Below are 134,531 nucleotides of genomic sequence, written 5' to 3'. Positions count from 1 at the left end.
ATCCCCTTATCATCCCACACATCCCCCCTTCATCATCCCACACATCCCCTTATCATCCCACACATCCCCCCTTCATCATCCCACACATCCCCCCTTCATCATCCCCTTGTCATCATCCCACACATCCCCCCTTCATCATCCCCTTGTCATCATCCCACACATCCCCTTATCCCACACATCCCCCCTTCATCATCCCCTTGTCATCATCCCACACATCCCCTTATCATCCCACACCCCCCCCCCTTCATCATCCCCACCCCCCTTCATCATCCCCACACCCCCCTTCATCATCCCACACACCCCCCTTCATCATCCTCTTCTCATCATTCGCCCTCAGTGGTCTTCAACCTGCGGACCTCCAGAGGTTTCAAAACTACAACTCCCAGCAAGCCCGGGCAGCCATCGGCTGTCCGGGCTTGCTGGGAGTTGTAGTTTTGAAACCTCCGGAGGTCCGCAGGTTGAAGACCACTGCGGCCTTCAACATGCGGACCTCCAGAGGTTTCAAAACTACAACTCCCAGCAAGCCCGGGCAGCCATCGGCTGTCCGGGCTTGCTGGGAGTTGTAGTTTTGAAACCTCCGGAGGTCCGCAGGTTGAAGACCACTGCGGCCTTCAACATGCGGACCTCCAGAGGTTTCAAAACTACAACTCCCAGCAAGCCCGGGCAGCCATCGGCTGTCCGGGCTTGCTGGGAGTTGTAGTTTTGAAACCTCCGGAGGTCCGCAGGTTGAAGACCACTGCGGCCTTCAACATCATCCAGCCCCCTCTCACCCCCTTTAGTTCTGAGTACTCACCTCCGCTCGGCGCTGGTCCGGTCCTGCAGGGCTGTCCGGTAAGGAGGTGGTCCGGTGAGGAGGTGGTCCGGGCTGCTATCTTCACCGGGGGCGCCTCTTCTCCGCGCTTCCGGCCCGGAATAGAGCCGTTGCCTAGACAACGACGCATCTGCGTCGTTGTTAAGGCAACGTGACTATTCTGAGGCCGGGCCCGAAGCGCTTAGAAGAGGCCTCCCCGGTGAAGATAGCAGCCCGGACCACCTCCTCACCGGACCACCTCCTCACCGGACAGCCCTGCAGGACCGGACCAGCGCCGAGCGGAGGTGAGTACTCAGAACTAAAGGGGGTGAGAGGGGGCTGGATGATGTTGAAGGCCGCAGTGGTCTTCAACCTGCGGACCTCCGGAGGTTTCAAAACTACAACTCCCAGCAAGCCCGGACAGCCGATGGCTGCCCTGGCTTGCTGGGAGTTGTAGTTTTGAAACCTCTGGAAGTCCGCAGGTTGAAGACCACTGCGGGTGGGGGAGTTCACTCGAGTATAAGCCGAGGGGGGTGTTTTCAGCACGAAAAATCGTGCTGAAAAACTCGGCTTATACTCGAGTATATACGGTACTCATTATTTTATATGTGTTTATGTTGTCAGTGGCTTTACTTCCTAGGGCAAAATTAACATTTTAAAAGTACAGTGTCTGGGTCCTTTTAATCCCTTAACGACCACGGACGTAAATGTACGTCCTGGCTTGGCAGTACTTTGGGCACCAGAACATACATCTATGTCCTGTGTATGACCGCAAGCATCAGCGCGGTGCTCGTGTCATACACTGCGGGTTCTGGCTGCTATCAGCCATTAACCCCTCCGATGCAGTGATCAGTACAGATCACGGCATCTGCGGCAATGTGCATGTTAAAATAGATGATTGGATTGCCCGCAGCGCTGCCACGGCGATCCGATCATCTGTAATGGCGGAATGAGGTCCCCTCACCTGGCTCCGGCAGTCTCCCAGGGTCTTCTGCTCTGGTCTGAGAGAGCAGATCACCGATAATACTGAGCAGTGCTGTGTCCTATACATAGCACTGAATAGTATTAGCAATCAAAGGATTGCTATAGATAGTCCCCTATGGAAACATAAAAAGTGTAAAAAAAATAAATAAAAAAAGTTGAAAAATGTGAAAATAAAAAGTAAAAAAGTGAAAAATCCTCTCCCCCAATAAAAATGAAAATTGTCAGTTATTCCCATTTTACCCCCCAAAAAGCGTAAATTTTTATTTAAAAAAAATAAAAAGTCCAAAAATGCTGCTTTTGTCACATTTTATTCCCAAAAAATGTATAAACAATTATCTAAAAGCTTTATATATGCAAATGTGGTATCAATAAAAAGTACAGATAACAGTGCAAAAAATGAGCCCTCATACCGCCCTATATACGGAAAAATGAAAAAGTTACAGGTGGTAAAAATAGGGCGATTTTAGATTACTGATTTTGTACAAAAAGTTTTAGATTTTTTTTTTTTTTTAAGTGATACAAAAATATATAAGTATCTAGCCATGGGTATCATTTTAATCGTATTGACCCACAGAATAAAGAACACATATAATTTCTACCGTAAATTGAACAGTGTGAAAACAAAACCCTCCAAAATGTGCAAAATTGTGGTTTTCATTTAAATTTCCTCCCTAAAAAAAATTTTGGGCTTCGCAATACATTTTATGGTAAAATTAGAGGTTTCATTACAAAGTACAATTGGTCATGCAAAAAACAAGCCCTTATATGGGTCTGTAGATGGAAATATAAAGGAGTTATGGATTTTAGAAGGCGAGGAGGAAAAAACAAAAATGGTAAAATAAAATTGGCCTGGTCCTTAAGGTGAAAATGGGCTTGGTCCTTAAGGGGTTAAAAGAAGTTTGAAACTTACGCTATTAATGTCTGACCCCTGGTACGCTTACGGATCAGTAGAATTAAAAGCTATTATTCAGTTGTGTTAAAGAGGTACTCCGCCCCTAGACATCTTATCCCCCTATATTATCCCCAGCAGCCGGACCCCCCCGCGATCTCCAGCACAGCACCCCAGTTATCTGGTGCATGGAGCAGTCACCACATCCATCACGCCCCCTCTACTCATGTCTATGGGGCGGAGCATGACTGCTAGTACATAGCTGTCACGCCCCCTTCCATAGACATGAATGGAGGGGGCGTGGTGTGAAGTCATGAACATGGAAGCTCCAAGTATCCATGTTCAGAGCGCTGCAGTGCCAGCCCAGAGATCACAGGGGGTCCCAGCAGCCGGACTCTCCCCTGTCAGACATCTTTTACCCAATCCTTTTGTATAGGGGATAAGATGTCTAGGGGCGGACTACCCATTCTATGGAGAATCTGTGTTGGAGTGGTAGGGGATTGAAAAGGTAAGTCTTTTGTTTACATAGGTGTACCATAGTCACATACAATACCATTCTTGAACAGTTGTGAGAAAAAGAAATTGTGCCCTCTTGGAATTGTACAAAAATAAATCTGGTTCATAAAAGGTCTTAAAGTTAGGTAAATGCCACTTCAGGTGAACAACAATATACAAAAGATTACACTGTGTCATGACATTAGGCCAAAATATTGAAGTAGTGTGTAAAACATTTAGTTAACTCTTACTGCTTCCAGTAAAATTAAAGGGGTATTCCAGGCAAAACCTTTTTTTATATATCAACTGGCTCCGGAAAGTTTAACAGATTTTTAAATGACTTCTATTAAAAAATCTTAATCCTTCCAATAGTTATTAGCTTCTGAAGTTTTCTGTCTAACTGCTCAATGATGATGTCACGTCCCGGGAGCTGTGCATGATGGGAGAATATCCCCATAGGAACTGCACAGCTCCCGGGACGTGAGTCATCAGAAAGCAGCAACTCAACTTCAGAAGCTAATAACTATTGGAAGGATTAAGATTTTTTAATAGAAGTAATTAACTTTCCGGAGCCAGTTGATATATAAAAAAAGTTTTGGCCTGGAATACCCCTTTAAGAGGGTAAGAAGCAGTCAGGTGCTGCTAATTAAATGTGGTTGAATATTTGATAATCAGCAAGTGTGACCACCTTTTCCAAGGCTTCCAGGATTGATGGGCAGCAACAAGTGCTTCTCCAAAATTATTGTTGTCTTTCCTCCTTGAGGGTGCGTTCACACGCTCTTTGTTTTTGCAGGTTTTCCGCAGCGTATTTGAAAGGGGCGGGCTCTTCTCGGCTGTCCATAGCAGAATGTCCGCGGCGAAATTTACGCTGCGGAAAATCCGCTGCAGTCCCTACTGACTTCAATGGGGCTTGCGGCGGATTTTCCGCAGTGTAAATTCCACTGCAGACAATCTGCTATGGACAGCCGAGAAGAGCCCGCCCCTTTCAAATACGCTGCGGAAAACCTGCAAAAACAGAGCGTGTGAACGCACCCTCACTTTGCTAGTCTAGAGCATTCCGGTGTGTATTAACACAAAGTGATTTAAGGTCACGTTTACGCACAATCTCATGATACACGGCTGCGGATTCCACGCAAAAGCATTTTCGGCTGAAAAACACTGGGAGTTTAGACGTGGATTCCGCTTGAAGAAAGAACCTGTTCATTCTTCAGGTGGAACGGAATTCAGTGTCGGAATTCCGCTCGTGGAAATTCCTCAGTGTAAACTGAGGAGCGGAAATTCAATTAAACACGTTGGGGGAGATTTATCAAAACCGTTTAGTTTCCCATAACAACCAATCAGATGGCTTCTTTCATTTTGCAGAGGCCTTGTTAAAAATGAAAGAAGCGATCTGATTGGTTGCTATGGGCAACTGTGCGACTTTTCCTCTGGACAGATTTTGATAGATCTCCCCCAGTGTGTTGTGCAAGGGTAAGGGCCGGTTCATACTATGTTTGTAGTGTACTGGAACCGGATACTCCCGTATCCCAGCCGGACCTAGCCCGTATGTAATGCATTTCAATGAGCCGACCAGAGTCAAACACTGACTCCACACAGCTCATTTTTGCCATATATGGCAATATGGTTCTCTAACCGGACCTAAAACCGTGGTATACCACAGTTTTAGGTCCGGTCAGAAAAACGTACACTGGGCAAAAATGAGCCGACCGGAGTCAGTGTTTGACTCTGGTCGGCTCATTGAAATGAATGGGGTTCGAGCTAGGATACGGGAGCGCACATTTTTCTCACCCCACCCCCAACCCCCAGCTGTATCCGGTTCCCGTACGCCACAAGCCAACTACAGGGCAATAAGGAAGCTGAGAGGTTCCTTTTAACATTGAACAAAGACAAATGGGAACAGCGCTCAGCACACTTAAATGTTTGGTACACTTGTGTGTGTGTAGGTAATGTCGAACAAGAAAAGACAGACCAAAGAATAGGAGAAAAGAGTAGGTGTGTGATTAAAATAAGATACCACAGTAATACCCTCCCTGAGTAAATTAAACCCGTAAATGTGACTCCAAACTAAACATTACAAATAGAAAGCAAAAAGCCCCAAAAAGAGTCACTTATGTAAAAGTAAAACAAATTTTATTGGTATACACTAAAATTAGATACACCCATAAAGAGAAGAACAATGCATCACAAAAGGCGGCAACGCCGGATACCCTGCAGAGAAGATGGTAGTATGGGGGGTATTGCACATAGGCCAGTAATCAGACAGTACGTATAGATACAGACACCATTCTATGTAATTGCAGCATGTATACAGACAATAAAAAAGTGCAAAATGCAAGTCAATAAGGTGCTGTATGGACAACCCATCCACCAGAAATAAAGTACACAGTGATAAAAGTCAGTGTGCACAATACCCACAACAGGTAAAACAGGAAAACTGCAGGGACCGGGATGCCGCCACTCCAATGCGCGTTTCGGCACGCTGACCTTCGTCCTAGAGTGACGGTAATGTAGGTAATGTAATGGATTCCAATGCAACAAATTATACCAGTATGGGGTGCTCAATTCCCGGAACACAGTCCATCAAAGTAACATAGTAGAATTCAAAAATGGCACTCACCCATCTGGCAAATAAATGGTGCAGTTTATTGTGCAGACATAAACATACATCAAAGCTGTATCTTGGGAGAGGGACGCCGACAGTGTAGGGGATAGCTATTTCGTATGCATCACGTGCTTCATCTGACTACCCTCTCCCAAGATGCTGCTTTGTTGTATGTTTATGTCTGCACCATTTATTTGCCAGATGGGTGAGTGCCATTCTTGAATTCTACTATGTTCCTTTTAACATTGCAAAGTTGCACCTTTAAAGGGGTTTATCCAGGAATAGAAAAACAAAGATACCTGCTCCCTGTCTGTCTCCAGGTTGGGTGTGGTTCTGCAGCTCAGTTCCATTGAAGTGAATAGAGCAAAGTTGTAATACCAAACCCAGGAGATAGACGGGGAGTGGTTTAAAAAAGAAAAAGAAATTAGCTCTGTTTTTTTCTATTCCGGGATAACCCCTTTAACAAATCACAAGACCTTTGGGAGGAAAAAAAAAGTCCTTTGGGCAAACATGACCAAAGTGGAGATGTTTGGAAATAATGCACAGCACCATATTTGGCAAAAAAAAACAACATACGTATATCAGCACAAACAGCTCATTCAAACTATCAAGTATGGTGGTGGAGGATCAGGATTTGTACTTGTTTCGCAGCCACAGGACATGGGCACTTTGGCATACAGAGGCATTATGGCTGACTCCGTGATCGCCAAGTATTCTAGAGTCACATGAACTGAAGTTCATTGGGGTTTGTGTATAAACAGCTCTCTTAAAGGGGTACTTCACTGGCCAGCTGTGTGCACTCTGCGGGGTCGGTCACGCCCCTCCCATAGACTTGCATTGAGGGGTGTGGTGCAACATCACAACGGGAAGTGGCCGACTGCAGAGAGTGCACACAGCGTTCGGAACTAAATTTTCTGAACGCTGGCCAGTGGAGTACCCCTTTAAGAGAGCTGTATATACACAAATACAAAAATTGAACAGGTGTACCTAGTAAAAAGGTCAGTGTGTAACAATGCCAGGAACATAGACTCATTATCAAAGCATCTTGGTACATCAACCATTTTAGCAGAATTGTGTGTTTTCTGCAAATAAATATGACTTAATCTTTAATATTTTTAGAGTACATCGATAAGAGTACTTGACATTGAGTATGGTTATAAGAAGCTATGAAAAGAGGCAGAGTAGAGACGCGGCCGGTGTTGCTGAGGCTTGTGGGAGCACTGAGGAATTCGCTGTTTAGAACATTCCTTCACCTCCTACTGTTAAGAAGGTTGAAGAAATTGTTCAGCTGATGGAGAGCAAATATACATAGCCTCAATGTGTGACATTCAGCTGATCTGAGACCACATCTCCTCTAGGACATGGCTGGCCAAGGGACATAGTCCGACATCCAGAATACCTATAGCGGTGTGTATGGTTAACAAGAACACGTTTTCAATTGCCCAATGGAAAAGGCTTGGTTTTTTCCTCCCCAAAAAGGTCAAAAAAAAAAAATATACCACTTTGTGGGGGTGATTTATCAAAACCTGTGCAGAGGAAGAGTGGTGCAGTTGCCCATAGCAACCAGATTGCTTCTTTCATTATCCACAGGCCTCTAAAGAGGCCTGTGGAAAATGAAAGAAGCAATCTGATTGGTTGCTATGGGCAACTGCACCACTCTTCCTCTGCACAGGTTTTGCTAAATCTCCCCGTGAGTTTAAAGGGGTACCCATCGTTCGGGGTACTAAATATTCCGAACACTGGTCAGTGGAGTACCCATTTAAGCTCTGTTCACCCTACGCATGGTGTCTACAGTCTGTGTATGTCCCATTGCATGCAGTAAATATACACTGCTCAGAAAAATATAAAGGGAACACTAAGATAACACATCCTAGATCTGAATGAATGAACTAATCGTATGAAATACTTTCGTCTTTACATAGTTGAATGTGCTGACAACAAAATCACACAAAATGTATCAATGGAAATCAAATTTATCAACCCATGGAGCTCTGGATATGGAGGTCACACTCAAAATCAAAGTGGAAAACCACACTACAGGCTAATCCAACTTTATGTAATGTCCTTAAAATAAGTCAGAATGAGGCTCAGTAGTGTGTGTGGCCTCCACGTGCCCGTATGACCTCCCTACAATGTCTGGGCATGGTCCTGATGAGGTGGCAGTGACCACCAAAAAAGTACAAAGGTACCAAAATACTACATGTCGATCTTTCCTTACAGTAAAGAATCCCTGTCTGTGATGATGGTGTGATTCCTCAAGTGGCTGAGTCTTCCTGTTTTGCAATGTACTCTCGGTTCATTTAAAGGGCTGAAATTATATATTTTTTTAAATCAACTAGTGCCAGAAAGTTAAAAAGATTTGTAAATTACTTCTATTAAAAAATCTTAATCCTTCCAGTACTTAGCTGATGTATGCTTCAGAGGAAGTTCTTTTCTTTTTGAATTTTTTTCCAGTCTGACCACAGTGCTGACACCTCTGTTTATGTCAGGAACTGTCCAGAATGTCCGCAGTGTGGACGAGGCCTTACAGAAAGCCTGCTGGCAAAGGCAATAGGGCGAGGAAATGCCACTGTTTCCTAACAAGCTGCATGTGCAGTATGCAGTATTTTGTAGTATTAATTATTTATACAGTTATCAAAATGACAATATAGTTCGCCCATCGATTTGCCCCTGAATTTCTATCAAGGGGGCATCACTGCATCTAAAGGCCACTTTACCGGGGCCGATTATCAGATGAATGAGCATTGGTAGGAATGATCGTTCCTGATTATTGTCCCATGAATGACCGGCCAGTGTTCAGTTGACAAGAAATAACGCTCATTCATTGAATAATCGCATCGTCCTGTGAAAACAGGGAACATGTACCCAACAATGATGGAATTACAGGCGGGGTCAATGATCCTGTTTTGTGACGGCTCACCCATCACAGAGATCGGAAATAGTTATTGGGGCTAGCTTAGAGCATCCAAGGTGGGTCATCCAGCACTAGTAAAATGGCGGATTTCATTGGTCCTCAGGTTGTGTGCGGTTTTGCACCGAAGTGAATGGAGCCAAATGGTAATACCACACACAACCTGAGGACAGGTGTGGTGCTGTTTTTAGAAGAAATTAGCTCTGTTTTTCTATTTATGGATTACCCCTTTAAAGGAGTTCTGTAGTGAAACATAACTTATCCCCTATCCAAAGGAAAGGGGATAAGATCGCGGCTGGGACCCTCCCGTGATCTCCTGAACTGGGCACCGGCAGTCTGCTGGAAGGGGGCGTGCTGACCCCCACAAAGAGTGGTGATCAACACGCCCCCTCCATGTATCCCATAGTGATGCATGGAGGGGGCGTGCCGGCCGCGGCTTCCTCCTGCAGGGGTCAGAATGGCCGCTTCCAGCAGACTGCCGGGGCCCCGTTCAGGAAGGCATAACATGGCTGCATTACATCTAATACAAATATACAGTTGAGGATTTTTGGGGGAGATTTATCAAACCCGGTGTAAAGGAATAGTGAAGCAGTTGTCCATAGCAACCAATCAGATCACTTCTTTCATTTTTCAGAGGCCCTTGTACTAATGAAAGAAGCGATCTGATTGGTTTCTATGGGTAACGACACCACTTTTCTTCTACACAGGTTTTGATAAATCTCCCCCTTTATTCCCGATACATACATTTTGTTGCTACCTACATAAAAAAATTAAAAATAAAGGGAAGTTTCCATTGAAGGACTTGTTTTATTTATTGTTTTGTCAGAATATACTATTATTTTCAAGACATCAATATTTACATAACAGCAAATAAGCAGTCCTATTGTTTTACATAGAAATGACACCAAGCAACAAGTATTTGGTTCTGGCATTCTACACGTGGTACCTGTCTCCATGATACTGATAACCGGATCGGTGAGACCGTATTGGAGACAGATCCATGCGATTTGTAGCACCTACTGTTTAGAGATATTAGGATCACTATTCTTTTTCCCAGGGGGATTTATTCTCTGATCTTGGTAATAGGGTTAGAAGTTCCGCTGATGATAATGACCGACTCATTGCAAGCCGAAACTTCGTCGGCTTTAGGGTCTATTCACACGGCGGAATTTCCACCTCAAATTAAAGGGGTACTCTGGTGGAAAACTTTTTTTTATTTTTTATTAACTGGTGCCAGAAAGTTAAACAGATTTGTAAATTACTTCTATTAAAAAATCTTAATCCTTCCAGTACTTATTAGCTGCTGAATGCTACAGCGGAAATTATTTTCTTTTTGAAACACAGAGCTCTCTGCTGACATCATGACCACAGTGTTCTCTGCTGACATCTCTGTCCATTTTAGGAACTGTCCAGAGCAGCATATGTTTGCTATGGGGATTTTCTCCTACTCTCCTATTGGACAGTTCCTAAAATGGACAGAGATGTCAAAAGTTTTTCACTGGAGTACCCCTTTAAAGCCTGTAGACTTCTATGGGATTCCGCACTCCCATTCACACTTTTGAAGTTCAGCTTGCGGAATCAGTGGGAGAATTCTGCAAGCGGAAATTCTGCCGTGTGAATAGACCCTTAGGATATTTTAGCAAAGTAGGAAAAATGTGGGGAATGTCCGCCCGCAAAACACAGGCGGACATTTTGCATATTTGAAAGTTCTGGCGGACACTAGGACCGCTCGGAAATGCGCCGTCTCGCAGACAGCAAAGCATTTCCGAGTGAAATCTGCAAAAAGAATAGACCTGTCTGACACCAGTATTGGGATTTTCATGGAAATTTCGCCATGTGCACAGTGCAGCAGAATCCCATTGAAATCAATGAGACTCTGCTGCAGTGGAATGTCAGTGTGGAATATTCCGGTGGAATTCATAGCCTTACGGAAAAGACAGCTAGTCTGTTCATTATTTCGACCAGGCAAATCCTACTTTCACCTACTTGTACTGACCAATCCATGGAAGAAAGATGATCACTGATTCCCAGCCTTACAGCAGTATGGGAAGGACCCTAAAGTCAGAGGGAAAAATACCTTAAATGTCAGGTGTATGTCTGGAAAGAACTAGAAAAATTGTGCGTGAAATTTAACCCTGAATATGTTCAAAAAAACATCTGCGAAGCTGTAATTATTGCAAATGGAAGATTATTGATACAAAAAAATGCCATATTTAATAAGACACTATAAATTTAAAAAGAATGCCCCAAAAAGTTTAACTAATACCGTATGTTTATCATTTGTGCAGAATAAGATCTTGACTTGTGATGCTGGGACAGACTGGGGTATCTGTACTTTGTGTGATGGATCAGCCCCACCTGATCTAATAGTATGGGTGTAACACAGTTTCCCAATAAGCGTGCCTCCAGCTGTTGCAAAGCTACCACTCCTAGCATGCCCGGACAGCCGCTGGCTGTCTGGGCATGCTGGTAGTGGTAGTTTTGCAATAGCTGGAGGCACCCTGGTTGGGAAACACTAGTGTAAGCCAGCAAGCAGCACTAAACAAGACGACATGGAGCCTTATTTATGTACATGCCAGCCCCCCCTCTAAATAGTAGTTATATAAAAATATATAACCCCTTTAAATATCAACTGGCTCCAGAAAGTTAAACAGATTTGTAAATTACTTCTATTAAAAAAAAAATATTAATCCTTTCAGTACTTATGAGCTGCTGAAGTTGAGTTGTTCTTTTCTGTCTAACTGCTCTCTGATGACACGTGTCTTGAGAACCGCCCAGTTTAGAAGCAAATCCCCATAGCAAACCTCTTCTACTCTGTGCAGTTCCCGAGACAAGCAGAGAACATTGTTGCCAGACAGAAAACAACTCAACTTCAGCAGCTGATAATTATTGAAAGGATTAAGATATTTTAATAGAAGTAATTTACAAATTTGTTTAACCCCTCTGGATCCAGTTGATATTTAAAAAAAAAAAAAGTTTTTTTCCTGGAATACCCCTTTAAGTGGATGTTTATCAGAATTTTGCCTCTGACCTACCCCATTATATAATTGCTGATTGTCTGGATCCTGCCGGGAATAGTTTTTTTTTATCCTGCACAGGTATTAGTAAGGTTTTTTTTTTCTTCCCATATTTCCTCTGCTTAGAACCATTCTACATGCGTGTAAACTAGGCGCAACAGAAAAGTCCATACTTCGGCTGCATTATAGGGCTGCAACTAACGATTATTTTAATAATCGATTAGCTGTCGATTATTTTATCGATTAAATCGGAAAAAATGTCAAAATGCCCGCAAAAAAAGGGGTTCAGCTGATTCTACTTGAAAAATTATGTACAATGGCCATATTAAAAGTTTCTAGCATGTGATGTGACCAAACAGCAGCAATTTGGGATTTTTTTTTTACGTTTACGCCGGTTGCTGTCATTATTAATGATCCTGTACAGAAACCAGCATAAATTTGATACTGCCGCATGGGTAACATCTTTAAAATAAAATGTTAAGGATTCACTAATATTTTAATAGTTCAGACAGTTACCCATGCAGTAGTATCAAATATGTAAAAGAAAAAAATATTTTACTTTTTTTGTATAGCAATAGGAAAAGGGAGAGCTAATTCTTATTGGGAAGCAGTAAATTTACATTTATTTTTCTTTTTTTTTTTTTTTTTATATAGCACTCCTATACACATGTATGTGCAGACTGCAGTCCATTGCTTTTACAGACCCCTCTAGACAGCAGGCCCCCCCCCTTCAGACAGCAGGCCCCCCTCTTTAGACAGCAGGACCCTCCTTTAGACCGCAAGGCCCCACTTTAGAGAGCAGCCCCCACCCTTGTAGACACCAGGGCCCCCCTTTAGACCGCAGCCCCCACCCTTATAGACAGCAGGGCCCTCCTTTAGACCGGAGGTCCCCCCTTTAGACAGCAGGGGCCCCCTTTAGAGCGCAGCCCCCACCCTTGTAGACAGCTCACCTACAGCTGTCCTCTGTCGGGGCTGCGGTTCCGCTGCACAGTTCTAGCGTCCGCATCATGTAGTCCTATGGAGGAGCATGTGACATACACGTCACTCTGCTTCCTCCGTAACCTTACGCTGGGCGCAGGGGAGGAGTGGAGTGACGAGTATGTCACATGGTCCTCCATAGGACTACATGATGCGGACGCTAGAACTGTGCAGTGGAACGGCAGCCCTCACAGAGGACAGCTGTAGGTGAGCTGTCTACAAGGATGGGGGCTGCAGTCTAAAGGGGGGCCCTGCTGCCACCCCACATCATCCCCGCCGCTGCCTTGCTCCTAGCGCCCTGCCGGGACAGGCCTATTTTCTGCTGCTCATCTCTGTACTCGACGGAGATGAGCAGCACGTCCCGGCGCTGCGCTGATTGCACTAGGAGCAGGGCAGCGGCGGGGACATGTCGGGCGGCGGTGAATAAACGAATGAATGTAGCCTATATGCGGGACATGTCTGCTTCATTCATTCATTCACTGTCGCCACTGACTGCAGACAACAAATCGGGCGATTATTCGATAGCTGGATTCGTCGACAACGAATCCCGTTATCGATTTTAATCGATTACATCGATTGATCGTTGCAGCCCTACTGCATTAACATCACATTTGGGCATACAGCAGCCAGCGGGAGAATTTGAAAACCGGCAGGCCTTTGCCGTACTCCATTAATTTCACTAGCTTATTCCGGTCTGGTAATTATTAGATCGTATAGTTTTATTTCAGACTAAAATCCTCTGTTTGCTGCATTTTCAGTTTGGAAACAGAAACGGTTACGGCCCATAAATGACCCGATCGGAGTCACAAGCTGACTCAGTCGGGCTCCATGAAATGAATTGGGTACGGTATATTTCCAAATTATCTCACTGGATCCAGATGCCATATGCCTCAAATGTAATGGGAATGCAGCCTAAGTATGGACTTTTCTGTTCTGCCTATTTTACATACATGTAGAATGGTTCTAAGCAGAGGGAATATGGGAAGGAAAAAAAAAAAAAAAGTTTCTTTAGGGAATGTGCTTCTGGCTTCATTCATGGTATAGTGGTTCCAGATTACATGCACTTAAAGGGGTTGTCCAGCGGGGAAAAAAAAACAAAAAAAAAAAACCTGTGTATGGTGTCAAAATAGTGCAGAGATCGCTCCATATCAAATCCAGAACTTTGTTCTGGCTTTCTCCTTCCCTTCTGTCTGCTCAGGAAAGACCATTGATGTGAAGAAGGGAGCTCGTATTATTGCTCATTAGATTTTATGACAGCAGGAAGCCTTTTTTCAGTCACAGTTTCCATTAGAATAAGCTCCCTGCTGTCCCATCTGAGAAAGGACTTCTGCTGCCCTAAAATCTAATGAGCAGTAATGAGCTTCCCCTCTTCACATCAATGGTCTGGTCTTCAGCTGACAGGAGGGGGAGGAGGAGCAGGGACGGGAGCTCTTTGCATTCACAGCCTGTGATGTGAAGGTAAACAGATCACTATGGCTAATAACATTAGTAAGTTGCTTTATTATACTTTGACACCATACACAGTTTTTTTTTTTATTATTCCAGAGCTTTATTCTTTGCTTAGTACACACACATGGCCGAGTAGCTTTAGTAAAGCAGATGGGTTATACGGAAACAGCTTCTTTTTATGGAGCCTGTTAATGGCTTTCTGAAGATCGGACAGGCACTGGACCGATTTCTGCTGGATGCCCACAGCCTGGTATGTAGCGGCTGCCACTTGCATTCCTGCTGATGTAGTGTGGAATACCGAACGCATTGCTGTCAACTCCAGGTTCTTCATGTGTGTATCTATATCTGATCTGTCAACCCTTGCATGGTGTGAGAGAACCAGACATGGTTCGCTGCCCGACATTTCTGATTCAGAATCTTCAGAGCTGTCATATTCTACGAGGCGTTGAAGAGCCCCTAAAGAGGATGAGCTTTCCGAGTCAGATTGGCGAGAACGTGGCGACGGCTTATTCTTTGGACGGAGCGCAGTAGAGGTTTCCTCATGTGGGCTCCAAATAGATTCTTGTGCATGTGACACGCTCGCTGTCTGCACAGGACGGACAGAGACACGGGCCATGGCAGGTAACTGCAGAGAGACTGACCTGTCAAGAAAGGTGCAGGTCGAGCAAAACTGAGGCCAGTCTTCCTTCAGAAGCTTCAAATACCTGACAAAGTACTCCAGAAAGCAGGTCTCCGAGGAGATCAGGAAGTCCAGGAGGACCGACGCATCAAACGTTACATTCTTTAACAGGAACAAGAAGACGCAATGTGGGTTGATCCCGCACTCATGAGATGGCAACTTCCAAATGTCTTTCTCATCTTCGCTAGTTGTCGAGTGTAGACTAAAACAGGAAAATACAAAATATATCATGTATGTTTATGTTAGGAACTAGCATGTCCAGATTATTTATTGGTCAATGCAATGCAGAAAAGCTCAAGGAAACATGCCCATGACCCTGTACAGGTAAAGTGGCACACAGCCTGGAATCATATAGAGCAATGTTTCCAAACCATGGTGCCTCCAGCTGTTGCAAAACTACAACTCCCAGCATGCCCAGCCAGCCTTCAGCTATCTGGGCATGCTGGGAGTTGTAGTTTTGCAACAGCTGGGGGCATCCTGGTTGGGAAACACTGTTATAACTTCCATGGACTAGTTTTTCCTGTAATTCATTGGTAAGCCAGTATGCCACTGTTCTTTTTAAATGGGCACTGTCATATACAAAAACTTTTGATATGTTGTAAAGCATGTATAACCAATAGGTTTTGCAATTGCTTTCATTAGAAAATGTTCAGTATTTCATACTGAAAAAGCCAGTGAAACAACTGCCCCCCTGCCTGCTTGGACACATACTAGTCCTGCTGTGTCCATGCATCATCACCTATGTCATGGACACACTTCCTTGATTGACAGCTGCGAGCGCAGGGCTCACACCTAGAGGAAAAATCCTCACACTGTCAGCTTGTGTCCCACTACTGTCAGTGAGGACAAGCTGGGAGTTGTAGTTTTGGTAATTCTAGGGGAGATGTGAGCAGACAGCATACTGAGGGAGGGGGCGGAGACCTGCACAGTGAGGCCACGCCCCCTCTCATTTGAGAGGAATTCAGACTAGTGAGCTAAATTAAAAGTGTAAGAAAAAAATTAAAATAAAGGCGCTAGACACATAAAAATTAGATGTGCATGGTCAGGATTAGGTACTGTGTGATATATTAAAAAAAAGTTTTTTTGTTGGATCTGACGGGTAAGAACCCAGGAGAAAATAAAGCTCTATATGCTTCTGTATAAAATCAAAGGCACACACACACGTACTGTATGGGCTCATAGTTGGCTGTGTATTACAATCAAAATAGAGACATGTGCACAAGGCCTTAGTAGGAGATAAAGCTGCAAACCTGGGACTGTGTAGGTACATCTGAAGCAAAGTCTTTGCTACCTCCAACATATCATCATCCTGCTCTATAAAGGTGAGGGACACCCATTCACAGAAGTGCACCGGCTCCTTCCATCCAAGATGCTGTTTTAGGAAATTTAGCAAGCGAGACATACAGGGGGACATTTCAGAGAATTCAGTATAACCTAGAAACAATGAAAAGAAAATCTCATTACCATAAAATCAATCAGTTCCAGTTTCACCTAGGTTAAAGAGAATCTGACACCCTGTTTACCCGCACTAAAGACAAATAACTGGGTTATACTGCAGGTAAAACAGCTTTACAAAGATGGGTCACTTACTTAAATCTGCGCAGGATTTGCAGAGTTCTGGCACTGTAATCTGCCTGCTGCATTGCGCAAAGGAGGCAGGGAGCCGGCTAACCCAGCTCCCCTGCCTGCTCCATATTCTATGTCAGGCCCACTCCCTTCATTAATATGCTAACGAATGTTGGGGGTGAGCGCACATAGAGCAGAGCACTAACCCCCAGCATTCATAAGCATATTAATGACAGGGCACACAGAGGAAGGGGAGAGGCAGGGGAGTTGGGTGAGCTGGCTCCCTGTCTCCATTGTGTGCTGGAGCATAATGCAGCAGGAAGAGTACAATGAAATAGTTCAGGAAATACTGATTAAAGTAAGGGTGTCAAATTAACTCATTTGCGCCCTGCAGCAGGATCTCACCTCTACACTTGAAAGTCTATGGGACTTTCCATATACCACTCGCTTTAGAAATGGAGAACGGAGTTGCAAAGTTTGGAGATGGGATCTTGCCGCGGGTCTCAAATGATAGCTACCCTAAAGTGTTAAGGGTTAAGGTGGCAACACATAATACATAGCTGTTGGCCAAAAGAGCATTTCACCAACATCCATCCCTCCCATACATACATATGCATGTTAGGTTAAAAGGGTACTCTGTCCCTAAGACATCTTATCCCCTATCCAAAGGATAGGGGATAAGATGTCTGATTGCGGAGGTCCCGCCACTGGGGACCCCCACAATCTTGCATTCTTTACCCACCTGTGTGAGCTGCATGCAGCGCTGGACGCTTTAAGTCTGAAGCCTCACAACCACGGGGCTGGAGTATCGTGACATCACGACTCCACGCCCGTGTGACATCATGCCATGCCCCGCCCCCTCCAACTTGACAACTTGCATTGAGGAGGCGGGGCATGACGTCACAATACTCCGGCCCCGTGGTCGTGAGGCTTCAGACTTGAAGCCTCCAGCACTAGGTGCAGCTCACAGAGGTGGATGCAGCATGTGAGATTGCGGGGGTCCTCAACAGCGGGACCACCGCGATCAGACATCTTATCTCCTATCCTTTGTATAGGGGATAAGATGTCTTAGGGCCGGAATACCCCTTTAAGCGTGTGTGTTCTCAATGGGAAGAAAGGCTACACTGGCAGATTTTCCCTCTCTCTGTCAACCAAAGAATTGGGCAATTGAAACCTAAAATGCCCCTTCTTGATACCTGCCATCAGGGAAGATTCGGGAGGCCAACATATACATTAGATGATCAACCGGACTCTCCAAAATTGGTGGATTTGGTCGTCTCATATCTAATGTTTAGAGGCAGTTTCAATGATTTATTGTACCAGGCCTACCCTGGTCAGCCAAAGGTTTACCCGGTTAAGGGTGCACAAAGAGCCCATCTGTATCATACAAGTTTTTAAGATAAAAAAAAAAAAGAATAAGTGTGGAACAATGACACAATTGTACTTATTTCTCTAGGGTCCTTACAGTGCACACAAAAATGACAAGTAGAATAGAAGTGAAGCAAGGAGTCCTACCAATCCTTATCTTCTCTTAATAAACAGCTTTATAAAAACTCCTGATAACATATGAGTGTGGACGAGGTTACTCAGGACAGGACCAATTCTGCACATTTGGGTTTCGCTATATGGTTCTGTCCACATCTTGGTATACATCAGTGTTTCCCAACCAGGGTGCCTCCAGCTGTTGCAAAACTACAACTCCCAGCATGCCCGGACAGCCGTTGGCTGTCCGGGCATGCTGAAAGTTGTAGTTTTGCAACAGCTGGAGGCACCCTGGTTGGGAAACACTGATGTATACATTGAATAGATGTTGGGAGTATCCCTCACCTTCTGCCTCCAATCTAGGACATAGTATAGCTATTTTGTTGGCAGGACAATCTGCTCCGCAAAATAGTTTGCCGGTGCATGACCAACAACTAGACAGGTTGGAGCAGGTTGTTTTTTGATGCTAATTTTTTTTTTTTTTTTTTTTTTTTTTAAAGGTCATCTAACGGCACACGCGCTATTCGTTTCTATGGGAGTACTGATGATGCTCAAGTGCTGTACTTGGGTCTTTTCGGCGCTCCCATAGAAATGAATGAATGGAGCACCCTTAAATCAATGGAAGAGATTTACCACAATTTACCTTAAAAAGGTAAATATGTGCCATATTTTGCTGCAAATTTTCTGCAGCTGAATTTGCTTCCCATTCATTCCAATAAGTAGGAAAACATGCAGCAGAATACGGCACATGTGACCCTACTCTAAAGAGGTTTCCCCAACACCAAGGATAGGGGATAACTATATGACTGCGGGGTTCCAACCACTGGGGCTTCCTGCAATCTCGAGAAAAGGGACCAGAGTCCCCTGTAAGAATGGAGCAGTGGGTTGCGCATGCATGGAGCAGTGGGTTGCGCATGCATGGAGCAGTGGGTTGCGCATGCATGGAGCAGTGGGTTGCGCATGCATGGAGCAGTGGGTTGAGCATGCATGGAGCAGTGGGTTGAGCATGCATGGAGCAGTGGGTTGAGCATGCATGGAGCAGTGGGTTGAGCATGCATGGAGCAGTGGGTTGAGCATGCATGGAGCAGTGGGTTGAGCATGCATGGAGCAGTGGGTTGAGCATGCATGGAGCAGTGGGTTGAGCATGCATGGAGCAGTTCCATTCACTCTATGAGAGCTGTGGAGTCTGCCAAACACTGTTCTCCGCTATCGCCAGCAGTTCCCACAGAGAATGTGACCCATGTGACCTGCTGATCCAATCCAAAGGGAGACTTGGGTGCCCATTCTGAAAAATGGGGGTGGTGTTAGTGGTTGAAATTAGACAGGGACCCCTATGCTGTGGATAGGGAATAACATCTGAAATGGGGAAACTCCCCTTCAATGGGTCACCTATCATTATAGAATGCATTATATCAGCGATGGTACTTGTCTGGTGGGAAGTATGGACACAACACTGAACACTAGATTGTAATGCAAGTTGTTCATGGAGATACACACACACATTATATATATATATATATATATATATATATATATATATATTCTCCTGTTCCCCTTTTTGGAAACAAGAAGAAGTAGTGGTGAAACTTCCTCTATAGGTTAGTGGGAGAATAACATCTAGATAAAGAGTTCAATGCATAGGGGTCATAGTTTGTTCTCCACAAAACTCAGGCTATGGCTACACCAGTCATAATCCAGATTTAGATATTCCCCAAAGAGATCAGGGAGGAGTGTAACATGCGGCTATGAAGTTATCAAATGTCCCTAAACAGTTAAAGCGTTCCTCCGACAGCGTGTTCCATTTGATGAAATAAAGTACTGTGTGTCTAATTGCCTTAACGGGGCGCCATATATAACTATGCAACATATAATTATATCACTAGGCAGTGTTTCCCAACCTTCAGCTGTCCGGGCATGCTGGGAGTTGTAGTTTTGCAACAGCTGGAGGCAGCCTGGTTGGGAAATGCTTCAATAGGAGAAAAAGCTTCCCACTTCCCAGTGCCATAGAATCACATTATGCTGGGTCTCGCTCTGGAGACAGGAAGCGTTGACTCCTATAGCATAATTATATGGGGAGCACGGCGCCCTGTTAAGGCGTTTAGGCGCTAAATTTAAAATGAATATAATGTTGAAAAATGACTATTGTGCAAAGTGCTTCACAATAGTCTTTTCTTCCCCAAAAAGCAGGAGGTAGGCTTTAACATTTTAGAGGCATTTGCAAGGTCACTTACAACTTTTTTTTCCCCATAACTTAGAATTGAACTGTCCTGGGGACTGTGACATCACCGAAACTTTTAGACACTGTGTAGTCCTATCTTACAGACCCTACTATCAGACCCCATAAGTGTAACCCTGACATGCTATACCAGTGTTTCCCAACCAAGGTGCCTCCAGCTGTTGCAAAACTACAACTCCCAACATGCCCGGACAGCCAAAGGCTGTCCGGGCATGCTGGGAGTTGTAGTTTTGCAACAGCTGGAGGCACCCTGGTTGGGAAACACTCGTATACAGTCAACTGAAAACCCTATTAAACATATTTTCTGTTGTACTGAATTGTAAAACTGGCGCCATCTAGTGGTTAGAAGCTTTCTCAGCAACAATTTTATTATTTTTTTTAAATGAAGGGTTTTCACAGCCTAACCCTTTTTTTTTACTAACATCCCTTAGTAATGTGAACGCATCACTAGAAAGTTCTGTACACCAGTGATGAAATAGCCGAACTGTAAGTCTCCTACATCAGTCATAAGCGCTTTACACTATACTTCATGGAAAGCCATGGTATTAGAGGCAGTCAGGACTCAAAATTGACTAAAACCATACACCTAGGCTAGGTTCATACCTGCATGGGGGCTTCATTTGCTTTTCCATTCATTTGCACTGTTTGGAAGCAGAAGAACGAGGAGGAAAAAAAAAACAAAAAACGAAAATAACCGAGCCAATGGATCTGCTGCAAGACAGACATAAATGGTGCCCGACAGACCTTGCTAATTTTAAATGGGAACTGTGAGAATTAAAAAAACTTTATATATGTTGTACATCTTGGCAAAACATTAACCTTTGCAAAAAACATGTTATCTATCGCCTTCTCCGCAAAAATCTCCTGTTTATAGAAATCATGGCGCTTTAAAAAAAATTTAAAAAATCACTAGGGGTTCCCATAGAAACCAGAACATAGTACTGTGCAGCTGCAACATCAGCTTTGTCCCAGCTGAAGCACGGGATAGGACAAAGTCCAGGAAGTGAGGGTGGCAAGCACTCCTCTGTAAGCAACCAAATCCCTGATTAATTTCAGGGCACACAATCAATCCCAATAGCCTTTAGGGGTCAGCCCTCTACCCCCACCCCACGCCCAAGAGGCAAGCCCTAAACTAGAAATCCCCCCCCTAAAAGAAGTCTTTATTATAATGTTTAAAATAAGTGCAATAACAATTGTGACCACCGGGTGTCACTAGTAAACTTAAAAACCAGACCACTGTTCACTGTTCAGGCTTTAAATGTGGTGCTGTCAATTAAAGGGGAGCTCCAGTAGAAAAAAAAAAGATTTGTAAATCACTTCTATTTAAAAATCTTAACCCTTCTAGTACTTATCAGCTGATGCATGCTACAGATCTACTACAGAGAAATTTGTGAAGTTCCTTTCAGTCTGACCACAGTGCTCTCTGCTGACACCTTTGTCCGTGTCAGGAACTGTCCAGAGCAAAAGAGGTTTTCTATGGGGATAGGATTCTAATCTTGACAGTTCCTTACATGGGCAGAGGTCTCAGCAGAGAGCACGGTTTTCAGACAGAAAAGAAATTCACTAATTTCTCTGTTTTATGCAGCAGCTAATAAGTACTGGAAGGATTAAGAATCAGGCGCCAGTTGATTTGAAAACATTTGTTTTCTACTTGTTTCCACCAGAGTTCCCCTTTAAGTAAACCTATATCCATAATAGAGCATGCACTGTATTATAAAAAAGATTTCTAATTTAGGGCTTGCTCCTTGGGGGGGGGGGTATGGAGGAATGACAGATAATCTGGAAAATCTGGAAAAATGAAAAAAGTTAAGATTATTTATTAAATTAGACCAGTGGTTCCCAACCAGTGTGCCTCCAGCTGTTGCAAAACTACAACTCACAGCATGCCCGGGAGTAATGACCCCTAAAGGCTGTTGGGACTGAAACACTCCTCTCTGTGCTCACTCCTGTCCTGTCTCTCAGACTCCTGTCTGAAAACAGAGATGAGGGGGTTAAAGAGCAGCCTATTTGATGAAGAGACACAGCACTGCACAGCAGACTCAGAGGGGAAGTAGAGGCGGGCTCAGTGCTTGCCACGGACACACCTCTTCCTGAGCAGTGGATGTCAGAGCGAGTGAACAGCAGAACAGAGGGATTTTTAAGCCAAATACCGAAGCTAGACACATGAAGACATATAAAGAATCTGCATGACATAAGTAACAAATATATATGCATTTTAGATTTCAACTTGACTAAAAAATAGGCAATTGGCAACAGAGGCCCCAAAATGTAGACTTCTATGAAGAGTGTATGTCATACTACGGTATTACCTTGGCCAATGCTGCTGTGAATTTTTTTATGGAACTGAATCTCCAGGGCTTTAAGAACAGAAAGACTGGCTGCTCCCAGGATCACCAGGTCAGGACCACGCTCCGAGCCTTCGTTGGCCCCGCCGAAGCTGCTTGATCGGTCACTTGAAGGCACTTGCGAGAGCCAGCCATGGTGGACCGCATTCAGTAGAGTAGTAGCCAGGACCGCTAGCTCCTCATCCAATGCTGGCCCTTGCTGGTTGTATGAACTGGGAGGAGAAGGCAGGAAATCTTCCCCTGCTTTATACAGCAGACATCGTTTTAGCACCAGGATGACCTGCTTCTTAACAAAGTAAGGAACAGAAGAGGACATAAGGTTCAGGACCTGAGGAAGAATCCCAGATAAAACATGTTTGCAGAGGGAGACGTTTAGTTTCAGCTCTATCCTTAAGGCAACCAAGACTTCTAATAGATCCAAGAGGCAGGAGAGATGACTGCTGGACGCCGCATCGGGCAGAGGAGCCTGGCACTCCGTTACTGACAGGCGAGAGATAGAGCTGGAGCAGAACCCTTTAAATACGTCTTCCAGAGCCACCAAAATCTGCAGCAGATAATCTGGAAAAATTAAAAAGTAAAGATTATTTATTAAATTGGACCAGTGTTTCCCAACCAGTGTGCCTCCAGCTGCTGCAAAACTACAACTCCCAGCATGCCCGGACAGCCAACGGCTGTCCGGGCATGCTGGGAGTTGTAGTTTTGCAACAGCTGGAGGCACACTGGTTGGGAAACACTGAATTAGACTATTAAAGAACTATTGTCCTCCAAACCCCAACAACAAGAGCGTGCACCAACCAATGGATGAGAGTTTGTTATGGAGTAATGAATAGCGCTAGAGATGAGCGAATTTACAGTAAATTCGATTCGTCACGAACTTCTCAGCTCGGCAGTTGATGACTTTTCCTGCATAAATTAGTTCAGCTTTCAGGTACTCCCGTGGGCTGGAAAAGGTGGATACAGTCCTAGGAAACTCTATCCTAGGACTTTATCCACCTTTTCCAGCCCACCGGAGCACCGGAAAGCTGAACTAATTTATGCAGGATAAGTCATCAACTGCCGAGCCGAGAAGTTTGTGACGAATCGAATTTACTGTAAGTCCGCTCATCTCTAAATAGCGCACATGTCAATTTAACAGTTACAGGGTTTACAGCATTTAAACATTCCATACCCCATATAATACAATGTTAGAATCCGCCATTTAATGGCCAATTTCTTCCTTGCCATTTACGATCCATCATTTTTTCTTATTTCTCAATCGATAGAGCCATATTAAAGTTTTTGTTTTTTTTTTGCAGGAAAAAGTGTACTTTTTAATGGCACCCTTTATTCTATCATGTATAGCTAATGTAAGGCTATATACAATTTTGTGGATTGAAAATAAATGCAATTGCACCATTTTTTTTTATTTTTTTTTAATGAAGACCCCTGGCTGCCATAACATCCAATCAGCACCCTGCTCCTGTGTCATAGGTGGCAGGGTGGAGCAATCAGAGCCGGCACCTTTCATCTAACTCCCTTAAAGGGGTACTCCGGTGAAAACCTTTTTTCCTTTTAAATCAACTGGTGCCAGAAAGTTAAACATATTTGTAAAATTACTTATATTAAAAAATCTTAATCCTTCCAGTACTTATTAGCTGCTGAATGCTACAGAGGAAATTCTTTTCTTTTTGGAACACTGATGACATCATGAGCACAGTGCTCTCTGCTGACATCTCTGTCCATTTTAGCAACCGTTCATAGCAGATGTATGCTAAGGGCAGCATGGTGGCTCAGTGGTTAGCACTTCTGCCTTGCAGTGCTGGGGCCTTGGGTTCAAATCCCACTAAGGACAACAATAAATAAAAGAGTTATTATTATAATGACGTCAACAAAGAGCACTGTGTTCGTGATGTCATCAGAAAGAATTCCAAAAAGAAAAGAGTTTCCTCTGTAGTATTCAGCAGCTACTAAGTACAGGAAGGATTAAGATTTTTTAATAGAAGTAATTTACAAATCTGTTTAACTTTCTGGCACCAGTTGATTTAAAAGAAAAAAAGGTTTTCACCGGAGTACCCCTTTAACCCCTTAAGGACGCAGGACGTAAATGTACGTCCTGGTGAGGTGGTACTTAACGCACCAGGACGTACATTTACGTCCTAAGCATAACCGCGGGCATCGGAGCGATGCCCGTGTCATGCGCGGCTGATCCCGGCTGCTGATCGCAGCCAGGGACCCGCCGGCAATGGCCGACGCCCGCGATCTCGCGGGCGTCCGCCATTAACCCCTCAGGTGCCGGGATCAATATAGATCCCGGCATCTGCGGCAGTTCGTGATTTAAATGAACGATCGGATCGCCCGCAGCGCTGCTGCGGGGATCCGATCATTCATAACGCCGCACGGAGGTCCCCTCTCCTTCCTCCGTGCGGCTCCCGGCGTCTCCTGCTCTGGTCTGTGATCGAGCAGACCAGAGCAGGAGATGACCGATAATACTGATCTGTTCTATGTCCTATACATAGAACAGATCAGTATTAGCAATCATGGTATTGCTATGAATAGTCCCCTATGGGGACTATTCAAGTGTAAAAAAAAATGTAAAAAAAATGTAAAAGTAAAAAAAAAGTGAAAAATCCCCTCCCCCAATAAAAAAGTAAAACGTCCGTTTTTTCCTATTTTACCCCCAAAAAGCGTAAAAAACATTTTTTATAGACATATTTGGTATCGCCGCGTGTGTAAATGTCCGAACTATTAAAATAAAATGTTAATGATCCCGTACGGTGAACGGCGTGAACGAAAAAAAAATTAAAAAAAAGTCCAAAATTCCTACTTTTTTAATACATTTTATAAAAAAAAAAATTTATAAAAAATGTATTAAAAGTTTTTTATATGCAAATGTGGTATCAAAAAAAAGTACAGATCATGGCGCAAAAAATGAGCCCCCATACCGCCACTTATACGGAAAAATAAAAAAGTTAGAGGTCATCAAAATAAAGGGATTATAAACTAGGGATGTAAGAAAAAAATCGATTCTCGCGATAATCGCGATTTTTTCATTTGCCGATACAGAATCGATTCAAAATATTTTTGAATCGATTCTTTTAGGGATGTGGAATTTTTATCTGCGGACGCCTGGAACAGCATGTCATGTCCTGGGCATCAGGAGATAAAAGTTCCACATTTGTGGAGCCGGGCAGGCCGGATCTGACACGGCGTCGCTCTGGGTGTATGGAGCGGGCTCCGACTCGTGCCCACTCCGTACTATGCGACCCCCGGCTGATTTCAGTAGCCGGGGGCCGCCGCTAATAGCCAGCATGCGGCAATCGCCGCGGCTGGCTATTAAAGGAGTATCCGGTGCGCACTTTTCTCATTTTATCCTATCCAGGCTGCAAAATAAAATAAAACGCACTTTATCTTACCTGCCAACGAGCCCCCGGAGCTCCGGTACAGGTGTTCGGTCCCCGGGCTGTATTCTTCTTACTTCCTGTTAGTCCGGCACGTCACATGGAGCTTCAGCCTATCACTGGCCGCAGCGATGTCCCGCCTCCGCTGGTGATAGGCTGAAGCTCCATGTGACGTGCCGGACTAACAGGAAGTAAGAAGAATACAGCCCGGGGACCGAACACCTGTACCGGAGCTCCGGGGGCTCGTTGGCAGGTAAGATAAAGTGCGTTTTATTTTATTTTGCAGCCCGGACGGGATAACATGAGAAAAGTGCGCGCCGGAGTACTAGATCGCCGCTGTCAAAGCTGACAGCGGCGTCTATTGGGATCTATGAATGCTCCCAGGTGGGCGATGTATCGGGATATATCGCGATGTATCGTCACCTAGACGGTATCGCGATATATCGGGATATATCGAATCGCCACACTGGTATCGCGATTCGAATCGAATCGCCAAATTCTTGGCGATTCACACCCCTATTATAAACATACTAATTTGGTTAAAAAGTTTGTGATTTTTTTTAAGCGCAACAATAAGTATATAATAATGGGTATCATTTTAATCGTATTGACCCTAAGAATAAAGAACACATGTCATTTTTACCATAAATTGTACGGCGTGAAAACAAAACCTTCCAAAATTAACAAAATTGCGTTTTTCGTTTTAATTTCCCCACAAAAATAGTGTTTTTTGGTTGCGCCATACATTTTATGATATAATGAGTTATGTCATTACAAAGGACAACTGGTCGCGCAAAAAACAAGCCCTCATACTAGTCTGTGGATGAAAATATAAAAGAGTTATGATTTTTAGAAGGCGAGGAGGAAAAAATGAAAATGTAAAAATTAAAGTCCTTAAGGCCAAAATGGGCTGAGTCCTTAAGGGGTTAAAGGGGTACTCAGGTGGAAAACATTTTTTTTTTTTTTTATCAACTGGTGTGTTTGAAAGATGCATCCCAAAGCCACAATGTTCAGCTATTAAAGGGTGTTTCAGGATTTTTTATTGCGCAGTGGGTGGGTGGATAAGATGGTGGAAGGGACCATTACTGAGGAATGATATTCACGCACATAATCCAGCAGTCACCAACCCCTAGAGACCATGTGACTTATGATGTATTGTCTCTGACAGCATTGAATGCTGGGAAAGGTCAGACAACAGTAAAATAAAAAGACTTCTGAGTATGTGGCACATGAATAAAAAAAAAAAATGGGACAAAACTGCACATGGAGGGAATAGAAACAAACAGTATTTATATAACTTGATATCATGTGCTAAAAGGATGAAGAAAGAAATCATGGTTTATCCCTTTAACCATTATTTTGTGTGATATCTATGGTTTGTCCATTTGTTATGAAGTAAAAAAAAAAAATTAAAAACTGCTGATCATGCTCTACGGGTGGGGATTTCTTTATAGGGATTGTACCCTTATGTCAGTCACAGTCGCTCCTCTTATGGCCAGATGTAGTTTTGTGACATGGTTTTGGGGTTTCGTGACATTGTACAGATTATTGCACTGTGTATTGTTGTGTAAGCCATGATCTATATACTACAGTAAACTGCAGACTGACACAGTATAGTCACTAGTGTGGGCAGGAGGTTCTTATGGTACTGGAGGGGTATACATCTGACCAAGGCTGGTAGCCTATGTGGGTGGAGAAATCCAGGAAAATTATTCTGCTGAGCCGCTGGTTAACTAAAATGCTGGACCTACATTTTTTATAGAATGGCAGGTAGGACTGGTAGTGGGGCCTGCCATTTCCTCCTACCCTGGTACAGGTTTTGCAACTAAATTGTTGGGCGAATCACGCTGCATGGAAAACCACCTGGGGGGAGCTCTTACAAAAAGGGTGGAGTCTGGTGAGATATGTGATGACTAGGCTCAAAATGATAAATGGGGGGACAGGTTTTGTTACCTATATTTGTCTGCTTTAGATGAAGAATAAAGATGGCTAAGGACAGTTCAAAACATACATTGCAGAGTCGGACTGCAAATTCTGGTGTGCCAACCATCTCAGACCTTGGAGATGGTGATCCCGAGGGCCAAGTTATTACACTACTTACAGAATATCACTCTTTAAAACCTTCAGTTCACACATTTAGGGTATGTTCCCAGAAATCCGCAAGCAGAGATTCCATTTGGCGAATGCCGCCGAAATACGTTGGCAGTAGGACCGAGTGACACTGCGCCGTCACCAATGCTGGCTATGCAATGCGCACGGACTTCCGGGCAAAGAATAAACATGTTCTTTCTTTGCGCGGATTAATTTCAGTGGCGGAATTGTCAGCCGCTAAAATTCTGCAGTGTAAATGGGTCCGCGGAAGACCCAATCACACTGATGTTAGGAGTTCAGGCTAATTACTCAGTGTGAACATACCCCAACACAGATTAGGTTCAACTCTCTTTGAGCATATTTGAGTTTGTATGACTTTTCTGTTTATATATCATTGTTGTAACATAGTTTCTGCTAACTTAGGCATTGAGTGCCTCCTTCTCAAGTCCATGACATTTGGCATTAAAGGGGTACTCCACTGTCCCAGTGTTCGGAACGCTGGGTACAGGCTGCGGGGGTCGTGGCGTCATAGCATAGCATCACGCCCCCTCAAAGTAAGTCTATGGGAGGGGGCGTGGTGACTGCCACGCCCCCTCCCATAGACTTAAATTGAGGGGGGCGTGACCATGACATCACGACCCCTGCACCCAGCGTTCGGAACACAATGTTCCGAACGCTGGGGCAGTGGAGTACCACCTTAAAAATATTGCAGCATGCTGGGTATATCTCAACCTGATAGACACCATTAGATTTCACTGCATTTGTATAATGGGTTCGTTCCATTTATTACCACAATTACACAAAAAAATGGTTTGGGGCCAGTTGTCATGATACTGTACCGTACCTGCCTTTCTGATCCTCTCATCTAAAAGAATTCCTTTGTAAACAGATATCATAGACATTAGACATGGCGTCAGTGTGTGCGATGCTGGATCTTCACCCAAGGTATTCAGACAGAACTGAAGCCAATGAGCATTCACCTCATTCTAAGGAAACAAGAAAAGTGGAAGACAGATTTAGTGAGAGACCATAGGACTCCCCTATAACAAGCTGAAGAAGAAATACGTGTAAAATGGATGTTTCAAATGCCAAAGACAGGTCAGTAAATCACATCATGTAGACTGTAAGTTTATTAGTCTGCTGCTTTCCACAACTATAGAGAACCTAAACCCATTTCATCCGAATGCGCCTTTACTTAAAGGGGTACTCCGGTGGAAAACTTTTTTTTTTTATGAACTGGTGCCAGAAAGTTAAACAGATTTATAAATTACTTCCATTACCTATTAGCGATTCTTTGCTTTTTCATTTTTTTTTTTGTCTTGTCCACAGTGCTCTCTGCTGACACCTCTGTCCGTGTATAGGTTTGCTATGAGGATTTTCTCCTGCTCTGGACAATTCCTGACATGGACAGAGGTGTCAGCAGAGAGCACTGTGGACAAGACAAACAAGAAATTTCAAAAGCAAAGAATTTCCTCTGTAGCATACAGCTGCTAAAAAGTACTGGAAGGGTAAAGATTTTTTTTTAATAGAAGTAATTTACAAATGTGTTTAACTTTTTGGCACCAGTTGATTTAAAAAAAAATAAAATAAAAAAAAAATAAATGTTTTCCACCGGAGTACCCCTTTAAGATCACAGATGTACAGCAAAAAGAAATCTGTATGGTGTCCCATAGGTTTGAGGGCTCTAATAAACATTACAGCCCCTAAGATCAGGAAATAGGTGGATGTCCGATGGTACCTTCTGTGACAGATCTGTGACGTACAAGATCCATTTTGCGGATGATATTTTATATTGTATCGTTACACTGGGAAGTATCGCAGAGTAGAATAGATTATTGCAGACCACTATGGCACAGCTTACCTGGAATTTAAGTTGATATAGCACCATATAAGAGAGGCACTTGGAGGAGATGTGTGATAGCACCTTATCTGAAGTGTTTAACAATCCAATCTGCACAAAATAACAAAGATATATACAGTGTTACATATACGAGATATAAACAGACGTCTGCAGACATGCTGGTCTATATTTTCAGACTAATGGGGTAAGGCCTCACAGTGTATATAGTGCAGATTTTATGCAGTGTGCAATCATATTGCTGAAATAAATCCATATTAATTACACATAAAAAGGTCATATAGGGGCAGATTTATCAAAACCTGTCCAGAAGGAAAGTTGCTGAGTTGCCCATAGCAACCAATCAGATCGCTTCTTTCATTTTTAACAAGGTCTCTGCAAAATGAAAGAGGTGATCTGATTGGTTGCTATGGGCAACATTTCCTCTGGACAAGTTTTGATAAATCTCCCCCATTGAGATTATGCGAATAAATATTGTGAATTCTATATACAATTGCATTATAATAAACAAATGGTGAAAATCCCCCCCCCCCCATTTCATGTCTAATCTCCTTACATTATGACCATTCCTAATTCCATGACCATTCCTCCATTTCATATATAATACCATTTGCTGAATTGAGCAAAGTAAAGAGACATACTTAAAGGGAAATTTGAAGTAGATAGTGCAGGTGATTCTGTTTCTAACGCTTCTAACCAGATGAAAATCGGTTCAGCCGTTCAGGAGATATTCATCTTGTTGCTAATGTGGTCATTTCTTCTTCGGTGCAATGAGGCGGCTGCTGTTGTATGAGCAAAGCTTTTTCCCACCCGCTCTGGCGATAACCCAGCCCCCGTCTGCCAACAACTCTGCCCCCTCCATAAATATTCAGTCCCTCTTCCTCAGCACATCCATAAAGGGGTGGGTTATTGGCTAAAAGGACGGGGTTAATGTAAGAAAGCATTGCACATACAGCAGCAGCCCACCTCGATTGTACTTAAAGGGTACCTCTCATCAAATAAACTTTTGATATATTTTAGATTAATTAATGTTGAATAACTTTCCAATAGCATGTTAATGAAAAATATGCTTCTTTCTATTGTATTTTTCCCGATCAGTCCTGTCAGCAAGCATTTCTGACTCATGCTGGAGTCCTAAACACTCAGAGCTGCCAGCCTGCTTTGTTCACAGCCAAACAGCTCGTAGTGTTTAGGACTCCAGCATGAGTCTGAAATGCTTGCTGCCAGGACTGGTAGGGAGACCCCTAGTGGTGATTTCTTCAAAGTGGAAAATTAAATAGAAAGAAGCATATTTTTTAATAACATGCAATTGTAAAGTTATTCTGCATACATTAATCTATCATATCAAAAGTTTTTTTGATGAGAGGTACCCTTTAAGAAGAAATTACCATATTAGCAACAAGATGAATATCTCCTAAATGGCAGCAAAGCTTTTCACCCAGTAAGAAGCTTTAGAAACAGGGTCACCTACTCTATTTCTACCTGTATATTCAGGATAGTGTGTGTGACCCTGATGTCAGTTTCCCTTTAATGAAAGCCTGATCCAGATTGCTCTGGGCCTCAGATGGGCCGAAGGTTCATCGTCCAACAAGAAAAGACCCTAAACACGCAGCCAGGACAACACACGAGTGGCTTAGGGACAACTCCGTTAATGTTCTTGAGCCCTGACTTGAACCCAACCGAACATCACTGGGGAGATCTGAAAATGGTGGTTCACAAACAGCCCCCATCCAACCTGACAGAGCTTGAAAGGATCTGCAGAGAAGAATGGTAGAAAATTTCCAAATCCAAATGTGCCAGCCTTGTGGCCTCATCACCAAGAAGACTGAAGCTGTAATCTCTGCCAAAGGAGCTTCAACTAAGTACTAAGTAAAGGGTTATATAAAACTAATAAGAAGAACGAGCGGGCACTCACCATTCACGTGGCATTTCAGTGGTTGAATTCCGTATTGCAGGGGGAGTCACAAAGGCTTGCAGGGGCACCTCTGAGGATAGAGGATAAGATTTTTGCTGCGGCACCCTAGACATCCGGTGCACTGAGCGAATTAGGCTTGGTGTCGGATGACTGGCGATGTGGGGCAGAGGCTTGTGACGTCACGGTCGCGCCCAACTTGGAATGTGGGCCATGGCGCCTAGATGCAAGTCTATGGGATAGGCCGTGACTGCCGTCTCGCCCCCTCCCATAGACTTGCATTGAGGGGGCGTGGCAGTGTAATCACGAGCGGGGTGCAGCTGTTACGTCAGGAACCACCTGCGCTGCACCCAGCGAGTGCAGCAGGGACCCCCGCGATCTTTGGATAGGGGATAAGATGTCTAGGGGCAGAGTACCCCTTTAACCACCGAAATGCCACAAAAATGGTGATTGCCGCTCATTCCAATTCTTATACAATACATTGGTCTTTCATTGGAGCGGAGCACCCCTGTTGTGGTTTATAATATTTTTTTTTATCTACGGCCGCTGTGCTAGCTGAGCGTAACCTCAATAACGTTTGCTATACTAGTGCTCCCTGTGCCCTCAGCTGTTCTACACATAACGTTTGCTATACTAGTGCTCCCTGTGCCCTCAGCTGTTCTACACATAACGTTTGCTATACTAGTGCTCCCTGTGCCCTCAGCTGTTCTACACATAACGTTTGCTATACTAGTGCTCCCTGTGCCCTCAGCTGTTCTACACATAACGTTTGCTATACTAGTGCTCCCTGTGCCCTCAGCTGTTCTACACATAACGTTTGCTATACTAGTGCTCCCTGTGCCCTCAGCTGTTCTACACATAACGTTTGCTATACTAGTGCTCCCTGTGCCCTCAGCTGTTCTACACATAACGTTTGCTATACTAGTGCTCCCTGTGCCCTCAGCTGTTCTACACATAACGTTTGCTATACTAGTGCTCCCTGTGCCCTCAGCTGTTCTACACATAACGTTTGCTATACTAGTGCTCCCTGTGCCCTCAGCTGTTCTACACATAACGTTTGCTATACTAGTGCTCCCTGTGCCCTCAGCTGTTCTACACATAACGTTTGCTATACTAGTGCTCCCTGTGCCCTCAGCTGTTCTACACATAACGTTTGCTATACTAGTGCTCCCTGTGCCCTCAGCTGTTCTACACATAACGTTTGCTATACTAGTGCTCCCTGTGCCCTCAGCAGTTCTACACATGTTCACTAAGTAAAGAGTCTGAATACTTAAGAAAAACTATAAAATCTTGTACTGACCTATTTAAAGAATAAGCAAATATCCCTGACATTCTGTTATCATTTTGTCATTATGGGATATGGCGTGCAGAATGATGGGGGGGAACTTGGATTTATTTTTATCTTGCCACAAAGCCACAACATAAGAAAATGTAAAAAAAATGTGTAATGGGCTGAGGAATTTCCGAATGCATTGTGGCTTCCTCATAAGTCTCAGATCAGGATGGAGTGTAGATTACAGTTTTAGTCAGTCTTAAGTGCAGATTCTGGACACTATTTCTTTCATACGGGGAATACTACCCCATTAAAATTTAGCAATCACAAAATATAGTAAGAAAGTAAACTTTAACACAACAAACAAGCAGGGGGTACAGCAAGGTGCTTCCTCTATCCAGCCAAACTGGAAGGAAGGTGATGCCATGTCAAGGCGGAGTTCACACACAGTGTTTTTGGTCAAAACAAGAGTGGAATGAAAACAGAGAAAAAAAAATATAATGAAGGATTTGCATCTTTTTCTGTGTTTTGGACCCACTCCTCGCTTTGAATAAAAAATACCGACCAATGTACTGTGTGTCCTTAGGAGAGTCCTGTCTGTCTCCACCAAGAAGCATTCCCAGACTCTCTGCAAAGATGCCAATTGGTGGAGTTGTCACTGACACTCGTTCTATATGTCACGTCATGCTCAGTCCTTACTATTGTTGTGTCAACTCCATTTTGTAGAAGAAGTTCCACCACCTTGGAATACTGACATCTGACTTGCGGCTCAGTGCAGAGGTTCTCAGCTTTGATGATGAGGATCTGAATAAGAGACAGCTGAAGTAAGGAAACATCCCGGGGGACCCACGTGGTGGACACATTGCCCAAGCATGGATTAGTCACTGTGCCAACATTTTCAGGGATCACTAAAATGCATGAAAAAAAAAAGGAGAGACTGAATTAAACAGATTGTGGAAACATTCTAAATATGTGTTGGATTTTGGATTGGCAGAATTCAGGATGTGTTACAGTGTCAGGCACTGCTACCATGCATGGATGTGCCATAACCTCTTCCGTGCAGTTATGAATAAACCATCTACAATACTGTAACAAAAGTTCTACAAATAACTCCAAGTTGTGCCCCTTTAGTATTTTCCTACACATCAATAATCCAGGTCATACTCTGTTCAGGGAACTGCAAGAATCCGCATGATTTCAGATACTATCGTTACAAAAAAAAAAATTTTTATATGGATCGGAGTGGAGAGAGAGGAGAGCTGCTGCACACAGCTTATTCTAGGGATCGGCTTTGTGGTCTATCCTCAAAAAGGGGTTGGACAAACAAAAACACAGAAATTGTTATAAACTCTGAGCACTGATTAAATAACAATAGGTTGTCATCAGTCAGGATTTGGCCCAGAAGCAGATATCCAGCAGGCCAGGGCGGAAAAAAAAAATGCAAAAAATCCCCCCCCCCCCCCCCCCCCAAAAAAAAAAAAAAATTTTAATCCTCCCTTTTTCCCCCATTTCACCCGCAAAAAGCGTAAACATTTTTTTTAATAAAAATGTTTGGTATCGCCGCGTGCATAAATATCCGAAATATTGAAATATAATGTTAATGATCCCGTATGGTAAACTGCGTAAACAATAAAAAAAAAAATTATAACAATTCCAAAATTGCTGCTTTTAGGTCACATCATATTCCCCCAAAAAATAATAAAAAGTGATTTAAAAGTTTCATATACGCAGATGTGGTATCGATAAAAAGTACAAATCATGGTACAAAAAATGAGCCCTCAAACAGCTGCATATACCAATAAATGAGAAAGTTATAGGCCATCAAAATAGAGGGATTTTAAACACACCATGGGGTACAATAATAGAAAAGTTATTTTCACCGTAAAAGTATACAGCGTGAAAACAAACCTTCCAAAATTTGCTAAATTGCGGTTCTCTTTTCAATTCCCCCACACAAATAATATTTTTTTGGTTGCGCCGTACATTTCCTCACAGATAAGATGTCCCATACCTCTTATTAGTTTAGTTGCAGTCTCTGTACCCTTTCCAGCTCCATAACGTCCCTTTAACATCCCTAAAAAGGGCGGTCCTGCACTGGAGCCTCCTATTACACCCTTACAAATACCTATTCTTTAAGACAATTAATATAACTCCTAAAGGCTGACTACAGCCTTCCCTGTCTACCCAATTACTGCCCTGCTTTACCAGCATTGTATATCTCATAAGAAACAATTGCTCTTTGAGGCCTAAAGGTGCACTTGTCCGAAGATTATAATTCCAGCGTCTCTCCTTTTGTAGGAGCAATCGATCAAGATTTGCCCCCTCTCGGTGAGAGATAGTTTATCTATTCCCACAAATGTAATACAAGAGATGTCCCCTCCATGGGGTAAGTTGATATGGTTAGCTATTGACCTGTCTCTCGAATGCCTAATATTACAGATATGTTCGAGGATTCTCCTTCGGAGTTCCCTAATTGTATTGCTGACATAATAGAGGGGACATGAACAGAAGGCCAAATATATAACCGCTCTACTAGAGCAGTTGAAGAATTGACAAATCCACAGAATCTCTTAGTTTCCTCTGGTTTGTGACACAGAATACACAGCGTGCCCCTGGCCAGAGCTCTGTGCCCCCTGACCCATTCCTCTGCTGCTGTACTAGACCTCAGCTCGCCTATAACATCCTCTCTATACCATCTGAATGCTGCAGATTACCATCACGTAGTTGTCCTGATTTTACCTCTACACCCCCAAATAACTGGCAACAGACATCATCGCCCCCCTGCACCCTCTGCACCCCAGGAGTGGCCTGTGCTTGTATCACCTCAGCACAGGCCAGGTAAGTATCGCACATTACACATACATTAGGATCACATACTTGGAGGTACATAGTAGTATACCCGCAGGTATTTACACTGATCCCTCAACTTACAATGGCCTCAACATACAATAGTTTCAAAATACAGGGGTCTTTTCTGGACCATTGTAACTTAAAACCAGACTCCACATACAATGCTACAGACAGTCCAGATCTGTGAAACGTGTCAATGGCTGGAAGAACCTACCAATCAGAATGGGCATTCACTGGTAAAACCCCTGTATTACTGAAGTGCATGTATTGAATTCCTGTCTGGTAGCGCCTCCCTACAGTACAGGGGGGGGGGGGGGGTACAACATGTTCTGTACTACTCTTTACCTGTGCCAGGGTTAGCTGCTCCTTTGGACACTAGGAAAGGATGGTTCCATTTTACTTTTTTAGGACATTGCGTGTACTGTACAGGACCCTGAAGAAGCTCCTGTCCTCTACATAGACAGTGATTACAGCTCCCAGCAGATCTTTCTTACTTTTATATGTAAGGATTTGCTTTCTCTATATTAGTATCTACTTATTTTTCTTCAATCCTCACTTTTTCCTATTTTTGGATGACATTTTGGGGGCTTCAGAACCAATTACCAGGTTTCCATAGAGTTCTGGTCACAAAATACAATGGTCCCAACATACAATGGTCGTCCTGGAACCAATTAATATAGTAACTTGAGGGACCACTATACATAGATACATACACAGACACATAGGGTGAGATATCGGCTGATCCTGGGACTTGTTCCAATCGCTCAATTTGGGGTCAGGAAAGACATTTCTCTCTTTGAGGACAATTGGCTTATTCCTCAAGTGGGTTTTTGACTTCCTTAGGATCATCTCAGCCATAAATAGGTTTAATCTGATAGATTTTTGATTCATAATGTGAATATTCCCCCCAAAAACATATACATACACATATATATATATTTAAAAAAAAATAGATATAGCATAAAAAGTATCGGCGGTTGTGGTGCGGTGGGGGCGGTGCGGGGGCGGGGCATTATCGGCAAGGTAATTGCCCATACCGATAATTCCCAAAATCGTGATTATCGGCCGATAATATCGGCCATACCGATAATCGGTCGATCCCTATCTAAAACGCCTCTGTATTCTGGCCACGTTAGAGCACATCTGACCAGATTGGATGCAGATACAGAGAGAAATGGGAAGGCCTAGAGAAAAAAACCTGCATAAATTAAGAATAGTTTTTTTCCCCAATGCTGTTTTCTGGAAAAACTGAAAATAATTAAAATAAAAAGAGTACAGAATATATTCTTTTAGAGTAGGGTCCCACGTATCGTATATGCTGCTGCGTATTTACTCCCCCATTTAAGTCAGCTACAGAAAATATGCAGCAAAATATGAAGAGTATACACAAATGTGGGACCCTACCCTAACAATTCAATATATATATATATCTCATTAAAACCTTCATCTGGGAATCTGTAAAGTCTCCATCCAGTCTCCCCTGAAGAGAAGCAGATCCTGAAATACAATTCAAATACCGAGAATGCAATTTGTAAAGAGCAATATGCATTTCTGTCTCTAGAGGTGCCGCAGGGGAAAGGTCTCAGTTTAGTTTGGTTGTGGCCGTGCTCCATCCTGATGGTATTACAGAAGTTTATTGTTTCTGTTCTCTCAAATCGGCTTTTATCGACATTTATCTGATTCCTATTAATGTTCTCCACAAACACCCCCCCCCCCCCCCCAATCATTGATAAATGTCTAAAAAATTAATTTTTCTCACGAAACAAAAAAAAAAAAATGAAAAAAATACCAATTATTTCAATGGTTTTAGAATTTCAAGACATTTTTACATCTATAGTCACATAATACAGAAATATAAAGGGGGCTGATTTCTTCTCTCTTGTTCTCCGTCCAGCCCAGACAAATACAATGATGTCTTGGGATTACTGTAGACTATACCAAAACATCTGCAGCCTTTCCCACCCTCTGTAGCAACGAAACCCTATTCTTTACAGCGCCATTCTGCTTCTACCACCAATACTGTGACTGCAGCTGCCCCCAAGTGCCCCCTGTAGCACTGGCATATACCTCCATATATTACTGCTCTGTTCACCTGGGGAAAAAGGAACCTCTGTTCTCATGATTGGTTGGGTTCCCAGTGGTTGGATACCTACCACCTATCAGGTTAATAGATAAAAAGCTTTACTTATGGCATTCAGACACCAAATCAGACCAAAAGACTCCCCCCACCTTCACACACTGTTCCTCAAGGCCCCCCTTTATACTGCTTCCCCTATCTCACATATGCTGCTCCCTATGTTCCCCTACAATACAGATCCATATGGCCCCCTATATCCCATATACTGCCCAAACTCCTGCTCTCGAATGCCACCCCACCCCACATACATTGATCTCTATACCCTCCCCCAAATCCCTATGCTTTCCCTATTACCCCCTTTTTCTCTGTGTACTGGACCTGCAAGGAAGGATCGGATGACATATGTCCTTTAAGAGTGCAGCCCAAACAGCTATAGGACAACATTCACTTTGCAAATTGCAGTAATATGCCTATGGGGGCCCCTTTAGGGATGGGCTACTGTACGAAGCCTGCGTCACCGAAATCTGATACACCAGCCTGCAGTGTCCCATCAAACACATCTCATCATTGTCACCAAATGCAAAGGGAGCTGCCAGCAGTGGATCTTGATGATTTGTGTGCCCAAGTACATTCAGCATGGCTATTAGATTATATTATATACATATATACACACACACACACACACACACACACACACACACACAGTCATGGCTGTAAATGTTGGCACCCCTGAAATTTTTCTAGAAAATGTAAGTATTTCTCACAGAAAAGGATTGCAGTAACATGTTTTGCTATACACATGTTTATTCCCTTTGTGTGTACGATCTAAACCTAATAAGGGAGAAGAAAAATCAAATTGGGCATAATGTCACACCAAACTCCAAAAATGGTCTGGACAAAATTATTGGCACCCTTTCAAAATTGTGGAAAAATAAGATTGTTTCAAGCATGTGATGCTCCTTTAAACTCACCTGGGGCAAGTAACAGGTGTGGGCAATATAAAAATCACACCTGAAAGCAGATAAAAAGGAGAGAAGTTCACTTAGTCTTTGCATGCCACACTAAGCATGGACAACAGAAAGAGAAGAGAACTGTCTGAGGACTTGAAAACCAAAATTGTGGAAAAATATCAACAATCTCCAGAGATCTAGATTTGCCTTTGTCCACAGTGCGCAACATTATCAAGAAGTTTGCAACCCATGGCACTGTAGCTAATCACCCTGGGTGTGGACAGAAGAGAAAAATTGATGAAAGGTGTCAACGCAGGATAGTCCGGATGGTGGATAAGCAGCCGCAAACAAGTTCCAAAGATATTCAAGCTGTCCTGCAGGCTCAGGGAGCATCAGTGTTAGCGCGAACTATCCGTCAACATTTAAATGAAACGAAACGAAACGCTATGGCAGGAGACCCAGGAGGACCCCACTGCTGACACAGAGACATAAAAAAGCAAGAGTAAATTTTGCCAAAATGAACTTGAGTAAGCCTAAATCCTTCTGGGAAAACATCTTGTGGACAGATGAGACCAAGATAGAGCTTTTTGGTAAAGCACATCATTCTACTGTTTACCGAAAACGGAATGAGGCCTACAAAGAAAAGAACACAGTACCTACAGTGAAATATTGTGGAGGTTCAATGATGTTTTGGGGTTGTTTTGCTGCCTCTGGCACTGGGTGCCTTGAATGTGTGCAAGGCATCATGAAATCTGAGGATTACCAATGGATTTTGGGTCGCACTGTACAGCCCAGTGTCAGAAAGCTTGTGTCCGAGATCTTGGGTCTTCCAGCAGGACAAAAATACGTAAAAAAGCACCCAGAAATGGATGGCAACAAAGCACTGGAAAGTTCTGAAGTGGCAGCAATGAGTCCAGATCTAAATCCCATTGAACACCTGTGAAGAGATCTTAAAATTGCTGTTAGGAAAAGGCGCCCTTCCAATAAGAGAGACCTGGAGCAGTTTGCAAAGGAAGAGTGATCCAACATTCCGGCTGAGAGGTGTAAGAAGCTTATTGATGGTTATAGGAAGCCACTGATTTCAGTTATTTTTTCCTAAGTGTGTGAAACCAAATATTAAAAGGGGTATTCCAGGGAAAAAATCAATTGGCTCCAGAAAGTTACACAGATTTGTAAATTACTTTATTAAAAAATCTTAATCATTCCAATAATTATCAGCTACTGAAGTTGAGTTCTTCTTTTCTGTTTGGCAACAGTGCTCTCTGCTGATATCTCTGCTTGCCTCGGGAACTGCACAGAGTAGAAGAGGTTTGCTATGGGGACAGTTTCCAAGACAGGTGTCATCAGAGAGCACATAGAAAAGAACATCTCAACTTCAGCACCATCTCATAGACAGCAATGCATTTCCGTACAGACTTCGCAGAAAGAATAGACATGTCTATTTTTTCTTTAGACATCGGTATTTAAATTTCCGTGCCAGAAACATCCAGCATGGAAATTGTGCCATGTGAACAGTGCAGCAGAATCCCATAAATATCAATAGGACTCTGCTGCTGCAGAATCTTCGTGCGGAACTCTAATGCAGAATTCCACACAAAAACTCCATAGTATGAACATAGCCTGACAGGATTGGTGGTTGGGGGATCGTAATTTTTCCCAAAGTACCGGTCATACATAGCTACCAGGTTTCAGGAAGCACATCTCTTATCCAGGGAAAGCTGGGTGGGATATTGGAAATTCAGGAATATTTGAAATCCCTAGCATTTCCAAGGACATTGGTAAAGTCTATTTTTGGGCCTGGCTTTTTATGGAATGACAGGCAGGTTGGTAGTGAGGCCTGTCATAGTTAGCGATTTGACAAGCAAGATTTAGTTTGTATTTTGCGCCCGAGTGTGAGGGCTGTATTTTTGATTCACGATGAAATCAATGTTTTAAGCCATACTTCTGTGTCCCTGTATTTCACTGTTATATGATGCTATGCCTGGCTCTACGGAGCTAATCTCCCACAATATATATAGCTACCTGGGTTCCCACATGCTTGTCTTGAAAAGCACGGCATTAGAAGAGCTGCAGAAACTTGCACATCTTCATGTAGGGGGGCAGCTTGCAGTAATTTCTTGTGTAGATCCCTTAACCCTGGGAATGGCCCTTCCATCTCCTTTGGTCACTTGAATAGTGTACATTACACGGAATATCATTATTGGACTTTGTGCCTAATCCACCTAGAGATAAAAAGGAAAAAAGGGATAAAGGTAGTTACAATGTATAGATCAGTGGTCTTCAACCTGCGGACCTCCAGATGTTGCAAAACTGCAACTCCCAGCATGCCCGGACAGCCATCGGCTGTCCGGGCATGCTGGGAGTTGTAGTTTTGAAACATCTGGAGGTCCGCAGGTTGAAGACCACTGGTATAGATGAATACTACAAGACTGTATTGTTGAAGTGCCTGTAAGCTAGGACCCTGTAGAGAGCACACGCTCTATTTAATCTCTATAGGAGAGCCCAAGATACCACATTCCCTGTAGATAGGGGATAAAGGGGTATTCCAGACCCACTGAAGTCAATAGGTGGCAACATAATGTACGTGGGAACATACTCTCAAGGGGTTTTCCTCAGGATGGGCCATCAATATCTGGTTGGTGGGTGTCAACATCTGGCACCCCTGCCGATCAGCTGTTCTGCAGAGATGTGGATCTAGCATATACACAATGGGGGAGATTTATTAAAACCTGTGTAGAAGAAGAGTGGTTCAGTTGCCCATAGCAACCAAGCAGCTTGCTTCTTTCATTTTTCAGAGGAGGAAATGGGCAATCTGATGGTTGCTATAGGTAACTGCACCACTTTTCCCAATGAACGGCCAGAAGCCTCAGCACCGTACAACGTGTAGTGGTAGCAAAGTGTTACTGCAGTGCATCTCCTATTGCAGTGAATGGGAACTGAGCTGCAGTAACCTGACACCTCACCAGACACTGATAACCCCACCAGACATTGATGGCGGCTTATCTTGAGGTCAGGCCACCAATGCAAAAACCTAGAAACCCCTTTTAAAAAGAGTACATATCATGATCTTGTTAAATTTTATAATCCAGTTCACTGCCCCCATCAAGATAAACCACTCCCTGCCTTTATTTTTATAATTTTTTAGTTTTCTACCTTGATATTGCTCTGTATTTTCTGCTCAGTCAGATTCACAGAAGGGGTGTTACCCAGCAGGCATTACATCATCTGAAGCCATACAGGGGAGTACTTCCTCCCTCACTCTGCTACATGCAGCCCAGAGCACTTCAGTGGGAACAGTGTGCGGGTGTGTCTCCTTTGGGCTCCTCCAGACTTCCTCGCAGGGGGGGGTCTGTCGGCCTTTCCTGGGAGTGTGGCGTCCTCCTGGGGGGGCCCTTCCTGTGTGGGGCCTCGGGCCTCCACTTCCCGTTCCAGGCTGGCGGGGGTGGAGAGAAGCCATCTGCGGCCAGTCTTCTGGCCTGTGGGAGAGAATCTAGCCTGGACCGCAGTGGTGTGGGCCCTGCTCCCCAGGCAACTGCGAGTAGTGGAAATGCCACTAGAGGCAAGGAGGCCTGCAGACTGTGGCGATGTGGGAGCAACAGAGACCCGAAAGAATCTATGGAAATATATTGCTCCAGGATGACGGCTCGGTTTACAGAGTACGACCACTGTGGGAAACAGCTAAGGGCAGCCAGGGAGGATTTGCGCCTGGCCCGAAACATGGCTGACAGGGGTCCCAAGAAGAAACGACCCGAGCTGAGGGAGAGAATACAAGCCCGGAAAGCAGAGATCGAGATGCTGGAAGAGAGGAGGAAGGTCCTCTTGGAAGGCAGTGGACTGTTCTGGGAAAAACTACTAAATGAGGACAGATTTGCCGCCATGAAATCCACAGGTAAGGAGGTGGTGGATGATGGGGAGAGTAGTGGCACTGAGGAGGAGGTGGAGGAGAGGCTGAGGTGAGGGTGGAGAATATGGTGTTGGATCATGTGCCCCTGCTGCCTGTGTCACCCCTGACCCCCCCCCCCCCCCCCCCAGTGAAGACCACCTTGCTGCTGCCAAAGTGGTGGCCTTACCTGTGACATCTGATGAAAGCGAGGAGGACAGTGATGGCGGAGTTCTCCGGGCCATCATCCTGCAGGAATCCCCCACTCACTTCTAGAACTTTTCCTTCGGTGATGATCTGGGCTCTGAAGGAGGGAGGAAGAAAGGGCAGAGGAGCAAAAAGAAGGAGGAAAGTGGGAGAAGTCACCCAGTTTGTGCTTAGTCCTTTCCAGCAGTCTGGGCCGGCTGAGAAGTCGGTTCAGGCTGCTGGGCCCCCCACTCTGCAAGACCCCGCTTTTGAGGTGGAGTGGGGCCAGCACGGGGGGGGGGGGGGGGTACAGTGTGAAATCCAAGATGGCGGAGGGAGATGCTGAGAAGCCCTCCTGTCCTGTCGGTAGGGAAGGGAAGGCCTGAAGTGAAGGGTGGTCCCCTGGGCATTGCTGGTGCTGTGTGGCACTGAGTCACTTTCACTACAATATCATGACCTGGCTAGGCAGGTTCGGGGAGGTGACGGACGTCCCCCGAAAGAATTTTGACAAACACAGGATCTGGTCTGGGGCCTGGACGTTTTCCGTCCGTCTCAGGCGTTCAGGGAACACAGTCACCCACATTACTTCGGCCACCTTCCTTGGACGCGACAGGATTCAGGTCTTCTACCAAGAGCAGTAAAACTGTGTCACAGGTGTGGTGACGAAAACCATTTCAATGCAAACTGCACTCAGTAGATATGCGCCCTCTGCTGTGGGGTAGGTCACCTGGCAGCCACCTGTGGGCAGATTAGGTGTAACTTGTGTGGTGAATAAGGTCACCCTTTCAACCGGTGTCCGCGCTTCTTTTCCTACACTGCGACCGCTCCTGCTGGGGAGAGCCTGTCGGTTGCCTCAGTGGGGGACGGGACCAGCCATGAAGAAGGGGAAGCAAAACCAGTGAGGGAGAAGCACAAGACTCCCTCTCAGCTGAGGCGAGAGGAGAAGCGCAGGTTGGAGAGGGTCCAGGAGAATTCTTCGGTGTCAGGAGTAGCTCTGGGTCCCTCTCCGGGCACGGGCTCGGTTGGTCAGCAATCTGAGGTTTTGGGTGAGACTGAGCTGGATGAGGAGATCGGGAAAATTCGTAGAGAGGAGGGTGAGATTGCCCTCTCCTCCAGTTCTTCCCCATACAAAACAGTGGATGAGGAGGAGGAGGGAGGGCAGAAACTAAATGGGGACCGTAAAAAGAAGAGGAGGAGAAAAAAGTAAGGAGGTTCTGTACTCCTTTTCTGTTACAGTCCCAGACCTGAAAAGGATCATACCAGTCTCTGACCCTCTGATCGTCCTCTCGATTTGGTATGAGGCCATCGGGGATACTATCTCGCCTCCACCTTTTGAGGGGGAGAAAGAGGGGCTGGAGGTGGTGCAGCCTTCAGGGGGTGCCGAGCCTTCTACCCCTGAGGTGGTTTCATCAGGGGGAGAAGGCAACTCTGGATTCCAAAAGGTAAAGATCGTGGGATGGATTTATCCCAGAGCCTTAAAAGGGGTAAGGGGTCTTCCTCTGACTCAGATGGGGGTGGGGGATAGGAGAAAGGAGAGGAAGAAGGTGTAAGGGATAGTAGGCCGTCTAACTCAATCACCCAGGATGGCGGCACTCACCCCATTGATGCTGGCATCTATTAACTGTGCCAGTATTAAGTCTGATATGGCTAGATTCGCAGCCTTTGATTTTGAAATGTTGAAGCCAACATTTTCTTTTAACAGGAGACCAGGTTATCAGATCTAGCCTCTCTGGTTAAAGCCAGAAGAGAGTGGAGGCGCAGTCCCTCCCACTGGTCTCTTGCGGCTGAGCTGTATAGTGGGGTGGCGGTCCATTTTACTGCTCTGTTTGAATGCAGACTGGTTATTGAGTCAGAAATGAGAAGGTGCCTGATCTTAGATTGTCTTCATGAAGGGACAAGAGCTCCAGCTCATTAACATCTATACCCCACAAACCAGGTGGGGCCGTAAGGATCTCTTTATGAAGATTAAGTCCTTTCTTTTTTCAAATCGGCAAGTGATTTTTGGAGGGGACTTCAATAATGTCACGAGGTCCCAAGATAGGAGAGGTTCCAATAACCAGCTGACTTAAGACTGTGTGGCCCTTAAGAATATAGTTAGGGAAGCTCGCCTAGAGGATGCCCACATCCGGAGCCCCTCAGGCCACGCGGGTTTCACCTTTCATCGAGGTCTAGGTTAGACAGAGTTCTCTGATCACTGTATGATTTTGTTTTCCCTGAATGTTTCAGAGACCCCCCCGGATGGGTAAAGGTTATTGGAAGCTGAATTCGTCCCTCCTGGAGGAAGCGGAGGTAAGACAGTCCTTTGAGGATTTTCTTCAGAGTAAGGTACCTTTACTGGACCTATGTAGTAGTAAGTCAGAGTGGTGGGAGATATTCAAGAAGCGGGATGTGGGGGATCTTCCGCCAGCTCTCGAGGTCCCTGAATAGGCATCGCCTGAATCAGGGTCTGAGGAGGAAACTCGAACTTCTCATTTCGACTGTAGGTAGCTGAGAGGATATCTTCAGAGTGAAGTCCTTGCTGATGAGGTATCAGTACGATAGGTACGCATCTTTGGTTTTTGAGAGGGATTACGGGAGGTATCACTCACCCAATCCTTACAGAAACTGCAAGATGTCAGTGAGTAGTAAAGTCATTTCAGGACTGATTGATAGTATGGGGTCTCTGAATCGGTCCAGATCAGGGATCCTGGAGGTCATCAGATCCTTCTACTCGCACCCTCTTAGGGAGGAAGGATCTGGATCGGGACGTGATGTTGGGTTTCCTGGCTGAAACCATTCCTGAGCCAGAAGAAATTAGAGAATAGGAAGGGAGACTGGCAATCGAGGGGCTTCCTATAAGAAGTCCCCAGGTCCGGATGGCTTAACATCATAGTGGTAAAGGACCTTTAAGGAGTCTTTAGCTCCCCTCTTGACTGAGGTATTCAACGAGTATCTCTCATCAGGCACTCTCAAACAGTAAATATCCCAGCCGTATTGAAAATTGGAGGCCCGTAGCTCTTCTCAATATGGACAGGAAGCTTCTGGCTAAGATACAGTTTAATCGGTTGGTGAAGTTTGCACCCCGGCTCCTTTCGGAGGCCCTGCACTGCACTGTTCCGGGCCGAAGCACCCAGGACTGGACTCTTTGCAGTGGGTATTATTTTTGTGGTCTGGTATAGGTCAGTTATGGACAAAAAGTGGACAAAAAACTGTGGTCTATGGACTCTGACCCATGTCCAGAGGGGGAGGTGGGTGATGGAATAATTTAGTATAGGTTGTTTTACTGTGTTATTCTGTTATATATATTTTGTATGTTTTTATGAATAATTCATTTTTTTGTATAAGTATTTTGTATAATGTCAGTTATTTTGGGAAAAGGGCAGTCGGACCAGTTTTCAGTTAATAGAGTATAATGTTAAGAGGATTCATTCCCTTAGTTACGTGTGTGTGATATTGTGATTTTCTCTGGTATTTTTATGTTGGTGTCATAGTGTGGATTAGTTTTTGTTAGTGGGTGTGTGTGAGTGTGTAGAATAAATTCCTTTTCCAAGTCGGATTATTTTTATTACGGCAGCTAGCCATTTTTTTGTTTTGTTATGGAGAGGGAAAAAAATAATTGGATATTTTTAGTTTTGATCACAGCAAGGAAAGCTTTATTTAAGTTCATAAGGTACAGTCATGGCCGTAAATGTTGGCACCCCGGAAATTTTTCTAGAAAATTAAGTATTTCTCACAGAATAGGATTGCAGTAACACTTTTTGCTATACACATGTTTATTCCCTTTGTGTGTATTGGAACTAAACCAAAAAAAAAAAGGGAGGAAAAAAAAAGCAAATTTGACATAATGTCACACCAAACTTCTAAAATGGGCTGGACAAAATATTGGCACCCTTAACCCCTTAAGGACTGAGCCCTTTTTCACCTTAAATGGGCACTGCCAGATACAAAAACTTTTGATATGTTGCAGGGATGTGGAATTCCTATCGCCCGACGCCCGGGACTAGCAGTTTTGGGCGCCGGGCAGGTGAATTTGTCCGGCCCTTAGCCCGGCTTCGGGCAAGCAGGGCTGGACCTGACAAGTGCGGTGGCGATCTGCAGTCTGTATGGAGCGGGCTGCCGACTCCTGCCCCCTCCATACTCTGCCGCCTCCAACAATAAAAAAAACTGTATCCTCCTAAGCAGAGCAGGGGAGATGAGAAGCTGTGTATTTGTCTTCTCTCCCCTGCTCTGCAGACGTGCGGGGGGAGATGAGGGGGCGTGGCTTATTTCTCCCCGTGCAGACCTGAGTCCTCTGCCTTCACTCCCCCCAGCTGTAGCTTCGGAGAGCTGAGGGGAGGAGGCGCGTCTGCACGGGGAGATGCTTGCGGCGCTCTGCAGTATGTATGGAGCAGGCTCGGGATTCCTGCCCGCTCCATACTCTGCAGCCCCCGGCTGTTCTCAGTAGCCGGGGGCCGCCGCTAATAGCCAGCATGCGGCGATCGACGCGGCTGGCTATTAACCCTTTAGATCGCCGCTGTCACAGCGGCGTCTAAAGGGACATGTGACTGCTCCCTGGTGGGCTAGTGGGGTGGATCGCCCCCACCCCCCCCCCTCCCCCGCAGCGCGATCGCAGGGGGGCGATCCACTATAGAGGTAGCTGGAGGACTTACCTCTGTTCCCTGCTGTCCCGCTCTGCCATTGATAGATCCTGGCTGGACCAGGCTCTATCAATGGATCACAGAGCACACAGAGTATTAGAGTTCAATAGAATTCTATTCATCTGTCTGAGGAATCTAATGATTCCTCCTATAAGTGTAATAAAGTGTTAAAAAAAAAAAAAAAAAAGTTTTAATAAAAGTTTGAAAGACACATTAACCCAGTGGTCTCCAAACTGTGCCCCTCCAGATGTTACAAAACTACAATTCCCAGCATGCCAGGACAGCCGTTGGCTGTCCGGGCATGCTGGGAGTTGTAGTTTTGCAACATCTGGAGGGCCACAGTTTGAAGACCGCTGCATTAACCCCTTCCATGTTAAAAGTTCAAATCACCCCCTTTTCCTATATAAAAACATGCAAACATAATAAAAATAAACATATTTGGTATCGCTTCGTGCGTAATTGTACAACCTATTAAAATATAACATTATATATCCCGTACGGTAAATGTAAAAAAATACCAACCCACAGATTTGCAATTTTTATAATATCCCATAAAAAAAAAGTTAAAAAGCGATTAAAAAGTCAGATCAATGCCAAAATGGTACCGATACAAAAAACAGATTATGGCGGAAAGAATTAGCCCTCATACAGCCTGGTATGCGGAAAAAATATAAAGCTACAGGGGTTAAAAAATGGCAATTAAAAAAATTGGAAAACGTTCAGAATTAGTAAAACATGATGTAAACTATACAAATCTGGTATTGCTGTAACCAGGCGCCTAAAGTATAAAACTAACATGTTATCTCGACCGCAAGGTAAATGGCGCAGAAAAGAAAACCACCAAATCTGCAAAATTTTCTTTTACTATTTCAATTTCACTTCCCCAAATATATATATATTTTTTGGTTCAGAGAATGTTATTGAAAAATTAAAAGGTATCCTTATAGTAGGTAGTTATGGCTATTATAGGGAGAGGAGGAAAAAATTAGTGCGTAAAAGCGAAAATTGGCCCGGACAAGTGGATCGTCATGAGGGACAAGTAGATTTTGCTCCATTTTAGTCCCATGGACAAGTAGTTTTTTTATAAAATTTCCACACCCCTGTGTTGTAAAGCATGTAAAACCAATATGTTTTGAAATTGCTTTAATTAGAACATTTTCAATATTTCATACTGGAAAAGCCAGTGAAACAACTGCCCCCCCCCCCCCCCCCTGCCTGTTTGAACACATACTAGTCCTGCTGTGTCCATGCGTCATCATGTCATGGACACACTTCCTTGATTGACAGTTGTGAGCGCAGGCCTCACAGCTGGAAGAAAAATCCTCCCACTGTCAGCTCGTGGCCCGCTACTGTCAGTGAGGACAAGCTGGGAGTTGTAGTTTTGCTAATGCTAGGGGAGATGTGAGCAGACAGCATTCTGACCCCTTTAAGAGAAATTCAGACTAGTGAGTTAAATTAAAAGTGTAATAAAAAAATAAGTAAAGGTGCTTTAGATGTACATGTTGGATCTGACGGGTACGCTTTAAAGGGGTACTCCGCCCATAGACATGTTATTCCCTATCCAAAGTATAGGGGATAAGATGTCAGATCGTCGGGGTCCCGCTGCTGGGGACCCCGGGGATCGCTGCTGCAGCACCCCGCTATCATTACTGCGCAGAGAGAGATTGCTCTGCATGTAATGACGGGCAATACAGGGGTCGGAGCATCGTTACGTCACCTCTCCGCCCCTCGTGACGTCACGGTCCGCCCCCGTTAATACAAGTCTATGGGAAGGAGGCGTGGCGGTCGTCACGCCCCCTGCAATAGACTTGCATTAAGGGGACGGGCCGTGATGTCATGAGGGGCGGAGCCATGACGTCACGCTGTTCCGGCCCCTGTATCGCCCATCATTACGCACAGAGCGAACTCGCTCTGTGCAGTAATGATGGCGGGGTGCCGCAGCAGCGATCCCCGGGGTCCCCAGCAGCGGGACCACGGCGATCTGACATCTTATCCCCTATCCTTTGGATAGGGGATAAGATGCCAGGGGCGGAGTACCCCTTTAAGGACTGAGCTCTTCTTTGCAATTCTGACCACTGTCACTTTATGCATTAATAACTCTGGAATGCTTTTACTGTTTATTCTGATTCCGAGAGTTTTTTCGTGACATATTCTACTTTAACATAGTGGTAAATTTTTGTCGTTACTTGCATCCTTTCTTGTGAAAAATCCCAAAATTTCATGAAAATTTGGAAAAGGTTGCATTTTTCTAACTTTGAAACTCTCTGCTTATAAGGAAAATGGCTATTCCAAATAAATTATATATTGATTCACATATACAATATGTCTACTTTTTGTTTGCATCATAAAGTTGACATGTTTTTACTTTTGGAAGACAGAGGGCTTCAAAATTCAGCAGCAATTTTCCAATTTTTCAGGGACCAGTTCAGTTTTGAAGTGGATCTTTCGTGTTAGAAATACCCCATAAATTACCCCATTATAAAAACTGCACCCCTCAAAGTATTCAAAAAAACTTTCAGAAAGTTTGTTAACCCTTTAGGTGTTTCACAGGAATAGCAGCAAAGTGAAGGAGAAAATTCAAAATCTTCATTTTGTACACTCGCATGTTCTTGCGGAGCCATTTTTTAAATTTTTACAAGGAGTAAAAAGGAGAGAAATCACCCTAAAATTTACAACCCCATTTCTCTCGAGTAAGGAAATACCTCATATGTGGATGTAAAGTGCTCTGTGGGTGCACTAGAGGGCTCAGAAGGGAAGGAGTGACAATGGCATTTTGGAGAGCGAATTTTGTGAAATGGATTGGGGGGGGGGGGCCATGTCCCATTTAGGAAGCCCCCTGATGCCAGAACAGTAAAAAAAAAAAAAAAAAAAAAACTACACCCCTCAAGGAACACAACTAGGGGTACAGTGATCCTTAACACCCCACAGGTGATTGACGAACTTTCGGTAAATTGGGACGTAAAAAGAAAAAGAAAAAAATTTCAATAAAATGCTGGTGTTACCCCAAATTTTTCATTTTCACAAGGGGGAATAGGAGAAAAAGCCCCCCCCCCCAACATTTGTAACCCCATTTCTTCTGAGTATGGAAATACCCCATATGTGGATGTACAGTGCTCTTCGGGTGAACTACAATGCTCAGAAGAGAAGGAGCGCCATTGGGCTTTTGGAGAGAGAATTTGGTTGGAATGGAAGTCGGGGGCCATGTGCATTTACAAAGCCCCCCATGGTGCCAGAACAGTGGACCCCCCCCACATGTGACCCCATTTTGGAAACTACACTCCTCACGGAATGTAATAAGGGGTGCAGTGAGCATTTACACCCAACTGGCGTTTGACAGATCTTTGGAACAGTAAGCTTTGCAAATGAAAAATACATTTTTTCATTTTTACAGACAACTGTTCAAAGAATCAGACACCTGTGGGGCCTAAATGCTCACTGCACCCCTTATTACATTCTGTGAGGGGTGTAGTTTCCAAAATGGGGTCACATGTGGGGGGTCCACTGTTCTGGCAACATGGGGGCTTTGTAAACACACATGGCCTTCAATTCCAGCCTAATTCTCTCTTGAAATGCCCAATGGCGCTCCTTCTCTTCTGAGCATTGTAGTTCGCCCACAGAGCACTTTACATATGGGGTATTTCCATACTCAGAAGAAATGGGGCTACAAATTTTGGGGGGCATTTTTCCTATTACCCTTTGTAAAAATGAAAATTTGGGGTAACACTAGCATTTCAGGGGAAAAAAAAACATTTGTAATTTTCATGTCCAACTTTAACGAAAATTTGTCAAAGACCTGTGGGGTGCTTAGGCTCACTATACCCCTTATTACATTCCGTGAGGGGTGTAGTTTTCAAACTGGGGTCACACGTGGGTATATATTTTTTTTTGCGTTCATGTCAGCACCACTGTAACTATCAGCCACCCCTGTGCAAAACACCAATTTAGGCCTTAAGTGTACATGGCGCTCTCACTCCTGAGCCATGTAGTTCATCCACATATAGGGTATTTCCGTATTCGGAAGAAATTGCGTTAGAAATTTTGGGGGTCTTTTTCTCCTTGAGAAAATGAAAAGTATGGGGCAACACCAGCATGTTAGTGTAAATATTTTTTTTTTTTTTTACACTAACATGCTTGTGTAGCTCCCAAATTTACCTTTTCATAAGGGGTAAAAGGAGAAAAATCTCCCCAAAATTTGTAACGCAATTTCTCCTGAGTACAGAAATACCCCATATGTGGCCCTAAACTGTTTCCTTGAAATACGACAGGGCTCTGAATTGAGAGAGAGCGCCATGCGCATTTGAGGCCTAAATGAGGAATATGCAATAGGGACGGACCCGGATACAAGGATGGGGCTTGTCTCCACCAAAACTCTACAGCAGTGTTTAACAAACAGGGTGCCTCCAGCTGTTGCAAAACTACAACTCCCAGCATGTACGGTCTGTCAGTGCATTCTGGGAGTTGTAGTTTTGCAACAGCTGGAGGCACACGGGTTGGAATCACTGAGTTGAGAAACAGACTCTAGCTCAGTGTTTCCCAATCAGTGTGCCTACAGCTGTTGCAAAACTATAATTCCCAGCATGCCCAGACAGTCAGGGATGCTGGGCGTGTAGTTCTGCAATATCTGGCCCTTCATATGTTGCAGAACTACAACTCCCAGCATGCCTGGACAGTCTGGGCATGCTTAGAGTTGTAGTTATGCAACAACTGGGGAAGAACAGTTTGGAGACCGCTAAGTAGTGGTAGCCCTCCATATGTTGCATAACTACAACTCCAAGCATGCCCAGACTGTACAGGCATGCTGGGAGTTGTAGTTCTGCAACATATGAAGGGCCAGATATTGCAGAACTACACGCCCAGCTTCCTTGACTTTCTGGGCATGCTGGGAATTGTAGTTTTGCAACATCTGGAGGGCTACAGTTTGGAGACCACTGTATAGTGGTCTCCAAACTGTGCCACTTCAAATGTAGCAAAACTACAACTCCCAGCATGCCCAGACAGTCAGTGCATGCTGAAAGTTGTAGTTTTGCAACATCTGGAGGACCACAGTTTAGAGACCACTACCCAGTGGTCTCCAAACTGTGACCCTCCAGATGTTGCAAGACTACAACTCCCAGCATGCCCAGACAGCCTTTGGCTGTCTGGAAGTTGTAGTTTTGCAGCTTTTAGAAGGCACAGTGAAGACCACTTACCGAAGATCTTCACTGCAGCCTCCTCCACCACCGCACTTTCCGGCCGCCACAGCCCCGATGCCGGCCTTGCTCCCCCCCTCGCCGCTCGTGTCCCCCCGCGGGGGAAATTAACTTTAACCCCCGCCCCCAACTGCCATTGGTGGTCGTACTGACCAACCAATGGCAGGGGATAGGAGTAGGTGACAGCACTGCCACCTCGCACCTATCCTTTAGGATGGTCAGAGCTGTCAGAGACATTCTTCTTATTTTCCGGGCTTCCGGGTCACCAGTGACCCGATTGGCCCAGAATCGCCGCAAGTTGCCGGTCTGAATTGACATGATGCCTGCTGATAGATATCAGCAGTTATCCCGGTCCCAGGTTATCCCGCAAATTCCCACAGGCATACAGTTACTCCCTCCGTCCTTAAGTACCAGGACACGAGGACATACCTGTACGCCCTCCGTCCCCAACAGGTTAAGGAGAAGCTGGAGAATGATGACCGGTTTGCCGCCATGAAATCCCCAGGTAAGGTGAAAGTGGAGGTGGATGATGGGGAAAGTAGTGGTGGTGAAGAAAGTGAGGATGGTGGTGATGGTGTAAAGGAGGAGGAGGAGAAATTGGAGGAAAGTGTACAGGTTGTGGAAGATTATGCATTGCCTGTCCCTACTCCCTGTAACACTCGGACAGTTACATCGAGCTGGCACAGGTGGCGCTACAGTTTAGTGATAGTGAAGAGGAGGATGTGTAGAGTGAGGCTGGGGATTGCTGAGGGCAATGTGATGCAGGAGTCCCCAGCCCACCTCCAGCATGTTACTTTTGGAGAGGACCTGTGTGAGGATGTGGCAGTAAAGCACAAGTCAAAGAGACAGACTATCCAAGAATCTGTAAAATATGAGTTTTGTCCTCTCCAGCAGTCTGGGACAGATGTGAAGATGGTGTAGGCTGCTGGGCCCCCCAGACTGCCAGACCCTGTTTCTGTGGTGGAACGGAGTAAAGCATGTCGTCAGAAAATACTGCGGACGCAATAGATGTGAAGACCACCCATCCTGCTGGTAGGGAGGGGCAGGGTGGGCAGCTCTGGCGAGTTATGCCGCCGTGGGCTCGGGGGGCGGTTCCCCGAGTGCTGTGGGCATTACCAGCGCTGCGGGGCACTCCCCTGTGAGGGAGGGGGGGGGGGGGGGGGGGGGGGGGGAGTGTCCGGGCGCTAGGATCGGTCGGGCAAAGCAGCTAAGCCCAGCAGCTAAGCCAGCAGAAAAGACTTTACTGAAGCCAGCTATACTACAAGTCCCAGCCAGCTCAGAATCTATTAGTCAGAACAAGAGTGTAAGATGTGAGAATGATGGGTGTAGTAGTGTTGTGGATGAGAGGAGTGTATGTGGGAGTGGTATGAATGGGAAGTCTAGTATTGATGAAAATAAAGATGATGAGAGTAGTGGTGTGAATGGTGGGATTAGTGGTTCTGATCTGACTGCCCCCCCCCCGGTAGTGACCGCTCCAAGGAGCTATGCCAATGTCGCTGCCGGGGGTTTGGGTGGGGGGGTCCCCGTCAATGTCCGGCTCTGGAGGCCATTTGCAACATCACCTCCTGGAGGCTCTGCGCAGGGGCGACAGGTCTATCAAGGTAGAGGGAAGGGGTGAGGTCGACCTGTCTTTCTGGATAGAGAGGCATGGTTTGGGGGCTTTCCGAGAGCAGAATGGGGATGTGGTCTGGTCCCTCCCGACAACCGGGCAGGACAATAACCGTAGGTTGGAGGGCCAAGAATGCGTGCCCACCTTGTGATAAAGTGGTTGAGCTCCTCCTTCAGATGGAATTCAGGGTGAGTGACATCTTTGCCCTGATTCACCCCTACGGTTCGTCTGAGTTTCGTTCGGCCAGAGGGTCTTTGTGCTCTGGACAAGTAGGGAGACACCTAGTGGCAGCTTTTTTAAATACAAAGTAGATTAGAAAGATTTTTTTATTTACCATAAGGAGTGCAATATCAAAAAATTAGTTTTAATGATAGTGCCCATTTAAGTGCATTTTCACAGACTAAAACTAGGCTAAAAATACCACATCATAAACCTGTAGTGTAGATTTTAGTGCTGTTTTTAAAAAAGTTTTCCAGTGCTGATTTTGCATAAAAGGTGTATCTATGGGAGCTCCAAGATACAGCATTCCCTGAGGATAGGGGATAAAGGGGAATTCCAGCCCTATCAAACTGGTTTCAATGGGAGCTCACAGTGGGCCTGCATAGCATGGACACGTCAATCCTTATTCCCCATGGAGAATAAACACACACCTTCCCTCCCCCAAGTCTCAGGTAATTCATGACCATGAGGACACCTTTGTATTTTATATGCACATTTTCTCCAACATGGATTTAAAATCCCCTACTGTATTCCCTTATGCAATGTTTAACAAATAGTGTGTCTCCAGCTGTTGCAAAACTACAACTCCCAGCATGCCCGAACAGCCAAAGGCTGTCCGGGCATGCTGGGAGTTGTAGTTTTATAACAGCTGGAGACACACTGTTTAGAGCACACTACCCTAATGCATGCCCCACCAATGGTCCCTCTATGTGATGATCACAGTCACAACACTCACCATAACATGACCTACCAGATCCACATTGTCATAGTGCCACCAATAACCCCCGGGCGGACGTCATGACAGGAGCACCACTACCACCATCGAGCATCTCGTAAAGCACGCTGGGGTATGTAGTCTTCAGGGGGAATAAATTCATATGCGCATGCGTAGAACCTGTTTCCAGGTCCTGCTACACGCTGCCTGTCAGTCGCTAGAGTCTTCGGGTGGTGGGCGGAGCCTGGTTTGCCATGTAAGCCAATCGGATTATTCTGGGGAGGAGCTAGTTTGTGCAGTGCGTCAATTGGTGAGGCATGCTGGGCAGAATACTCAGCTGTGTTCACATGCAGCGGTTGTGCGTCGCTCTGCTAAGCCAAACACCTTCAGCCAGGCTAGTGGTCTACAAACTGTTTCTTTCCAACTGTTGTAAAACTACAACTTCTAACAGGGCATGCTGGGAGTTGAAGGCTTGCCACAGCTGGAAGCCCACAATTTGGAGACCACTAATGGACAAGATAATTATGTATTTGCAAAGGAGCTGTGCCATGTGTGTCCAGGTACACATCAGTGCTGAATTCCAGAAATGCCATGGTATCCAAAAATACAGACACCCTAGTTTGCACTATTATTTTCTCCGCTAAACTCCCATCCTTCCGCCTGGATTGCCGACGGAACTACAATGTGAACGAGGCCTTAGTCTGATGCATTGATCATTATTATATCTGTAGGGTTTTTTTCTTCACAAATTATAAAAATAAACCGTTAAAAAAAAGTGAGGATAGGAATTATGTGGCATCTGTCCTGGGCACCAATTCACTTATGTTATGGTGCGTTCATACGCTTGTAACCAGCAGCGCGAAATCCTCTTCGAGTTACCTCACCATTCTCTTGTATGGGGCTGCAGATCGTCCACAATAATGTCAGATGTGCAGACAGCCAGCGGACCCATTGAGATAAATGGTAGTGTAACGTGCAGCAGATTTCCCGCAACGGAAAACGCATTGCTAATTTAAAAGCGAGTGAACGTACCCATGACACCATTAGGAACAATACAAGTAAACCTGTATGCCCCTAAAAGACCGGGCCTGTTTTTTCAAATTGGGGATGTCTGACTTTATTAGAGAACTAGCTTTTGCCCGCGGCTTCGCTCGCGTTAAATTTGGGGTAACATAGATCTACTTTTTACAATCCTATAGTAATGAGGCCGCTCTGGCCTGGACATCTGCCGGAAGGGCAATGTCCGGCATTAGCCACGGGTCCTGGCTGCTGAGAGCAGCTGGGACCGTGCAGGTATGATGCGAGCTCAGCTCCTGAGCTCGCTTCATAACCCTCCCGTGCCGCAGCGCCAGGTATACCCGATGTTCTGCAGCAATGGGTTCATTCATACAAATTTTGAACCCCAAATTCACCCCTTCAAGGATGGAATTTTAGAAAACGTTAAAACACGTGTTTCTTTATCTCTAACTGTTAGCCTAAAAACAAAGTTTCATGCTTCTAGCTTCAAAAATGATGGACTTCCATACAAAGTTTCAACCCCTTTACAGTGGGGATTAAAAGTTTGGGCGCCCCAGGTAAAAAAAAATGTATTAATATGCATAAAGAAGCCAAGGAAAGATGGAAAAATCTCCAAAGGGCATCAAATTACAGATTAGACATTCTTATAATATGTCTGAGACCTGCCAGTGTCATGGATTGTTCTCAATCATCATCTGGGAAGACCAGGTGATGTCAATCTCAAAGGTTTTAAATGCCCAGACTCATCTGACCTTGCCCCAACAATCAGTACCATGGGTTCTTCTAAGCAGTTGTCTAGAAATCTGAAACTGAAAATACCGTATTTTTCGCCCTATAGGACGCACCGGCGTATAAGACGCACCCAATTTTTAGGGACAAAATCTAAAAAAATAAAGATTTTTAACCCAATAGTGGTCTTCAACCTGCGGACCTCCAGATGTTGCAAAACTACAACTCCCAGCATGCCCGGACAGCCGTTGGCTGTCCGGGCATGCTGGGAGTTGTAGTTTTGCAACATCTGGAGGTCCGCAGATTGAAGACCACTGCAGGAGGAGGCAATACTCACGTGTCCCCGCCGCTCCGGACCCGTCACCGCTGCCCTGGATGTCGCTCCATCGCTGTTGCCGTGTCCCCGTCGCTCCGGAACGTCTCTGCTGCCGGCCGGGTATCCTCGCTCTCCGTCGCCGCCATCACGTCGTTACGCACGCCGACGCACGTACGCGACGACGTGATGACGAGGAAGGAGAGCGCCGGCCTTACAGGGGATCCCTGAACGGAGAAGACACCGAGGAGGCAGGTAAGGTCCCTCCCGGCGTCCTGTAAGCACTAACCCGGCTATTCAGCCGGGCTGTTCGAGACCGCCGCGGTGAAATCGCGGCGGTCCCGAACAGCCCAACCAAACAGCCGGGTTAGTGTCACTTTCCCTTCAGACGCGGCGGTCAGCTTTGATCGCCGCGTCTGAAGGGTTAATACAGGGCATCACCGCGATCGGTGATGTCCTGTATTAGCCGCGGGTCCCGGCCGTTGATGGCTGCAGGGACCGCCGCGATAGGGGTGTATTCGCCGTATAAGACGCACCGACTTTTTCCCCCCAGTTTTGGGGAAGAAAAAGTGCGTCTTATACGGCGAAAAATACGGTAGTTGATGCTCACAAAGCTGGAGAAGGCTATAAGAAGATAGCAAAACATTTTCAGATATCAATATCCTCTGTTCGGAATGTAATTAAGAAATGGCCGACATCCTGCCGGTAAAGGCCGACATCCGCGATTGCCTGAATGTCCGCCATTTACCCCTCAGATGCCGTGATCAGTACAGATCACGGCATCTGCGGCAATGCGCATGTTAACCCCTTAAGGACTGAGCCCTTTTTCACCTTAAGGACTGAGCCCTTTTTTGCAATTCTGACCACTGTCACTTTAAACATTAATAACTCTGGAATGCTTTTACTTATCATTCTGATTCTGAGAATGTTTTTTCGTGACATATTCTACTTTAACATAGTGGTAAAATTTAGCGGTAACTTGCATCCTTTCTTGGTGAAAAATCCCCAAATGTGATGAAAAAAATGAATATTTAGCATTTTTCTAACTTTGAAGCTCTCTGCTTGTAAGTAAAATGGATATTCAAAATATTTTTTTTTGGATCACATATACAATATGTCTACTTTATGTTTGCATCATAAAATTGACGTGTTTTTACTTTTGTGAGACACCAGAGGGCTTCAAAGTTCAGCAGCAATTTTCCAATTTTTCACAAAATTTTCAAACTCGATATTTTTCAGGGACCAGTTCAGTTTTGAAGTGGATTTGAAGGGTCTTCATATTAGAAATACCCCACAAATGACCCCATTATAAAAACTGCACCCCCAAAAGTATTCAAAATGACATTCAGTCAGCGTTTTAACCCTTTAGGTGTTTCACAGGAATAGCAGCACAGTGAAGGAGAAGATTCAAAATCTTCATTTTTTACACTCGCATGTTCTTGTAGACCCAATTTTTGAATTTTTGCAAGGGGTAAAAGGAGAAAATTTATACTTATATTTGTAGCCCAATTTCACTCAAGTAAGCACATACCTCATATGTCTATGTAAAGTGTTCGGCGGGCGCAGTAGAGGGCTCAGAAGGGAAGGAGCGACAAGGGGATTTTGGAGAGAACATTTTTCTGAAATGGTTTTTGGCGGGCATGTCACCTTTAGGAAGCTCCTACGGTGTCAAAACATACAAAGCATACCATTTTGGAAACTAGACCCCTTGGGGAACGTAACAAGGGGTAAAGTGAACCTTAATACCCCACAGGGGTTTCACGACTTTTGCATATGTAAAAATATATATATTTTTTTTACCTAAAATGCTTGGTTTCTCAAAAATTTTACATTTTTACAAAGGGTTAAAGCAGAAAATACCCCACAAAATTTGAAGCCCAATTTCTCCCGACTCAGAAAACACCCCATATGGGGGGTGAAAAGTGCTCTGCTGGCACACTACAGGTCTCAGAAGAGAAGGAGTCACATTTGGCTTTTTGGAAGCAAATTTTGCTCTGGGGGCATGCCGCATTTAGGAAGCCTCTATGGTGCCAGGACAGCATAAAAAAACCCACATGGCATACCATTTTGGAAACTATACCCCTTGGGGAACGTAACAAGGGGTAAAGTGAACCTTAATACCCCACAGGGGTTTCACAACTTTTGCATGTGTAAAAAAATATATATATATCTCTTACCTAAAATGCTTGGTTTCTCAAAAATTTTACATTTTTACAAAGGGTTAAAGCAGAAAATACCCCACGAAATTTGAAGCCCAATTTCTCCCGATTCAGAAAACACCCCATATGGGGGTGAAAAGTGCTCTGCTGGTGCACTACAGGTCTCAGAAGAGAAGGAGTCACATTTGGCTTTTTGGAAGCAAATTTTGCTCTGGGGGCATGCCACATTTAGGAAGCCCCTATGGTGCCAAGACAGCAAACAAAAACCACATGGCATACCATTTTGGAAACTAGACCCCTTGAGGAACGTAACAAGTGGTAAAGTAAACCTTAATACCCCACAGGGGTTTCACGACTTTTGCAAATGTAAAAAAAAAAATTTTTTAACCTAAAATGCTTGATTTCTCAAAAATTTTACATTTTTACAAAGGGTTAAAGCAGAAAATACCCCACAAAATTTGAAGCCCAATTTCTCCCGATTCAGAAAACACCCCATATGGGGGTGAAAAAAGCTCTGCTGGCACACTACAGGTCTCAGAAGAGAAGGAGTCACATTTGGCTTTTTGGAAGCAAATTTTGCTCTGGGGGCATGCCGCATTTAGGAAGCCCCTATGGTGCCAGGGCAGCAAAAAAAAAAAACACATGGCATACCATTTTGGAAACTAGACCCGTTGGGGAACGTAACAAGGGGTAAAGTGAACCTTAATACCCCACAGGGGTTTCAGGACTTTTGCATATGTAAAAATATATATATTTTTTTTTTTACCTAAAATGCTTGGTTTCTCAAAAATTTTACATTTTTACAAAGGGTTAAAGCAGAAAATACCCCACAAAATTTGAAGCCCAATTTCTCCCGATTCAGAAAACACCCCATATGGGGGTGAAAAGTGCTCTGCTGGCGCACTACAGGTCTCAGAAAGGAGTCACATTTGGCTTTTTGGAAGCAAATTTTGCTCTGGGGGCATGCCGCATTTAGGAAGCCCCTATGGTGCCAGGACAGCATAAAAACCACATGGCATACCATATTGAAAACTAGACCCCTTAGGGAACGTAACAAGGGGTAAAGTGAACCTTAATACCCCACAGGGGTTTCACGACTTTTGCATATGTACAAAAATATATATTTTTTTACCTAAATGCTTGGTTTCTCAAAAATTTAACATTTTTACAAAGGGTTAAAGCAGAGAATATCCCCCACAAAATTTGAAGCCCAATTTCTCCCGATTCAGAAAACACCCCATATGGGGGTGAAAAGTGCTCTGCTGGCACACTACAAGTCTCAGAAGAGAAGGAGTTACAAATTTTTCTCTGGGGGCATGCCGCATTTAGGAAGCCCCTATGGTGCCAGGACAGCAAAAAGAAAACCCACATGGCATACCATTTTGGAAACTAGACCCCTCGGGGAACGTAACAGTGTTACAGTGAGTACTTACACCTCACAGGCTTTTTGAACAGCGGGCCATAAAAGTGAAACATTTAATTGTTTTTTTTTTTTGCACTATATTGATAGTGTTAACCCAAATGTTTCATTTTCACATTGGGTAATAGGGCAAAAGGCCCCCAAAATTTGTAGAACAATTTTGTCTGAGAAAAAAAATACCCCATATGTGGATGTAAATTGCTCTGTGGACGCACTACAATGCTCAGAATGGAAGGAGTGAAAATTTTGTTGAAATTGAAGTCGGGGCTCATGTGCATTTATAAAGCCCCCAACAGCAAAAAAAAAAAAAAAAAACACGTGACACCATTTTAGAAACTACACCCCTCAATGAATGTAACAAGGGGTACAGTGGGAAATAACACCTCACAGGTTTTTTGAAAAGAGGGCCATAAATTGAAAATTTTGATTTTTTTACAGTAAAATGCTGGGGTTATCCAATTTTTTACATTTTCACAAGGGGTAATATGAGGAATTGGGTTACAAATTTTGGAGGGCTTTTCCCCCTGACTATAAAAATACATCCATATATGGGGTAACGTGCTGGGCGGGCGCACAACAAGGCTCAGAAGTCATAGAGGTCAGTTTGTATTTGTGGCCTTTGGCATATCAGTAGCTGACGGTTACATACATTCCGAGGAAAATACAAAAATGAAACACCCACATGTGACATCATTACAGAAGGTACCCACCCTGAGGATTGGGTATAGGGGTAAAGAGGACATTTTGAACGCACGGGTGTTTCCTAAATTGCAATTTTCAACCTATGCTCTGCTTCATTTTTCTGGAAACAACTAACATGTGACTCCGAATTGTCGCCTGGAAATACGACAGAGCTCAGCGAGAACTCTTCGCATTTGAGGCGAATGTTTGTTACGGACCTAACAGTTACATACATTCAGAGGAAAATACAAGAAAGGTACACCCACATGTGAGAATACTACAAACAGTACACCCCCTAGGGAAGGTGTATAGGGTTAAGTGGAGATTTGGAACAGACGGGTGTTCCCTTCATTTATTTTCCAGGAATGGATGAAGTGTACTATGGGGGAAGAAAATTGCAATTTTAGTACTGATATGCCAATTATTTTCCCAGAATGATGACCCAGAGTACAGCCAAAAGTAAAAATGATGCCCGCCCCAAACCCTATACTCTGAATCATCATTCTGGGAAGGGGATGTGTGGGGCCGTCCCTATTCTGTTACCTCAAATGCGCAACCCGCTCAGGTGGGGAGAGAGCGTTGCGCATTTGAGGCAACTGCAAACCTCCAATGCTGTTGACTCTGTGTCCCATGACCCATTTTTTAGGGGGAAGAAATAAAAAAGATATTGGGGGTATTGGGAAAAAGTTTTTTTTTGGGGGGGGGGTTGGTATAAAATTTGGAAGACAATGTACTCTGGACTGGTACATTGGAGTCAAATTTTGGGGAATGAAAATTAGGGCAAAGGATGGAAAATGTAGTACTCCATGGAAGTGTGATACTCCCTGAAGCAGCCTATGCAGAGGCCCGGATGATCAGGGCAAGTGTCGCATTGAGTGGTGGTGTCCTTCCAAATCCCCCTCTTGCGACACACTCTGCATTTCTTCTGAGATCGTCCCTTCTTTTCAGTGTGGGGGATCACACCTGGAAAGTGTTGGCCAGGGACGATTCGGGCGCCCACAATTCCAGAGGTGCTCTGACCCGCTCTTTGGCGGTCACCATAGATGAGGGCCTTTAGAACTTCCTCTTGGAACTGCAGGTATGTCCCTGTGTTGCCAGCGTACTTGTACAGTACAAAAGCGTTGTACATGGCAACCTGTACCATGTAGACGGCAACTTTTTTGTACCATACCTTTGTTTTCCGCATGGCATTATATGGCTTGAGGACTTGATCAGAAAGATCAACTCCCCCCATATACCGATTGTAGTCCAGAATACAATCGGGCTTGAGGACCGGTCCTACGGTACCTCGCACAGGGACAGGGGTGCTGCCGTTCCCATGAATAGTGGTGAGCATAAGGACATCCCTCTTGTCCTTATACCGGACCAACAACAGGTTCTGATGGGAAAAGGCACGGGACTCACCCCGGGGGATAGGAGTCTGCAGGGGATAGGAAGGAAGGCCTCTTTGATTCTTCCGGACTGTCCCACAAGTGACCGTGGATCTGGCGGCGAGGGATGTGAAGAGAGGGATACTAGTATAAAAGTTATCCACGTAAAGGTGGTAACCTTTATCTAGCAATGGGTGCAAAAGGCCCCAAACGATTTTGCCGCTAACACCCAGAGTGGGGGAACAGTCTTGGGGTTCAATGCAGGAATCTCGTCCCTCATACACCATAAATTTACAAGTGTACCCAGAGGTACTCTCGCAAAGTTTATACATCTTCACGCCATACCGCGCTCGCTTGGTAGGGATGTATTGCCGGAAGCTGAGTCTCCCCTTAAAGCTGATGAGAGACTCACTACGCGGGATCAGTTCGGCGGGGGACATGCCGCATTATCAGCATAATGCAAACATCTCCGAATGGCCTCGAACCGGGGACGTGTCATGGCCATATTGTAGAGCGGGGTCTGGCAGAAAATGTCCCCACTCCAATATTGCCTGACACTGGGTTTTTTAACTAGACCCATATGCAGCGCAAGGCCCCAAAAGGTCCTCATTTCGGCTGCATCGACTGGAGTCCAGCCGCCGGGTCTAGCTAAAAGTGAGCCCGGGTTAGTGGCGACGAACTGTTGGGCATACAGATTCGTCTGTGTAACCATTAGATTAACAAAGTCGTCACTGAAAAAATGACCGAAAAAGTCCTTTTCAGTGAACCCGGCGATGTTAATCTTGATTCCTGAGTCACCAACAAACTCAGGAATCACGGGCTCATGGTCCGCTGGCTGAGTCCAGACAAGTTCTCCGGTACGAGGTACCAGTGACCTTGGCAGGGGGGCTTCACTAGTATGAGCGCCAGGGGGACTCATACTAGCATGGGGCACAGGGTCAAGGACAGAGGAGGTTTGCGGCGCCGCACGGCGGCGTCTCCGATGCCTTGGTGGCTCATCATCAGAACTAGATGATGAGGAGGACGATGAAATAAGGAAGGTGGGGTCTTCATCGTCCTCTGAGCCGCTCTCGGTGTCGGAGGCAATTATGGCATATGCCTCCTCCGCTGAAAACGCTCTGCGGGCCATTTCCCTACTACTATATGGGGATACGGGTGTGTATGTGTGTGTGTGGGGGGGGGGGGAACTTTATTGGTTTATGTGCTGTGTGTGGTGTGGTGCGAGACTACCTCCCTAACCCGCCTTAACCCTCCTTAACCTAACCTAACTAAACTAACCCGCCCTAACAGAAAAAAAATAAAAAGGGGACTTTTTTTTTTTAAAAACAAAAAAGGGACTTCTAGCGCAAAAAAGCCCTGCGCCAAAAAAAAGCCTTTATCTAATGAGTGGTGTGCGCACTGATTAGCGCTTGTGGCGGCAGGGGGCGTAGAAGTCAGTGGGGGGTCCGGCCACTCAGCCCAGAACAGTGGCTGGTGGCTTGTACACAGACCCCCACACAAAAAACCCGAAAAATAAAATAAAAAAACGCTTAACCCCGAAAAAATGCACCCTCCTGAACCCAAAAAAACCCGCTGATCAGTGATAAATCACTGACAGCGGTGGGACAGGCTGAACACACAAGTACGGTCCGTCCACACAGTTCACGCCTGCTACTGGTGGCACAGACCGCCTATGGGTGCAAAAAAAAAAAAAACGCGTTAACTGAAAAAAGTGCCTGTACCAGTAAAAAAAAATCACTGACAGCGGTGAGGCACGCCGCACACACACAGGTAAGGTCCGGCCACACAGTACACGCCTGCTACTGGTGGCACGGACCTCCTATGGGTGCAAAAAAGCATTAGAAAACGCGAAAAAAGCGTCGGCACCACAAAAAAACGCTGATCAGTACTACGGGACTGATCAGCGGCGGGTGGGCTTTAACAAACGGTGGCGGACCGCTCTTTTATAACTAAGAGGGTCCGCACACACGCTTAGATCTGTGCCAAAAAAAGGCTGGCGGCAGACCGCAGCGACCCAGCAGGGCCGGGGTCATGCAGCTAAAGGTGCTACGGACCCACGGACACCCACTGAGGTACGCCCAAAAAAAATTTTTTTAAACTTTTTGTTTTTTTAACCCTAACCTGTCCCTACCTAAATCTAAAGGGGCCACAGAAAGGGGGCAAGGGGCACTTTTTTTTACAGTGAGGGGATGGTGGACAGCACGGGGCTCCGTCCTGCTCACCAGATCTCTGGGAAATGGCGGGCAGAACGGAGCAACGTGCTCCTAGCCCCCACCATCCCCTCCCATTACATTGTGATTGGTGTGGCCACTTTGGCCACCCAATCACAACTGTACTGAGGGGGGTGGCCACAATGCCAGCCCCCCAGTACAGCACAGATGGGGATTGGTGGTGTATATTACACCACCAGTCACCATCTATATCCGGGTCACAGGGTCACACGTGACCCTGATGACGCGGAACCGCTGCAGAAAGCCTTTAAGTCGTTACCGGCGTCCTGCAGCGATCACCGGTATAGGAGGTCCTCCGGACCTCCTCCGGCACACTGCCGGGATGTCTGCTGAATGAAATCAGCAGACATCCGTCTCCGATCCCCGCCCGGCGAGCGGCGGGGAACGGAATCGCAGCACATCGCTCGTCTGAATTGATGAGCGATGTGCTGCGATCGTGGACATGGGGGGTCATGATGACCCCCCTGGGCGATATGCCGAGATGCCTGCTGAACGATTTCAGCAGGCATCCGGTTCCCAACCGGCTTGCGGTGGGGACCGGATTTCCCACGGGCGTATGGATACGCCCTGCGTCCTTAAGGTCTCAGAATGCAGGACGTATCCATACGCCCTGTGTCCTGAAGAGGTTAAAATAGATGATCGGATCGGCCGCAGCGTTGCCGCAGGGATCAGATCATCTGTAATGGCGGACGGAGGTCCCTTCACCTGCCTCCGTCCTTCTCCCGGCGTCTCCTGCTCTGGTCTGAGAACGAGCAGACCAGAGCAGGAGATCACCGATAATACTGATCAGTGCTATGCCCTATGCATAGCACTGAACAGTATTATGTCCCTATGGGGACATAAAAAGTGTAAAAAAAAAAGTTGAAAAATTTTAAAATAAAAAGTAAAAAATCCCCTCCCCCAATTAAAATGAAAGTTGTCAGTTTTTCCCATTTTACCCCCAAAAAGCGTAATTTTTTAAAAAACATATTTGGTATTGCCGCTTGTGTAAATGTCTGAACTATCAAAATATAATGTTAATGATCCCCTACGGTGAACGGCGTAAACGTAAAAAATATAAAAATTCCAAAAATGCTGCTTTTTTGTCACATTTTATAAAAAAAATTTTTTATATAAAATGATCTAAAAGTTTTATATATGCAAATGTAATATCAATAAAAAGCACAGATGACGGCGCAAAAAATGATCCCTCATACTGCCCTATATGCAGAAAAATGAAGCAGTCAGAAAACGAAACCCTCCAAAATGTGTAAAATAATAATAAAAAAATTATTCTTTGGGTTCGCCATACATTTTTTGGTAAAATTTGTGGTTTAATTACAAAGTACAATTGGTCACGCAAAATAAAAGCACTTATATGGGTCTGTAAATGGAAATAAAAAAAGAGTTATGGATTTTAGAAGGCGAGGAGGAAAAAACAAAAAAGCAAAAATTAAATTGGCCTGGTCCTTAACACCTAAGGCTGGGTTCACACTGCAGAATTTCTGGGCAGAATTTCTGCCGGAGATCGAGCCGGCGGTGCTAGGGCTGAGCAGACTGCATTGCTGCCCCCATAGACTGCAATGCATTTCTGGGTGGATCTTTTTGGGAGATATGCTCAGAAATTCATTGACATCTATGGGGACGGCAATGTAGTCCACGCGGTCCTAGTGCCGCCGGCTCTATCTCCGGCAGAAATTCTGCCCAGAAATTCCACAGTGTGAACCCAGCCTTAAGGACACACCCATTTTTTACCTCAATGACCAGGCTTTTTTTTTTATTTGACATGTATCTCTTTAACCCCTTAAGGACGCAGGACGTAAATGTACGTCCTGGTGAGGTGGTACTTAACGCACCAGGACGTACATTTACGTCCTAAGCATAACCGCGGGCATCGGAGCGATGCCCGTGTCATGCGCGGCTGATCCCGGCTGCTGATCGCAGCCAGGGACCCGCCGGCAATGGCCGACGCCCGCGATCTCGCGGGCGTCCGCCATTAACCCCTCAGGTGCCGGGATCAATACAGATCCCGGCATCTGCGGCAGTTCGCGATTAAAATGAACGATCGGATCGCCCGCAGCGATCTGTTCTATGTATAGGACATAGAACAGATCAGTATTATCGGTCATCTCCTGCTCTGGTCTGCTCGATCACAGACCAGAGCAGGAGACGCCGGGAGCCGCACGGAGGAAGGTGAGGGGACCTCCGTGCGGCTCCCGGCGTCTCCTGCTCTGGTCTGTGATCGAGCAGACCAGAGCAGGAGATGACCGATAATACTGATCTGTTCTATGTCCTATACATAGAACAGATCAGTATTAGCAATCATGGTATTGCTATGAATAGTCCCCTATGGGAACTATTCAAGTGTAAAAAAAAATGTAAAAAAATGTAAAAGTAAAAGTAAAAAAAAAGTGAAAAATCCCCTCCCCCAATAAAAAAGTAAAACGTCCGTTTTTTCCTATTTTACCCCCAAAAAGCGTAAAAAACATTTTTTATAGACATATTTGGTATCGCCGCGTGCGTAAATGTCCGAACTATTAAAATAAAATGTTAATGATCCCGTACGGTGAACGGCGTGAACGAAAAAAAATTTAAAAAGTCCAAAATTCCTACTTTTTTAATACATTTTATTTAAAAAAAAATGATAAAAAATGTATTAAAAGTTTTTTATATACAAATGTGGTATCAAAAAAAAAGTACAGATCATGGCGCAAAAAATGAGCCCCCATACCGCCGCTTATACGGAAAAATAAAAAAGTTATAGGTCATCAAAATAAAGGGATTATAAACGTACTAATTTGGTTAAAAAGTTTGTGATTTTTTTTAAGCGCAACAATAATATAAAAGTATATAATAATGGGTATCATTTTAATCGTATTGACCCTCAGAATAAAGAACACATGTCATTTTTACCAGAAATTGTACGGCGTGAAAACAAAACCTTCCAAAATTAGCAAAATTGCGTTTTTCGTTTTAATTTCCCCACAAAAATAGTGTTTTTTGGTTGCGCCATACATTTTATGATATAATGAGTGATGTCATTACAAAGGACAACTGGTCGCGCAAAAAACAAGCCCTCATACTAGTCTGTGGATGAAAATATAAAAGAGTTATGATTTTTAGAAGGCGAGGAGGAAAAAATGAAAACGTAAAAATTAAATTGTCTGAGTCCTTAAGGCCAAAATGGGCTGAGTCCTTAAGGGGTTAAATGGTAATAACTTTTGAACGCTTTTTCTGAGCAGAGCGATTCTGAGATTGTTTTTACGTTATATTTATTCTGTGATTCAGTACGATTATGGCGATGCCCGTTTTATATAGCTTTCTATATTCTGTTTCCTTTTCTGAGCAAAATTCTTTTTCTGCCATTCATTTTCCAACAGCCGTAACTTTTTTATTTTTCGTCCGACGCCATTGAGTAAGGCTTATTTTTTGCGGGATGAGCTGTACTTTTTATTGGTATCATTTTCGTGCTACGTGCTACCTTTTGATCTTTTTTATTTCGCTATTTGGACCAAAATTGGCGAATTTCGCGTTTTTTTTTAATGCTTTTTTTTTTTTACGGCGTTCACCGTGCGGGATAATTTACATTACAGTTTTATAGTACACATCATTACGGACATGGCAAACCTATTATGTATATGATTTGTGTTTTTGATCTTTTTTGGTAAAGGGGCATTTTTTTTTATTGAAGAACTTTTTATTTAAATGTTTTCACTTTTACAGGTTATACTATGCTGCAATACATTTGTACTGCAGCACAGTATGACCCGATCAGCTGCACACACTACAGCCTGTGCGATCCAACCTCTGGCGTAGCAGGCAGACAGGAAGTCATGATCTGACCTCCTGCTGCCATAGCAACCAATGGCGACATGCGATCGTATTGCGCCGCCGCCGTTGGAGAACAGGGGGAGAGCACTCCACCTGTCAACACCATAGATGGCGTGATCAGGATTGATCACGGCATCTACGGGGTTCATGCTGCCTGGACCGGCGCGATCACGGCTCTGGCAGCTGCGGCGGGACTCCGGCTGTGATTAACAGCCGGGTCCCGTCGCCGATCTCCTGCGCGGCTCGCTATGACATATGCATACGTCCAATTGCATGAATGTGTTAGATGCTTGGACGTATGCATATGTCAGATAGCAGGAAGGGGTTAAAGCGTACCTGTCAAATCCAACAAAAATGTTATTTTTAAATATATTACTCAGTACCTAATCCTGACCATGTATATCACATTTTTTTTATGTGTCTAGCACCTTTATTTATTTTTTTTATTACACTTTTAATTTAGCTCACTAATCTGAATTCCTCTCAAAGGTAGTATCTCAGTATGCTGTCTGCTCACATCTCCCCTAGCATTAGCAAAACTACAACTCCCAGCTTTTCCTCACTGACAGTAGCTGGACTCAAGCTGACAGTGGGAGGATTTTTCCTCCAGCTGTGAGTCCTGCGCTCACAACTGTCAATCAAGGAAGTGTGTCCATGACATAGGTGATGATGCATGGACACAGCAGGACTAGTATGTGTCCAAGAAGGCGGGGGGAGGGGGGGTTTGCATGTTTTACAACATATCAAAAGTTTTTGTATCTGACAGTGCCCATTTAAAGGGGTAGTCCAGTGGTGAAAAACTTATCCCCTATCCTAAGGATAGGGGATAAGTTTGAGATTGCGGGGGGTCCGACCGCTGGGGCCCCCTGCGATCTCTCTGTACGGGGCCCCGGCTCTCCGGCCAGATAGCGGGTGTCGACCCCCGCACGAGGCGGCGGCCGACACGCCCCCTCAATACATCTCTAAGGCAGAGCCGGAGATTGCCGAAGGCAGCGCTTCGGCTCTGCCATAGAGTTGTATTGAGGGGGCGTGTCGGACGCCGCTTCGTGCGGAGGTCGACACGCCCCCTTCCCGCGGGCTGTCGGGGCTCCGTACAGGAGATCGCAGGGGGCCCCAGCGGTCGGACCCCCTGCGATCTGCAACTTATCCCCTATCCTTAGGATAGGGGATAAGTTGCTCACCACTGAATCACCACTGGACTACTCCTTTAAGGTTAAAATGGGCTAGGTCCTTAAGGGGCTAAATTGTGCACCTCCAGCTGTTACAAAACTACAACTCCCAGCATGCCAGGACATGGACACCCTTTTGCAACACTATTTGCACATGCACAATTGCACTTTATTCCTCTATTATCTGTGTACACTATAATGATAAGACTGTAATAGTGTAGGGACAGGGTCCTGAGGCATGGGGGCCATTCTTATTAGGATGAGTGCCCCAGTTACATGCCACACAGTGAGGGGAAGGTGTGAATAGGGGCATTTATTGTACTACACTATAGGGACTAGTAGGGAGTGTAGGGAAAGCACACATCAGTCTTCCCATCAGATATACTGCTCTCTCCCATGATCCTGTGCAATAAAAGGGCCCGGTCTAGGTGCAATAGATAAAGTGTAGCCATCTTAATAGACTAAAGGTGGTAATTATTTATACTTGTGCAATAGTTATTGGGAGACTACGGTATTGACGATTGTATATGTGCAATAAATTTAGGTGGTGGAGTTTTATACTATGTCATCTATTCTCTGTGAATTATAGGGGTTATATGTGTATTTTAAAAATATATACCCAATAAAATTGAAATTTTTTACTTGTAAAACAATTTGGAGACCACTGGCCAACCTTGAAAAAAAACAAAAAATGCAGTTGGAGCTAAAAATCCGCACAGTTTGTGAACAGGATTTCACCCTCCATCATAGTTTTTCTATGTAATGTCATGAATAACTGTGTAACTTGTTGGCGCAAGCTAATAGTAACATCTCTTTATTTTTCAATACAGGGAGAGAACCAGAAGGCAGAGTTTTTTGAAACCACGCGCAAAGAAAGACGGGAAATGTAGTCGTTAGGCCATCTGGCGCTATGGCGCCTGCGCACAAAGTTTAACTGCCGCCTACAGCAGCTGGTCGCTGTTGCCTGGCAACCACTAGGGACTCTGAAGGGACGGGGGGCGGAGCCTCGAGGACTTCCTCAGCCAATCATCGTGAAATCCGGCCCGCGCCGCTTTGCTTCCTTTTCGATGGGCGCAGGCGCAGTTCTTCTCTTTTTGCGGCGTCGCGGGCTCGGTTTACGGCGCTGCGCGCTGATTGGCTGTGGTGAAGGTTTTTTCTTTGGTTTTTTTTTCAGTTTTTTTTTTTTTTTTTTTTGTGCCTGCTTCCCGTTAACGCGGAGGGTTATGGGGCAGGCCCCGGGAAGTACGGAGCGGTGTGAGGCGCTGGGCAGTGGTGTGTCCCGGGGGTGAGTGTGTTTCCGTTCAGTAAAGCCCTTTCTGCACTCACCACTTCCCAGACAGGCCCTCACACCCAGTACCCGATCCCTGCACCCACTACTCTGCAACAATGGCCGGCTGTGCCCCTTTCAATCCCGGCACCGAGTGCCCCATACATGTCATACCCGTGCCCCCCTGCTGCTGACCCCCATATGCACGGGATGGATGTAATGCTGCCTTGTCTGTGTCCTTCCACCACATAAATACACTGAATCATCGTCCATTGTATATGATGCAGACAATACCCCTATAGTCCCCCAGTCCACACATCACACCTTGTACCTCCATTACTTACACGTCCCCGTGTGTGTGTGTGTGTGTGTGTGTGTGTGTGTGTGTGTGTTCTATTGGAAACGTGTACTATGTCATGTACTAGATGGCATCTGACTTGTTGTCTTTTTACTATATGAACCATATACTGATCCTTTCCTAACATCGCAGCCCAATATAGAAGCCTTGTTCACACACTTATACCATTGCGCTCAGCCGGCTGAAGAATTGTAAAGATTTTTATTATAGTGAGATATACACCACATTTTATGAACTGCAAAATGGTAAATAAATAAGCCTTCTGTATTAAGTAAAGCACTAAAATACAGTATACTTATATGTATAACCATATGATGTATACAATATATATAAGGGTGTGTGTGTATATATACACACATATTCTATACATCATGTGTGTGTGTGTGTATATATATATATATATATATATATATATATATACACACACACACTGTATACATTGTGTGTATACATCATGTGTGTGTGTATATATATACACACACATACATTGTGTGTATACATCATATGTGTATATATATATATATATATATATTTCTATAAAATTTATACCACTCGTTCCCAGCCCTGTGGCTCTCCAGTTATTGCAAAACTACTACACCCATCATGCCCGGACAGCTGGTAAGACACAGACTGGGGAACAATGATATAAATCAGTGGTCTCCAAACTGTGGCCCTCCAGATGTTGCAAAACTACAACTCTCCGCATGCTGAGAGTTGGAGTTTTGCCGTTGGCTGTCCGAAGACCTGCTGAGAGTTGTATTTTGCAATGGATGGAGGGCCAAAGATTGGAGACCATTCTTTTAAACTAATAATAAAAACAAAGGTGTGAGGAGTTATGGCATTAACCTAGTATGGCGACACCTGGTGTTAAGTGTATAATAGTATGCATGTCCACCTACTGAGCTAAGTGCTGGACGACACATGCCCAGTCACTCCACCTCAAGTAGTAGTGATCCTATGTTCACTGCAAATAGCTTTTATGTTAGAACTTGGCAGTATTGCTGACTCCTTCATAGATTCTAAGAATTTGAAGGTAAGAAGGGACTAGATTGTCAGCTTCCAGAGGGGGAAGGAGACTGATTCCAATCAAAACTTGTCCCAAGCGGTAGCAAAGGGTGGTGGGAGTTATTTTTTTTTTTATATGTCAGAAAGGCTGTTAACAACTTTGTTATAACGATAAGTAATAGCACAACGCTTGTAATGAACATTTTCCTAGACCGTTAACATGAAGACAGCTCCTTACAGTGCTTATGGGAGGGTTTGTTCACACGTTGTTTTTTTGCGGTTTTTGAAACCATAGCCTTGGTTGTAAATGGAGAATATGTATAAAGGTAAGACTAAAATGTCTCCTCCTTGGAAATCTGTTTTTGGCTTTGGTTTAAAAAATTCTATGGAAAAAAAATCTGAATGTCGGAACGCACCCTGTATGAAACCATTGGGCTTCAAGCAATTACTCAGGTACACATTAGAGATGTGTAGCAGTAATCCTTGCAGTAAATGTACAGGATTTGTAGTGTACCTGTGGTCAACAAAAACTTTTGATATAATGTAGATAATACCATTATATGTATATTTGTAATACCAGGTTTCCATAGAGTTCCATAGTTGTATCAGTAGAGAGAAAAGACTTTGTAATACCAGGATTTCGTGGCGCTGATCAGGATGCAGGACTCTAGATTAAAAGTAACGACCATCAGGTTTATCAACAATAATGCAACGCATTTCGCTGCGCATGCGCAGCGAAATGCGTTGCATTATTGTTAATAAACCTGATGGTCATTACTTTTAATCTAGAGTCCTGCGTCCTGATCAGCACCACGAAATCCTGGTATTACAAAGTCTTTTCTCTCTACTGATACAACTATGGAACTCTATGGAAACCTGGTAATTGGTTCTGAAGCACCAAAATATCATCCAAGAATAGGAAAAAGTGAGGATTAAAGATAAATAAGTAGATAACTAATACAGATAAAGTTCTCATGTATACAAGTAAGGAAGATCTGCTCGAAGCTGTAAATCACTGTCTATGTAGAGGACAGGAGCTTCTTCAGGGTCCTGTACAGTACACGAAATGTCCTTTAAAAAAAAAAAAAAAAAGTAAAATGGAGATCAGCAGAGATCAGCATCCACTCCCTGTAGATTGAGCTCTGGGAAGGTCAAAAATAATGCCCAGTAGTATCGCCAATTCTTCTGATTAGGACAAGTCCTCTCTATTGCTTTCTGTCTATGCCGTAAACTTATATATTAAAGGGGTATTCCGGGCAAAAACATCTTATCCCCTATCCAAAGGATAGAGAATAAGATGTCTGATCGCGGGAGTCCCGCCGCTGGGACCCCCCGCGATCTCCTTGCAGCAGCCCGCATTCTATGCGTAGCTGCGTCTGAAGTTTCGGAAACATCCGGGCTGCCGAGACGGGGACATGATGTCACGCCCCGCCCCCTCCATTCATTCCTATGGGAGGGGGCCATAACGGCCGCAATGCCCCCTCCCATAGACATGATTGGAGGGGGCGGGGCGTGACATCATGTCCCCGTCTCGGAAGCCCCGAGGTTTCCGAAACTTCAGACGCAGCTACGCATAGAATGCGGGCTGCTGCAGGGAGATCGTGGGGGGGTCCCAGCGGAGGGTCCCCCACGATTAGACATATTATCCCCTAACCTTTCGATAGGGGCTAAGATGTTTTTGCCCGGAATACCCCTTTAATGCTCTTAAAACATCTCAATGCTAAAAATGTATTAAACATAATGTGCTAAAAAAATCTGAGAAAAAGAACATGTTTCAGTATCTGCCTCTAGTCAGGATACATTACATTTCATTTATTATTACATATTATTTGGTGCTTTTTAAAAATAAAATAAGGTCTGAAAATAACTATGGACTCCAAATAAAGCAGTGTAGACCGTGCACAGTGTAGTAAAAGAAAACAAAAAACAAAGAAACAGTGTACGTTTATAATTTGGGTGGCAGTTTATTTTTTTTAATACCCTAAATGGTTTATTGATACACTATGGATTAAACATGTGAAATCCACGTTGAGTGCAGTGACAATCCGCATCCCATGCATGTCCAAGCTGTATAGAATTCAACAATTTCTGCCTGGAAGTAGTATACAGTATATATGATCTATGTCTCTTATGTTGTCATTGTTGGTACCATTTTTACCATATCTGTACTGGATTGGTATTTATCTGGTTTATAACTAATGCATCCTATTATCTGATCTTTGGGCCATAAGGTTACTGATAGAGATCAGGGAGTTTATATTACAAATATCCGAATCTCAGGCAGCAGCAGTCATTTTGTTTAGAAAAAGTTGTTCCACTTTCCAAGTGCTCCAATTCCCTGGAAGAGCCTGGCGTGTTTTTTCCAGCAAACTGGGACACTTACAAAGCAGAACTACTTTTTGTGTCAGAACAAATTGAGTGCCGCTTCTTGAGATGCAGATTCAGCCATTGCTACTGTAAATCTCTTGTTACTATCTTTATTTTTTACTGGACTGAATTGTGCAGCAATATACTCAGAGACATAGGGGGAGATTTATCAAAACCTGTGCAAAGGAAAAGTTGCCCATAGCAACCAATCAGATCGCTTCTTTAAATTTTCAGTAGGGATCGAGCGATTATCGGTTTGGCTGATATTATCGGCCGATAATCACGATTTTGGACATTATCGGTATCGGCAATTACCTTGCCGATATGCTGATAATGCCCCGCCCCCCCGTCCGTCGCCACCGCTGCCCCATTGCCTCCCCCATCCTCTGCCCACATACTGCTGCTGCTGTCCCATTGCCTCGCCCCCTCCTCTGCCCACATGCCGCTGCCCCATCGCCCCCCCATCCTCTGCTCACATACTGCCGCTGCTGCCCCATTGTCTCCCTCCATCCTCTGCCCACATGCCGCTGCCCCATCGCCGCCCCCCCCCCCCCCCATCCTCTGCCCACATACTGCGGCCGCCCTGTCGCCTTCCCCCATCCCCGGTGTTATAATTACCTGTTCCTGGGGTCCTCGATCCTTCTGGCTCCTGCGCTGTTGCTGTGCGCTGCGCAATGACGAGTGACGTCCCCAACACGACGTCACCGTCAGTGCACACAGTGACAGCGCAGGACTCCGATGGAGCCAGAAGCATCGCGGACCCCGGGAACAGGTAATTATAACACCGGGGATGGGGGGAGGCGATGGGCCACGGCCAGTATGTGGGGGGAGGCGATGCAGCGGTATGTGGGCAGAGGATGGAGGGGCGGCGGTGCTATGTGTGGGCAGAGGATGGGGTGGCGGTATGTGGGCAGAGGATTGGGGGGGGGGGGGGCGATCGGGCGGTGGCGGTATGTGAGCAGAGGATTGGGGGGGGAGGCGATGGGGGCAGCGGTGGCGGTATGTGGGCAGAGGATGGGGGGGGGGGCCGATGCGGCAACTGTGGTGGTTAGACTCAGGATTGGCAGGGGGAGAGAAGCGGGCGGCTGCGGCGGTCTCTGGCCCGGCAAAAGCCGCTGCAGTTCATTGATTTAAAGCGCCCATTGATCTGCCTTGGTTTCTGCCCCGCCGGGGGGTTTGAAATAGCCGATAACTTATACCGGAATATCGGTATAAATTATCGGCCTGAAAGGTGACAGATTATTGGTGTCAGCCCTAAAAAATCAATATCGGTCGATCCCTAATTTTCAGAGACCTTTTCAAAAATGAAAGAAGTGATCTGATTGGTTGCTATGGGCAACAGCATCTTTTCCTCTGGACGGGTTTAGATAAATCTCCCCCATAGTAACCATAAAAACATACATTTCTATCCATAAGCAATCTTTATTATGAGTCATCCTTGTATTAAATATGTTGAGTATATAGACTGTGGAATGGGATGTTTGATTTGACTATTTAAACTCTTTGGGGGACATTCATCAATGTTGGTGTAAGGTAGTATATATTTTACCCCTGTTTGCTTGGTGTATTGTTTGCACAGTTGTCCAATTGACCAAAAAGCCGCACGGGACTTGATAAATTTTGCTCAGTTATAGAAAACAGTGAACTGCAGAGATTGGTTTAACCCCTTAAGGACGCAGGACGTAAATGTACGTCCTGGTGAGGTGGTACTTAACGCACCAGGACGTACATTTACGTCCTAAGCATAACCGCGGGCATCGGAGCGATGCCCGTGTCATGCGCGGCTGATCCCGGCTGCTGATCGCAGCCAGGGACCCGCCGGCAATGGCCGACGCCCGCGATCTCGCGGGCGTCCGCCATTAACCCCTCAGGTGCCGGGATCAATACAGATCCCGGCATCTGCGGCAGTTCGCGATTAAAATGAACGATCGGATCGCCCGCAGCGCTGCTGCGGGGATCCGATCATTCATAACGCCGCACGGAGGTCCCCTCACCTTCCTCCGTGCGGCTCCCGGCGTCTCCTGCTCTGGTCTGTGATCGAGCAGACCAGAGCAGGAGATGACCGATAATACTGATCTGTTCTATGTCCTATACATAGAACAGATCAGTATTAGCAATCATGGTATTGCTATGAATAGTCCCCTATGGGGACTATTCAAGTGTAAAAAAAATGTAAAAAAATGAAAAAATCCCCTCCCCCAATAAAAAAGTAAAACGTCCGTTTTTTCCTATTTTACCCCCAAAAAGCGTAAAAAACATTTTTTATAGACATATTTGGTATCGCCGCGTGCGTAAATGTCCGAACTATTAAAATAAAATGTTAATGATCCCGTACGGTTAACGGCGTGAACGAAAATAAATTTAAAAAGTACAAAATTCCTACTTTTTTAATACATTTTATTAAAAAAAAAATTATAAAAAATGTATTAAAAGTTTTTTATATACAAATGTGGTATCAAAAAAAAGTACAGATCATTGCGCAAAAAATGAGCCCCCATACCGCCGCTTATACGGAAAAATAAAAAAGTTATAGGTCATCAAAATAAAGGGAATATAAACGTACTAATTTGGTTAAAAAGTTTGTGATTTTTTTTAAGCGCAACAATAATATAAAAGTATATAATAATGGGTATCATTTTAATCGTATTGACCCTCAGAATAAAGAACACACGTCATTTTTACCATAAATTGTACGGCGTGAAAACAAAACCTTCCAAAATTAGCAAAATTGCGTTTTTTGGTTTTAATTTCCCCACAAAAATAGTGTTTTTTGGTTGCGCCATACATTTTATGATATAATGAGTGATGTCATTACAAAGGACAACTGGTCGCGCAAAAAACAAGCCCTCATACTAGTCTGTGGATGAAAATATAAAAGAGTTATGATTTTTAGAAGGCGAGGAGGAAAAAATGAAAACGTAAAAATGAAATTGTCTGAGTCCTTAAGGCCAAAATGGGCTGAGTCCTTAAGGGGTTAAGCTTTGTGCTCTTGCATCTGACACTTTTGTACGTGTCCTATTAGGTGGTAGGTTTGTGCAACAAAAGTAGGCTTTGCGCAAAAACAAACAAACTTCTAAATTTAATTTGTGCAAATAATACAGCTCCACTGCAAAAAGTGGTGTACGATGCACCAAACAGTAGACAACTTTGAAAGATGTTCTACCAAAAATGTAGCAAAAAAAAAAATGCATAAAAAAATGCAATTGCGCAAAATTTGCAGGGACATTTAGAACATTGAAGTGATGTAATGCCAATGATAAATGTACCCCCTTTGATGCTATCTCATTGTATTGACCATTTTTGCATTATTTTGTAGGTCTGCTGTTAGTGAATTTGTGGAAGTAAAGGGAAAGGACCAGAGGTAAGACTATATTTAAAAAAAAAATTCTATAACTTAACATTAAAGTTGTTGTCCTTCAAAAAGTTTTCTTTTAAAGACATGTGCCCATACTGTCCAATGAAAAACAAGAAAAATCTGTTCTTACCTCCCTCTCTCCCCTGCAGTCTCCCTTATCACAGTGTCTGGTCTTCACAGAATTTCATTTCCTGGTGCTGTGGTCGGCATGACACATTGCCACTCAATCACTGGCTGAAATGGGACACCGCTGTTGCCAGTGATTGGCTACGCTGCAATGTTTTGTTCCTTGTTGACAACCCCTTTAACAAAACAGTAAACCATGAAAATATTTTTAACTGTAAGACTATGTTCGCATGGGCAAAAGTTCTCACTGAAAATTTCTGTGTGGACGTGAACCGGGCAGAACTTACCGGTTCTCTGAAATGCATTCTCTTATAGATGGCAATGCATTTCTGTGTGGACTCTGCAGAAAGAACAGTGCAGCAGAATCCCTTTGAAATCAATGGGACTCTTCTGCAGCGGAATGTGCGTGTGGAAATTCCATTGTGTGAACATGGCCTAAATGTTTCATATCTTGTTGTACCACAAGAGACAGGCTTTTAAAATGCAGTGGTGACCAGCTGATCTCCATAGCCAGACAGGCCCCTCGCCCCCAATGATAACATTGTAAAGCCTTAGTATACTGCTCTGCTTGGAAAGTGTTCTCATTTTGCCAGTCCCTTTTTAGATTGCCTCGCACAAGAGTCCTCCTAAGTGGTTACGTTAATCCTCAGCTCCCATTTACTGCTGAGTGTCTCAGCATAACATTTTCTGTTTTGTCCAGTGTGTTGCTCTAACAGTCCTCATTTATTTAAATAGTTTTATATATTTATAAATATATATACATTTTTGTCTTTTGTGTGTATATTCAAATTTTTATATATATTTTTTCCTACATCAGGTGAAAATATTTACTGCGGGGACATGAAGTGGTTCAATACCTCAGGCCAGGAGAGAGACCACCACTGCTCAAAAAAGAAATAGTCACAGCACTGAAAGAGGTACTTTTCTGTCCCAATAGTGGCCACTGTATTTCTCCAGTCAGGTCCATGGTTAACCCTAAAAGGGCTTGCCAAAAAAAAAAAAAAAAACATTACTCACCTTCCCAACGCCATGCCACTGTCATTCTGATGCTCGCTTGGCCCCTGCTTCTGTCTTATCACAATGGGATATTAAAGGAAATGCCTGTTTAGCCAAGCACTAACCTTAGCATTGACCCATTTTAGTCTGGGTATAGCTGAGGAAGTGTTTCCTTTGTGTTAAAGGGGTACTCCGCCCATAGACATCTTATCACTTATAAAAAGGATAGGGGAAAAGATGTCTATTCTCGTCGTATCCCAGCGGAGGGACAGGACGTCACGCCACACCCCCTCATTAATGTCTATGGGAGGTACCATCACGCTCCCTCCCATAGACATGAATGGAGTGGGTGCGACAGCTGTAATGTCTATAGACGGAGTAGCCCTTTAAGAGGAGACAAGGAGTTGGATGATATGGCAGCAGCAAGGTATCAAGAATTTATTAATGCTTATTATTTATTTTTACCCAGTCTGTCCCTTTTTAAGGGTATGTTCACACTACAGAATTTCAATGCGCGGAATTGCACTCTGAAATTCCGCTGTGTGGACCTTTTTCATTTGTGTAAATGTGTCTTGTGTTGACCCATTCACACTGTGGAATTTCTCCATCGCTTAGATTAATCTGCCGAAAGAATGAACATGTGTATTCTTTTGTCAGAACTATGTGTGGACTGCATTGCCATCAATGGGGACAGCGCAGGATCACGGGTCCTATCGCAGAAGAATTTCTGTGGGGGCTGCCTAAGAGAATTTCCCAGTAAGCGGAGATTCCTCAGTGTGAACATACCCTATAAATGACATGATTCCACTGGACAACCACCAGACTTATTTCACACTGCTCCCCTGGTGCCTCTGGTATCCCGCTCCCGGCCTCTCTTGTGGTCATCGTCCTGCTTCTTGTGGTTACATGGCTGCTCAGCTAATCGCCGGCCTGGGAGATGTCTCCCCTAGGGCAGTAATAGGCTGAGCGGCAGTGTGACGTTTGGAGCTCCAGTTTTCCAGATTAATTTGGAAGTACTGCTTTAAAAAGTTTGCAACTTAACAAAAACTTTGCCTGTCAGTGTGATGAAAATGTTTTGCTTGCAACGTCTTTTTCTTCCGCTATCTTCCAGTGGAATAACAGGAGTAATAATGGACGTTAGAGGAATCCCATTCAAGTGAACGGGATCCTCTGTGCCCGTTATGACTCCCGTTAGACTCCGTTACAATAACGGACGTTAATGGAACTAAAAGTGGGAAAAAAGAAAAAGAGCCCTTAACGTCCGCTTGTAACGGAGCCTCTAGTGTAGTGTGAAAGTAGCCTTATTCCGTCAGTGTTGCTCAGTGAGGGCTTATTGTTTTGATTGGTACCATTTTGGTGCAGATGTGACTTAATTTACTGCATATAAAACTAAACACCTTTATCAATTCATCTAAGGTTTTAAATACTTAACCTTGAATTCTGCATTTCTGAAATAAACAGCAGAGATTCTCTGTTGCTGAATGCATATATCTATCTCTGCCTTTCCAAGGTTTCTTTCTGTATGCAGATTGTGACAGCTACCTGTTTTAGTCAGTGAATGCCCTACACAGTGTGCCTGAATAGAAAAGAAGTGTCTGCATGTGACTGTGCCATCATTTTTGATCTTTTTACCCATTGTGTTGTGTTTAGGATTGTGCTTCTGTTAATTGACTTGCTGAACCTCGTGAATCCTCGTAAGTAAAATCTATAGGAACTAATTTGCCTTCAATAGTTTACAAGTATCTATAACAACCAGCAGCTTGTGAATGATGCAGAGAGTAAATGTCAGGTGTAGCTTTTTAAATACACAGGAGCAAAATCTTTTTCTTTGGGTCAAGTGTCAGCGTTTGTCCAAAACACAACTGCTTGTGTTAGGCTGCATTCACACCACGTTTTTGCAATACAGTTCCTGTATCAGTTTTTTTATGAAAAACGGATTCCTCAACACCGGACTCAACTGTATCAAAATGTGTGTACACATTTTAACCCGTATACGGTTTGAAAAATGATGTCCGGTTGCCTCCGTTTTTTCAAAAAAATAATGTATACGTTTTTAACTTTTCACTCCATTATGAATAACGTTTCACTTGTTTGATTGAAATTCCAAGAAAAAAAACCTGTGGAAAGTCAAAAACCGTATGGTGCAAACCGGATGGAACCTTACGCACATACGGTTCTGTACGATTCCCACTAACTCCCCTGTTAAAAAAAAAACGTATACGGTTTATTACGGTTTGTCACCGGGACCAAAAACCGTGGAAGGCTACGGTTTTGGGTACAGGAAAAAAAACTGAGAAAACCGTACAAGACTCAAAACGGACACAACCGTATGCATCGTTTGGCATATGGTTTTCAATGGGGAGTCAATGCATATGGTTTTAAAAACTGTTCCGTACGGTTTTCACATTGAACTGTATTGTAAGAACGTGGTGTGAATGCCCCCTTGAAATTGGTCAGATTTTTTACAGACTTAAATGTGAAACCTGCATGTTTTTGACTTTAGGTTACTTCACTTGAATCTATGTGGAGGAAGAGCAGAGCGTGGAGGATGTTACATCATCACTGCCGCAGGAATCCTGAGTTACAGGAGGAACTGCGGATCCAGGGGGCTGTGGCTGTCGGCGATGTCCACACTGTCCGCACAATGTTGGAACAGGGTTACTCCCCAAATGGCCGTGATACCAATGGATGGACTCTTCTGCACTTCTCAGCAGCCAGAGGAAAAGAAAGATGTGTTAGAGTATTCCTGGAACATGGAGGTGAGATACTGTATGTTTCATGTGGAGTTTTTGATTGTCAGGGAATACATGTTCTATGCTTCATACCAGTGATCTGAATAGATGAACATGCAGAGAAGGCACATATTATTTTTTCTGCATGCCTCCAAGCCCCCCCCCCCCCCCACCCCCTGCACAGGCAAACTTTGAGATGTTTCTGTCTGATTCAGGCAGATCACCTGAATGTATCCATGGCAGACAATATCATGTGAGTCCCAGACAATAGACTAAATGCAGAAGTAGCATTTCTGAATTCCACAAAATGGTGCTTAATATGAGCGCTATTTTAAGGGCTGCTAATAAAAGGGAACCTGACTATTTCACAGTACAGGATCAGGGCTGTCACAACTGATCCTGCCAATGGCGCTCTGTGCAGTACCATTCAACTCAGTATGTAAATTTCTGGCACAGGGACAATACAGTTATCCCATCAATTTACACAAAGCAGATGTAAAACAAACTTTTTTTTCCTCGATTTTTCAGTCAATTAAAATCAAGACCCCTAAAATATGTGCAACAGATTTGATACGACTACCACTTCTTTCCAGTGATTCCTTAGACACAGAGTAAATGGGTTTGCTAATGCTTATCAAGCTGTTATGTGTCAGATGTGGGTAGAATAGATTTTTTAACCTATTAAAGTTGGCCATACACATTAAAATAATGAGATTTCAGTGGGAAGGGCTTACCATCTAATGCAGTGTTTCCCAACTAGTGTGTCTTCAGCTGTTGAAAAACTACAACTCCAAGCATGCCAGAGGCACCCTGGTTGGGAAACTTTAATCTAATATGTAAAGGGGGGCTCCGGTCTTTCTCAACTGCAGATGTGTGAGAATAAAAGGACCCTGGGCAGTTGGATTTCAGCATACCCATTCTTCTACCACTAGAGTCTAGAAGACTTACAGCTATAGCCTCATTCGGAACACAGGTGTGTGTATAGTTGCCCGTGTATGTTTACGGGTGGGGATTAACACATATAAGTACGCTACTTTGATCTTTGATAAAGCCACATCCTCATGGCAAAACATGTAGGCTGTAGCTAAGCAATTGGTTTAATATCTTCCTGCTCTACTGTGTACAAATCATAGATACATGGGGGTGGCGCATACTGCAGGTGTGTCCACCGCTATGTCAGTGGAATAATTTACAACAGCTATTTGCTATCATAATCAATACTGACCTTTAGGACAGGGTGCCTATAGTCAGGATACACTAGGTGTGAGCACACTCAGACATCTCAGAAATCAGCTTCTTTTGGTAAATTAAGCAGATGGATACACTGGCAGTGATCCAGTTTACAAATCCCTTTTCAGAGTTATAATGTTTCTTTAGAAGCTGGTTCTCGGGTCCAGTTTCCAAGTGAAGGATCTATTAATCTCCTCCTAACCTTCTGAAGTCCTGCTGATAGACCAGACTTATTTAGCAGATACCTTTCCCTTAAGTGTACATACCTCAGGAACATAATCATGGACCTTTCTAGTACAGGATAATCTAAATAGAAACTCTTTCTAGAGGTCTAATATACATCATCTAGTCCATAGACTACCATAGGTGATCCTAGGTGAACATACAAACTAGAAGTAATTTCAGTCCCGATATATAGGGTCTATAATCACTATTTGCCAATATAGATACTATAAATAAGAGGGTGTTTCATGACTGATCTATAAACAATAAATAGAGACTGTCCCCCTATTTTCTAAAGACACTCCATGATTAGGGGTCAAATTATGAATGTAAATAAATAATCACATAGTGTGGGAATTGTAATTTTAATCCCTTAAGGACGCAGGGTTTTTCAGTTTTTGCACTTTCATTTTTTCCTCCTTACCTTTAAAAAATAACTCTTTAAATTTTGCACCTAAAAATCATATTATGGCTTATTTTTTGCGCCACCAATTCTGCTTTGTAATGAAATCAGTCATTTTACCCAAAAATCTACGACGAAACAGAAAAAAATAATTGTGCGATAAACTTGAAGAAAAAGCACCATTTTGTGACTTTTGGGGTGTGTCTGCTTTGACGGTGAGGCGCGGAAGCGCTGTCAGTAGCAGTACACTGTTTAACGGTTGACCCTCTTAAGTGACAAGCTAATTTGCACTTTTGTGCACGCACTCAGGGTGGCCGGAATTTTAATTTATAAGTTCCTCAATGTATATACCAGAGCACCTTACATTTTTTCTTATACTGATAAAAGTTAAGTTTTAAATTTGACTGTAGGCAGTCTCTAGTTTAGGGCAGTCCTGAGGGGCTTGTCCCTAAAATTGTGAATTATATAGTAAGGGAGAGGACTCGGGACGTACCGGTACGTCCTTGGTCCTTAAGGGGTTAATCTTTTTGTTCTGTATTCGCTAAAGATTTTAAACGAGCCGCCATTAAAGGTTAATAATACAAAAAGTATTTCTCACAGAAAAGGATTGCAGTAACACATGTTTTGCTATACACATGTTTATTACATTTGTGTGTATTGGAACAAAAAAACAAAAAAGGGAGGAAAAAATATCAAATTGGACATAATGTCACACCAAACTCCAAAAATGGGTTGAACAAAATTATTGGCACCCTTTCAAAATTGTGTAAAAATAAGATTGTTTCAAGCATGTGATGATCCTTTAAACTCACCTGGGGCAAGTAACAGGTGTGGGCAATATAAAATCACACCTGAAAGCAGACAAAAAGGAGAGAAGTTCACTTAGCCTTTGCATTGTGTGCCTGTGTGTGCCACACTAAGCATGGACAACAGAAAGAGAAGAAAACTGTCTGAGGACTTGAGAACCAAAAATTGTGGAAAAATATTAACAATTTCAAGGTTTCAAGTCCATCTCCTAGATTTGCCTTTGTCCACAGTTTGCAACATTTTCAAGAAATTTGCAGCCCATGGCACTGTAGCTAATCTCCGTGGGCGTGGACGGAAGAGAAAAATTGAGTAAAGGTGTCAATGCAGGATAGTCCGGATGGTGGATAAGCAGCCCCAAACAAGTTCCAAAGATATTCAAGCTGTCCTGCAGGCTCAGGGAGCATCAGTGTTAGCGCAAACTATCCGTCGACCCAGGAGGACCCCACTGCTGACAGAGACATAAAAACATCAAGACTACATTTTGCCAAAATTAACTTGAGTAAGGCAAAATCCTTCTGGTAAAATGTCTTGTGGACAGATTAGACCAAGATGGAGCTTTTTGGTAAAGCACATCATTCTACTGTTTACCGAAAACGGAATGAGGCCTACAAAGAAAAGAACACAGTACCTACAGTGAAATATGGTGGAGGTTCAATTATGTTTTGGGGTTGTTTTTCTGCCTCTGGCACTGGGTGCCTTGAATGCGTGCAAGGCATCATGAAATCTGAGGATTACCAATGGATTTTGGGTCGCACTGTACAGCCCAGTGTCAGAAAGCTGGGTTTGCGTCCGAGATCTTGGGTCTTCCAGCAGGACAATGACCCCAAACATCCGTCAAAAAGCACCCAGAAATGTATGGCAACAAAGCGCTGGAGAGTTCAAAAGTGGCAGCAATGAGTCCAGATCTAAATCTGTTGGGAAAAGGCGCCTTCCAATAAGAGAGACCTGGAGCAGTTTGCAAAGGAAGAGTGGTCCAACATTCCGGCTGAGAGGTGTAAGAAGCTTATTGATTGTTATAGGAAGCGACTGATTTCAGTTATTTTTTCCAAAGGGTGTACAACCAAATATTAAATTAAGGGTGCCAATAATTTTGTCCAGCCCATTTTTGGAGTTTGGTGTGACATTATGTCCAATTTGCTTTTTTTTTTCCCCTCCATTTTTTGGTTTAGTTCAAATACACACAAAGGGAATAAACATGTGTATAGAAAAACATGTGTTACTGCAATCCTTTTCTGTGAGAAATACTTAATTTTCTAGAAAAATTTCAGGGGTGCCAACATTTACGGCCATGACTGTATGCCCTTTGGGAATTATTGTTGTTTTTTGATTATCACATACAGCACATATACAATCTATTTAATAAATATCTCCAGAACACTTGATTTTATTGAGTCTAAGACTTTGTTGAGTCTAAAGGCTTAAAGGGGTACTCGGGTGGAAAACATTTTTTTTTTTTTTTAATCAACTGGTGCCAGAAAGTTAAACAGATTTGTAAATTACTTAATCTTAATCCTTCCATTACTTATTAGCTGCTGAATACTACAGAGGAAATTATTTACTTTTTGGAACACAGAGCTCTCTGCTGACATCACGAGCACAGTGCTCTCTGCTGACATCTCTTTCCACTTTAGGAACTGTCTAGAGCAGCATATGTTTGCTATGAGGATTTTCTCCTACTCTAGACAGTTCTTAAAATGGACAGAGTTGTCAGCAGAGAGCACTGTGCTCGTGATGTCAGCAGAGAGCTCTGTGTTCCAAAAAGAAAATAATTTCCTATGTAGTATTCAGCAGCTAATAAGTACTGGAAGGATTAAGATTTTTTTATAGAAGTCATTTACAAATCTGTTTAACTTTCTGGCACCAGTTGATTTAAAAAAAAAAAAAGTTTTCCACTGGAGTACCCCTTTAAGGTAGTTCTAAAGAATGATTTGTGCCAACTTCTGAAGCAGGGTGATGCAATTTTGCTTTGTTGCCAGGAGATGGCAGCACATTATATATTATGTAAATAAATGTGTATGTGCAGCAGTATCCGTAAAATACCCACATAACTTTCTCAAACTCATGGAGAAAGATCACCTGAGTAGATCTACAGCAGATATTTCCTACATTTACTCTACATTTGACATAATCATCTATGCAGAGAAATGATCAGATCTCCCAGATAGGGAGAGGAGCGCAATGACTCCCGCTTCCCCTGCTAATAATTTGAGATCGCAGCGGGGCTCAGTAGTGAGACCCGGTGCAAACAACAGCCTTTGACATGTCTGATCAACATGTCAAAAGTTGTAATGCTTTAAAGGCTTAGGATATTGATGCCTCTACCTGATCACTTTCCCTGCCAGCTTTGATGGACAGCTAGGGCGGCATTGGGATTTTGGCGCACTAGTGATGAGTCTGTGAAGCCACCCCAGGGCCTGCAAAGCTCACTGCTAGTGCACCGGAATTACGATGCAGCCCTACCTGTCAATCAGAGAGAGAGAGAGAGTGTGCAGGGAAAGCAAGTGGGTAGGGCACCATAGTGCTGGTAATAACAGACTTTATTTTTTTACTTTAGCACCAATGAAGATGCTACATCAGCGTTGTCCAAACTGCGGGCCTCCAGATGTTGCAAAACTACACTTCCCAGCATGCCCGGACAGCCAACGGCTGTCCGAGCATTCTGGGAGTTGCAGTTTGCAACAACTATAGGGCCACAGTTTGGACACCGCTGTGCTACATTGAAGTACTGCTGTTTTAATTGCAAGTACTGTAATGCCATGTACACATCTCAGCAGTTTACTAGTCAATTCCTGGGTGACAGATTCTCTTTAAAGCAGTAGACCAGCGCTGAAAAACGTATTCCCTATCCTAAGGATAGGGGATAAGTTACAGATCACGGGGGGTCCGACCGCTGGGGGCCCCCCGCGATCTCCTGTACGGGGCCCCCAGCAGCCTGCAGGAAGGGGGCGTGTTGACCACCGCGCGAAACGGCTGACACACCCCCTCAGTACAACTCTATGGCAGAGCCAGAGCGCTGCCTTCGGCAATCTCCAGCTCTACCATAGCGATGTATTGAGGGGGCGTGTCAGCCGCCGCTTTGTGCGGTAGTCGACACCAGCTATCTGACCAGCGAGCCGGGGGGCCCAGCGGTCGGACCCCCCCGCAATCTGTAACTTATCCCCTATCCATAGGATAGGGGATACGTTTTTCAGCTCTGGACTACCCCTTTATGTGAGATCTGTAGCACAGTCGATTAGTTATGAGACATTATTAACCCCTTGATCTGCGCCATTTGATCTATTTTTTTGTCCTTTGATGTGAGCCTGTAACCACCCTATTAATACATTCCATATAATCTGTTATTACAATGAACATGAAGATTACAATGAACAAATCCATATGTTGAACAAGCCTAACGTCACCGTGATGTCAGTTTTCCGATGTTCCCACTTCTCTGATTTAGTTGCCAAAGATCTTGTTTTCTCTAGCTTGTGTTTTCCAGTGTGAAAGTGATGTCCTAATGTATTTTAATTCCAGCAGTAATTGGAAACATTCCGAGGCCTATGGTCACAAACATAGAAGATTTATTAAATTGGTTCTTACCTTTGCCTTCTTCACAGACCTGGAATTACAGAAAATGTCTAGTGCTCTAGGATTTTCGCAGTGTTTTATATATTCCGTCCTGGAGGATTATAGCTGCTGGGAGTGGGGTTATTTTGTCTGTGGAACTAAACTGCATTTTAAGAGCTGTCCAGAGTAGGAGAAAATCCCCATAGCAAACATATGCTGCTATTGACAGTTACTAAAATGTACAGAGATGTCAGCAGAGAGCACTGTGCTCGTAATGTCAGCAGAGAGCTCTGTATTCTAAAAAGAAAATAATTTCCTGTGTAGTATTCGGCAGCTAATAAGTACTGGAAGGATTAAGATTTTTTAATAGAAGTAATTTACAAATCTGTTTAACTTTCTGACACCAGTTGAATTAAAAAAAAGTTTTCCACCAAAGTACCCCTTTTAACCCCTTAAGGACCCATGGCGTATGGGTACGCCCTGGCTCCCTGGTACTTAAGGACCCAGGGTGATTTGCCCTGATTCTGGGTCAATCAGGTCTCTGGTGACCCAGCAGGAGTGAGGTGGCACGGGTGCCACCTCACGTTCACGTGATTGATCGGTCCGAACGACAATCACTGTCCTGCTGAGCGGCGATCGGGGCCGGTGAGGGTCTTCTACTTTTCCCTGGTCCGGTGGGGGTCCCCTCAGGAGCGGCAGTGGCGGTCCCGGTGACAGGAGCGGTGGCAGCAGCGGCGATGGTCCCCACGGTGAAGGCGGCAGGATACAGCAAGAGGTGATGCCTGTTCACCTCCTGCTGTTGCTTAGCAAAAACTCTCAGCATGCACAGCCAAAGGGCATGCTGGGAGTTGTAGTCTTGCAACAGCTGGAGTTCCAACTACAACTCCCAGCATGCCCTTTGATAGTCTGTGCATGCTGGGGGTTGTAGTTATGCAACAGCTGGAGGCACATTTTTTTCTATGAAAAATTGTGCATCCAGCTGTTGCATAACTACAACTCCCAGCATGCACAGACTACCAAAGAGCATGCTGGGAGTTGTAGCAGGGTGCCTCCAGCTGTTGCAAAACTACAACTCTCAGCATGACCTTGGTTGAGAAACAGAGTTTGTGTCCTTACTCAGTGTTTCGCAACCAGTGTGCCTCCAGCTGTATCAAAAATATAACTCCCAGCATGCACTGAGAGACTGTACATGCCGGGAGTTCTAGTTTTGCAACAGCTGGAGGTCCCCCCCCATGTGAATGTACAGGGTACATCTACACAGGCGGGTTTACAGCGAGTTTTCTGCTGCAAGTTTGAGATGCGGCAAACGTACTGCCTCAGCTCAAACTCACAGCGAGAAACTTGCTGTAAACCCGTCCGTGTGAATGTACCCTAAAAACACTACACTACACAAAATAAAAAGTAAAACATTACATATACCCCAACACATTCCCTCCCTCCCCAATAAAAAAAACTAAAAAGTCTTGTACGGCACGGTTTCCAAAACGGAGCCTCCAGCTTTTGAAAAATAACAACTCCCAGTATTTCCAGACAGCCACTGACGGTCAAGGCATGCTGGGAATTTTGCAACAGCTGGAGACACCCTGTTTGAGAAACACTGCCGTAGGGTATTTTGGTGGCAGATGCAAATCCCAAAAATAGGCCTCAAATGCTCATAGCGCTCTCTCGCTTTGGAGCCCTGTCGTATTTCAAAGAAATAGTTTAGGGCCACAAATGGGGTATTTCCGTACTTGGGAGACATTGTGTTACAAATTTTGGGGGGCTTTTCTCCTTTTACCCCTTATAAAAAAGGTAAAGTTGGGGTCTACACCAGCTTTAGTGTAAAAACTGCTGGTGTTGCCCCATACTTTTAATTTTCACAAGCGGTAAAAGGAAAAATAGACCCCAAAATTTGTAACGCAATTTCTCCTAAGTACGGAAATACCCCATATGTGGGCATAAAGTGATCTGCGAACGCACAACAGGGCTCAGAAATGAGAGTGCACTATATTCATTTGAGGCCTAAATTGGTGATTTGCACAGGGGTGGCTGATTTTACAGCAGTTCTGACATAAATGCAAAACAATAAAAACCCACATGTGACCCCATTTTGGAAACTACACCCCTCACGTAACGTAAGTGGTATAGTGAGCCTTAACACCCCGTCGGTGTTTGACGAATTATCGTTAAAGTTGGATATGAAAATTAAGAAAAAAGTTTTCACTAAAATGCTGGTGTTGTTTTTCATTTTCACAAGGGAGAATAGGAAAAAAAAGCCCCCCCCCCAAAAAAAAAAAAAAATTGTAACCCCATTTCTTCTGAGTAAGAACATACCCCATATGTAGATGTAAAGTGCTCTGTGTGCACACTAGAATTCTCAGAAGAGAAGGAGCACCATTGGGCTTTTGGAGAGAGAATGTGTCCGAAATTGAAGGCCATGTGTGTTTACAAAGCCCCTATAGTGCCAGAACAGTGCCTCCCCCCCCCCCCTCCCCATGTGACCCCATTTTGGAAACTACACCCCTCACAGAATGTAATAAGGGGTGCAGTGAGCATTTACGCCCCAAAGGTGTCTGACAAATTTTTTGGAACAGTGGTCTGTGAAAATGAAAAATGTAATTTTTCATTTTCACAGCCCACTGTTTCAAAGTTCTGTCAAACGCCAGCGGGGTGTAAATGCTCACTGCACCCTTTATTAAATTCTGTGAGGGGTATAGTTTCTAAAATGGGGTCACATGTGGGGGGGTTCACTGTTCTGGCTCTGTTAAACGCACATGGCCCCCGACTTCTATTCCAATCAAATTCTCTCTCCAAAAGTTCCTTCTCTTCTGAGCATTGTAGTTCGCCCGCAGAGCACTTTACATCCACATATGGGGTATTTCCATACCCAGAAAAAGTGGGGTTACAAATTTTGGAAGGCTTTTTCTCCTATTACCCCTTGTGAAAATGAAAAATTTGGATCCGGATTATTGCATCAGTTTTTTTTCCATCTGTTATTGTAAAATAACTGCAGCAAAAAAGGAGGATGATACCTGTAGGGTGAAAGGGGCCTTAAAAAGATTTTACAAAAGGCCTAATATCAAGTGTCAGATTTTATATCCTTAAAAACTGTTGTTTTGTTGACACTGAAAATAAGCCACAAGTAAGGATTTGTGACCATAGTCAGTGAGCACCATGTAATGCCTTTATTTTCCTGTGGCGGCACTGCAGGAAAATTGATTGCTTGCCATCCAGTTTGCTTACAGATTACGGCTAAGTGCTTGTGTTCTGACATCAGCCTATTTTCTATTCTGCGATCTATAATCACTGCTATAATCCCAAGGTTCACAGATCTCTATTTTAGGCCGAACCAACTCTCTAACAGTGCTACATTGAAAATCCCTGTACTCTTTAGTAAGGCTGTATGCTTCTTTATATGCACTGGTTAGCATCGTGTGTGGCTGAGTGGCCCTACAGTCTATTCCACAATATAAAGGTTGTCAGCCTTTTTCCGATAGTCTTTGGGTTTGTACTAGTGGTGGGGGAACAAATTTGCGTGCCAAGTAGGGAACTGTAATACAACATAGAGCATAAATGCAGCATGTCACTTGGGTGCTTTTTTTATCACATTTATTGGTGGCAGCTTCATGTAGTGGCACAGGTGCCAAAGGGTAACACATGTTTTTACATCCTATCCATCACTCTGGTTTATCTCTTCTCCCCTTTTTCATTTTTGAGTTGCTGCTGCTTTGATTTATTGGCTCTGGGTTTGTAAATAGGTAATTGATGAATGTGCCCTAGAAATAAAGTCCCTTGAGGCAGCCCATTAATCCAGCTATAGTCAAGGGAAACAGATTTTCATTACACGCTTCCTGTCCCTTCACTTTCATTTAAATAAACTGCAGGAGTGGGATCGGAACACACTGTACCAGAAGACCCTTAAATAATGTATGTTGTATTGCTTGGAAAAGCGACAAGCCACAGAGGCGCATGTTACCTACATTCCTTACACCACTCGTGCCAGACCACAGGAAATCCACTGATCGGCAGATGTTCTGACACATGCTTTCTCTTAAGAAGGACATGAAGCGCAGAAGACGGGATGTGAAGGCATCAGAGGACAGGACAGGGGAGTAGTCTTCTTACATGAATCTGTGTAATAGGACATTTTATACAGCTATTTGCAGCTAAAAGGATCTTTCCTCTCCGTAGCACCCCATAATACTACAGGCAAAAAAATTACTTATAGTCCATGTTTACACCTTAGATCATATGTCACTATTTGCAGATGTATATACCAAAAAGAATTATACAGGTGTATTCTGTAACATATCCAAAAGCTTTTTTTCTTTGCAGACCTGTGCCAAAGGTTTCCTACAGACCATACTTATTATGTTAAATGAAAAGCTCCCCTGACTCATGTAAAAAAGTATCTGGAGGTTTTTCTTAATCTTCAGTGTGTGGGTATAGATAAATGTATTGAGATATAATACATAGTCATGGCTGTAAATGTTGGCATTGTTACGCCTAGCGCTCCGGGTCCCCGCTCCTCCCCGGAGCGCGTACGGCGCCTCTCTCTCCGCAGCGCCCCGGTCGATCCCTCTGACCGGGAGCGCTGCACTGTCATGGCCGTCGGGGATGCGATTCGCACAGCGGGACGCGCCCGCTCGCGAATCGCATCCCAGGTCACTTACCCGTTCCCGTCCCCTGCTGTCATGTGCTGGCGCGCGCGGCTCCGCTCTCTAGGGCGCGCGCGGCGCGCGCCAGCTCCCTGAGACTTAAAGGGCCAGTGCACCAATGACTGGTGCCTGGCCCAATTAGCTTAATTGGCTCCCACCTGCTCCCAGACTATTTCTGATCTCCTCCCATGCACTCCCTTGCCGGATCTTGTTGCCCTTGTGCCTAGTGAAAGCGTTTTGTGTGTCCAAAGCCTGTGTACCAGAACTTCTGCTATCCACCCTGACTACGAACCTTGCCGCCTGCCCCCGACCTTCTGCTACGTCCGACCTTGCTTCTGTCTACTCCCTTGTACCGCGCCTATCTTCAGCAGCCAGAGAGGTTGAGCCGTTGCTAGTGGATACGACCTGGTTACTACCGCCGCAGCAAGTCCATCCCGCTTTGCGGCGGGCTCTGGTGAAAACCAGTAGTGACTTAGAACCGGTCCACTAGCACGGTCCACGCCAATCCCTCTCTGGCACAGAGGATCCACCTCCTGCCAGCCGGCATCGTGACAGGCATATCTGAAGTGAGAAGTATTTCTCACAGAAAAGGATTGCAGTAACACATGTTTTGCTATACACACGTTTATTCCCTTTGTGTGTATTAGAACTAAACCAAAAAGGGAGGAAAAAAAGCAAATTGGACATAATGTCACACCAAACTGTTGTATTGCTTGGATTAAATAAAAAAAATAAAAATTTGATCTCTGGAGATGGACTTGTAACCTTAAGATTGTTGCTATTTTTCCACAATTTTTGTTCTCAAGTCCTCAGACAGTTCTCTTCTCCTCTTTCTGTTGTCCATGCTTAGTGTGGCACACACCGACACACAATGCAAAGACTAAGTGAACTTCTCTCCTTTTTATCTGCTTTTAGGTGTGTTTTTTTATTTTGCCCACACCTGTTACTTGCCCCAAGTGAGTTTAAAGGAGCGTCACATGCTTCAAACAATCTTATTTTCCACAATTTTGAAAGGGTGCCAAAAATTTGGTTTGACAAGAGTTTGGAGTGACATTATGTCCATTTTGCTTTTTTTCCTCCATTTTTCGGTTTAGTTCCAATACACACAAAGGGAATAAACATGTGTATAGCAAAACATGTGTTACTGCAAGCCTTTTTTCGTGAAATACTTAATTTTCCTGAAAAATTTCAGGGGTGCCAACATTTACAGCCATGACTGTATATGTATATACAGATATTAGGGCTGCCCTAAAATAAATTTAAAAAAATACATTTATATTACTTAAATGCCTGATTTAAGGTAAAAAATTTAATCTTAACTGCAATGTGGATGCTCATGTATAAAGGGCAAGCAGTTTTTACAGACTTTTTGCCAATGATGGCAATGGATCAAACTTAAAGAAGCACTCTGGATGTTTTTTTTTTGGCCCATATAATTTTAGCAGTAGTGTTTTAGCAGTGTAATCTGTTTCATTATCTCCTACATGGCTGTAAACTACAGGAATACATCATCACCTATCAATTTTCTTCTGGCAGACCCTTCCCTTCCTCACCCAGCTTTAGGGTATGTTCATACTATTGAATTTCCAAGAGCATTCGGGAATTCTGCTGAGTGAACCTTAACATTGGTGTGATAGGATCTTTTGCAGACCCATTTACACTACGGAATTTCAACGGCGCTGAAAAAATGAACCTGTTTATTCTTTCGGCAAAATTATGTGCACACTGCATTGCCTTCGCTTCAGCGTTGTGTATGTCTGGCTTTCCCATAGAGATACATGGAGGAGCATGTCGCCCACCACCTCTTGTACTTGTTGACAAGATCTTGTGAATGACATATACCCTACAGAAATTGTGATAAAAATAGGAGATAACCAAAACAGGAATGCAATAAATGATAAAAGGAAAGGATTCAGACTACCAAAACAAAAAAGTAGTGGTAGGCGTTGGACAATTTTAAGGAGAGCAATAAATTATTATTTTTTTTAAACAATAGAATTAGCAAAAGTTGCAACAGAGTGAACAATTGCCTTAGACATTAAAAAGAACCCAAAAGTATTCTACATCTACATAATTTATAAGATACACAAACTGATAATGTTCCCCCCCCTCAAGAAATAATCTAGGTGTAATGGCAGAGGAGGATGAGGAAAAGGCCAATCTACTAAATGCATTCTTCTATACTGTAGTTACACTGTAAAATCCAATGTCAGATGACGTGTAAATTCTCCAGCAAATCTCACCTATTTAACCCAACAAAAGCAGCACCATCTTATTAACATTAAAACACACAGACCCTTATTCCTATTGTTTAAAGATTCTATAATAACAGGGATTGCTTCACACGACTGGCACTTTGCAAATGTTGTACCAGTATTCAAAAAGGGGTCAAAAACAATCCTGGAAACTATAGACCTGTAAGTTTAACATCTGTTGTGGGTAAAATATTTCAGGGTTTCCTGAGAGATGTTATTCTGGAATGTCTTAATGAAAATAACTTCTAACACAGCGCCCACATGGGTTTATAAAATGTACAATTATGTACTAAATAATAAAACCTTAGGTAAAATACCCCTTTAATAATGGTATGGGGGGGATTACAGGACCAAGACAGGTTATCAAGCTTGGGGTTATTTAGTTTGGATGAAAGACGTCTTAGGGGCGATCTGATCACAATGTACAAATATATGGATGGACAGTACAGAGATCTTTCTAGTGATCTTTTTGTCATGGGGCAATTGGCACCAGCCTCATGTTTTTTTCTTTTTTTTTTTGTCTCTCTGGATCAACACAGTAGGTTTTAGGTTAAACTTTATGGACTTTTGTCTCTTTGTTAACCATACACTATGTAACAGAGGGCCTAAAGAGAAAAACTTGGTAAAATGTTCTTATTCCTCAAGACATACTAACATTAATTCATATGCTTGATGAATCAGTGTAATTCTGGGCAAGTATTACACTATTCTTATTGCTCTACCCATTCTTCAAGGTGTGTATTGGTGTAGTGGCTTCCTTTGGAGTGGAAATAAATTCAAGGGTTCACTTACAATAAGGCCATTTGGGCACTTCTTATTATGGCTGCCCTTCTTAGACCTCCCATGGTGACTGCTGTCTGTTATTGTGTTTCCTTATGAGGAAGTTTTCATATAATCTCAGTCTGTAATTCACTGTATAGTTTCAGTTTGCATAAAAATAAAAAGGTTTAGGTATCGTATATAAGTTCTGTAACCTCTGTTTTCTGTTACAGCGGACCCCACGGTAAAGGATCTGATTGGTGGCTTCACAGCGTTGCACTATGCTGCAATGCATGGACGGGCTCGGATTGCACGCCTTCTGCTGGAGTCAGAGCACCGCAGTGACATCATTAACGCCAAGAGCAATGACGGCTGGACGCCCCTGCATGTGGCTGCCCACTATGGCAGAGACTCCTTTGTTACACTGCTATTAGAGTTCAAGGCTGAAGTTGACCCTTTAAGTGACAAGGGCACAACTCCCTTGCAGCTTGCTATTATTCGGGAAAGATCCAGCTGTGTGAAGATCCTACTGGACCATAATGCCAATATTGATATTCAAAACGGGTTCTTACTACGCTATGCCGTGCTCAAAAGTAACCATTCTTACTGTCGCATGTTTCTCCAAAGAGGTGCTGATACGAACTTAGGGCGACTAGAGGATGGACAGACCCCCCTTCACATTTCAGCACTCCGGGATGACGTCCTGTGTGCACAGATGTTGTACAATTATGGTGCAGATACGAACACTAGGAACTATGAGGGTCAGACCCCACTAGATGTATCACTGAGCATCTCTGAAACTAGCCGGCCCTGTCTGGATTTTCTACAGGATGTATGGAGTAAGTAACATTATCATAATGTCTGGTAGTGTGCAATTGTGACTTTTGTTTTCCACTTAAGTCACTATTATTTAAGTTTTTCCTTTTATTTTTTACAAAAAATCCCCTCCACACACCAACCCCTAGTGGCGGCTATTTTTCTTTTTTTTTTTTTTTTTTTTTTTAGCAAAATTGACTTTAAAAAAAAAATGTTTATTTAAAAAAGTCATGTTATCAGTAGTACTACTAAACATAAGTTTTTCATAATGACAGTGCCTCTTTAAAGGGGTTTGCCCACGAATACTAGTTATTCCCTATGATCAGGATAGGTAATAGCGATCTGATCGTGGACAGCCAACCGCTGGACCCTCTGCATCTCCAGAACAGGTATACATAATCTCAGGTGCTCTATTGATTTTCCGTGGGAGACACTGAAGATAGGCAAATGTTTTCCTCAACTGTCTTGAAATTTCACAAAAAGAATGAAGGGAACAGTGCTCAGTTCTTAGAGAGACTTTGTTCTGTCCTGTTCTCAGGGAAGACTCTGTTCTCCGTTCTGGAGATCACAGGTGGTCTCAGTGGTTGGACCCCACCGATCAGAGAGCTATAACTTGTATTTGTGGACAAGCCCCTTTAAAGACTTGGAAATCTTAGCGAAGAAGTTGTCCAGGGATACAAAATGTATTTTATATATAGAGTCATGGCCGTAAATGTTGGCACCCCTGAAATGTTTCTAGAAAATGAAGTATTTCTCACAGAAAAGGATTGCAGTAACACATGTTTTGCTATACACGTTTATTCCCTTTGTGTGTACGAACTAAACCAAAAAAGGAGGGAAAAAAAAGCTAATTGGACATAATGTCACACCAAACTCCAAAAATGGGCTGGACAAAATTATTGGCACCCTTAAATCAATATTTGGTTGTACACCCTTTGGAAAAAATAAAATCGCTTCCTATAACCATCAGTAAGCTTCTTGCACCTCTCAGCCAGAATATTGGACCACTCTTCCTTTGCAAACGGCTCCAGGTCTCTCTTATTGGAAGAGCGCCTTTTCCCAACAGCAATTTTAAGATCTCTCCACAGGTGTTCAATGGGATTTAGATCTGGACTCATTTCTTCCACTTCTGAACTCTCCAGCGCTTTGTTGCCATCCATTCCTGGGTGCTTTTTGATGCATGTTTTGGGTCATTGTCCTGCTGGAAGACCCAAGATCTTCGATGCAAACCCAGCTTTCTGACACTGGACTATAGAGTGCAACCCAAAATCCGTTGGTAATCCTCAGATTTCATGATGCCTTGCACACATTCAAGGCACCCAGTACCAGAGGCAGCAAAACAACCCCAAAACATCATTGAACCTCCACCATATTTCACTGTAGGTACTGTGTTCTTTTCTTTGTAGGCCTCATTCCATTTTGGGTAAACAGTAGAATGATGTGTTTTACCAAAAAGCTCTATCTTGGTCTCATCTGTCCACAAGACGTTTTCCCAGAAGGATTTTTGCTTACTCAAGTTAATTTTGGCAAAATGGAGTCTTGCTTTTTTATGTCTGTGTGTCAGCAGTGGGGTCATCCTGGGTCTCCTGCCATAGGGTTTCATTTCATTTAAATGTTGACAGATAGTTCGCGCTGACACTGATGCTCCCTGAGCCTGCAGGACAGCTTGAATATCTTTGGAACTTGTTTGGGTTGCTTATCCACCATCTGGACTATCCTGCATTGACACCTTTCATCAATTTTTCTCTTCCGTCCACACCCAGGGAGATTAGCTACAGTGCCATGGGTTGCAAACTTCTTGATAATGTTGCGCACTATGGACAAAGGCAAATCTAGATCTCTGGAGATTGTTGATATTGTTCCACAATTTTGGTTCTCAAGTCCTCAGACAGTTCTCTTCTCCGCTTTCTGTTGTCTATGCTTAGTGTGGCACACACAGACACACAATGCAAAGACTAAGTGAACTTCTCTCCTTTTTATCTGCTTTCAGGTGTGATTTTTATATTTCCCACAACGGTTACTTGCCCCAGGTGAGTATAACCCCTTAAGGACGCAGGGTTTTTCAGTTTTTGCACTTTTGTTCCTCCTTACCTTTTTAAAAATCATAACTCTTTAAATTTTTCACCTAAAAATCCATATTATGGCTTATTTTTTGCATCACCAATTCTACTTTGCAGTGACATTAGTAATTTTACCCAAAAATTCACGGCGAAACAGAAAAAAAAATCATTGTGCGACAAAATCGAAGAAAAAATGCCATTTTGTAACTTTTGGGGGCTTTCGTTTCTGCGCAGTGCATTTTTAGGTAAATATGACACCTTATCTTTATTCTGTAGGTTCATATGGTTGAAATGATACCCTACTTATATAGGTTTGATTTTGTCGCACTTCTGGAAAAAATCATAACTACATGCAGGAAAATGTATACATTTAAAAATGTCCTATTCTGACCCCTATAACTTTTTTATTTTTCCACGTACAGGGCGGTATTAGGACTCATTTTTTGTGCCGTGATCTGAAGTTTTTATCGGTACCATTTTTGATCGGACTTTTTGATCACTTTTTATTCATTTTTTAATGCTATAAAAAGTGACCAAAAATAAGCTTTTTTGGACTTTGGAATTTTTTTACGTGTACGCCATTGACTGTGCGGTTTAATTAACCATATATTTTTATAGTTCGGACATTTACGCACGTGGCGATACCACATATGTTTATTTTTATTTACACTTTTTTTAAACTTTTTTTTTGCAGTGTTATATCTCCCATAGGGACCTATCACACTGCACACACTGATCTCCTATGCTGATCACTGGCGTGTATTAACACGCCTGTGATCAGTGTTATCGGCGCTTGACTGCTCCTGCCTGGATCTCAGGCATGGAGCCGTCATTCGCCGATCGGACTCCGAGGAGGCATGTAAGGGCCCTACCGGTGTCCTGTAAGCGGTTCGGGACACCGCCATTTCACCGCGGCTGTCCCGAACAGCCCGACTGAGCAGCTGGGATACTTTCACTTCAGACGCAGCGGTCAGCTTTGATCGCCGCGTCTGAAGGGTTAATACAGGGCATCACCGCGATCGGTGATGTCTTGTATTAGCCGCGGGTCCCAGCTGTTGATAGCCACTGCGTGACCCCGCTGCATATCGCGGGAGCCGGCGGCGGATGTAAATATACGTCCTTTGTTGTTAAGGGGTTAAAGGAGCATCACATGCTTGAAACAATCTTATTTTTCCACAATTTTGAAAGGGTGCCAATAATTTTGTCCAGCCCATTTTTGGAGTTTGGTGACATTATGTCCAATTTGCTTTTTTTCCTTCCTTTTTGGTTTAGTTCCAATACACACAAAGGAAATAAACCTGTATAGTAAAACATGTGTTACTGCAATCCTTTTCTGTGAGAAATAAAAATAGTTCATTTTCTAGAAACATTTCAGGGGTGCGAACATTTACGGCCATGACTGTGTATATATCTATCTTGGCTGGGGGGGGGGGGGGGGGGGGTGTAAAACTAAAAATGAAGTGATACTGCTCTCCCTGCAGCTGTCACTCCAATGCTTCCAGACCCCAATCGTCATTGCTTGTTCCTGTGACGTGTCATGTCTTTTGGAACTGGACTTCTAAGCCATTCACTGGTCGCAGTGGTGTCCTGTCTCAGTCAGTGAGTGGCTGAGCAGTGCAGTTCTCGCAGAGATTACATGTTACTGGAATCAGAAAAAGCGGTCACAAGCAGGGAGTGAGGGCTGCGGGAGATCAGGTTGAGTGAGTATCATTTTCATTTTTTTACACCACCCAGTGGACAGTACGACCTAAGACAATGGTGGGTGGTCCCATCAATATAACGGTATGGAATGCTTTTATATCCACGTTGTGCTTTGAAGGCATCTTGACGCTGTCTTGAAATTTTCGAGATATTAATATTCTGCTGATGTGTGCCGTCTTTTCTAAGTTTTGACATTGCGGTATCGCCACTTAATGGCTTTGTTACGTTTTAATGGAAGGAATTCAAAAAATACGTACACTGAGCTGCACAGGAGTACATGCTTCATGCCCAATCCTGGGAGGTTGTAGAGGTTTTGCACTCTTTTGAATTTTTTTACTCTTTTATGGAGTTTACTGATTTACTCCTTAAGGGGTATACCCAACTCCCAAGGCTATCTCCTGTCCGCAGGATTCAGCATCGTTGGGTTCCCGATTATCCCAAATCTGTGGAAAGAGAACTTCTGAACATTGCTAGGATTATCGTCCTGTAGTCACTCTATGGATCTTTTACTTTTTTTTTAACAGAAAGTAATGTTCCATTCTGTAATGATTCATATACCTGTGTGAACAGCTTACTACCAGGACATGTTTTTAGCATCTGAATATAACAGAATGTCCAATACTCTGACTGACAGCAGAGATCTTGAAACTGATGAGAAATTGACCAAAATACTATATTGAAAAATGACTTCTCACTATACAATGAATACACACCATAGTAAAGTGAGGATGAAATGTAGTGGGGTGTAAGCCTCAGTTTATACTAAAGATAGGAGTATGCATTTTGCAACAGATTTTTTTTATATCCTTCACGGTTCTATCGATACTGTAAGCCGGATTCACATCAGCATTAAAGGGGGTACTCCACTTGGAAAAAAAAAAAAAAAACTGGTGCCAGAAAGTTAAACAGATTTGTAAATTAAGCAAAAAATTTAGCAAATAACCAGCACAACTACCTAATACACGGGTGCATGCTGCTGTGGCAAATACAGAGTATACAAAAAAAGAAGATTGCAGCAGCACACTTGGTCAAAAAATTGAGGCTCTTAGCGCACTTTTTGATCAAAACGTGTCTCCCCCCCCCCCCCCCCCCCATCCACCACGCGGAGGTGGCCTCACCTCGGATAGGACCCTAACACAAATTCTGAGCCTAACACTCCTAACACATTTTTTGACCAAGCGTGCTGTTGCAATCTTTTTTTTTTTTTTTTTTTGTAAGATTTGTAAATTACTTCTATTTAAATATCTTAGTCCTTCCAGGACTTATCAGCTGCTGTATTCTCCACTGGAATTTCATTTCTGTCTCATCACAGTGCTCTCTGCTGACACCTCTGTCCATTTTAGGAACTGTCCAGAGTACAAGCAAATCCCCATAGCAAACCTCTCCTGCTCTGGAGAGTTCCTGACGTGGGCAGAGCTGTCATCAGAGAGCACTGTGGTCAGACAGAAAGGAAATTCAAAAAGAACTTCCTCTGTAGTATACAGCAGCTGATAAGTCCTGGAAGGATCACGATTTGTAATTAGAAGTAATTTACAAATCTGTTTAACTTTCTGGCACCAGTTGATTTACAAAAAAATGTTTTCCAGTGGAGTACCCCTTTAAGTTCTATTCAGAGGAGCTCCACTAACAGAGTCCATTCAAACAACTACAGGAGTTGAAAGGAGAAAAAAAAACCTGTCCTTATTTTTTCCCCTCAACTTCTGTGAAACAATGGACCCCGGACAGAAACCGGACTGACCCCATTTATTGTCACTGGGATCTGGTGTTGTCCCAGCCCATTCAGAGTCCGTAGTTTGAAGCTGTGACGCAGGTTTGAACTTTGCCTAATCCATGATGTTAGTGGGAACGGCATCTACATGTGAGATTGCAATCCAGGGGAACAGGTCTAGGAACCATTTACAGAAATGGGTTTGTTGGTTTACTCACAGGCATCAGATTTAGAAATATGAAAACCTGCAGCAGAAATCTGCAAGCTGTGTCTTGAATTTCATGGTCTCAGCCTTCGACTGTTTGGGCATGATGGGATTTGTAGTTTTGCAACAGTTACAGAACCACAAGATGGGAATATCGCCATTTTCTATTCGTTTCTCTTATCGTGTGTCCACCAGATGTCATTGTAGTCATCACAAACTACTGTTTCAGGATGGCCATGTAAGCATATTAGCCTTTCCGTGTGGTGTATTAAGAAGTTTTAGGCAACAAGTAGCTCTCGAGTGCAGTGATTCCAAACCAGTATACCTCCAGCTGTTGCAAAACTACAACTCTCAGCATGCCCGGACAGCTGAAGGCTGTCCGGGCATGCTGGGAGTTGTAGTTTTGTAACAGCTGGAGGCTCGCAGGTTGGTAAAATCTGTTCTTTTGCACTAAAGTTTCAGGCTATGCTGGGACTTGTAATTCCGTGGACTCTATAAAATTGTGCATATGTTCTGTTTTACATAGTTAGAGCCATTAAATGAAATATTGCTTTTACTTAAAGGGGTACTCCGCTGGAAAACTTTTTTTTCTTTTAAATCAACTGGTGCCAGGAAGTTAAACAGATTTGTAAATTACTTCAATTTAAAATCTTAACCCTTCCAGTACTTATCGGCTGCTGTATGCTCCAGAGGAAGTTCTTTTCTTTTTGAATATTCTTTCTGTCTGACCACAGTGCTCTCTGCTGACACCAGAGAGTGTCCATGTCCATGTCAGGAACTGTCCAGAGCAGGATAGGTTTGCTATGGGGATTTGCTCGTACTCTGGACAGTTCCTATAAGGGACAGAGGTGTCGGCAGAGAGCACTGTGGTCAGACAGAAAGGAAATTCAAGAAGAAAAGAACTTCCTGGGGAACATACAGCAGCTGATAAGTACCGGAAGGGTTAATCTTTTGAAATAGAAGTCATTTACAAATCGGTTTAACTTCCTGGCACCAGTTGATTCATAAAAAAAAATATATATATACAGTGGTCCCTCAAGTTACAATATTAATTGGTTCCAGGACGACCATTGTATGTTGGGACCATTGTATGTTGAGACCAGAACTCTATGGAAACCTGGTAATTCGTTCTGAAGCCACCAAAATATCATCCACAAATAGGAAAAGGTGAGGATTAAAGAAAAATAAGTAGATACTAATATAGATAAAGCAAATCCTTACATATAAAAGAAAGATCTGCTGGGAGCTGTAAATCACTGTCTATGTCAGTGTTTCCCAACCAGGGTGTTTCCAGCTGTTGCAAAACTACAACTCCCAGCATGCCCGGACAGCCGTTGGCTGTCCGGGCATGCTGGGAGTTGTAGTTTTGCAACAGCTGGAGACACCCTGGTTGGGAAACAATGGTTTATGTAGAGGACAGGAGCTTCTTCAGGGTCCTGTACAGTACATACAGTGTCCCAAATGGAGCCGCCCTTACTTGGTGTCCAAAGGAGCAACTAACCCTGGCACAGGTAAAAAGTAGTACAGAACTTGTAGTTCCTCCCTGCACTGTAGGGGGCGCTACCAGACACCAGTCAGTGCATACACTTCAGTAATACAGGTGATTTACCAGTAAAAAGCCCATTCTGATTGGACAGTTCCTCCTGTTGTGACACATTTCACAGATCTGGACGGTCCGTAGCATTGTATGTTGAGTCTGGTTTCAAGTTACAATGGTCCAGAAAAAAACCATTGTATGTTGAAACTATTGTATGTTGAGGCCATTGTAAGTTGAGGGATCTTTGTATATATGTTTTCCACCAGAGTACCCCTTTAACTGGCATAGGGAATGTGCTCTCCATGGCTACCAGTGATCAGCATTTAGCCCTATTCCTATGTACTGTATTTGATTTAGCAGATCTGTGTATTACTAGGAGACCGAGCGTGCATGTCTAACTGCTAAGAGGAGGGGGATTAAGTGCTTAGACTTGTGAGGGTCTATGGTTGTGCAAGCCATTAAATGAAGCACGTCACTTAGCTTGCAGCATGCCAGAACCATTCAAAGGAGCGGGCCTTTTTAGCATTAAATCTTCATAAGTTTTCTTTAATGGGGGAATATAAATCTTTCCGAAAGACTCTGACCGCTGCGATGAGGGGATGAGGGTAGAACGCTGACCGTCGGAATGAGGTTTCTTTGAAGAACAGAGGGGCAAGAAAAGAAAAAAGGCATACAAAGAAGCCTGAAGATGATGAACAACTTGGATAAGATCAGAGAGTGTTGGGAATAGCATAGGATAATGACCCCAAGGTAATTTACTGTAGAAAATAAGTCCATTATTAATGGATTTCTGTGCACTCAGCAGCTTTCTATAGGGTGAATACTAATGATTTAACCCTGTCTCCAATCTGTGGGTCTCCAGCTGCTTCGACACTACAACTCCCAGCATACTCCCAGCCAACAGCTTTCCAGGTATGTTAGTTGTAGCTTCAAAGCAGCTGTTTGATCTATTCCCTACAATGTAACTTTGTACGAAATACGTCACTATAAAATACGGTAGGGGTCCGTTAATCCAGCATATTCTGTATTAGTGGACTGTTACATACTTGTGTTACAATATATTTATATATTTTTTTTTATTACTTTTTGATCATTGTAACTTCAAATCATAACTGTATGGAAAAACCTGTAAAGACTTAACCCATAATAAGAAAAAGGTGCCCATACACCTTCAAAAGTTGTTGGCTGGACATATGCTCAGTGAGCATGATCCATCTGGAAGCTTGCACATCTGTCTCAGTCAAACATTTGTATTATAAGACGGAGGGGTAATCCGATTCCAGGCTCCTTTTGGCGGCAGCTTATCCCTCTAAAAACATTAGGGTCCAACATGCTCCATGTCATTTGTATATGTTGACCTACACCATTCAATGGTTCTCGTAGTTTCCTTTAAAGGGGTAACAGTTCCGAACGCTGGTGCAGGCTTCAGAGGTCGCCACACCCCCTTGTGATGTCATGCTCCACCCCTCGTGACATCACGCCCTGCCCCCTCAATGCAAGTCTATGGCAGGGGGTGTGACTGCTGTCACTCCCCCTCCCATAAACTTACGTTAAGGGGTAGAATGTTAAGTTACAAGGGGTGGAGTGGCGACCCCCGAAGCCGCACCAGCGTTCGGAACTAAATGTTCCGAAATCTTGGGGAGGGGAGTACCCCTTTAAGTTCTCGGATTTCTTTCCAAAACTAAAGACTATCCTTAGGCTTTGCAAGCACAATAAATGCACCAATTTTAGGCTATGTTCACACAATGGGATTCTGCTGCGCTGCCGCACCGGAAACATCTGTTGCAGAAATTCTAATTCCGGTGTCCGAAGAAATAATAGACATGTCTATTCTTTCTACGGACTCTGAACGGAAATGCATTTCCTAGTGGTCCTAGTGCCGACATGTTATGCCAGCGCTCTGCTGTCAGGGCAATATCCGCACGGAAATTTTCCCTGCGGACATTGCCAGTGTGAACGTAGCCTCAGGGTTTTTTCTGGCTAATACGATTCATGGCCTGTGATTGGCTGAGCAGGAAGGTCCTTCTGCAACACAGATAGAAGGAAGTGAAGTGCAGCTGGTGACTGAGACATAAATAGCAGGTGCATCTAAGGGGGAAAGTAGATTTTATTTATTTTTTGTCAATTTAACTACGCCCTGAGCACGATCTACCAGTCAGAATTCGGTTTTCATTTCTCAAATTGCTTTGGTAAAATAATAGCGGAGCTGTGATTGGTTGCTAGGGGCAAATATACGCATGTAATTTCCTGCATTGAATTGAGTGGATGCGGGTTATCCTATGTGGGATTTAGGCTTTATGCATCAAGTCTGTGCACCATGTAGCCTGTGCGGCAGGGGAGGGGGGGGTCTGTACAGTGCCTCCATATAGTGACATTTCCCCCCTTTGTAATGCTTTGGAGTGGCATTCTAGGCTAAAACATAACCATCTACATTTATGTTATTAATGGGGGTCCTACCACTGAGACCACTGATAGGATGGGGTTACTAGTCCCCTCTGTTCCCCTGTTGCAAAACGACAGCTAAACCGAGAACAGGTCAATATGTGCCCAGCTGCTCTATTCAGATTATGGCACTAATAGTCCCAGCAGTCAGGCCCCACCAATCTAACATTTATCAGTCTGTAAGAAGTATATACCCCCTGCTAACCGGATTTCTTTATGCTGTACTTATATGTACAGACCAGACTGCAGCCAGGCCTGGAGTATGCATATACAGCCCATGGCATATACTATAAACCCGCCATAAGGTATATACATGGTATGTATACTGGTGCCAGCTATGAGCTAGATTTTCGGTATCATTTAGTAAATCGCCATGCCCCCTCTCATAGCAGATCAGTTGCACAATGGACACTTACAGCAACCAATGGACAGTAATGATTTATAATAGAATCTGATGGGTTCAGCCGTGGTGTCTGTGTCTCTAATGGGAAAAAATAGCACTGCAATCACAGAATCTCTGATGGCGCCTCCACTGCTTATATGGGCATCACATAATCCTGTATGCCGGTGTTTCCCAACCAGGGTGCCTCCAGTTGTTGCAAAGCTACAACTCCCAGCATGCCCGGACAGCCGAAGGCTGTCCGGGCATGCTGGGAGTTGTAGTTTTGCAACAGCCGGAGGCACCCTGGTTGGGAAACACTGATGTATATGGACTTAGCTATGGCAACTGGAAGAAAACCTCCCCAGTTTACATTGCTGGATCTGTATAAATCTCTTATTTCATGACAAAACAGATGACTATAACACCCCCAAATTCTTCTAGGATAATAAAACGACTCCCCTGTCCCCCTGTTCTACCTGTGTAATTGTGATCTGACGTCCGCAGGCCGGACAGGACACCATTCCCCCCCCCCCCCCCAGCGCTATGAAATCTCATCGCTGGGTGCATTCCTTTCTAAGCACTCCTCTTTGATATGAGGATATCTTGGGGATGGCAAACAGGAGAGGAGGCCTCAGATGGAGATCCAAGGACTATGAGAGTATTGTGCTCAATTAACTTTTGGCAGATCTTGCTTCTTTCTGCTAATCCCAAATGTTCTTAGATAGGAAGATTTGCAGCATTTCTCTTGCAGCTTGTTTAAATGTAAAAAAAAAATATATATATATATATATATAATTTTTTTTATCCTCGGCACACAGTAAATGGCGGTACATCTGCTCCGAAATGTAGATGGGCCAGCTGTGGTGAAAATGTTTCTGGAGTTACTGAGGTTTGCGTAGAAAAAACATTGGACCTGTATCTTTACACTTCAGCTCATTTATTTGGCGCAGCCTCACGTAAGGATGAGATGATGTCCTTGGATCAGTGTTTTCCAACCAGGGTGCCTCCTGCTGTCCGGGCATGCTGGGAGTTGTAGTTTTGCAACAGCTGGAGGCACCCTGGTTGGGAAACACTGACTTGGATGAACAATGAATGGCCTGCAATGCTTTGTAATGCTTTAATTATTTTCCTCAGGTTTCCTATTGGTTTGATGACATATTAGTAGAATATCCTTAGGCAATTTTTTCCAACCAGGGTGCCTCTAGCTGTTGAAAAACTGCAACTCCCAGCATGCCCAGACAGCCTTGGCTGTAGTAGTTTCACAACAGCTGGAGGCACCCTGCTAGAAAAACACTGAGCTAGGGGCGCAGGGAGAAAAAAAAAAAAAAAAACTTCTGCTCACCTAGTCCCGGTCCCTGCAGATTTGTCTCCATGCGCTCCGAAGTGTCCTCTCTCAGTACAGTAGGACCTTTCCCTTTTCAACCAATCACTGGCCGCAGTGGTGTCACATGTCAAGCCAGTGATTGGCTGATGGGAAAAGGGTCTTGTACTGCAGCAATACACTAGGTTTCCTGGGTCCCGCGGAAGATTTGAAATCCGCCCGGGAAACCCAGTGTATTGCTGGGGGGGGGGGGGGGGGGGGGGGGGGAAATGTGAGAAGGGGAGGGGGAATGTGAGAAGGGGAGGGGGAATGGGACGGGCGAGAGAATGTGACGGGGGTGTGACAAGGGGGAGGAGAATGTGACAAAGGGGGGGTGTGACAAGGGGGGATGTGACGGGGGGGGGGGGGGGAGAATGTGAAATAGGCGGTGGGCATAAAATAGGTAGGTAGATGTGAAATGGAGGTGATTGGACATGAAATGGGGGGATTTCACCATGTTGTTTATTATATCGCAATCGCAATATTTAGGCCCAAAATTGCGATCGCACATTTTTCCCATATCGTGCAGCCCTAATATATATAATTTTTTTTAAAGTCACCATTATTACTGAAACAATAGGAAAAAATAAGTGTTGGAAAGTTGTGCAAAAAAAATGAAACGGAATTGCTTAAAAAAGACAAGGCAGGCAAAGGAGCAAAGAATTTACTCCACTTTCTGAAACTTTATAGTGTAGGGTTTTCTTCCCAGATAATTCACATGATATTCAAAGTAGTTTTCCGAAAAGAGGAGTGATTTTGGATTAAATGTAGGGAACACGCCACTTTTCCCGAAAACAACGCCCATTTTGTAGGTTCCGTGCAACAGAATTTAGGCGCAAAACCAGACGAAAAAAGTCTGAATCCTGCTAGTAAATGAGGGCCAATGTGAGCAAGGGGAAAGGTATGATACGGAGCTTTTTAAAGCTCAGAAAAAATTCTGAGGGCAGGCGGAGTAATTGGGGAATATAATCTGTTAGTTTAGAAAATATGGTTTGCTGACAGGTACTCTTTAATTATTTAATAATAAATAATAAAAAATGTATATATTCATTTAGTTACACATTCATAAACACATTTGGGAAACAGACCAATTGCAGTCACTAGACAGTTTTTTTTCCCCAACCTGGGTTCCTCCAGCTGTTGCAGAACTAAAACTCCCAGCATGCCTGGACAGCCGAAAGCTAGGAGTTGTAGTTTAGCAAAAACTGTAGGCACCCTCATTGGGAAACACTACATTAGGGGCTCCATTTTTCTTTTTTTTTTTGGATAAATCTTTTGGATCCTGCAAAAAAAAATTATATATATTATTATTTCAAAAATATAAAAATATATATTATTTATTTATTGTATAAACACAGTTGGGAAACCTACCAAATGCAGTTACAAGACCAGTGTTTCCCCACCAGGGTGCCTCCAGCTGTTGCAAATCTTCAACTCCAAACATGCCCAGAAAGCTTTTAACTATCCTGGCATGCTGGGAGTTGTAGTTTTGCAACAGCTGGAGGCACGCCGGTGGGGAAATGCTGTACTAGACTATATGAAAATCAATAGACATGCAGTAAGTATCACAGTATACCTTTTGAATTACATTTAGAGATGAGCGAACTTACAGTAAATTCGATTCGTCACGAACTTCTCAACTCGGCAGTTGATGACTTATCCTGCATAAATTAGTTCAGCTTTCAGGTGCTCCGGTGGGCTGGAAAAGGTGGATACATTCCTAGGAGACTCTTTCCTAGGACTGTATCCATCTTTTCCAGCCCACCGGAGCACCTGAAAATGAACTAATTTATGCAGGATAAGTCATCAACTGCCGAGCCGAGAAGTTTGTGACGAATCGAATTTACTGTAAGTTCGCTCATCTCTAGTTACATTATAGCAAAAAAAAAAATTGAATGTTGCTGTAATAGTTTTTACTGTAAACCACTATACCAGTGCTTCCCAACTGGGGTGGCTCCAGCTGTTGCAAAACTACAACTCCCAGCATGCACGGACAGCCAAAGGCTGTCCGTGCATGCTGGGAGTTGTAGTCTTGCTACAGCTGGAGGCACCCTGGTTGGGAAAGAGTACGCTATACATATGTTCTAGTAGGGGGGTTGGAGATAACCAGCTTCCAGGTCCTTCAGGTGTTGCTTATCTCGTTGCTTTCTATACACTTTCCTGCAGTATCGATAAAAGGTCATTAGAGGTGAAACTCCTTTTTCCAAAAAGACCATCTAGAGAACCCCATTTTGAGGCGCAGTGGTAAAGCGGCATACCTCCTGTTTACTGTATTCTCTCCCAGCCCAGATGCCAGGTCCTGAAGTTAATCTGGCACAGATTACATTACATTCTCCACCACAATAGAGTAACGTGAACAGCGGCTCCACATCTGTGTGCAGACAGAGCGTAGCCATGTGATCAGGATTGAGAGGACCCACATGGTTCGCAAGTGCTGCCAGATGTCCAGCAGCCTTCTGCCTGCTAGTAAATGGGATTGCCCCATTCATGGGGGGCCCCCCCCCTCCTCTAAGTGGAAGGTGTTTTGTGTGTTAATTTTCATGGAGGCTCTGTGTCTCTGCAGGAAATCCCAGCCACACAGCTTTCCAGAAATGTTTGGTGCCCGCCAAGGAATGGTCGTCCATGGGAAGTGTTCCAGTGGCACCTGCTATGTTGTACAGGATTCTATTTTGCTGATCGGTCTGCATATTTCTGAGGCTGAGAAACCACACGGGCTGACCTCATACTTGTTGCTGAAAACAAGTCGTAAATTCTTGTAATGTTCATGGGATGAGATGTCATGGAGCGTTATGCCAGTCTGCCCCCCAAAAGTTAGTTACTGCTTTATGTTGTCATGGTCCATGACACAGGGTGAGCTTCTTTTATGACAGATTGGCAGAGGCATCCAGGAGACTCAAAACCATTAGTTTACCATTATACTCATTTATAGGCACTGTGTATTTTAATAGGCACAGTCATTTGAACAAACTTTGTATACAAATTAACTGTACAAGCGAATGGACATTGTAATGTAGCTAAGTTGCTTCTTTCTCCAGTTATCAAACACCTCACCCTCTCTTGTGACTACAAATCTATGAAAGAGAGAAGAGTGAGCTCCACCCACCAGCTCTGGGAGAACTGCAAATTATAGATAAAGCCTGCAGAGCAGAAATCTGCTGAAAAATACCATGTACAAGCTATGTGGGCAGAAATAACGCTACTCCTCACGTACACACACTGGGCAGCTCAACCTGAACAGCAACCTAAAATGACAGCTATGCTTTGTAGGGTAGGGTCACATGTGGCATATAAGCAACGTATTTCAGGCTGCACAAAACGAGCTGTGTAACGGGAAATACGCCGCTGTGTATTCTCCTCTAAGCAGACAAACAGGGCAGCCCTGTGCGCACAGTGCGGTTTGGAAGTGGTCCTGCGTGTCACGTCAGCATGCTGGGCCTGCCCTCAACGCTTACTGAACACAAAGGGCTGCCGCCGGGTGTGTGTCTGCCGTTGGCTGTCCGGATATGCTGGGTGTTGTAGATTTGCAACAGCTGGAGGGCCACAGTTTGGAGACCACATAGCTATCCAATGCAGGACTCTTCCTGTTTGCGTCATTCTGTGATTTCCTAGGAAGCGTCCATATGTTCTGCCGGTGTATATGTCCTAGTAGTGAGTCAGCTTGAACCCCGGTAGGTCATCAGTCCTGGGAGTTACGAGTGACCTTTCCTCCCATCCCTGCCTTTCTTGAATTTTGCTTTCATTCATCTTCAACCAAGAATGACTAAGTCCTCCTGACACTGCTTCTAAGGATCCTCGCACTGCTCAACACTTTGGCTTTTGGATATGACTGGATGTAATAACAAAGGCTTAAGCCTGGAAGAAGCGATTTGTTCCTGGAAAATACTCTCAATTATTTACCAATTTATCGTGTGAGGCGTAAGGTCTGAGCGGAGTGCGATTGCACAACCGTCTGGTACTAAAATTAGGAATCCTAGGGTTGTCAAAGATGTCACAATGACTCTCACAGCAGTCACCACTTTCCTGTTCATGATTTCATGCTGGGTCTAAATGAATTCTACTTAAAGGGGTAGATTTGTAAATTACTTCTATTTAAAAATCTTAATCCTTCCAGTACTTATCAGCTGCTGTATGCTCCAGAGGACGTTGTGTAGTTCTTTCCAGTCTGACCGCAGTACTCTCTGCTAATATCTCTGTCCATGTCAGGAACTGTCCAAAGCAGGAACAAATCCCTATGGCAAACCTATTCTGCTCTGGACAGTTCCTGACATGGGCAGAGGTGTCAGCAGAGAGCACTGTGATCAGACAGGAAATAACTATACAGCTTCCTCTGTAGTATACAGCAGCTGATAAGTACTGGAAGGATTAAGATTTTTAAATAGAAATAATTTACAAATCTGTATAACTTTCCGGTACCAGTTGATTTAAAAAAATAAAACAAAAATTTTCAACAGAGTACCCCTTTAACTCCACAATGATGGGCAGAACCCCCTACTGCACCAATGGAGATATTACACCAGTGTTTACCAACCTACTGTGCCTCCAGCTGTTGCAAAACTACATCTCCCAGCATGCACGGATATTTTTTGGCTATCCTATGGAAAATACATGTTGTTGACTATTATGATATAGTCTGTGTATTCTTTGTTTTTTTAAACTGTAATTTTTATTAAAGAATTTTCATATATACAAAATCAAGAAAAACAACAGAAAAAGACACTATAAGGGCCGAGGCCGAGGAATATGCATCAAATCAACAAGTAAAATGAATCCTCAAAGCAAGCCTGTCCAGTCTTTGTGTATTCTTTGATTTACACATCCGTCTGTATAAGAACTTTACCAACAGTTTTTGTTTGTTTACAAGGACACTTCTAACCCACTGCTGTTTCTTCCCCATTTGCAGGGCAACCCCGACATTTGCAGGATTTATGCCGGATTAAAATTCGCTACTGTATTGGACTGCAGAACCTCAAGCTACTGGAGGAGCTCCCCATTGCCAGGGTCATGAAGGACTACCTAAAACACAAGTTTGATGACATCTGAGCGCGGTTGCACAGTAGAAGAGACTTGCTGAGTAATGCGAAGTGTCAATATTCCAAATGTGGGTTAGGCTGTTGTCTTGCACAAGTATATCCTATGCAATTTCTGATGTGGGACGGAGACAGAAGGCAGGTATACACTTTTGTTTTATCATTTCTCGAAATAAAAATTGACCTGAAAAAGTCTTAACATTTTTGGGTACATCAGCAGGAGCCACAATCCCCATTAAGCATTTCTTTTTGGGACCGTTGGATCTTCTCTCATTCACCTCTCACTTCTCCAGTATAATATTTATGTTACAAGTGGATTCAGATATGATAATAACTTTAACCCTGCTGATATCTCATATATATGGGCAGCTTAAAGAAAATCTTCACATTTGAGCACATTTTTACAACTTCCCAAAAAGTTAAAGGGTAGGGCCACACCTGCCGTATTGTTTGTGTACTTTCCTACCCTTTGAAGTCAATGGGTGGGAAATTATGCAGCAGCAAAATACAGCACGTGAGACCCTACCCTAAAGGTATATGAAATGCTGCTCAAGATACTTTGCTTTATTGTCTTATCTTGTGTTACTTTTATTTACTTGGTGTTTTCTGTCTTCATATTTCAGGGGTCTCTGATCATATTGATTTTTTTCATGGCTACAGTATTTTTTTGGGGGGAGGAGGGGTTTAGATCCAAAAATGTATGCAGCAGATCTGATGAATCCTAATGCTTAAAGGGGAACTCCGGTGGAAACATATTTATTTATTTTAAATCAACTGGTGCCAGAAAGTTAAACAGATTTGTAAATTACTTCTATTAAAAAAATCTTAATCCTTCCAGTACTTATCAGCTGCTGTATACTACAGAGGAAGTTGTGTAGTTCTTTCCTGTCTGACCACAGTGCTCTCTGCTGACACCTCTGTCCATGTCAGGAACTGTCCAGATCAGGATAGGTTTGCTATGGGGATTTGCTCCTACTCTGGACAGTTCCTGACATGGACAGAGGTGTCAACAGAGAGCACTGTGTTAAGACAGGAAATAACTACACAACTTCCTCTTTAGTATACAGCTGCTGATAAGTACTGAAAGAATTAAGATTTTTTAATAGAAGTAATTTACAAATCTGTATAACTTTCCGGCACCTGCTGATATAAAATAGTTTTCCACTGGAGTACCCCTTTGTTTTCTACTTTGGAAAATGTCATGGTTGTTCATCAGTTCTTTTCTATGTTGAATTCAGCCATATTGAAAAACAAACGTGATAAACTAGTCCTTTTTTTATTTTTTATTTTTGTGGGGGAGGGGTTCCGTCCTTCACAACATTATAGTATAAACAAGATGTGTACCTTAAGCTCAGATGACCATTATGCAGGTGAGCTGAATGGTCGCATATGTGACAGCAGGGTGAAACTGAGCTACTGTGTGTTTCAAGCAGAACTTTGACAGCAGCCGTGCATATGAATGGAGAAGAGAACCTGTAGTAATTTAAAGGAGAACTACGGGATTGAAAAATGTATCCCCTATCCTAAGAATAGGGGATAAGTTTCAGATCGCGGGGGGTCCGACCGCTGGGGCCCCCCCGCGATCTCCCGTACGGGGCCCCGCCTCTCTGGTTAGAGAGGACGTGTTGACCATCGCACGAAGCAGCGGCTGACACGCCCCCTCCATACACTGCTATGGGAGAACCGGAAATTGCCGAAGGCAGCTCTTCGGCTCTCCCATAGCAGTAAATGGAGGGCGCGTGTCAGCCGCTGCCTCGTGCAGAGAGCCGCGGCAGAGAGTTGTGGCCCCATACGGGAGATCGTGGGGGGGCCCCAGCGGTTGGACCCCCCGCGATCTGAAACTTATCCCCTATCCTTAGGCTAGGGGATACATTTTTCAATCCCGTAGTTCGCCTTTAAAGGGGTATTCCAGGCAAAACCTTTTTTTATTTTTATTTATCAACTGGCTCCGGAAAGTTAAACAGATTTGTAAATTACTTCTATTAAAAGATTTTAATCCTTCCAATAGTTATTAGCTTCTGAAGTTTTCTGTCTAACTGCTCAATAATGATGTCACGTCCCGGGAGCTGTGCATGCTGGGAGAATATCCCCATAGGAGCTGGACAGCTCCCGGGACGTGAGTCATCAGAGAGCAGTTAAACAGAAAACAACAACTCAACTTCAGAAGCTAATAACTATTGGAAGGATTAAGATTTTTTAATAGAAGTAATTTACAAATCTGTTTAACTTTCCGGAGCCAGTTGATATATAAAAAAAAAATTTGGGCCTGGAATACCCCTTTAATGCTCCTCGTACACATTAGATGTGTGTTGGCTGAACCCACCAATATCCGTTGGATCAACTAATCTGATCTGATGTAGATGGAAGGGCTTCCCGACCCTTCCCCTTAGATTTCAACTGCCCAACCCTATTGTTCTCAGGGTGATGAGCCTGGCCTGCCAGAGGTAAGCCATGTAAAAAAATAATAATAATAATAAAGAAATAAAACCTGTGCATGCACTTTGAATGGGGACTGTGGGAGTCCGATGCCAATCCTGTCAGACTCACTGTGCGTGTTACAATAGTATGAGGCAGAGTGCTTGCTCTCTGCCTCTAGTGCCATGTTTCCCAACCAGGGTGCCTCCAGCTGTTGCAAAACTACAACTCCCAGCATGCCCGGACAGCCTTCGGCTGTCCAGGCATGCTGAGAGTTGTAGTTTTGCAACAGCTGGAGGCACCCTGGTTGGGAAACACTGCTTTTGTGACAGCTTGGATACTGTTTGACTTATCAGGTAAGAGGTGTTGTGGTCCCCAATAGAGAAGAGCGAACTTACAGTAAATTCGATTCGTCACGAACTTCTCGGCTCGGCAGTTGATGACTTTTCCTGCATAAATTAGTTCAGCTTTCAGGTGCTCCCGTGGGCTGGAAAAGGTGGATACATTCCTAGGAGACTCTTTCCTAGGACTGTATCCACCTTTTCCAGCCCACCGGAGCACCGGAAAGCTGAACTAATTTATGCAGGATAAGTCATCAACTGCCGAGCCGAGAAGTTCGTGACGAATCTAATTTACTTTAAGTTCGCTCTTCTCTAGTCCCCAAGCCACACCTTTTTTGACACTCTCTGTCCCCCATAAAAGTGTGATTTTTAGCTAAATAAAACCAAGAACTTCTTCTATAAAGATATGCAGAGGTATCCATAAACTAACAGATATTTGACTGTGTCAGCACTTTCATATGTATAGAACTTGCGACGGACGCACTTTAAAAGCAGCACAAAAGAAATAAAGCAAAGTATTGGTTTAGTCGTAAGCAGTCATGTAACAAGACCTGTTCACTCCTCCTAAATTCTGATGTAGCCAAAGGATGAGTCCCTGCAGAATCCTCCCATTCCTGTATATCCAGGACTGTCTTCAGGAGATCTTTTATTCCCATTAAGAAAACAATTCTTTATAAAATGTTTTCTATAAGGATGATGCAGCTGAACAAAGCAACTTGTCATACTTGTTCTTTTATTCCCATGCTGAGAAATATATACATATGAATATATATTTTTTCTGTTTAACCCTTTTTAGGCAGCATTACATTTGCAGTTGAACATACTTTTATTTTATTTTTCTCCCCCTTCGCTCTGTGACTTTGTTTTCTTTCATGTGGATGGTGCTATGGTGTCTTTATTTATATACGTAATTAATAAAAGTCACATTTTGAAAAATGTCTTGTGGCCTGTTTTTTCTATAAAAAGGAGCCATATGAGGATTTGGTTTTTGCGGGGGCCAATTGTACTTTGTATTGACACTTTTCATTTTACCATTAACCCCTTAAGGACGCAGCCCTTTTTCACCTTAAGGACTGAGCCCTTTTTCGCAATTCTGACCACCGTCACTTTGCGAATTAAAAACTCTAAAATGCTTTTATAGAATATTCCGAACAATCCCCAAATTTCATGAACATTTTGAACATTTTGCATTTTTCTAACTTTGAAGCTCTCTGCTTGTAAGGAAAATGGATATTCCATATAAATTTAATTTTTATTCACAAATACAATATGTCCACTTTATGTTGGCATCATAAAATGGACATATTTGTACTTTTTGAAAAAATTAGAGGCCTTCAAAGTAGAGCAGCAATTTTCAAAAATTTCATGGAAATTGCTAAATCTGAAGGGACAGATGTTACAGAACTACAACTCCCAGCATGCCTGGGCAGTCTAGGCATGCTGAGAGTTGTAGTTTGGCAACATCGGGAGAACTATCGTTTGGGCACCACAGTGCATATAGTGGTCTCCTCCCTAGTGGTTGCCACAGTAAAGATCACTTCACTTTCACTTTCTTTTCCAACCCCCCCCCCCCCCACCACCACCGTCGTTTCCCTACCTGAGCCGGGATCTCTGCAGTCTCCATGATCTTCTGTCCCCACGCCATCTTCAGGTAAGGTTTCGGTCTCCATCTTCTCCCCCCATTCTGCCCGACATCCAGGGGTGGGCAGAACGGGGGTTTCCATGGCAACCCCCTGTCCTGTGCTGCCATTGGTCAGATCTTGCTCAGTTCTGACTAATGGCAGGGGATAGGAGGAGACCTCGCTCCTATCCTGCAGGATGATCGGGGGTGTCACTGACAACTCCGATCATCCCTATTTTCCGGGTGATCGGGTCACCAGAGACCCGATCAGCCCGGAATAGCAGAAAATCGCATGAATTGACATGCGATTTTCTGAGATCGCCGACATGGGGGGGTCGGTCTCAGGACCCCCCTCGGCAATGTACCGGGATGCCTGCTGAATGATTCCAGCAGGCATCCCGATCCGGTCCCCAACCGGTTAGCGGCGGAGACCGGAATTCCCACGGGCGTATGCCTATGTCCTTAAGGACTCGGGATGCAGGGCATCCTGAAAAGGTTAAATATATGGTGGAAAACAACCTGCAACTTTGCAAAAAAAATGTAAATAAATTGTGTGTGTGTGTGTGTGTGTATATATGTTGTGATGACGCGCTCTTGTAGATAGGTGCGGTTGCAGTATAGAGGCAAGGAAACAGTACTTTTCAAATCAAAGTTCAGTGTTTTATTCCCACTTGGCACACCGCAAACAGTCTTTAAACGCAGAACAAAGGAAAACCTAACAAAAGTCCACCTGTAATCCTTAGGTGTTTGTTCACTCCTGAGTCCATGCCATGCGGTATCGAGCAAGTTTTTTCCAAGCCTCCAGGCAGACTGTTCACCAGCTTCATACCTTAGAGCAAACGCAGGGAAGAACTCCACTCTCTCTCTCTGGCAGTGTGAGCTGCAACTAGCAAATCCCCCTCAGCTGGTAAAACAGGTTGCCTTTAAGACCAACAAAAAGTGGCCTTAATTGTGGGGAATGACCCCCACCCTGCACTTGGTCATTCCCAGTAAGAGCCGTCCTGGATTGGCCTTCCAGCCATTATGTGGCCATAGTGTCAGTCTGCATTGCAGCACAGACACTGAATAAATACAGACACTTACTCCACCAAAGCCAGGAGCCTTGGGGACACATGTCGCCCATCCACCACAATACTTTTCACCTTCTCACTATATATATATATATATATATATATATATATATATATATATATGTCCAAAAAATTGCAGCAGTACTTTACCACAATAGACGGGTGCCAGCCCCTCAGGCTCGATCACAGCCAGATGTAGATTACATCAAAAATGGTACGACACTCCAAATATCCCAAAAAATAACTATTTATTTCCACATGTCAAACAGTGCGACGTTTCAGCCCCTCAATGGAGCTTTTTTCAAGCATAGTGATACCACACACAGGCTGGGGTTATATGCCCAGCCCAGCAATAGACAACAATTACATAATTAATCAATACAGTGATAAAAATACATGAAAATACAGTGCAGTGTAAAAAATTAAAGTGCTTAAGAGTACCATTAGTACATGTATACTGTATAAAGTGTCTCAGTGAAAGTTTAAAAACATTGTAGCTTGAATATACAAAACTCCATCATAATAACAATTAATGTTTATATGCATCAGTGGTGTATTATTAACTAAGTATAGATATGCAGAAAACGCCTACCCGCTCTGTTGCCATGCCGTTCACCACGCTTGGCTTGTATACAAACATTGTGCGCCTGCGCCAAAAACCTAATCGTCTACTCACATCCTGTTTCCGGAACGCCTGGTCAGTCATGTAGAGCGCCGCGCGATCACATGACCGCGAGCGCTAACACGTGATCACCAGCCGACAGGCTCCATGGCAACGGCGGCGTATACAACACCGCCGCCGCCATGGAGACCGCACGCCGGGACCACTCCCCACAGGGATGCATAGCACATAAGGTCCAGCCCACCGATGATGAAGATGCAGCCGCCGTGAATAAAAGAAACTGAATCGATTCCCCCATATACTATGTCAAACATCCATAGTATGTGAAATAAATGTATAAATATAGTGTGTGTGTGTTACTAAATGTGATATACCTAACAGTATAAGTGGTGACATAAAATTTTTTTTTCTCCATGGAGGCGGCGGTGTTGTATACGCCGCCATTGCCATGGAGCCTGTCGGCTGGTGATCACGTGTTAACGCTCGCGGTCATGTGATCGCGCGGCGCTCCACATGACTGACCAGGCGTTCCGGAAACAGGATGTGAGTAGACGATTAGGTTTTTGGCGCAGGCGCACAATGTTTATATACAAGCCAAGCGTGGTGAACGGCATGGCAACAGAGCGGGTAGGCGTTTTCTGCATATCTATACTTAATTAATGTTTATATGCATCAGTGGTGTATTATTAACTGTTATTATGATGGAGTTTTGTATGTTCAAGCTACAATGTTTTTAAACTTTCACTGAGACACTTTATACAGTATACATGTACTAATGGTACTCTTAAGCACTTTATTTTTTTACACTGCACTGTATTTTCATGTATTTTTATCACTGTATTGATTAATTATGTAATTGTTGTTTATTGCTGGGCTGGGCACATAACCCCAGCCTGTGTGTGGTATCACTATGCTTGAAAAAAGCTCCATTGAGGGGCTGAAACGTCGCACTGTTTGACATGTGGAAATAAATTGTTCTTTTTTTGGATATTTGGAGTGCCGTACCATTTTTGATGTTATTTATTCGATTTTACATTTTTTTTTTTTGTGGGGGGGGGGGGGGGGTAGTCTTTTAGTTTTATGCAGTACACTTGATGGTAAAACATACATGTTATGTTTGTTCTGTAGGTAAGTATGATCACATCGATACACAATGTATATTATTTTTGTGTAGATTTTGCATTATTTGACTAATTTTGTATTACTTTTACTACTATACTTAACCCCTTAACAACCAAGGAGGTATATGTTCGTCCATGGCCGGCTCCCGATCTGTGAAGCGCGGTCCTGGTAGCTATCAGCCGGGACCCATGGCTAATACCGGACATAGCCGATGGGGCTAATGTCCGGTATTAACCTTTTAGATGCTGCAATCAAATTTGATCATGGCATCTAAAACGGAAGAATATGCTGCCGTTAGCTCAGCGGAGCTGTTCAGGTCCGCCGCGGTGAAATCGCGGTGTCCCGAACAGCTGAGAGGACAGCGGGGAGGCTCCCTACCTTGCTCCACGCTGTCCGATCAGTGTTTGATTGCGTAGCTATGGCATAGCATTGAACAGTGCTGGCAATCAGTGTAATGCATGTTATAGTCCCCTATGTGGGCTATGACATTGCAAAAAAAAAAAAAAGTGTAAAAAAAGATTTAATAAATGTGATTTAACCCCTTCCCTAATAAAAGTCTGAATCACTCCCCTTTTCCCATTTAAAAAAAAACCGGTGTAAATGAAAATAAAAATGTGGTATCGCCGCGTGTGTAGATGGCCGAACTATAAAAATATATCGTAAATTACATTTTCCTGCATTGTAGTTATTTTTTCCAGAAGTATGACAAAATCAAACATTTTATAAGGAGGGTATCATTTTATGGACCTACAGAATAAAGAGAAGGTGTGATTTTGACCAAAAACCTGTACTGCATAGAAACGGAAGCCCCCAAAAGAAAAAAAAAAATCTTAAATTTTGTTGCACAATGATTTTTTTTTCCCGTTTCGCCGTAGATTTTTGGGTCAAATGGCTGATGTCATTACAAAAGTAGAATTGGTGGCGCAAAAAAAAAATCCATCATATGGATTTTTACGTGCAAAAAACGAAAGTGCAAAAACACTTGTCCTTAAGGGGTTAAAATAAATAAATATGCTCAAAATCACTATTCTGACCCCTATTACTATATTTTTTTTTGACCATGTGCTGTAGTTTTTAACAGTACCTGTTTGGGATAGATAGGACTTCATGATATATTTATTGAATTATACATGGTATGTAATGTGACCAAAATGAGCAATTCTGGCTTTTGCTTTGTTTTTGTTTTTTTCATGTAAGCAGTTTATCGTATGAGATCAATAATATAATATTTTACTAATTCGGCACATGGTGATACCAAATATGTAACTTTTAGGGCAAATGTTGAATCTTGTTTTTGCGAAATTAGAAAAAAGGTGATCTATATTTTATTAGGGGAGGTTTTTTTTAACTTATACATTTTTTTTACGCTTGTTTTCACACACTAGTGGACTTTTATAAGAAATCGTAATATTTCTTATACAAGTGCTACTGTACTGCACTAAGCTTTTTTATTCCGCACACTGCTAGTACAGTCTTCCTGAGGCAGACTATAACTAGAGTTAAAGGGGTTATCCGGTAATAGAAAAACAGAGGTAATTTCTTTCCAAAACTGCTCCCCGTCTCTCTCCAGGCTGTTTGTGGTTCTACAGCTCCGTTTCATTAAAGTGAATGTCTCCAGGTTGGGTGTGGTATTACAACTTGGCCCCAGAGTTTTATGGAAAGAAATTACCTGTTTTTCTATTCCTGGATAACCCCTTTAATGTGGCATTTATGGAGACCTTCAGAAGGCCCCTGATTGGCATGTCAATTGATAGGCAGCCTGCGATTGCATTTTCAGGATGCAGATCGGACGTCCGGCATCCCACTTATTGCTGCGATTGCTATTGATCGTGGTATTTAGCGGATTAAAGGACCAGCATCCTGAAGGGGTTGTTGTATAGCGAATGTTATTGGCTTATATTTGTACGTATATAGAATATAATTATCAATGATTAATGAAATGCCTAAGGTGGGCACATAAGAAATGGAAGAAAGTGACCTGATCTGACAAATCTCTTTTCCTTTTACTGTACATCATTTTGATTACAATAATACATGCGGAATAAAGATGGTACCAGGATGTGCTATGCGAAGAAAGTAAGCCAGGGGGTGGCAATGTACTTCTGGGAAACCTTGGGTCTTGGCATCCAGTTTAGAAAACTTTTCATCATATACCTTATTAGGGAATTCTATTAGGAAATCAATTGAGGGAGGATCCTATGTTCGGGATTCTCATCTGGTCAGAGTGAACAGCAATTATAAAGAGCGTCTCTCTGGGGACCTGTCCTGTATTATAGACAACACATTGCTATGAATGGGCACTGTAGTACCTCATTACTCATGTGGTGGTGCAGGGAAATGAAACACTTACAGCTAGGTTTATCTGCAGATTACGGATGAATTCTGGGGGTCCCAACAGCAGGACAAATTGTGATCTGCTTGTTGTCAAAGGACCCTTCTTACATGTACAGATTGTGAAGAAGCCCTTTAAATACCACCTTGATAAACATTATGCAGACCAAGAACACCACTTCATGGCAGTGGTATTCCATAATAGTAGTGTCCTGTTTCAGCAGGATAATGGATCTTGCAACATTTTTTCAGGAATGGTTTGATCAACAGGGTCCTGTCTTGGCCTCCAAATCTCAATCCAGTTGAGCCTCTGTGGGATGTCTAATATGTGGAGGCTGCACCTTCCACCTTACAGGATCTTTTGCTAACAATTTGGTGCCTGATACCACAGGACACCTTCAGAAGTCTTGTGGAGCACATGGTTTGACAGATCAAGGCAGCTTATGGTGGCACAAGGGGGCCTACACAATATTAGGCAAGTAGCTTTGATGTTATGGCTGGACTAGAAGAATAATTTTTGGACTCTAATATGCTTTCTTTTAGAGACTCCTAAGATTTTTTCCTTCTTAGTCTGACAGCTGGGACCTACAGAAGGAATATTTTATTGGTGAGATATAAACTTTCCCAGTAAGTGGAAAGACTCCACGTTTCTCCACCACCCTGTCTGTCCCTCCTTGTAGTGCTCTGCTTGTAGTTTAATCATCAGGAGTTATGTCACTTCTTGGCTACTGGTGTGACGTGGTGGAGCACCGACAGTATAAAACATACCGCTCTGTGTTTCTCATATTAAAAATATACAAGGAGGAATTTGATGCTTACCATTGAGTCTTGTAAGAAACCAGAAAACTGTTATAAATAGCTCAACACCAAGATGTGTCATTTCTTAGTAACATGTCTACACACATACAAACTGAGACATTTCAAAATTCTTGGCAAAAAAATCAGTGGCCTGCCAGATAATTCACATTGAACGTTCTTGGTCATCAGTTTAAACATTTTTTTTCCATTTCTCCATATTAAGGGTATGATCACACATATGTAATCTACTCTAGATTTCTGTATTGGTCAGCCATAGAGGTCCTTAGTTTACACAGTTTTCAGGTCAGGTTATACAAAGAAACACGAACGCCATGTTCCCAGTTTTTAGAGGATAGGGGATAAGATGTTTGATTGCGGGGGTCCCGCAGTTGGGGACCCCCGCGATCTCTGTGCAGCCCCCAGCATCCTGTGCCAGGCACTGCCTCAGAGACGTTGACATGACATCACGGCCACACCCCCCAGTGACGCCACAACAAGCCCCCTCCATTCATGTCTATGGGAGGGGGCGTGACAGGTGTCATGCCCCCTCCCTTAGACATGAACGGAGGGGGCGTGGCCGTTACATCATATCCCCGTCTCGGAAGCAGCGCCCAGCACAGAATGCCGGGGACTGCACTGAGATCGCGAAGGTCCCCAGCAACGGGACCCCTGCAATCATGCATCTTATCCCCTTTAATTTGAGGTGATATGTAGACTTATCACGCACCTTGTTTTTTCCATTTTCTACAGGTACATACCATGTAGGCCTTGAACTTCTGCTGTGGTTCCACAATAGATTTTTCTGACAGTGTCCCTGTATACTTTTAGACTTATAATGGGGCTCACCCCGTGCAGCAAGATGGTGATCACATGGAGCTGGGGAGCGAAGCACACAGCTGCACGCTTTTCCCGGCTGTATTTAGAGTTAAGTGGGGGTCTGAACCCAACTGATTAGAAGTTTTGAGTCTCTTGAGACATGTCAAAAGTTTCTCCAAATGACACTTTAAATGAGCAATTCTGGCAAAACCGTTATTGTACTCTTTAAAAACGTGTCATGCTCCACCCCCAAGGTTCTTTCCATCTTAGTTCATGGGAGTTTCATAACTCCCATAAATGAATATGACTATTCTTGTGTGCATGTGCAACTACCTTATCTTCTCCCTGCTGGATCCCCATTATTGTCTGGCTTGTAAGGGATCCAACATTTTTATTCAAACAGAACGGAAATAACAAAATGGACGTGTACAGGGCCTTAGTTGTATTTTCACTTTATACTTATTGTCTATGTTTATAGACCTGTAGATGTGACTTGATTTAAATCCACACTTCAGGAACATTTATGCATGTCACTGTGCCCATGCCAAAACTTCTTCCTACTGATGGCTTAGTATTAGTGGGATGTTTTTTTCTTGTTTTTTTGGGGGATCCACCACCATCCACAGCAACAGAACACACCACAAGTGGCAGCCATGCATCTCCAAACTTATGTATGCATTATATGACAGATGTACTTTGGCACATATTGCAGCTGGGACATCTACAACCTGCTTAAAGGGATAATCCACTGGCCCGCGTTCGGAGTAAATGTTCTGATGGCTGTTTCCGCACTTGGGGAGGGGGGTTGGCCATGCCCCTTCAATGCAAGTCTATGGGAGGGGGTGTGACTGGCCAGTGGAGTACCCCTTTAAGCAATTGATTGGTTAAAATCCCCAGAGTATTTGATAAGGTCAAGCTTTGTTTTTATATTTGTGGTTTTGAGGAACGTGGTAGTGGCCAACAGGAGAGACATATTGTAGTTGTGCTATCTACACAAGACATGCTTTACCGACTGTTGAGCCGATAGTACTCTACAGGAAAATAAGTTTATTCCAACATTAAGTTAAGGGAAGCAGGTTAATGAAAACTATTCTGCAACCCAATATCCACATTCCCAAAATATCAGTGGGCATTGGCAGCTCTTTAAGACTTATTAAATCAACTGCAGGTCCGGGTGGCTGTAGTTTGTCTGCCACCCCCTGACTACTGCGGTGAGTTTGTGTTACGGCTTTGTCTCCTCATTTTGCTTGTCGTGTTAAGGTCGTGCTCCACTTTGCGGTCATACCATGCATTTTGTTCGTGTTCACATAGTGTAGCTAATAAGCTTAAGAAACTTGTCACTTTAACACCTCCTGTGATTGTTGCTCTTTGCTCTCTGATGGGGAACTAAACCACAACCCTTCCCTTAAGCCTTCTGATCCCTTCCTAATTAACATGCATACTATAGGGCGGCTGATCCTCTATGGACCATGACCACATTCTGCAGCCAGTGCCCCTTCACTGCTCAAAGGAGCAGCCATAATTGCTGACAGCTCCAGCATGTACTTGTTTGCTTCTAGATACCTGTCAACTTTCTGCCTTCTAGCTGAGTGGCTTGCAATTGTTGCATTTCCTACACCGACAGAGTGATCTATACCTCGAATGTGTAAGTAGTAGCCCAGATGTTTTTGTACAAAATATTTCTTGTTTTTTGGGCTCCTGATTGATATAAAGGCACCTTTAAATGCATTTTTATTATTGCTATTCGCAGACTAGAACCCCATAAAACATCAGTTTTACTGGATACCATTGAAAAACGCATATGCCAATCCAACAATTAAAAAAGCTCACAAAATATCAAGATAGAGTCCATTCATATGTCTAACCATACTCCAGATGGGGTCTGACAAATAAACCAAGAGGTTAGCTCACAGCTGATGACATCAGGTTATAAATGGCAATGACATACTCTGCTCAAAAAAAATTAAACGGGAACACTTAAACAACACAATGTAATTCCAAGTCAATCACACTTCTGTGACATCACACTGTCCACTCAGGAAGCAACACTGATTGACAATCAATTTCACATGCTGTTGTGCAAATGTAACAGACAGCAGGTAGAAATTATAGGCAATTAGCAAGACACCCCAATAAAGGAGTGGTTCTGCAGGTGGTGACCACAGACCACGTCTCAGTTCCTATGCTTCCTGGCCGATGTTTTGGTCACTTTTTAATGCTGGCGGTGCTTTCACACTAGTGGTAGCATGAGACTGAGTCTACAACCCACACAAGTGGCTCAGGTAGTGCAGCTCATCCAGGATGGCACATCAATGCGAGCTGTGCAAAAGAGGTTTGCTGTGTCTGTCAGCATAGTGTCCAGAGCATGGAGGAGCTACCAGGAGACAGGACAGTACATCAGGAGACGTGGAGGAGGCAGTAAGAGGGCAACAACCCAGCAGCAGGACCTCTACCTCCACCTTTGTGCAAGGAGTAATAGAGCCCTACAAAATGACCACAAATGTGCATGTGTCCACTCAAACGGTCAGAAACAGACACCATGTGGGTGGTATGAGGGTCCAATGTTCACAGGTGGGGGTTGTGCTTACAGCCCAACACTGTGCAGGACATTTTGCATTTGCCAGAGAACGCCAAGATTGGCAAATTTGCCACTGGCGCCCTATGCTCTTCACAGATGAAAGCAGGTTCACACTGAGCACATGTGAGAGATGTGACAGAGTCTGGAGACGCCGTGGAGAACGTTCCGCTGCCTGCAACATCCTCCATCATGACCGGTTTGACGGTGGGTCAGTAATGGTGTGGGCTGGCATTTCTTTGGGGGGGGGGGGGGGGGGGGGGCGCGCACAGCCCTCTATTTGCTTGCCAGAGGTAGCCTGACTGCCATTAGGTACTAAGATGAGATCCTCAGACCCCTTGTACCGAGATGAGATGCTCAGACTGCTTGTGAGACCATATGTGGTGCGGTTGGCCTTGGGTTCCTTCTAATGCAAGACAATGCTAGACCTGATGCGGCTGGAGTGTGTCAGCACTTCCTGCAAGAGGAAGGCATTAATGCTATGGACTGGCCCGCCCGTTGGACTGGCCCAGACTTGAATCCGATTGAGCACATCTAGGACATCATGTTTCGCTCCATCCACCATAGACTGTCCAGGAGTTGGCCCAGGCACTGTAGGGAGGTCATACGGGCATGTGGAGGCCACACACACTACTGAGCCTCATTTTGATTTGTTTGAAAGGGGAACTCCGGGTTAATAAAAAAGAAATTCAAATCAACTGGTGCAAGAAAGTTAAACAGATTTTTAAATCCCTTCTACAGGGTGGGCCATTTATATGGATACACCTTAACCCCTTAAGGACCGAGCCCTTTTTCACCTTAAGGACCAGAGCGTTTTTTGCACATCTGACCACTGTCACTTTAAACATTAATAACTCTGGAAAGCTTTTAGATATCATTCTGATTCCGAGATTGTTTTTTTGTGACATATTCTTCTTTAACATAGTGATAAAATTTTGTCGTAACTTGCATCCTTTCTTGGTGAAAAATCCCAAAATTTGATGAAAAAAATTGAAAATTTTGCATTTTTCTAATTTTTAAGCTCTCTGCTTGTAAGGAAAATGGATATTCAATTTACATTTCTTTTTGGGTCACATATACAATATGTCTACTTTATGTTTGCATCATAAAATTGATGAGTTTTTACTTTTGGAAGACACCAGAGGGCTTCAAAGTTCTGCAGCAAATTTCCAATTTTTCAAAAAATTTTGAAATTCGATATTTTTCAGGGACCAGTTCAGTTTTGAAGTGGATTTGAAGGGTCTTCATATTAGAAATACCCCATAAATGACCCCATTATAAAAACTACACCCCCAAAGTATTCAAAATGACATTCAGTCAGGGTTTTAACCCTTTAGGTGTTTCACAGGAATAGCAGCAAAGTGAAGGAGAAAATTCAAAATCTTCATTTTTTACACTCGCATGTTCATGTAGACCCAATTTTTGCATTTTTGCAAGGGGTAAAAGGAGAAAATTTTTACATATATTTGTAACCCAATTTCTCTCGAGTAAGCACATACCTCATATGTCTATGTAAAGTGTTCGGCGGGCGCAGTAGAGGGCTCAGAAGGGAAGGAGCGACAAGGGGATTTTGGAGAGAACATTTTTCTGAAATGGTTTTTGGGGGGCATGTCACCTTTAGGAAGCCCCTAGGGTGCCAAAACAGCAAAAAAAAAAAAAACACATGGCATACCATTTTGGAAACTAGACCCCTTGAGGAACGTAACAAGGAATTAAGTGAGCCTTAATACCCCACAGGTGTTTCATGACTTTTGCCAATGTAAAAAAAAAAAAAAAAAAAAAAATTACCTAAAATGCTTGTTTTCCCAAAAATTTTACATTTTTAAAAAGGGTAATAGCAGAAAATACCCCCCAAAATTTTAAGCCCAATTTCTCCCGATTCAGAAAACAACCCATATGGGGGTGAAAAGTGCTCTGCTGGCGCACTACAGGTCTCAGAAGAGAAGGAGTCACATTTGGCTTTTTTGAAGGAAATTTTGCTCTGGGGGCATGCCGCATTTAGGAAGCCCCTATGGTGCCAGGACAGCATAAAAAAACCACATGGCATACCATTTTGGAAACTAGACCCCTTGGGGAACGTAACAAGGGGTAAAGTGAACCTTAATACCCCTCAGGGGTTTCACGACTTTTGCATAAGTAAAAAAAAAAGAAAAATTTTACCTAAAATGCTTGATTTCCCAAAAAATTTACATTTTTACAAAGGGTTAAAGCAGAAAATACACCCCCAAATTTGAAGCCCAATTTCGCCCGATTCAGAAAACACCCCATATGGGGGTGAAAAGTGCTCTGCTGGCGCACTACAGGTCTCAGAAGAGAAGGAGTCCCATTTTGGCTGTTTGGAAGGAAATTTTGCTCTGGGGGCATGCCGCATTTAGGAAGCCCCTATGGTGCCAGGACAGCAAAAAAAAAAACACATGGCATACCATTTTGGAAACTAGACCCCTTGGGGAACGTAACAAGGGGTAAAGTGAACCTTAATACCCCACAGGGGTTTCACGACTTTTGCAGAAGTAAAAAAAAAAGAAAACATTTTACCTAAAATGCTTGATTTCCCAAAAAATTTACATTTTTACAAAGGGTTAAAGCAGAAAATACACCCCCAAATTTGAAGCCCAATTTCTCCCGATTCAGAAAACACCCCATATGGGGGTGAAAAGTGCTCTGCTGGCGCACTACAGGTCTCAGAAGAGAAGGAGTCACATTTGGCTTTTTTGAAGAAAATTTTGCTCTGGGGGCATGCCGCATTTAGGAAGCCCCTATGGTGCCAGGACAGCAAAAAAAAAAACACATGGCATACCATTTTGGAAACTAGACCCCTTGGGGAACGTAACAAGGGGTAAAGTGAACCTTAATACCCCACAGGGGTTTCACGACTTTTGCATAAGTAAAAAAAAAAGAAAAATTTTACCTAAAATGCTTGATTTCCCCAAAAATTTACATTTTTACAAAGGGTTAAAGCAGAAAATACACCCCCAAATTTGAAGCCCAATTTCTCCCGATTCAGAAAACACCCCATATGGGGGTGAAAAGTGCTCTGCTGGCGCACTACAGGTCTCAGAAGAGAAGGAGTCACATTTGGCTTTTTTGAAGGAAATTTTGCTCTGGGGGCATGTCGCATTTAGGAAGCCCCTATGGTGCCAGGACAGCAAAAAAAAAAACACATGGCATACCATTTTGGAAACTAGACCCCTTGGGGAACGTAACAAGGGGTAAAGTGAACCTTAATACCCCACAGGGGTTTCACGACTTTTGCATAAGTAAAAAAAAAAGAAAAATTTTTACCTAAAATGCTTGATTTCCCAAAAAATGTACATTTTTACAAAGGGTTAAAGCAGAAAATACACCCCCAAATTTGAAGCCCAATTTCTCCCGATTCAGAAAACACCCCATATGGGGGTGAAAAGTGCTCTGCTGGCGCACTACAGGTCTCAGAAGAGAAGGAGTCCCATTTTGGCTGTTTGGAAGGAAATTTTGCACTGGGGGCATGCCGCATTTAGGAAGCCCCTATGGTGCCAAGACAGCAAAAAAAACACATGGCATACCATTTTGGAATCTAGACCCCTCCGGGAACGTAACAGTTGTACAGTGAGTACTTACACCTCACAGGTTTTTTGAACAGTGGGCCGTAAAAGTGAAAAATTTGATTTTTTTTTTGCACTATATTGATAGTGTTACCCCAAATGTTTCATTTTCACATTGGGTAATAGGGCAAAAGGCCCCCAAAATTTGTAGAACAATTTTGTCTGAGAAAAAAAAATACCCCATATGTGGATGTAAATTGCTCTGTGGACGCACTGCAATGCTCAGAATAGACGGAGTGAAAATTTTGTTGAAATTGAAGTCGGGGGTCCCGTGCATTTATAAAGCCCCCAAAAGCAAAAATAAACCCACATGTGACACCATTTTAGAAACTACACCCCTCAATGAACGTAACAAGGGGTACAGTGGGAAATAACACCTCACAGGTTTTTTGAAAAGTGGTCCATAAATTGGAAAATTTGATTTTTTTACACTAAAATGCTGGCGTTACCCAATTTTTTACATTTTCACAAGGGGTAATATGAGATATTGGGTTACAAATTTTTGAGGGCTTTTCCCCCTGACTATAAAAATACATCCACATATGGGGTAACATGCTGGGCGGGCGCACAACAAGGCTCAGAAGTCATAAAGGTCACTTTGTATTTGTGGCCTATGGCATATCAGTAGCTGACGGTTACATACATTCCGTGGAAAATACAAAAATGAAACACCCACATGTGACACCATTACAGAAAGTACCCACCCTGAGGAATGGGTATAGGGGTAAAGAGGACATTTTTAACGCACAGGTGTTTCCTAAATTTATTTTCCAGGAATGGATGAAGGGTAGCTTTTGAAAATTGCAATTTTCAACCTATGCTCTGCTTCATCTTTCTGGGAACAACTAACATGTGACTCCGAATTGTCGCCTGGAAATACGACAGAGCTCAGCGAGAACTCTTCGCATTTGAGGCGGATGTTTGTTACGGACCTAACAGTTACATACATTCAGAGGAAAATATAAGAAAGGAACACCCACATGTGAGCCTATTACAAACAGTACACCCCCTAGGGAAGGTGTATAGGGTGAAGTGGAGATTTGGAACAGATGGGTGTTCCCTACATTTATTTTCCAGGAATGGATGAAGAGTACTATGGGGGGAAGAAAATTGCAATTTTAGAACTGATATGCCAATTATTTTCCCAGAATGATGACCCAGAGTACAGCCAAAAGTAAAAATGATGCCTGCCCCAAACCCTATACTCTGAATCATCATTCTGGGAAGGGGATGTGTGGGGCCGTCCCTATTCTGTTACCTCAAATGCGCAACCCGCTCAGGTGGGGAGAGAGAGCGTTGCGCATTTGAGGCAACTGCAAACCTCCAATGCCGTTGACTCTGTGTCCCATGACCCATTTTTTGGGGGACAAAGATGTTATGAGGGGCATTGGGAAAGAGGTTTTGGGTTTGATTTTTTGGGGTAGGGTATTTTGGTATAAAATTTGGAAGTCAATGTACCCTGGACTGGTACATTGGAGCCGAATTCTGGGGAATTAAAATCAGGGAAAAGGATTAAAAATGTAGTACTCCATGGAAGTGTGATACTCCCTGAAGCAGTTTTTAACGCAGAGGCCCGGATGATCGGGGCAAGTGTCACATTGAGTGGTGGTGTCCTTCCGAATCCCCCTCCTGTGACACACTCTGCATTTTTTCTGAGATCGTCCCTTCTTTCCAGTGTGGGGGACCTCACCTGGAAAGTGTTGGCCGGGGACGATCCGGGGCACTGAAGTTCCAGAGGTGCTCTGACCCGCTCTTTTGCAGTCACCAAAGATGAGGGCCCTTAGAACTACCTCTTGAAACTCCAGGTATGTCCCTGTGTTGCCAGCGTACTAGTACAGTATAAAAGAGTTGTACATGGCAACCTGTACCATGTAGACCGCAACCTTTTTATACCATACACGTGTTTTTTTCGCATGGCATTATATGGCTTGAGGACTTGATCAGAAAGATCAACTCCCCCCATATACCGATTGTAGTCCAGAATAAAATCGGGCTTGAGGACCGTTCCCGCGGTACCTCGCACAGGGACAGGGGTGCTGCCATTCCCATGAATTGTGGTGAGCATAAGGACATCCCTCTTGTCCTTATACCGGACCAACAACAGGTTCTCATGGGAAAAGGCACGGGACTCACCCCGGGGGATAGGAGCATGTAGGGGATGGGGCGGAAGGCCTCTTTGATTCTTCCGGACTGGATCTGGCAGCGAGGGATGTGAAGAGAGGGATACTAGTATAAAAGTTATCCACGTAAAGGTGGTAACCTTTATCTAGCAATGGGTGCAAAAGGCCCCAAACGATTTTCCCGCTAACACCCAGAGTGGGGGGACATTCTGGGGGTTCAAAACGGGAATCTCGTCCCTCATACACTATAAACTTGCAAGTGTACCCGGAGGTACTCTCGCAAAGTTTATACATCTTCATGCCATACCGCGCTCGCTTGGTCAGGATGTATTGCCGGAAGCTGAGTCTCCCCTTGAAGCTGATGAGCGACTCATCAATAGAGACCTCCCGCCCCGGGACATAGGCCTCCCAAAATCTGGCCCCGAAGTGATTGATGACCGGCCTGATTTTATACAGGCGGTCATACGCGGGATCAGTTCGGGGGGGACATGCCGCATTATCAACATAATGCAAACATCTCCGAATGGCCTCGAACCGGGAGCGTGCCATGGCCATACTGTAGAGGGGTGTCTGGTAAAAGACGTCCCCAGTCCAATATTGCCTGACACTGGGTTTTTTAACTATGCCCATATGCAGCACGAGGCCCCAAAAGGTCCTCATTTTGGCTGCATCAACTGGAGTCCAGCCGCCGGGTTTAGCTAAAAGTGAGCCCGGGTTAGCGGCGACGAACTGTTGGGCGTACAGATTCGTCTGTGCAACCATCAAATTAACAAAGTCGTCACTGAAAAAATGACCGAAAAAGTCCTTTTCAGTAAACCCGGCGATGTTAATTTTGTTTCCTGAGTCGCCAACAAACTTAGGAATCACGGGCTCGTGGTCCGCTGGCTCAGCCCAGTCAAGTTCTCCGGTACGATGTACCAGTGATCTTGGCAGGGGGGCTTCACTAGTATGAGCGCCAGGGGGACTCATACTAGCATGGGGCACAGGGTCAAGGGTAGAGGAGGTTTGCGGCACCGCACGGCGGCGTCTCCGCTGCCTTGGTGGCTCATCATCAGAACTAGATGATGAGGAGGACGATGAAATAAGGAAGGTGGGGTCTTCATCGTCCTCTGAGCCGCTCTCGGTGTCGGAGGCAATTATGTCATATGCCTCCTCCGCCGAAAACACTCTGCGGGCCATTTCCCTACTCTAATGGGGATACGGGTATGTGTGTGTGTGGGGGGGAAAACTTTATTGGTGTGTGTGCTGCGTGGGGTGTGGTGCGATACTACATCCCTAACCCGCCCTAACCTAACTAAACTAACCCGCCCTAACAAAAAAAAATATAAAATAAAAAGGGGACTTAAAAAAAAAAAAAAAAAAAAGGGGACTTCTAGCGCAAAAAAGCCCTGCGCCAAAAAAAAGCGTTTATCTAATCAGTGGTGTGTGCACTGATTAGCGCTTGTGGCGGCAGGGGGCGCAGAAGTCAGTGTGGGGGTCCGGCCACTCAGCCCAGAACAGTGGCTGGTAGCTTGTTCACAGACCCCCACACAAAAAACCCGAAAAATAAAATAAAAAAACGCTTTACCCCGAAAAAAAATACACCCACCTGAACACCAAAAAAACACTGATCAGTGATAAATCACTGACAGCGGTGGGACAGGCTGCACACACAGGTACGGTCCGTCCACACAGTACACGCCTGCTACT

General features: G+C 43.8%; 2 protein-coding genes across 15 annotated transcripts; one reads left to right on the top strand and one right to left on the bottom strand.

Moving 5' to 3' along the window:
• Positions 1 to 12,946: 12,946 nt before the first annotated feature.
• Positions 12,947 to 55,399, bottom strand: LINS1 (lines homolog 1). Of its 10 annotated transcripts, none has more exons than XM_056571793.1 (8): positions 55,262 to 55,399; positions 40,834 to 41,033; positions 33,634 to 33,842; positions 29,753 to 29,842; positions 28,736 to 28,877; positions 22,388 to 22,981; positions 16,045 to 16,228; positions 12,949 to 14,996 (listed from the first exon to the last, which is right to left on the bottom strand). In XM_056571793.1, exons 2-8 carry the CDS (start codon positions 40,964 to 40,966, stop codon positions 14,216 to 14,218), a joined length of 2,133 nt encoding a protein of 710 aa, XP_056427768.1. In that variant the 5' UTR covers positions 40,967 to 41,033; positions 55,262 to 55,399; the 3' UTR covers positions 12,949 to 14,215. The 10 variants fall into 10 exon arrangements, with proteins under 10 accessions (XP_056427771.1, XP_056427774.1, XP_056427775.1 ...); XM_056571792.1 differs by having other exon boundaries at positions 55,247 to 55,391; XM_056571795.1 differs by lacking the exon at positions 55,262 to 55,399 and adding an exon at positions 54,436 to 54,454.
• A 12-nt stretch (positions 55,400 to 55,411) lies between these two features.
• On the top strand, positions 55,412 to 114,225 carry ASB7 (ankyrin repeat and SOCS box containing 7). 5 transcript variants are annotated; one of them, XM_056571807.1, is made up of 7 exons: positions 71,025 to 71,409; positions 78,438 to 78,482; positions 79,420 to 79,519; positions 81,249 to 81,292; positions 82,102 to 82,357; positions 96,426 to 97,031; positions 113,304 to 114,225. In XM_056571807.1, the coding sequence occupies exons 5-7, from the start codon at positions 82,120 to 82,122 to the stop codon at positions 113,441 to 113,443; spliced, it is 984 nt and encodes a 327-aa protein (XP_056427782.1). In that variant the 5' UTR covers positions 71,025 to 71,409; positions 78,438 to 78,482; positions 79,420 to 79,519; positions 81,249 to 81,292; positions 82,102 to 82,119; the 3' UTR covers positions 113,444 to 114,225. The 5 variants fall into 5 exon arrangements, with proteins under 5 accessions (XP_056427780.1, XP_056427782.1, XP_056427779.1 ...); XM_056571804.1 differs by lacking the exon at positions 81,249 to 81,292 and adding an exon at positions 71,882 to 71,994 and having other exon boundaries at positions 71,031 to 71,409; XM_056571805.1 differs by lacking the exons at positions 71,025 to 71,409; positions 81,249 to 81,292 and adding an exon at positions 55,412 to 55,481.
• The last annotated feature ends 20,306 nt before the right edge of the window (positions 114,226 to 134,531 follow it).

Source organism: Hyla sarda, chromosome 4 (genome assembly GCF_029499605.1).
Source record: "Hyla sarda isolate aHylSar1 chromosome 4, aHylSar1.hap1, whole genome shotgun sequence".
In the NCBI taxonomy this organism is placed as follows: Eukaryota; Metazoa; Chordata; class Amphibia; order Anura; family Hylidae; genus Hyla; species Hyla sarda.
This window is presented reverse-complemented; position numbering and strand designations above follow the sequence as displayed.

What these genes read in the sequence shown, in the direction of transcription:
- LINS1 (XM_056571793.1), bottom strand. Translation starts at nt 40,966, where the DNA reads ATGGAAGGGCCATTCCCAGGGTTAAGGGATCTACACAAGAAATTACTG. An exon ending in ACAAGCATGTGGGAACCCAG is followed by an intron (nt 33,843 to 40,833) that starts GTAGCTATATAT and finishes CATGCATTTTAG; the next exon opens with TGATCCCTGAAAATGTTGGC. An exon ending in TATATCAACTTAAATTCCAG is followed by an intron (nt 28,878 to 29,752) that starts GTAAGCTGTGCC and finishes TTGTTTCCTTAG; the next exon opens with AATGAGGTGAATGCTCATTG.
- ASB7 (XM_056571805.1), top strand. Translation starts at nt 82,120, where the DNA reads ATGTGGAGGAAGAGCAGAGCGTGGAGGATGTTACATCATCACTGCCGC. An exon ending in AGTATTCCTGGAACATGGAG is followed by an intron (nt 82,358 to 96,425) that starts GTGAGATACTGT and finishes TTTCTGTTACAG; the next exon opens with CGGACCCCACGGTAAAGGAT. An exon ending in TTTTCTACAGGATGTATGGA is followed by an intron (nt 97,032 to 113,303) that starts GTAAGTAACATT and finishes CCCCATTTGCAG; the next exon opens with GGCAACCCCGACATTTGCAG.